Source organism: Scleropages formosus, chromosome 10 (genome assembly GCF_900964775.1).
Source record: "Scleropages formosus chromosome 10, fSclFor1.1, whole genome shotgun sequence".
NCBI classification, from domain to species: Eukaryota; Metazoa; Chordata; class Actinopteri; order Osteoglossiformes; family Osteoglossidae; genus Scleropages; species Scleropages formosus.
In genome coordinates this window covers 18,399,823-18,514,141 of record NC_041815.1, presented here as the reverse complement: position 1 = coordinate 18,514,141, position 114,319 = coordinate 18,399,823, and the positions used below count along the sequence as shown (strand labels likewise).

The window sequence follows — 114,319 nt, the reverse complement described above, 5'->3', positions numbered from 1 at the left end:
ACTGTGGTATTGCATGGTATTGGTATTGTGTCTCTCCATGTCCCCGCTGTCCTTCTCATGCAGGCACATCAGAGATTAACTGCATTCCCTTACTGCCTCACTGACTGTCTGAATGAACACATTGCTTGTTTACTTAGTCAGTCTGGATCTGCCCTGAGCTTCAGGTAGGAAGAGTTAAACGCTTCCGTTTAAGGATATTCAGTTCACATCTGAAAGTCTGGCACCTGCTCCAGTTCTTTTGCATCCTGAATTCACTCATTCTACCAGCTGAAATAATTTGCCTACTAACCAAATTTCAGAAATTCTTGGACATACATTTCTTTTGAATCTGCACAAAAACCCTTCAGTTTTCTTGCTAACCTACATACTTTCTGAACATCATTAATACAAGTAGAATCAAGACTGTGTTCTAGTTCATGCTCTTTCCACTAAAAAGCGCATTCTTTGACACTATACTTTTATTCAATGATGCATACATTTTACAGTTTTAATTTATAAAACATTGTTCTACCAGTGCAAAATCAATACGGTACAAAACAGCTGAATATTTACATGCGTTTCAAGTACCTGTAAGTCAGAAGATAAAGCAGACCAAAATAACCTTGGCTAAGTGTCTCACCCATTTTGTGTATAATCCCACTAAACCAACATCTCTAAAAGGAAGTGTTATGTAAGCTAGTAATAAATCAGGTCTTTGGGATGGAGTCCATTTAGTCTAAAGACTTTGTGTTCTAATTATAAAACTGAGGATTTCTTCTGAAAGAAGTGCAAACAATATTTCAAACTTCTTACGAGTTAATTTCTGTGCCAAGTAAACATACTGATTTTAAGATAAAATATGAAATTTGACAAGTATTAACATTTGTAGGAGGATATACAATGACATATTTAATGGGTTTCTGACATTACAAGTCCTCCTGGAGAGCAGTATCTTATACATCAGCATTGTGCAGACAGCACAGATCTTAAAGCTCATTTAATAGTAGAAAGTTGAGGCAGTATGTCTTGAAGGCACATTAGCTGACATTTCACTACTTAGGAAATCTTGGAGTGAGACCCTTGTTATCAGTGCTGACATGATGGAACATTGCACATTTAACACAATTAAAACATAAATCAGATATATAATAAAACATTGAAAAACACACACACGTTGACTGAAACAGCTTGTCAATTGCACAAAAATTACAACTACATTATATCGGTAAGCTTACAATCTTTTTCAACATAGTTCTAACAGATTCCTAATATAAGTACACAAAACCTCTTGTTTGAAGTGCATGACAGTGTCAGTCAAGTCAAAACAGAAAGGAGTCTAACCCACTTATTTTGTTAGTAGGACAAATGCTCCTTTTCGAGAAGGCGGATCCACAGGATGGCAGGGATATTGGTGATCAGGTAGGGGGTGGCCCGTTAACGTAGTGCAACATAAGGTGAAAGGAACGGGCCAGGGAGCTGCTGTGGTGACAGCCGGACTCCAGTCTGGGTTGGTGGAGGCTGGCCCAAAACCCCAGCAGCAGAGCCAGCAGAACATACAGCAGTGTTGAGGCCTTCAGCATCCAGGCAAAGTGAGAGGCCCCCAGCAGCCATGGGCTAGACCTTGATAACCCTGGTGATGGCTTGTTAAATCTGAGGAATATATGTGTACACGCACACACAAAATAGAATGTGAATGTCCTAAGTCTGACAAAAATCAATGGCTTCTACAGAACCTGTAGAGTAATGGAAACATGTGACTATTTTCTCTCCTAAAGCTATTTACAGAAAACTCACAGGAACACCTGAGGCATGGGGAAACTATTAGAATCTCTTAAAGCAGCACAACAGCAAACTTAATCATGAATATAAGGCATAGATATAAGAGAATAAATCAAGGCAAACAGACCAGGGTCCATTAAAATGTCATCTAGGTCTAGACTGATTCTGAGATTAATAAAGATAGATTGGTGAAAACTACAGTTTCATTTCCCTCACCCATTTTCTATGTTGACCTTATCCTCCGAAATGCCTGGATGGTCATCCTTCTCTTTCAGAAACTGGTAGACACAGAAGAATTTTAACAGCTCTGAGCAATGCCAACTCAATCACATTAAAGAGGACGACAAGCATCATTGCTAACCCTCAAATTTCAATACAACACTCGTTTAAAAAAAATAAAATAAAAATTGTTGCCTACACAGTGAGTCAGAGTCACACTGACAGAGTTCTGAGGGTATGGGGTCATACTTTCTGTTTGGATGAGGCCACAACTGCATCTGATGGACACAAACCAGTGGGTTTCCACTACCTTTCTGAGAGTCATTGAAACACTACAAAAGGTGTACACAAGCAAAAACAAAAGACCTGCTTATGGATTGAGTGCTGCATTCATCATTCTGTGTGAATGCATTTCTGTCATAATGACAAACTGCAAATCACAAATTCAGGATGGATTCCATTAACTATTGACATTTTAAGCAATAGGACTGTCCTCCCAAGGGCTTCAAATGAAAGCCCAAAAAGCAGCCAACCTCTACACTCCAGTAGCATTTTGTCATTAATCTGGACAATTTAATATGCCTCCTAATAATTACTGAACATCCTCAAAGCCTGCAAATGGCTATAATCTTCCCAATCCTCTAAAGCTACCAAATAAACGTATAAAAATATATTGGCCCTTATGATTAAAAAGAATCTGAGTTTGAATAATAGCATTTTGACATATCCTTTCTGTACAATTTGGAAAGATTAGTTGTCCTTAAAGTTATGCAAATTAACATCTGTTTATGCATCTGATATCATCTAGTCCATCTCGTGTGATTATGCTTTCTTGTAACATAAGCTTTTGTTCGAACATTTAAACAAGAATATATTTCATAAATAAAAGGAGCCAAGATGAAGACAGACACACATCAAGTCAACACACCTGTGCTGCACACTCAGTCTGGACACCTTTTAAACAGGGGCTCCTTGCTGGGGCGTTAGGCCCGTGTGTGAACGTCTGGCCTAACCAGGCACTAATACGGTCTGGGTCAAAGGTTACTGGCTCAGGAAAGCATCTGTCAATCCAGGGGGATGTCTGGGTTGCTAGGCAAAGTGGTTCTTCTCCAGCATTATGTAACGTATTTGTTACATTTGGGGAGTTTTGCTCTGTAAGAAACCAAGAACGTCATCCTTAGTACATCAGCAAGAAATGGTACAGAAACACCTGAGAGCTGGACTGCACAGCAGTATCACATAGCAGCAAAATCACATGGCAAAAACATTTCTGTCGAAGTGCAAATGAGAAAACTATGCCACTGCAAGCTTTGATGGATAAAGGTGTCTACATCACGTGACTTAATGCAATTATTTGTGCGGAGAAAAAAAACTAGCGTCATCCAACTCTTGTAACCAATTACGGACAAAGCGGCAGTTGCCTAGTTGGTCATCGCATCTGTCAGCCAGAGTGAAAGGTCACGTGGAAGGTGTGGGAAGAATGTGGTAAAAAAAAAAAAAAAAAAACCCCCCCCCCCACATACCGGACTCTGGGGCCTTAGCCAACACACAGGCACCTGGGATGGCCTCTCTGATGCTGCTTCCTGCGGTCTGAAATTAGGCCACAACAGCAGACGTCAGTGCATTGTGCCATTCACAACGCGCAATGCTGTTCTACCAGCCAGGCTGCACGTACATAGAAATCCAACATGACAAGTCTGCCATGACTGTTTGTGTCACTCTGTTCTTATGGTACCTCACCAAACTTCTGTAATCAAGAATCATCAGATCAGGAGGCTACTGCTTAAATGTTTCAGGTATGCAGTTCTAATTGTTGCCTTATAGCAGTGAAGAGTTCACTGAGGGAACAGACCAAAGAGGACCTTGTTGTGCACTCTGGGCAGGTTAAGACCTAATTAACTTGACTAATACATCTAAGGAGGGGGGGGGGGGGGGGACTGAAGAATTCAGTAAAATACATATAAAGACAATTATACTTTAAGAAGGAAAACAGAAGTACCTTTTTATAACAAAGGGAATTCAGTAAGTTTCACAACTGAGATATAAACTGAGACCTTGAGGACAAACATAGGAATACAGGCACTTATAAAGACTGGCACATCAATAAATGAATTTTCAGTTCTAGGCAATCTTGACTGACTGAAGAAGAACATGACTAACCTGAGCAGCTTATAGATTGCTTTGGATATTTCTGCTAAAATATTCAATAATTAGTAGGCTAACTAAGTCAAATTAATTATTCAAACAGGCCTTTTGATACAAGTTAAATGTCATCTTAAGAAAACTCTTAGAACAGGGCCAATGAAAAGCTGTAGGAATAAACAGGGTATTTATAAAAATTCTACCAATGCAGTAGATATGTAAAAGACAGTCAGACTCTGCTTACTGAGGTAGGAGCAATAAGACCCGCAACACTGGTGACCAGCATCATGTTTTACAGAGCGAAAATCAAAAATATCAGTGGAAAAAACTTGCATAAAAGGGTATATAAAACACATTAAGTTTTGGCTGGAAGATGTTTTCACTTGATAGCTTGGCATACATCATACCAGAACTGATTGCTGAGATTAACAACAGCAATACAGCATTTTTAATGTTTTGTAAAAATTAAGAGTTGAGCTTACACTTCAGTGCAAGAGAATCTGAACTGTGTGCCTTTTAATATAAACACAACAAAGTGCTAAGTGCAAAAAACTGAACTACTAAATAAGTTTTCTTTCAGAAAAAAACTCCACTGGTGAAGACCACCGATGAGGCAGCATAGCTGAAAGCTTTTTTTATAATAATAATAAAAAAAACTGCACAAATAGGAGCAACTGTATCATAGATACGTTACAGCCAGTGGGAATCTTTTTTTTGGCACATCCGTTACTGACTGATTAACAGAACAGCCAAATAAAATCTCACACTCTCATGCTCACCATCTCAGCCATGTCTAGTCTAGAGTCCTTAGAAGTGCGGTAGCTCCTCCTCGTAGTATCCCTGGATACAGGCTCATCCCAGTGCAACCCTGTGCAACACAACAACAACCCAACGTATGATATGATCCAGATTTTATAACTTACATACTCAGAAGAGAACCACTGCAGCTCAATGTCAAAATACTCACAATGTAAGAATACTTTATGTTTCAGGAGTATAATTACTAAGAGATATATGGGGTGATAATTGCTAACAAAGATTTAAATTGACTGGACTCAGTGTCTTAGTGTTTTATTTCATTAATGTACTGGCTACCTGTGATGGCGCTGGAATAATCTGAGTCAGCATCATCATGGGAAACAGAACCACCTATATCCACAGAGGGGTCCCATTCCAACACTAGGTGATCCATGCTGTCTGAGTGGTTTGGCTCAAACTGTTCAGAGATACTGCTCTTCTCAAAAATACCCTCATCCTCCTGCAGAGCCTTGGAGGAGTCCGTCATGACAGGAACAGCGGCTAGCAACCAGTCTTCCTCAAACACCTAAGAACAGCACAGCTTCTTACACATATGTTTGATAAGACCACAGTCTATCGCATACATGCAAATAGCAGCACAGATCACCAACAGGTGAGGAGTAGGACATTTTTTTGGACTTTAGAAAATAAGTAGGCAAGAGTAAACAGGCTAAAGAGCAGACTAATAGAAAGGTTACTACTGGTACACAAGCACCGTGTCACAAATATAAAAGCAACAGTATCCTATCAGTGAGGAAAGCCAGGCTATAAGAGGAGATGAAGAGAGATTGATATATAATGAATTAAAGTGATATGTCCAATAGCATACCAATCTCATGCTGAGCAGTCGGGTGTGTAGCCTGCCCACCCCCTCGAACACCCGGATGCAGTAAAGTAGGAGTTCCTGAAGCGATTCCTCAATTTCCTGTGCATCTGCTGGCTCACAGTGCTGAATAAGGGCCTCACCTCTCTCCAGAAGCTTATTTAGACGAACGACATTCCCTCCCACTGCTTCCTGGAAGCTCTAGTTGCAGAACAAAGTAGCCTCAAGTCAGAAATGAATACACCTTGAATATCTGCATAATAGTAATGTGCAAAATAATGCCAAGTTTAATCAGACACTTTAATATATATCACCAATAATAATAATAATAATAATAATAATAATAATAATAATAATAATAATAACAACAACAACAACAACAATAATAATAGCAGCCTTGTAAATACTCGGCTTGGGAAGGCTGGTCCGGCCCATCAGCATCATACTGGAAGTACTTCAGAGTGTATGCACAGATTTACTGAAGTACAGCGACCACATAACAGGAAAAATGCTGGTGTACTAAAGCTATTAGCCAATCCAATTTATCATTTGGGACCCTGTTATGTGTATATGAAACCATATGGATGCTAGATCACTGGTCACAGACACATACACAAAATTTAAGTCCCATCCTGTCCAAGTAGCAATCTTCTTTTCCATACCTGCAACTGCTGCATCTTTTGATAAGTGTCCTTCCCTGAGAAGTGTTCCACCTCTGTCAACCGCAGGTCCATGTCAGCCAGCCAAATGGCCATCTCATCACACTGGCTTTCAAACTCCTCCCTTTGGGCCACAAAGTGCTGGAAGTAAGGGAGGTGGTGGGTCAAAAATTGCAAACTGCCACCAGAGAGAATTGTCAGTTTTGAGCAAGAGAGGTTGTCCTTGAGTCAAAGCTGCTGAACTCTTAGAACAAGTCAGCATATTGTATGTCATTTGGGAGTCTGAGCTGCATAGCCAGGAGGAGTGGATGCAACACATCAGACTACCTAGTCAGACTTATCTTCTACATGTAAAGGGACATAATGAGTTCATAACCAGGTATGAGACTGAAACCCTACATGAAGGCATGTATTTTCAATGCCAACAGGAGTAAATGATAACCTTGTGACCATCTCCTCTTCCGTGTCACTCAACATCTGTGAGACAACTGTGAAGCAACTGACACTTCTTCTAACAAAAGATAAAACATGAAATAAACCTACTTCATACAGCCAGCATGAATAAAAAACAATTCATCCAAACAGCAAAAACACTAACAACTTGTCTGCAAGTGTATTAATCCTGGAGATTTTTTGTTAACTTGATTCAACATAAAGCAGGACGTAACCGTACCTTGAGAGAATGGCAAGCATTTTCCACAGTTTTGCTAAGGACATCCCAGCGCCGACTGGAGTCAAGCACCATGCTGGTGAGCCGATGGGCCATGACTCCCCTGAAGTGCTGGGCCAGGACACGGTGCTGCTCATTTAGGCTATCCAGCTGGGCCAGACGGCTTCTGATTTCAACCTGCAAGTCCTGGTGTAGCAGCGACACAATCAAGCAGCTAGTAAGGTTCAGCTAGCGCTGAACCAGAATGGGTTCTCTGACAGGGCTCAGAAGAGGCCTGTTAAACAGGACCTCCATCTGGCGACCAGTTTCCTCCCTGGCATGCGGCCCAACTCTCCAGTATGGCACGCATTACACTGACAGATTATTTGAAGACAGGCTTACAATTCAGATAAGCTGTCCTGTATTACTAATGCAATATCACTTCACAGCCTTGAAGGTCAACTATTATAATTACATTAAATTAACTTAATAAGCAAACAAAAACTTGTGAAAGCCTTTTAGATTGAGGTTTACTGTGCAAGGAAAGTCAATTTAACCATCAATCTACCTGATATCTCTTTAGGTCCTCTTTTGCAGTGATATAAAGGATGACAGCAGAACGTGGTCTTCTTGCTGACTTTTCAGCCAGCTGTAGCCAGTCAGTAAAGCAGGAGTGATCCTTTATGAATTCATGCCACAGTATCCACTTCTTCTCTAGACTTCAGAGGAAGGATAGCAAGGCAAAGTAAACATAAATAATGTACAAACTGCCTAGCCATCACTAGTACATTGAAAGCTACTTACCAGACACATCTGTTAACAGATTCATTAGATTCCAGGTACAAATTCACCCCAGTCAAGGCTCTCTCGGGGCTTTCTGCTGGATAGGATGCCAATTTCTCATCTTCTCTGTACTTAACATCACTTCCTGTTGCGCAGGGCAGATTGTCTGCTTGGCAACCCGGCATGACTCCCACTGAGAACTGCATCATCCCAGACATATTGGCATTGCTGGCTCCACCTGTTAATAAGGGGCAAAAGTCAATACAACAAGATGGCATGTGGCCAAGTCTTAAAACGACCAGTCAGTCAGAGAAGAGCAAGAAAAATCTACATTCTCTGATCACTCATTCCACATAAAGCATGATTTGTTTCCAACACAGAAAACCTATAGAGTGCAAATTTGCTGAAGGGACATACAAATAAATTAAATTAAGTAAAAACATCTACATGTAAAGAGCTTACATTAATAGCTAAGGAGCTTGTTAGTTCTGTTTGTTAAATTGAGAAGTGGGTTGTCAAAAACATTGCTCAAGTGAAATTACTGCTATTAAAAAATTACTCAAATTTCAATATAGAGATTTAACTCATGAAAAAACATACTGTATATACAGTATATGTGTGTGTATACACACACACTAAAAAGGTGAGTGGTAAGAGCAGCACAAATTTGAATGGATAACAGAACATTAAGTAGGTTGCTTCTTAAATTTTGTACATTAACTATTTCCATTCACTATACTCATACACTTCACCTGTTACCATACTTTGAGATCCTCCTGGGAAGTCACACATTGCATTGTATTGGTAGAATAAAGACATGCAATATGTCGAAAATTAGCCAAACCAGTTTATGAAGCAGTCCCAAAGCAAGAAGTTCCCCAAATACATGTGATCCCTCATTTCAAAGTTTCTTTGAGAGAGCTCTTCTAGGAACAAAACACTGAGGCCTTGTTGATGGTACACAGAGTGGCAGCCCGTCAAATACAGTTATGTAGCAATAGCACGGGGTCATCAATGGCCATCTAATATTCTGGAGGAGATTGTACAAATGGAAGGCCTTCAGGCACAATCACTCCACAAGTGACAAACATCGCCCCTCCTCATCAATGCAATGGCAGGTTTGTCACAGGCCCAGATGGCACCTAAATAAATCCACAAGCTGTTTTGCTTATGTCCTTCTATAAACACCTGTCAAATGTCTATTTTTATGCAAGTCACTCTTAATTTATGAATGCCTCTCTGGACTGCATAACTCCAAATTTGCCACCCTTTGCTTTCTTCCTAACCTTTTTGCTGCACCTTTTACCCCTTAGCACTTTCTACCCATAATGTCTAAGATATATCCTTTGTGAAGCAGAAAGGTTATATCCCAGATTTGTTTAGCCTTCACGTTTTCACGTAAAACAACTATTTATTGGCTCAGAAGCCAAGATTCCATCCTTATATCATAATTGTTTGGAAACCGAGTACACCTTTTTTTTTTTTTTTTTTTTTTTTTTTAAACTTCCGTAATTGTAGACTTTTCGCCTGATTTCTTCCCTATATTAAATAAAAAAGGCAACAAAATACTCTTTGTACATAGAGCCCTTAAATCACACCACTCTAAACTGATAACCCCAGGGTCCTAAGTGCAACCATTAAGTTTTTAGACCTCTCTGAAATTCAAAAAAAATGACTGATTAAACAACTCCCTTTAAGGAAATAAACTGCAGTACCATGGCATTGCCTCATCTAGATGAATTTTGGGGTTACTCCATGACCCTGAGACACACAATGTATTTTCTGCTTCTGGAAATAAAGAAGGTCAAGGTACATGCTGGGTTTCACTCTCTATCAAAAACATATGAAGCACAACTTCTGGCTAAGGGAATACAAATGGTTTACTGAAATAAGAAATGTGGCACAGCAAGTAGTGTTGCTCTTTCATAATGCCTGAGGGGTGTGAGAGGACATGGGTTTGAATCCTGCTCGGTCTGTGTGGAGTTTGCATGTTCTCCCCACGTCTGTGTGGGTTTCTACTGGGTACTCCCGTTTCCTCCCACAGTGTGAAGAGATGCTGTTCAGGTAGACTGATGACTCTGAAGTTACCTGTTGTGTGTGTGAGAGTGACAGAAAGAAAAAGTGTGTTCCACTGGTTATATGGATGAGCGACTCATTACAAGTAGTGCATCTAGCAGTGTAAATCACTGGGGGTGAATAAGGTGGGGGCTAATAACACTACATAGTTCAGCAGAATAGAATTCAGTACTAACTGTGAAAAACACTGGTGACACAAGGAAGTGAGATGAAATATATGTATTAAGATGGAATAAACATCTTTAATTATCTAACTTACCTACTTTACACATCAATTGAGTTTGACTCATTTATTTTATTTCTATTAAAAAAGCACAAACACTGATAGATTCAGATTCAAAACACAGGCGTATAGAAGTTTTGCAAGAATAACATGGATGACATTTAAATGTGACTATCCCACATCAGTTGCTTGATATATTAAACGAAGCAAGCACAGTGTGTCTTGCTGCACAACAGGTCATTACAAAATAAACAACAAATAAGATGGGAAAACTCAGGATCACAAGAATGCTAGACATAATTGTGTCTTTTCCTGGTCCAAGACACATCATGCTAAACTTATAAAGTAACAAAACATCTTTCTTACATTCCAGGTTGTTTTTCAGCTGACACCTTCCGAACTTTCACAATCTTTATTACCTTAAGTGAACATGGCTGTCTCCAGTTAACATCAACTGCACATAATACAAAAGTTATAGTATGTTACATATCTATCCAATTTTCATATTTGCTGAAAATGTATTTAAAGACATCTATAAGCAGACTAATGATCTGCATATTCAACTCATGAAATACTACTTTGTGTCTTTATTTCAACGTAAAGTTTGAAGCGTTCAGAGAATTTTCAGCAATATTCCAACAAGTAATAAAGTCATTTAGGAGCAGTGTGTGCGCAGTTAGTCTGCTATTCATCAGAAAAAGTCCCCATTCCCAGAGAAGCACGAAAACCTTGGTTAAACTCCTAAACTTGATTTGTTCATTAATGATTTAAAATTTTCGTGCAGTAGACACTCAGCACTGCTCCACTGAGCATCTCTCATTATGTTTTATACTTAACCGGTACACCAATGTGTAAAGAATACAGTAGCCACTTTTACAATATGTGACTAAGGATGGAACTGACATTATTCAGTTGACAAGATACATGATATAAAGCAAGAGGCTCTTTAACCACTAGACACCAGCAGTTCCCAAAGGTGCACAAAACAAACACAGTAGTGAAGCTTTTACTATTTATCATGCACACAAAGGACTTCTATCCTAAGCAACAGCGAGAAAGAGTGGTCAGCAATACCGCAGAAATGAGCCACTAGATGAATTGCCATGAATTATCAGATGCACAAATACATTTCACATGAGTATAGATACAATATCATCAGAGAAAAAAAAAAAAAGAACAAACTCAATGATTAATGTACATGCAGTACTAGGCAATCAATGCATCATCATCTTTTTCTGAGTGGAGGGTGTCTTGTAGGTTTGAGGTGCCCCGATGTGGCGTCAGAAAAGTTTAAAAACCACTTTTGTAAAAACGGAGACATAAGGTTAAAAAAAAAAAAACAAAAAACTCCGTTAAGTAAAATCGTGAGGGGTAGTCGCGTTATGTTCGGTCCTCTTAAAGACACCGACGTTTCACGTGAGACCGCGTCGTACTGTGGTGTCCCTCAGGCCAAGGACGAACTATTCGCCGAACACAAGATGGCGCTGTTGTTTACGCATCACAACCCTTTACAATCTCCATTCGAATTTCTACGAAGGACGTGAATGAGAACACAGTAGATGTTATAAAAGAAAGTGGTGTGTCTAAACGTGTCTTTTCTGAAGATGACTGAACCGATGAAAGGTCGGGGGCGAGCTAGCTGCGCGCGCACCGGTCAGACCGCTGTGTTCTCCGACAGAGGCTGCGGGCTCTGACGGGGAAATGGCGTCGGCGCGGCGGTGTGTGTGGCTCAGCGCAGCCAGGCGTTTCGACAACACACACACACACACACACACACACACACACGAAAGCAAGGCAGGAGCAGCACAAAAGCACCAGCTGCGGCACAGAGCCCTCGGGGACAGAAAAGGGCAGTTTTCCCAAACAAATGTCTAGTATCCTTATATGTTGAAACTAAGCCCCGTTCTTTTGTTCCAGCGGTTTTTATATTTCTTTATCCACGCTTGGAAGGACTCGGAGGACGATACCGCAGCCGGGCCTGTAGTACTTCAACTTTTTAAATTGTTTTAAGTAAAGCTTTTTGGAGTGGTTTCTTGTTGTTCTGGAACGCGTGGACATTTCGGTTCCAAATAAACGGAGAAGGTTAAAATTCGGCACAGATTATCATGGCAGGTATCATAATTGGCGCATAGCTAGTTAGTTAGAGTAAATAAAAATATTGTCAATTCGGTAACCTAGGGCATCATCGATCATGTTACGTACAGCTCAACTCAACATGTGTGTTTTCTGGAGGACGAGCGAATAAAGCCACTAACACAGCAGCGGTGCAACTGCGGTTACGTTCCGTTTCAGAGCGAGGACATTACGCTCCAGTTCGCTGTAATGCGGTACGATACGGTACAGTACGGTACAATGTACACGGTGCGCGCTCTCGCGGCATACAAGTCACTCCGTATGTGTCGCTGCTCCGAGCTCTCGGCTGTAGCAGGTCTCGTCTCTGCGCTCGCGGCGTGTTACACTACTACTGTATTATGATTATCTGTGCAAACCTCCACTTATATATAGAAACGTATGGCGAGTTTTACGGATTATCATCGTTTGCACCTTTCCACCATTTAGAATGTGTGATTGTGTGTGTCATTTTATTTCGGTAGTACCAATACTTCGCCTGGACAGAGGTGCTGCCCTGAAGTAATACTAAACAAGTGTCTTGTTTGAACCCGGCCGACCTCTGCCGTGAAGAGTTTCGCCATCTTTGACTTTATTTACTGTGTTTGCGACACAGAAAACCCGCTCAAGCAAGGGCTTCAGATCAAACTGTATACACAGTATTATATATAGTGACTGTGAACCCAAATGGAAATCCGAATCTGAGCGGGGATGTACCTGTCACATTCTGCACTAAAGTATTTCCTTCGTTGACGTATTTCGCTAAAGCGACCGATATTACACTTTCATTCTGCTCCGACAGCAGGTTGACTCTGAAAGTCCTGCAATGCATAATTGACAATTTACCATGATTGCTGTTGAACCGCGAGGGGGCGCTGTTGAGCGCCGCCCTACATTTCCACTACGTGGAAACGGGGAAACTACTCGTGTTTCTTCTTCTGAAAAAGGTATCCGACGTTGCACATTCCGCTGAATTTCACACATTAATTTCAACAAATTAAATATATATATATCTCCATGGCTCATGTGTAACTGCCGAATTTTGCATGTTTTAAATAACATGGATTCCTTTTAGTTTAAAACAGAAAATGTTTTCAAATCATACCGGGGGGATAGGAAGAAAACAAAGTGTCTTTAAGCAGAATAATATACACAATTAAGGCAATTAAAACACTTTGGAAGATTCCCAGAAATGAATAATGCACAGAATGTGATGATACAGTTTAATCAAGTGGATCTGTTCACTTCTGTGTTGTTATCCTGACAATCACACACATACCTTGAGGAATCCTGACTTGGACTTTCATAATAATATAATAAAACCAGATGAGAAAACTATTTGCAAGAATCAAACTCCATCATCTCACACAGGAAGGAGGTTGTGACCCTGAGCATATTGTTAATAACCCAAGGACTCTTGGTCTCTCTTTTTGCGTGACTGGGATCAGGTCCTGACTGCTCACATAATATCTGTGTGCGTAACTGAATATGTACATACACACAAAGGCCAAAACCATTTCCCACAATACAGATGTGATCCAGTTTTAGACATCCCAGCTGTTACAGATCAACGTCCTATGATCCAGGACAGTACTAAGTGGAGTCCCAAACTGTTTATACAAATAGTCTGAAAAGCTTGACATTTTACTGAAACAACTAAGTTTAAATAAGGTATGATGCTCATAAAAACTTCACCAGAGCCCTCTTTCAACTTCAGCCACTGAACTTCAAGTTGTTTTAATAGCTGCAGGTTATTTTTCACAATCTGAAAACTCCTGGTTTACAAATTCACTTAATTAAAATATTCTGAAATCTGGAGGGCTCTAATTCCAGCCCATTATAATGAAAGACACCAACCTGAACAGACTTGAGTTTCAACAAATCTGTTTTTCACAAATATCTCTTCCAGTATAGATTTAATAATCCTTGTATGTAATTATTTGTATAACTCATATCACATCAGATTAAACTTGGATACCACAGGGCACATTTATGTTAAGTCAGATGAGGGATGGCAGAATTATAGGCCTATCCACAATGGCTAAAGTGCTCTGTGGGTATTAATGTTGATACACTCCCGTTGATATTCTATTAAACTAAGAATAACTTTGTACTGTAAATGCCCAAAGCTATACCCAAACCACACATTTCTTTAAACATTCAAAGAACCAAAATAAAACCAAGAAAACGGTCCATTTTGCAAAAAATGGAAACAGTCCAGGATATTTATCAAATTTTCCAAAACACTAGGTGAATTGCCTCACTTCACAATAACTTTTAAAAAGCATAATCGAATGTAAGGGGAACACCATCATACTCTTGGACAAGAGATACCAATACTTGCTTTGAACAACAGCGTCACAGTCCTGATCGCAGGCATTCTGTGTATGCTTAAAATTTCACTGATGAATTTCACACATGAACTTTTACATAATGTAGACTTAGAAATAACACCTGCTTTAACAAGTGCCACCTTTAATACAATACAAACATTTAGAGAAACCTAAAACAATATGTTAACCTAAATTCTGCAGACATCCCTCAAACAATACAAATGGAATAACCAGCATAATAATATTATAGCATATAATCTTTATTTAAAATGACTGCTTTATGCACGTGCTTATAGGAATCGCACCAGACTAGTATACAGGCTATTAATGAAATGGATAAACCTACAGTAACAGGTGGAACATAATTACAACTTTGTCTCATTAGACATACAGCTTCAGATTAATTTTCGTGGGCAGCACTTTGGTGAATGGCAGATACTTCCACAAACAGGACAAACATCTCAGCTTTAAAATAATAAAATAATAAAAAAAGATTCCAGACTTAAAAACTACATTAATACAAGTTTGAAATGTTTCCTCTAAAAAGCAAATCGAGCCTGTTGAACGCAGGAGGACGGGAACAGAGCTCTAGTGTGCAGCTCCCACCCAGGAAAGAACAGAGAGCACAACAGCGCCTGTGTGTCTCTGCACAGGGTCACGTGCCACGTCTCGCAGAGAGGAAAACAGAACCCGAGGCCACGATGCGCGTCTCTATGTTCTCACACGGACAGCCCGTGCGTGTCACGTTCCCTTCGGTCTGGCAGCTCGCACGTATTCAAAACCGGTTCCCCGCTGCCTATTGTGGAAGTTAGATGGCAGGCCTGCTCTTTTGCTACTGCCATCCCTTTCAGTTCGCCACAACTAAAGTACCCGTCCCTACCGGAGCGCTTCACCTGCGTTTTAACCCATTAATTAGCTTTCAAACGTGCGGTTTTTAACCGTATATACACCAGAGGAGCAGTTCTTCTGCACTACACTACACCGCCGGCGTTCACGTTCTTCTTCAGAATCAGAAAGACGAGAGAAAAACAGATTACAACGAGTAACAATTTCGCATGAGAGAGACGCTTGCGTTGGTACTTCACTCCTGCCATGATCCTGGACTGAAGAATTCGCAGTAACTAACTGACCTGACGAAGTACCTCAGTGTTCGACACTCAGCGGTGCGTCTGAACTCACGGCTTCCACTGGGCTGCGCGCGAGCGCCAGAGCAGAAGAAGCGGCGCTTTCCTACCGACCGAGTAAATTATTTCCCTCAGTTTGTAGCTCCATCATCTAGGGCTTCAAACTGTGAAGCGGTAAGCGAGGAACAGTGACAGTCCCCAGTCAATCTCACCTTTTCCTCTCGTTCGTTGTGCGGCCTTCCGTTTCCTCAGAGGCCGTTTGCGCAGAGCGAAACGAAACCTAACTTTTTAGAAACGGGCCGAAGTTCTCGCCTCTAGGTGCGAGCACGTAAAAGGGACCCTGGGCAGGTAGGCTGAGGCCACGCCTCCGCGGCGCTCGCGCCAGCACCTACCTGGCTGTAACGCGGCCTGCGGAAGGTGGTTGGGGCGCGCGCGCACGACGACGTGTGGCAAAACGAAGTTTCTTTTGCAACGTTTAAAGTGTTATATGAGAGCAGTGAAGGCACAGTTTCGTGTTTCCGCAGTTATTTCGGAAGCGCGATCGCTCGTGGCCGGGAGGAACGACAGACGGCGCGATGCACCTGCGTGTTAACCTAGCAGCTACCTGTCCTTTCCATTGATTGATTTGCTCGAGCCTCGAGGTACCTGCGACCCAGCCATCCATTGATTTCTGTCTTTGCAGTGGAGCCATTTGTAAATGTAGAACACAAACTACACAAGATACTGTATAATACTCCCGATGTACCTTATACAGGGAATTCTATGCATTCGAAATGTTGGGGTTGGTTGGGGCTTGGGCAGCTTCCTAAATCCTTGAAATACATCTAGATGCTGTATTTCTCCATGTCTCGGGAGGATATGATTTGTAACATTTTATCTTAAAAATGTTGTCTTTTGCGTGTGAGTGCTAAATTAAAATTTCATATTTATTGATAAACATCATTGCAGTTGAACAGTTCTCATGTTTCATATCGATCTCTCATGAGGAGGCCTAACTTACTCAGTTTGAATATATTAAAATGTTAAAAACATATTTAAAATTGCACTGTCATGGAAATGTTTTTACCTAGCGGTCATTGGTTGTATCCCGGGAGAGGTACAACTATATTTTGCAATCACCCAATTGTAAAAGATAGCATAAAACAAAAAGATAATAGGATAAAAACGCATCCTGGACATGCTAAACATCAGTAAAACAATTGGTTCTTGGTTGTGAGCTGTTGCAACAAGTGAAGGACTATAATTGCAATATTCCTTCCTGAGACCGAACACAATATACAGTCAAGTACTGAACAGATATAAGTGAGATGAAGGTATGGTGTGGCAGAAAAATTCCCCATATAGGCTACTGGTATTACTACACTTTTAAACTCTGAATTTATAAAGCTAATGTAACAGGGAAAGGTAGAGTACCTTTTGAAAGGATGGACCTTGCACAACTGAGATTAATTCTAACAATAAATTGATGCAGTCAGTACAGAGCTGTATAAGAAGGTGTTGCTTAGGGTAAAAGTATCAGTTGAGTAGGCATCTTGTAATTTGGTCGCATGCATTTATTCTGAAAAAAACATGCATTTTAAGTGACCTTAAACAAATGCATCAGCTGAATAAAATAGTAAAATAATAAAATTCTTCTTTTTGTTATATTATTTTTTATTCACTAGGATAGTTAACATTCCAAATGCCTGAATCCCCAAGTGATTTTGCCGTGAAACAACGCGAACATTTAGATTATAATTGATTGTTTGATTATAATTGATCATTATAATGATTTGTTAGATGTTACTTGGCACAATGTCGCCCTCTAGTGTTAGTGCTCTGCCTTGACTTCATCAAACGCTGTTGGCCTTCGACTGACCGCCTTGTCTGACTGACTGTTCGTACACGGAGGTCACTCCCCCCCCCCCCCCCCCCCACTGTTTATGTGTAGCTGCTCTGAGTGCAGTTATTCATATTGTATTAACATCTGGCAAGCTGTTATGCCACTGGATGAGTGAGACTTCTTTTTAGTTACTGAGTTATACCACTCAGATTTTGAGAGGTGTCTTAAGCATTTAAAGTGACATGTTTTAGCTTGTCACTGAATAAATGTATAATATTGGGAAAATTTGCTTTAAAACAGACAAAAACACATAACTTGACAACGGGGCAGTTATGAATGATCATAGCAGTGTTTGTGCATGAATTTTAAAATTTGACTAAAAGGAAAAAACCAGAATGATGAATGCAGTTTGACAGAATCACTGTTCATTTCAAAAATAGCTTTAAAAGATATTATCAAGACAATTTGCCTTTGATTTAGACTTTAAAGCAAGAGCAGTAAAGCAGGTATTGTCTTACTAATGTGTGTGATCCTTGTTAACTGGATGGGACCGTTCTGTATACCTGTATCCGATTATTCAAATGCTTTCAGAGAGGACAACTCTACTTTCAGAGGAAAGTGTGACTTGAGCAATGTGAGGATGTTCAGTTTCAGTCTTTGGATTCTTCCAGCATTTGATTCCATGGGACCTCACAGGGCTCCGATGACCAGAGAACACTTAAATAAGGCCTATTTGCACTGGTGATTCACATTACCAAATTCTGCTTAAGGCACCTCATATTCTGCTCCTACTATGTCTGGTCTTTTTGGAAATCTGTACTTTAAATATTTCCCCTTTTTGAGCACTTGCATTTCTCCATGTCTGATTTAAACAAACATATTTAATTTCATATATTACCTTAGCTCAATCTTTTTAACTTTCCTTCTTCAATTTTAAAAATAATTTTTAAATATATAATTAGATATCATCTGCAACATATATTTTTGGAATGACAAACAATCAAGAATACACATTACAAGTGTCTGCAATCCTTTCTCCTTAATTTTAAATAGTTTTCAGTTTTTTTAAGTGAGGATATTGAGAACTTTATTTATCCCATATTCTTTGTTCCCTTAGTGAATAAAAGAAGAGAATTTAGTTGTACCATACTGACTGCAGCCCTTCCCTTTTTTAATGGCCTACATACTTCATAAATTCCCTGCAGAAGGGCCCTAATTATTTAAAAAATAAAACAAAAACTGAAATTATGGAAATACACCAATGAAAATTTAGGCATAACATTCATCTTTCACAAAAGAATGACTGAAATGGCACTATATTTTTTATTTGCAAGCCTGAAACCACATCTAAGAAAACCATTAATGTTCTTAAAAACATGTTTGATTGGAATAATCAGGTTATTTCAAGACTGAAAACACACATGCCCTCTCCTATTTCACATAATTCATCTACTGTACATCACACTGCATTCAGATTTATATAGTAAATGGTATTTATATGGTATATGGGGTTTCTTGGAGTGAATTTCAGAATCATATCCTGGTAAGGTTATTCGTCCCTTCAAAATCAATGCAAAGTTATCAGTTCTGTATGATAAATTAATAACATTGGAAGAATCTAGAGAGAATCATTGCTTGGTTTCATAGGGAAATCCATTTTTCATATCAAATGTGAGAGAATATTTTCTGTTTTTCTTTAAAGTAATAAATTACAAAATGATCCATAGGTTTTACACCATTCCTTGAAGAAGCTGGTAACTTCCAGAAACTATGTACTTAATTTCCTAATCTTTTCCAATTGACAGCAAAGACCTCAGCAGTTACAGCAGTTCGGTTTTAAAAGGAATGCTTGAAATTAAATTTGGCTTTTAACATATTTACTGTACAGCTGCAAGTACTGAGATCTAGTGTCTTTAATAAATATCAGTAGAATTTTTGCACCTACTTGTGACATGTTGAAGTTCTATGGTAATAAATGATTCCATATGTGCTCGTTCGGGTGGGCTATATTATACTATATACATCTCACTACTAAATTAATATTTAGGAGCCTTTTCCCCATTTATTTTATTTGTCTGTAAGAACAGTAGAAACAAACCACACGTACCTTTCATCAGTGAATACAGTATCCAGTCGCAGTCACCCTCACTGTCGGTCAGATCAATGAATCAGTGGATCAATGGATGGAGGAAACATTTCGGAACATTAAAGCACGAAAGAAATGGAAAAGTGGTCTGACTGAAGTCATCTGGATCAGAGCACTGGCTTCGCGTCTTAATCTGTTTAAGAGAATCAAAACTTCTCAGCGAGCCTTTCGTTTGATCAAAAGGTTACATAGTACTTTTTTGGATATCAAGCATTAAACATCTTCGCATGCTCTGACCAAAACCGTGCAAAGAGCAAATAATAATAATAAAAGCTTCCAAAAAGAAACATGACATATTAATGCTCTTTGGTTCCAAAAGTGATTTTTGCTACACTACACATGTGCGTCTATTTCTGGTGTTCCAATACGATCGTTTAGTTGGAAATAAAATGTATTGTCTGTACAAGGAAAAAGGGTTTGCTTGAAAGTTTTTTTTTTTAAATCCCTTTGTTATATTTTGTTCCAGGTGATATTTAAAGCGATGCAGTTAATACTGAAGTTAAAAATACATTTTAAGAAACCAAATTGATTATTGAAGCGCTGGTTTCGTCGTTTGGCAATGCCATTGGTGTATGTTTCAGAAACTAAATATCCGATGCAGAGTAGAAAAAGAAGTAGCCTATAATAAACAATTACGAGAAACTGAAAATGATATTTGACTTTAATTACACATACTATGTATGAGATTGCATGTGTTTAAAGCGATCTGAGGGCGCAAAATCTCATTTGTTTTGGATTCAGTCTTGGCAATCATGTAAAAAAAGTTTCTCCATATTATTTTGCCCTGCATGTGTCCAGAATGATTGCTTTATAGATAAATTAACTGGAATAATTCAAGATGAATTGATGTGTACATCGTTACTTCAGAATTCCGAAGTCCTTTTAGGCAAAAGTACCTTCTGTTTGATGCCGCTCTTCAAACACATCACCGCGTCTTGTTCTTTTGTTAAGCAAAACACATTAGCGCTTTACATGCGATTGATCAAACTGCACGCGGCAGCGGTTCAAATGTTTCTTCTGTGATCTTTTGTCTGAGACACTTCTTCTTGAAGTTAGACCGAGGTATATATAACAATATGCAGCATCGCATCGGACCCCAACTCAGGAGGGCGACACGTGCGAAAGGCCCCGCTGTCCCGTTTCAGGCAGAGACACTTTTGGACCCACAGCAGCAGTTTTAGACACCGAGCTTCGGAGCTTCACCTTCTCCTGCAAAACTCCTGGGGGTAATATGGGATCTCCAGAAGTCTCCAACTTCTCCGTTGAGTATCTTCTGAGAAGTAAAGCTTCAGATGAGACTCCTCAGTACAATGGGGTCCGCGATGATCACCTGTACCGGGCTCAGCATCCAGTGGATGTAAGCTATCCCAGTTTTTACACCGCTGTGGTCCCTCCCGCTGTCGGCGGCCGGGGGACTCATTCCCAGACACCTGCTTGCTGCAGGCCTGCTGCTGCTGGATGTTGTGGGGTCGCTTCCTTCCTCTGTTACCCAGTGGATTTCACTGTGCCCTGCAGCGGCATCCAGCCATGGAGATTCCTCGACGGTGAAGGTTAGTTTTCTATCTATCTATCTATCTATCTAGTTTTATACGTTTCCTTTAAATTAATCATTACTCTAGTATTAATGCGGTTATGCTGATTAGCAGTCGAAAAACCAGTGCGATCATTTTCTTGTTCAGTGCACCTTACAACGCATTCTACGTTTATGTTGGAAAAAAAAAAAAACAAAAATTGATTTATCTGGTTTTAATGTTATCCCCAGTGTTCCAATATCCAGTACTGTTAGGGAACTGTGTACTGCATTGTAACTGAGTGGTGGGACCCTTCCCATCATCCTTTGCCACGTACTGTGTGCGTTGTTTTAGTAACGTTTAATAAGTGTACGATATGTTGTGTTCATTCTTTTCGGAATTGTGCGGGTTGAGTGTCTGGGGTGGATTATTTGTAATGTTATTTCATCTCTGTTTGTATTTGGTTGCTCACCATGAGTACATTTTCTGTTGCACATTGTGGCCTACGCGGGATTTCAAAGTGGCTGAAAAATGCACAAGCTTCACTTCCAAGCAGTTATACTAATTTGGAATTTTTTTGTATTGTGTTATAGTGTGTGTATTGCCTCAAAATACCAGCGATAGAATTTTCTGTGAAGTTGTAAGAAATTAACTTAATGAAACTACCAAAAAAGATAACCCCATTTTATAAATTGACACTGCACTGAACTACAAACGCTGTTCTCTCACTGAAAAAAGAGGTACGTGTGTCTAAAATGATTTGGATGAAAAATTTTCAGTGCCTCAACCACAGTACGGCTACCTGCCCCACGCCGCCGAGCCTCGGAGGGGAAGCCGTAGTCGAAGCCGGACAGTCTTCACGGAGATTCAGACCCAGCAGCTAGAGCTGCTCTTCAGCCGCACCGACTATCCGACGCCCGATGAGCGCGAAGAACTGGCCAGAAGCACCGGGCTCTCGCACGAGGTAATCCGGGTAAGGATCGCTGGCCCCTTAATGACAACAAAACTTCATTCTGTTCTTTGCTATGCTGCATATTCGAACGAGGGCATCTTATTTCCTGTGAAAACATTTTTTGCGTGTGTCGTTTTGTTTTTCACAGGTGTGGTTCAAAAATCGTCGCGCGCGAAGGAAGAACCAGAACGCGCCGGGGAGCCCGAACACGAACCCGGCAGAAGAGGCGCGAAACGAGCGAACGAACGAGCGCAGCTAGAGCGTCGTTCCTTTCGAAGCAAAGACGGAGCCTCAAGCGACCGATAAAACCGCAACCGTAAAGAGATCGAGCAAAACCCAGCTGAACGATATTTATTTTAACAGCCCAGCTACGTTTTGTTCACTACCTCAGCGTCAACGCGTCATTTTTTCATATCATATTAGGCTGCCAGAAGTTTAAAAAAAAAATCATTTTTAATATAACCTCCTTTGTGATTCTTGATAAAAACATTACAATGATTTTAAGATACAGCATGGTGTGTATTTTTTGTTTGCAGCCGACAAGAAAGTGGAACAGCTGAGGTGCGATGTCAATAAACACATTAGGACTGAATTATAAAACACATCAAAGTTATTTTATTGTTCATAGAGTAGTAATTAATACGTATGAGCATTTTTCATGCTAAAATACATTTTGAAAAATTAAACGAACAGAAAACACGGAAAGCATGCAGTTTTGTTTGACTAGTATATTCCAGTCAAAGACACCAGTAGTATTAAGAACACAAATTCCCCAGAACGACTTATCTATTAAACAGTAAAATAAAAAAAAGGAAATTATAGTCTTGCAGAACGGCCATTCTGCCCTGTAGCAGACATATTTCGGTTAGTAAATTAATATTACACGTGTAAAACAGCTGATAAACACGAGTGTTGGTTGCGAACGAAAAACGATGATCAGCTTGAAAAAAAGATAACTGCGCACTTTGCTACTGGGAATTACCTTTGAGTCCATGACAACTTTTTAAAATCTAGTTTGACTTCCTTTTCACTGAACACAGCAAATAATCACGTACAATGACGGCACCAGAAAATACAATGGATCTCAAGTAACTGAACATGTTAAGATGTGAGCCCATTCAATTGTAAATATTTTTGTAAAACTACTATCTAGTGGTTGCAAGAAACACATCTACTGTCAGTTAACTGTATTTGTATGCACAGCATTGGCAAACTTTCCATGGCAGCTTGTCCTAAGATAGTAAAACATCCACCAGAAATTAGAATGTTCACTGATGCCCAACATTTTACACGCACTTTGGTCTATGATATCTTCAGATAGAAACACTATACCCTGGTCAAGAAATTGCCATGGAACTTCGGTTATTTAATAACTCCATACAGCATGTTATTTACAGCTTAATCTACATTAAAGGATGATTATGAACAGTATATGCAATTATAATGAAAAACATGATACCTGTTCCATGTCAAGAAGGGTTAGTGGCACAGTTCTGAGGAAGAAAATCTTGAAACTGGCCACATCAAAATGTGTTTTGTTGGTTAACTGCAGTATGGAACAATTGTACCATGCAAAAAAAAAAGCACTTAATGACAGAAGCAGAAATAATCCACTATCATAAACATGGTACAAACTTCATACTGAACAATCTAGATCCGACTACTGACAGACAGCATTTCTGTATCCTGTTGAAAATTAAAAGTTAGTATCATTTTGAGATGGTCTCATATTACATAATTCAAAATACAAAGTAGAAAGGTAATTCATTACACTGTGCTTTTTAGTGCTTAGAAAATGGTAAAATGTTATCACGCAGCACCCTGACACATTACGTTCTCATTCATATACCATGGAATGAACTTTCAACATTACGAAAAGAGCAGCTATGTTGTCTGAAAGAGACTTTCCACCTGTTCAATTATTTAAACCCTCTGTAAACCTGACATATACTTCAGGTGGGACACTATCTTATTTGGTGTACAGTTGCACACGCGAACGTGTTTTCTATGAGTGTGGTAATTGTGGTGTGCTTGTCTTGCATGGCTAAAGTTACAATGACAATCGGGTGGGAAATTAGACTAAAAATGCTGTTTGTCAACAAGCTCATGGTAAACACAGCATGCAGAAATCGACTACATGTACCAAGACGGATAACTACATTGACACCTAACCGGACCACACCTGAATTTGAACAGCCAAGATGGAAGACAAGCAAGTAAAGCAATGCTATAATATTTATTGAGCTGTGTCAGTCTGAAGTTATCTATGGACAAAGTTTACAACTTGGTTTAAAAACGTACTTTATAACTGCAAATACACTGATGGCTTAATGGTTTCATCTATGTCAAGAATTGACACCATTATTTTAAGTTTAAAAACCGACTGGGAAGTCAGCTGTTCTCTTATGCACGGTGCATCAGGATGCAGAGAGCCAAGCAGCCACAGAAACCACATATACCACTGGCAACTTTGGTGACAAATTGAAGGTGTAACACAAGAGCTAGGCATAGGGGGGATAGCTAGGCTGTATAAGAACGAGTCAAATTCAATGAATGAAAACTTCTTTAGAATAGAATGCTACTGGCAAAACCAAGTCCAAACCAGTTATTTTTCAGTGCAGTAAAATTGTTTCAAATATTTTAATTACAGGAACAGAAATCAAAATACTTCTCACTGAATAGTATGTCAGAAACTTGTTCCCAGGGAAAAAAGTGGATAAATGCGCTGTTTTCTTTTGCAACTGCAAGAGATAAATATTCACACAGCTGAATTTTAGATGCACGCGGAAATTAATAAATCTGATAAGAGCAGTGAACCAGTTTCATCTAACTGATACTGTCAAATTGAATCTGACTGGATTTTTGGCCTTTTCTGAGGTTAATAAGATTCAACCTTCTACATGTAGGACAGTGTTTGAAAATAGGTCAAAACAGAGAAGCAGCAACAAAAATATTAGCAGCACATGCATGAATCGAGCAAAAACAAATTGCCCAGCTGCAGGAAAGCTGCCTCGAGTTAGTACAAAAGAAAGCTCATGTTTTTATTATTACAATGCTGTCTCAGTGGTTTGACTTTTTAAATGATTTTGGTCACATTTTACATGGGGAATATCAAGTGCGGAGAAGACCAAAGAAGAAAAAGTCAGAAACTTAGAAAACTAAAGATTTTTACATATTATTTGCTTTCTTTAAGGTTTTTTTCCCCCCAACATTTTTTAGACATGTTAGTGTAACAAACGGAATGCAGGACGTTAGTTAACAAGGCACTAGATTTTGCTATAGGACTGCGACCAGAGACGGGGTGTGTAGGTTTACAACGGCAATATTGACGGCAACAGTCTAGTTGTTTCCAAGAGAGAAGCGGAAATGAAAGACGGACACTGAGAGAAGAGAGAATTGGGCGTAGAGCTGGAAGAGGAGGGGAAAAAGTATCTCATTAGGACTGCATCTCAGCACGTAGCATCCAGGGGAACCAGCAACAGAACAGCAACCTGGGAGACAGTAACAATGAAGGGTTATATGCTACTTTACACACATTTTGCTCAAAAAACTATTACAAGGAGAAAGTAATGAAAACATTTTGTATACAACAGCAGCATCCTTTAGCCACTAATCACATCTTTATCACTACGATTTCATCACATTTCACAGCTGGAGTTTTAGAAAAATGTCAAATTTCATCCAGTAAATGCCCATTTGTTTTCATATGTCTGTTATCTGTGTTGATTATTCCATCAGGGTTCACCTCGTAAGCGGCCGGACGATTTTTTTCCGAGATGACAGTGCATAAATATACTTGGGCACCGAACGAGAAAAACTTCTTCAGCGGAAGTGTAACATTCAGTTGTGCACCTGTTCTTCAATAGAAACGCAAACAGAAAAGAAAAGGTCACTTTTGCTATACCTTGATATGGAGCTTTCTGACGTGATATCCTTGGGCGTTCTCACTGCGGTGAAGTTACGCTTGGGCTGGGACACTGGTATAAACAAAGATAGGAAGAACAAAATTGGAAAGAACACAGCTGAAAAAAGGAGAGCATGTAGCACAGCATTCCTCTGGGACAGAGAAGTTTAGCTAACTGCCAATGTCTTGTAGATGTCTGAATTTTGTGGTCAGATGTGTTCATTATAGGATAAACAACACAAACAGGGACCTTACCAGTGGTGCCCTGGTAAAGCCATGAGCGCTTCGGAGGAGACTCGAGTCCCTGACATGCCACATTAGGCAACCACCGTGAGGAGGTCAACAGAACACAAACTGGCCAATGATCCTTAGGTGCGTCATAACTCTGGCCCCTTCCACCTCATTATATAGTGGGTCGCACTCTTGACAGCTACTAGCTATTCTGTACCTCTATCAAAATAAAGTTACTGAAGTTATTTTATTCAGAGAAAAATTCTAGAATTCCATCTGGTTTTTTAACCTGAAATAAGTGCATGGCTGGAATTATTCTTACCCAGATGTCCCGAGTAGGCATGTTCCCTCTAGCCATACTTACTGGTAACCTGATGAACTTTCTTCACCAGTGTACCATCATTCTGGGAATCCTTGGGTCCTCCAATTCTGCAGAGATCACCAAAAATTTCTGGTGTTAGTCTGTGTTACTAACATTTTTGTGAAAATAAAAACAATTTCCTCAGTTTAAGACATGAATTCTTGATAATGTTTTTTTAAATAAATATGGTTTTTATATTTAGATTCTGTACATACGAGAGATAGAACCTGCTGCAAATAATTATGCTCTCAGTGATTTTAATTAACCAAGAGCCTTACATAAAACCTAAAATATCCCTGCCACATGTTCAGTTATGCTTTAAAATAATAATTTCTTTAAATAAGAACTTATGATATACTGATATGAGAAACACGTTGTAAGCAATACTAACATATTTTAGAGTAACAAAACTGTGACCAACTGAAACATTTAATATAAAATTACAATGAAACCACTTGATGACCTTATTTATAGAGGGCCTGTTTGACTGTGGATGTGTTACCTCTGCACACGGGATGGTGGTGCAAAAACACCATACTTGGGCAGACAGGTGAAATAGCGAACTCCAAACACAGATCCATCATGTTTCCCTGTTGGTTGTTCCAACTCCACGCCAAACCAATATCCTACACAAACACAGAGGAAAAAAAAAAACATTTCTGAAAAAAGAAAAATATCTGGGAAAAACATTACATTTAATGAAGCTGACAATGCTCATGAAGTTAATGCTTTTTGGAAATATAGCTAGCTAACCAAGTTGCATTTAAATGGAAGGCACAGTTCTGATGAAAGTACGATATGCACAGCAACAAAGAGAAAATACAAAAAAACAAGCTGAAACAAACAGAAAATATATAACTATAACAGCTGAATCTGATACTCTGCACAAAATAGGATTTAAACTGCTTAATCTGCTGCTCACATGCAGAAAATTAAGTTCTGACATGTTCAGGTCACTCAACACTATAACTGAAGGTGAAGCACCTCATACAAAAGTACAGCAGCAGAACCCCTCCTGGAATGTGAGCGTGTAAATATGACTGTGCAAGTTTTTAATGAGCAGACTGTCAGCGGCCTTAAAATTAAACAAGTGTTGAGATAACTTTTTTCATGTTCAATGTGCTGCTTATCATCTAGCAGCAGCGGAGCATCAGACTAAATGGTTAGATGTTTTTACAAACATAAAAAGCATACAGTTTGTTCTGCTGCTTAAATGTTGCAACCGTTTCTGAAAAGTACCTGGAGCAAAGTCTGTTTTGCCATAAAAACGAACAATTCCCTGTTTCTGTCCAGCTACCAGCACCTGGTCACCCACTTCCACCTTGACTCCATCAGGGTCCAAACTTCCAACAGACACAGACTTGCTCCGCAGAGCTGTTGGAGACAATCATTTGTAACTTTAACACTTATGAATCTGAGTATTGCTTTTATGGAATTTTTCTAAAAATTTAACCTGTAAATAGACAGTTTTGCTACAAATCAAGAGCATTAGTCTTTAACATCATGTTTGTACAGTATGTTGCACTATCATTCTTCAGTTTATAAACTTAATTCTTGTCTGGAAATCTATTTGTAAATCAAAATCAGTAATTTCTCACTTTCCAAGTACATCCAAAACTAACCCAAGAACTGAAATACCAGAACATTATCCCTGTCTTACCAGAGAAATACATTATCAATATTTCCAACAACTGTTGTTAAACAATTATAAACAGTGTAAAATTACAGTTCTGAACATACATACATGTATCTATGTATGTATATATGTATTATATGTATTTATGTACGGTGAAGAGAAAGAAAGGAACATAGAGCACAAAACATTATAAATGTAAAAAATGATTCCTATTTTATCACGATTTATTTTAAAATTATAATCAAGTTAACTAGTTAGTTAAAATAGAAAGGCAAGACTGTGAGTAGTCTAGCAATTGATTTAGATAATTTATTATTAAAAATCAAACTAATCAATAAATAAATACTAACTAAACAATGTACAGCACAAGCAACTATCTACAGCGAACACATAAATTAATATGGTGTTTGCTCGCAGCATGCGAAGTACTAGAGAGATGCTAGGTGTCAGTTCAAAATGGGGCTTCATTGAAAAAATAGCTAAAATTTACTTTTACTTACTGTATGCATTTACATTTATTCATTTAGCAGACACTTTTCACCAAAAGTGACGTACATCTCATAGAAAATACAATGTGTGCATTACATCAGCAGGAAGAGTGCAAATACAAATATACAACATATACAAATGGGAAGGTTCATATTTGAGGAAATACTGACTGTAAATCACATTTAAATCACATTTGCAAATGAAGAAATTGATATATCTGGTTTATTCATACATAACCATGAGAAACATAACAATTCTCATCCTATACTGTAACTGCTTATGACAAATGTTCCATTACACCTGCAATAAAAATAATGTTAAAAATGATAATAAAAGACAACCTATACTGCCAAAGTGTACACTATGCCGTATTGCTAGGACAGTTACGTTGCTGAAATGTTTCTTCTCACTGCCTCTCCTACCTTTATCTTTTTCTTTCTCCTTTTTCTCCTTCTTGTTCTTGCCAGTCACTCGTGAGAAGTCCATGCGAGGAGTCCTTGGGGTGGAGGTGACTGATGATGGGGTCTGATCAACAGCTTTGGAAATTTTTGAAACAGGTGCAAAAATACCTAGAGGAAACAATAAGAAACAAAACTGAATTTTACTACATGAAATTTCCAAAAAGCAATGAAACCTATTAGTTATTAAAATTACAAACACAAAAATGTTATTATTAGGAATAATGGTGGTCTATAAAGAACTTTTCAGTTGCATATCGCTGCCTTTTCAAGTACAAATGAGAACATCAATTACCATGTTTTGGGGGGCAGATGAAATAGCGTACCCCGCCCACACTTCCATCATTTTTGCCTTCTGGTTCATCCAGCTCCACACCCACCCACTGCCCACTGGCAAATTCAGTTGTTCCACAGAACCGCAGTGTTCCTGTCTGTAACAGAAAACATGCCTTACAATAAAACCATGAAAATTTAACAAAACTATTGGTTCTTTCTTTACTTTTTTGCTTTGTGTACCCAAAAAAAGTATATAATGCTAAACAAACATTTCTAAAAAGTTAAATAAGGGCACTGAATGTAATATGTACAGCGAATGGCAAGTCTCAAAACTGCATCAAAGGCCAAGTACCAAAATGTGTGTTCTACTATGAAAATCGAAACACCTGTTATTTTAATTGTGGTGTCCGAATAACAACATCAGTAAGGTAGCTAGGAAACATACAAAAAGCTCTCGTAGACAATGAACATCATTATATACATTATTAGAAGAGTACCAAGGGGAATGCTTAGTTATACGAGACATTTTGCTGACCACTCTTTCCCAACTTGTTACTGTGACCTTAAGTTCTCAAGTCCTTGTTCAGATATTTTGCAGAAATTAGCATAGCTCTATCTGAGGCCAAAAAAGGGGAAACAAGTCAGGTTATCATTTAATGAAGCAGAACAGCAAACCTTAACCTAATGCTATCACAGAAGCCAGTGAAAAATAAATACCATTTTGGCTCATGAAGACCTCACATCAATCTCATAAATCCAATTAATCTTCTTCAGGTCTTATTTGTCTCGGTCGCTCATGTCATGTTAACACTACATGCAAAACCAAACTGATGATTTTTCCACATCCCTATTCCTAATAGGTTCTCACCAAATTCACCCCATCTGAATAAGTAATTTTTCTCTGGCATCATTTATCTGACACCATCTGAGCAACTGCTTGCTGTCTTGTTCTCAATAGATGCAAGCCCCTGAAGTACCCCATCAAGCCCTTCTGATGTTTTTATTGAAGAGCACAACGCTAAATTGTGGACAGCTGTACTGGGAGTTTTTTTTTCTTCTTTTTTTTAGATATGTTAGAAAGAAACTAAATACACTTAAGTATCATATGTCTGCATCCAAGTTTCTCTTCCTGCTAATGTAATGCAAACGTATTTTCTATAAGATGTATGTCGCTTTAGAGAAAAGCATCTGTTAAATTAATAAATGTAAATACTCTTTTGGACTTCGGTCTTTATTTAGCTCACTCCATAGGCATCGGTACTGTTTATGCTCAAATAGTGCTTATCAGGCTCTGAGGGTTTTGACTGTATTGCTTCTGCATAACCTTGGGGAGTCAGGGAAACACATTATCAGCAATTTTATAGTGCCAGTCTCCATGTGGCCTGTCAATGGACATAGTCTCTGCTTGAAAGACCAAATTATATGATAACGCAGATTCTGGTCAACAAGTCTTTTACCAATGGCAGGTAATGCCAGCTCTGGAGTACGTGAACTGTTCTACCATCATCTATGATCTGCATTGTTTGGTACAGCTGGAAAAAATTAAGTAATTTTCATTTAAATAATCAGATTAATTAATTTGATGGAGGAGTTGAAGTCTATGGGGGAACGGTGGTGGGGCGGGCTTGGCTGGGTCCCCCTCTCTGGCGGGTCTGGGGTTCAAGTCCTGCTGGGGTGCCTTGCGACGGACTGGTGTTCCGTCCTGGGTGTGTCTCCTCCCTCTTCAGCCTTGCAACCTGTGTTGCTGGGTTAGGCTCCGGTTTGCCGCGACCCCGCTCGGGACAAAGGGTTTCAGACAGTGTGCGTGTGAGTTGAGGCCTTTGACCAGAAAGAATGTTTGTTTCACATATTTTCCCTTTTGCTACTCTGTACCTTCATATCATCCAACACGACACGGTCACCCAGCTTCAGCCCAAGAGAAGAGAGCATCAAGTTTCCGGGAATATTGTCATAGTTGGGCAGCGTAGCACGAGGCAGATTGCAGGAAAGTGGTACAGCATCCAACAGTAGCTGCTTCAGCTCCTTGGCCACCATGGCTGCCTCTGCCTTGTCCAGGCTCATGTCCATAGGATCAGGAACCACCTCAGCTGGAACTAGGCCCTTATCGTTCTAACAAATGGACAAAAAAAATAAACATGATGTCAAATTTCAAGTGAGCTATTTAATCTAGCTATATATGAATTATATGACAGATTCAAATATGGATGGGACCTCCTGGTTTGTTTTCACTGAAAATCTATTGAATTCACAAAATCTAGTTTGTTGCAGGATTTTGATTGATTGCACTTAGTCGGCAAGTGAGAGGATAAGGCTAAATACAGCTGGACCATTGTTCATTTAATCGAAAGGCCTGAGAATTTGACATATTTATTCAGTTAAGTGACACATTTCTACAAAGCTACTCACAAAGATTTGCCCATTCATACAGCTTAGTAATTATTACAGGAGCAATTTTATGGAAAAGTGCCTTGCTCAAGGGGAGTATAAATTGGATTCAAACTGGCAACCCTTAGATCCAAAAGCTGCAGCTCTAACCACTATGCTACTTGTCACCCCAGCTTAGTTTGCTTATATCAACTCAGAGATGACGAAAGCTTAATTGTTTTCATATTTTTATATATTCATATTAGATGTGTGACAAGGATAGGCAAATAGCAATACCCTGACGGTAGGATTGGCGCCATGCTCCAACAGGCACTTGACAGCCCCGAGACACAGGTTTGAGGCAGCAATATGAAGAGCAGTCCCATGATTGAAGTCACTACAAGTGGAGTTTAGCACTGAGGAGAAATAGGTAATTAATGATTCTCCTGCGTAAAGAGTAAATAAATAAAAAAAATGCTTTACCTGAAAGGTTGGTAACGGTACATTCCGTTCATGTTTCTAATAAAAACAGCTTTCATTATTTCACTTAATATTTAACAGTAAAGAGATTACAAACAAACTTTGACCTGCTTTGCCTGCCAAAATCAATATAGCTCAAAATCAATATATAGCCAAACTCCATGATACCAGAAGTATTTACTTTGCCTGCTCTGCTTGTCAACATCTAATGGACTGCACAGACAAGTAAATTCTTTTGGTATCACGGAGTTCGGCTACATACAGCATTGTTGAAATTTCATCAAAACCAGTGCCAGGTTTAATGAGATACCATTTTAACATTGTTATTTCTGTATTACTAGTCAAACAAAAGCTGATGTGCGTGAGTGACTATGAATAAATCTGTTGTGGTGGATTGACCTGAGGTGGGGCAATCATCACCTTTAGGCTTGGATGCCTTAAGCAGGACACGGATAAGTTCTGGCACATCAAAATATGCTGCATAATGCAGTGCATTCATGTTGGTCCAGCGGCTACGAAGGCTAACGTCAGCGCCCAAGGCAATAAGCTGGCTGGACAGCCGGAGAGCAGCGGCAGGGTCACCTATGGACAAGGATAATAGAGTCAAATGTCAAAACAGATACTTACTCTACACTTCACTGTTAGGTCACTGATGTCTCACTGACGCTTTACTATTTTTTTAACTGCCTGTAATCATTATGCGGTTCTGCTCCACCTTGTACTTCTGATCTTATCGCTATATAATAATAATTATAATTGTAAATAATTGATAATTCATAGCATGTCCTAGTTATCTTTGTGTATATATGTATGTGTATGTATATAGAATATAGATAAATGTATATATTTATTTATATATGTATAATATAGATATTATCTGTACATACACGGTGCATTATCCTTGCTACTGTTGTACATATTCTATATAGACACACACACACACACACACACACATTCCTACTGCTACCTGCTCAACAGCTTCTGTACATACTCTCTGCCATATTCTATTTATTTACTTATTGTACATATATTTCTTATATTTAACTGCACCTAACCCTCCGGCCTTGCGCCCTGTGTTACTGGGTAGGCTCCAGTTCCCCGTGACCCCGTATGGGACAAGCGGTTTTGAAAATGTGTGTGTGTTCATTTGCACAATTCTACTATTTGCACTTCTGGTAGATGCTAAACTGCATTTCGTTGCTGTGTACCTGTATTATGCAATGAGAATAAAGTTGTCTATCTATCTATCTATCTACCTTAACAGCATTTATATGTGGCAGATATTCATTCAAGGGAATGAAAAACTAATTTAAAGACCAAACTATGATTCTGAACAGTGGTAAAATAAAACCTGCACTGGAGTAGAGGCAAAAATTGTTCAAGGGTCAATGCAACTTCAAACAGAAACTTTACATTCACCTAATACAAGCAGTTATATGAAATATTCTTTAAGTGAAACAATAAGGACTGGAAAGAAGGAAGGTTAAACTTTTCATCAGAATGAACAACAGACTTTAAACTGACTTGCATTAAATTAAATGTAAGGAGTAAATTGCAGTACTACTTATGCCGTAAAGAAGCTTATTGACAAAGACTTTAAAGTCTTGGCCAATTGGTCAAAGTTGGTAACTTCTTAAACAAATAATTTAAAAAAATTTATATTTATTCAGTTTCTGTATGCAGAGAACAACAGGGCCACCTAACAACATAATCAACATGAACACCAACACCAATTACATGAATCACACAGAAACTGACTAAAAAAAGATTTATATTTCTGAGAACATGCAGTTCTCTACTTTTGTAGCTTTTTGACATTAAATCTGATATTTTTGTCAGTTTTATCAGTATATGAATGGAGCCTGAGAGAGGGAATTATTATTGATTTTATGTCATTTCCTTAGTGTACAAGACCATGAAATGTACAATCATAGGTGTGAAAAAGTAACTTTAACAAACCTTTAATAATTAAAAGAGTACTTACAGTTAGCTGGTTGAATACAATCAGACCTGATAAGAACCAGCCATTATCAATATACTTTTGACTACTAAAACCCTCTAGCAAAACCCAAGTTAGCAAATGAAGAGATTAATAGCAGCACATCATGTCACTCCAAAAAGAAATCTCTGTTGAAGATTTCATTCAGTTTTTCCAAGGCTGTGGATCTCAACGAAACCACGCTCAGAGCCATACTCATCAAACAGAGAAAGTCCGGAACAGTGGTGAGTCTACCTGCGAGTGGCCATCCTGCCAATATCCCTTCACAAGCAAGACATAAAATCATTAATGAGCTCAAAAGAAACCCCAGAACAACATCCCGAGAACTGCAGACCTCATCTGTCTCAATTCAAGAGAGTGTTCATAACTTTACAACAAAAAGGACTCAAAAATGGGATACATGTGAGAGTGGCAGGGTGACAACCACTAGCCACTAAAAAGAACATGAAGCTTGCCTATTATTTGCACAGAAAGCCCCTGGATGCTTCTCAAGACTTCTGGAAGCACATTCTACGAACTGTCAAAGAAGTAGAAGCAGAACTTTTTGGATGACAAATTGCCCATTACATCTGGTGAAAACCAAATATGGAATTTCAGAATAAGAATCTAAAAATCAAGTCAAAAATGGTGGTGGCGTGCTGGTCTGGGGATGTTTTGCTACCACACAACCTGGGTGTAACTTGCTATCACTGCAGGAACTATGAATTCCTCTTTGTATCTTCTCAGTCTGTGAGAAAAAGCTGAAGTAAAGTTCCAAACTTGAATTTGATTGAAATGCTGTAGAAAGGACTAAAAAAGTCCTTCATGCTCAGAAAGGTAGAATGTAGCAGTTCTGTGTGGGAGTGAGCCAAAATTTCTCCACAGTTACGTAAGACGTAGGTGAAGGAAAACATTTAGTTGCAGTCACCATAGCTAAATGTGACAATCAGTTGTTGACTGTGAAGGGGAAATTAATTCTTCTTTGTATGATTCCACTAGTGACTGTAAAACAAATATATTCCTTCCAGTAAATGGTCTCTACTCTCCTCTAAGTTAACTAATCTGATTATTCAACAATGAATCTACCAAAACCAACCAGAAACACTACACTGATATTACACAAATGCAGCAAAAACAATATACTCAGTTAAGGTGTGGAAAGGTGGGGACTACTCACCAACTCCATGGGCCCCAGCCTTGCAGCTGTAGTGAAGTAAGGTCATGTCTGTAAGACCATCACGGTCATTGACATGACAGCCTCTCTTTAAGATCTGTAAAATGACACATGCCAAAAAGTGAAAAGTAGATGAAAACAAAGGAAAGGGAAAAGAAATGAAAAGGTCCTACATGAAATATTTTAGCATTTTTGTAAATGATTTCCAATTCCCCAGAAGGACACAACTCACCTCATTTCCAATTGTGTCAATTTTGTGCTGCACCTGTGGTACCCATTGCCGTATAATAGCAAAGAGTTCTGGGATGGTGGTGTGAGGGTCAAAGAGGATTTCCTGACATGCAGGGTCATTTGGATCAAAGAATGTGAAGGCTGGAAAAAAAAAAAAGAGTAATTCAGAAATAATAAAAATACAACTGAAAGCAACAGGACAGTTCAACGTGTACTCCAACTAGCTTTGTCCTCTACGCTTCTGGGATAGACTGTGGACCACTGCAACCTTAATGCAGACAAGAAGTTAATGACTTGAAAAATGTATTTCTGCTGAAATGGCTAACCAGTGTTATGCGAATTTGCATGTAGACTGGAAAAATGTGTCAAAATTATTTTATTAATGAAGGTAACCTATTATAAACACAACATTCCCATGTCAAGATAAATGTTTCTGTATTAATATTACCTTTGATAACATCCAAAGGGGATGTTTATGTTACTAGCATTTTTACTGAATAATTCACTCATCTGTAGCCCTGCAGTTCAGATGTACACTGAAAAGAACCCTTGTTTTCACATCTGCTCCTTACAGTTTTTCAAAATTCTGTTCTTTCAGGATCTGTTTCTAAAGCAGTGATTTTATATGCAAGAGTACTTCACAAAAAATGTTATAATTTAAACATACATAGAGTAGCAAAGGAAATAAGTCCTGTCACTGACACTTTCTAGCAAAACTAGTTATTCTAATGTCATAGAATACGGACTGTAATCGAGCATTAGGTTGTGCTTATGGTTCTATTATATGAGTACACTCACTGCTCACACTGCCTTTGTAACTTACCATAGTCCTTTGGGAGTGGAGCTGGGGCAGATGGGTGAACCATAGGCCTCTTGCGTGGTTCCAAAACCAGGCTGTGGTAGTCAGAGGCTGTCTGAGCCTCCTCTACCTCTACATTCTCCTCCTTTGTCATGCTGCAGAAATGTAACAAGGGGCTAGGATGGAAAAACGACAACTGAGTGCAACATGCACTAGTTTAAAGCACAGCTTATGACTGTCAAGGAATTAAAACCTCAGGAAGAAAGCAAGTAGTTTAGTGGTTGGAACTGTCACCTTTCAGTTGGAAGGACCTCAACTCACCAATACAACTGTGAATGGAAGTCTGTTCATATCTTCAAAGTCACGTTCACCTTGTCACAACCAAAAAACTACACAGTGTGTACATTCCCCTGTTTATTCACCTATTAGGTTCTGTAAAACCTCAGATAAAGTTGTAATGAACAAAAATACTCTGTAACACCTTCATCCAGAAATCAGCAATAACTACTTGTCAAGTGCAGGGTTGCAGCTGTCTGGATCTTCTCAGACAAACATAAGGCTTCAGGCAGGGGATATCTTGGCAAGGACACCAGTCCATGCCAGTGTATCACTTCATTTCATTATTTTTATTGCCTTCAAATTAGATTAAAAATATTATTACTTATTTAAAATGACTGAAAGTAAAAACACACACTTATTACAATTTAATTTTCATGTTTTTATTAACTATGAGGTACATTAAAATGAAAACTCATTATAAAACTACTTTCTTTTCAAAAACTCTGATTTAATGCCAATTGTTGAACGATTCGTCCAGTAACCATCTGCAACATTTATAGACTTAAAATAAGTTAAAAAACACACACACACACACACACACACACACACACACACACACACACACACACACACACACACACACACACACACACACACACACACACACACACACACAAATTGTTGTTTGGGAGTGGAGGTGGGGCAGATGAGTGAACCATGGGCCTCTTGCATGGTTCCAAAATGCAACCCTAACCATTATGCTATAGCTGTTAGCAGGGTGGTTACAACCTCTGCTTTTGGACTCCAAGGTTTTAGGTTCAAGTCCCTTCTCTAACTGTAGCACCCTTTAGCAAGGGAGTTATCCTTAACTGCTCTAGTAGAATTATCCAGCTGTATAAATGGGTATATAACTGTAAGTTGCTTTGGTGAAAAGTGCCAAGAATAAATGTAATAAAATTCCCACCAACACTGATCACTAAAGTTTTAAGTTCTAGCTACGCATTTCGCTAATAAAAAAAAAACCATTGGCACTATATCTCTGCATCTGCTGCGGTCTAACGTGACTGCCCAGTACAAAAACACTGTGGTCGACAAAAAAATTCCCATGGTCAAATTAACATTTAGAGATATAGTATTTTAAATAATGTCTAACATACCTACAATATGTCTACAGTACTAATTCAACATGCATTTGTGTAATCTTTCAACAAATTTGATCGATATATGCAGAGGTGAGTAGAGTAGCCAAAAACAGTACTCAAGTAAAAGTACTGTTACTTTCAAAAAGAATTTACTCAAGTAAAAGCACCTGTACTGAAATTTACTCTAAATTCTCCAGTGGGTGAATATGTGTGTGTCTGGCTACCCTCTGACAGACACATCCCATCCATATACTTTCTCTGATTGCACAGATAATAAATTAAACCGGCCAGATGCTGACTAACATTACACACGGTTTTATTATCAGTCTGTTGGACGTGGAGAGGTTTATCTATTTAGTTTTTTTTATTCTTACTAATTTTCAAAAAGACTTCATTTTAATGCAACCCAGCATACGACAAGAAGTTAATGAAGGCTGCATAAATAAGTACAAGTCTTCAAGTCAGCATTTAATTCATTATAGGTTTTTCAGTAGTTTTATACGGAAACCAGTGAAAAAATTGAGGGACGTCCGTATTGTGAAGCCTTGTTGTCACGTAGTCAATGAATTTACAAAGAAATGAACAGGCTTTTGGTCCCTGTTGTGTTCAGAAGGTATCAACCTTTTGAACTCTCTCACCTAAATCCTCAGACCAACTATTGTTTTTATCAGTCTTTATTCTGCTTTTGTCCAGGCAGCTGTTTCGTTCTCTGTCTTCATGGCACCCATTTCAGGGACATTGATGGGTATGCTAATGTTGAATTTTGAACACCACGGTATTCAATATTTTCGTAAATGTTTCTCCAGTGACTTGCCTTAAGAAGAAATTTTACAACTGACACCATCTTTTCGATCAATGGCATTTTTTTCTACAACAACGTGTAAGTCTGCAACCTTTTGCTTCCACAACTGAATATGCCTATAGTAGCTAGCAGATATGTTGTGAGACTCGAGTCTAGTGTAACAGCCAGCACAAGCAAATCTTTTGCCACTTTGAACAGGCTGTTTAACAAATGTATTGGAAAAAGGAAATTTTTGTGGATGTTTCTAATTTGGGGAGGCGCGGTGGTGCAGTGGGTTGGCCTGGGTCCTGCTCTCCAGTGGGTCTGGGGTTCAAGTCCCACTTGGGGTGCCTTGCAATGGACTGGTGTCCCGTCCTGGGTGTGTCCCCTCCCCCTCCAGCCTTACGCCCTGTGTTGCCGGGTTAGGCTCTGGCTCCCCGCGACCCCGTATGGGACAAGCAGTTCAGAAAATGTGTGTGTGTTTCTAATTTGACACTAGGATTTCCCACAAAGCTGATAGCAGCTGGGAGAAAATAAGGAATCACAGACAGAAGCACATATGTACTTGCAACACAACCCAATAAGTCTTGTAAGGGAAATGCCATCTACAGCCTATAAGTAGTAGATGACTGCTGTAGGCTAGTCATTTCATCATACTGCTTGTAAGGATGTTGTTCCCGAAGTGGAAATTTCTTCTGGTTCCATAGAAGCTTCTCATAGTTCCGTGCAATGCATTATAAAATGGCACGTTGAACACACGGCGTGATTTCTCTCATTACATTACATTGCAGAGTTTACAAAGTAGCCGTTTCATTAAAGTCCTGAGCAATATTTTGCTAACTGGGGATACAGCATTTCTTCCCTTTGGTCAACATTGTCTTTCTGACTGCTACACACAGGACACACTTTGTTTGGCAGTTCTACTACATATATAAAACACACACACAAAAAAAAAATCCATCCATCCATCCATCTATCCATCTTTCAGGGTCCCACCCACTTTCAAAGTTCCCAAAATAAATGAATATCTGCCACTTCCTAAACAAAGGCAATCAGAAAAATTCTAAATGGTACCAGATTCCTGCTTTAAAGTAATTTGTGGACATTGAATCCACACTTGCTTTCTTACATAACAAGAGAACGATCCGTGTGTTGTGGTTTTCATTTTTTGCATCTTCTCCCTTCAAAACATTAGTTGGTATTCAGCAGCATTCATTCATGTGTATACGTGCAATATCCGCACCAAAGTTTCCTGTTGTGTGTCACCACAGCATTTTGAGTATGTTGACATGGTAACCTGACACACAGTATACATTACTTCTTCATGAAAAAAATACAAAAAAAAGAAAAAAATAGGATGCATCCATTTCATACCAAATCATGCAGATTATTTCCTAATAATACACACACACACACACACACTTTCAGAACCGCTTGTCCCATACGGGGTCACGGAGCCTACCCGGTAACACAGGGGCGTAAGGCCAGAGGGGGAGGGAACACACCCAGGACGGGACGCCAGTCCGTCGCAAGGCACCCCAAGCGGGACTCGAACCCCAGACCCACCGGAAAGCAGGACCGTGGTCCAACCCACTGCGCCACCGCACCCCCTTCCTAATAATACAGTATTTATATAATCATATGACATGACAACAAGTTAAATTACAGGGGAGTTTGATTTAATATACTGTATTTACTTACATTTGGGGTATACATGATACAGTTATGCACTCTCTTTTGCTTTATAATGCTCATTCAGAATTGATTTGTAGAAATGTGTTATCACTCACATTCATTGAACTATATACTTATGTATGCTAAATGTTTGTAGTTAAATATTACAATTTGTTTACGTGGACACCAAGAAATGCACAATTTTAAATAATCTATTTCTAACGTACATTCTGTGTATGACTTTAAAAATCACGCCATCCACGCTTTCATCCCCATATGATACTAAATGTCAGGACCCTCCTCCGCCACGCTTAACTGACAAAGACAAGATCGATGAAATACACAGATGTCTTTTGTCTACCACTCTGTGCATAGCCTTTTCCAAAAATTTAAAAGCGTAAATCAACGTCTACAAATATATATACTATATATATAGCGACTCGACCCGAAACACTGACAAATTGGCACCGAAACGTTTCTAAACGCATCTCAACTGCGCATTACGCTGATATTTTACATTAATGTACTAAAATAGAAACATTCGCACGTACGAAAACGTGAAAACGCGCCTATACGCAGAAAGAAAAACGTTTAGCAAATTAACATGGAGAAGAAACCGCCCCACGCAGCACCAAGGAAGGAGAAACGGGGGGAGGGGGGCCGGCGGCGGCGGCGGCGGCAGCGGCGCACGGCACGGTTACATTGTTTTTCTGTTTTTGCACCGTAAAAACTCAATCATTGAGTCGATGTTGTATTTCTTCAAACGTGTTCTTTATTATATTAAAATCCCAATCGACACGTTATTATCCGTCCGGGTATCTATTATGACCCCCAAGCGCATCTCCATCATCACGTCCCGCCTCACACACACACAGCATCCAAGGAAACAGGAGACGAGCAGACGCGAAGGATCCATGAAAAACACCATCAGTCTTCAGTGCATTACATCTAAACGCTAAACGCTTCGAAAAATTCTCACCACATAACGCAGACGCGAAAAGGGGGTTATTCTTAAAATAGTTGCGCACTCACCCTGACGACAAGCCTCAGGCTCTGAATTAGTCGTTTATTTCAACGAATATTTTTCAGCACTAGGTAGGTGTTTCGTTTGCGGCCCTGCGTGGGTGACGGACACGGTGATGGAGCTCCTAGCGGATGAGAAGGATGATGCTGCTGCGGCTGCCGCTCCTCCTGCCTCCGCTGTTGCTGCTGCTGCGCGCGTCCCTCCTCTTCGCTTGCGTCGTTCTGACTCACAAACGCGCCCCCCTCCTCTTCCTCCTCGAGCTCCATTCAGAGCCGCCCGTCACTCAGAAGGGTGCTTCATGACGCACTTTCTAGAACGCCGAACTAGACCGTGAGCCCTGGCGCTCGTACTCTGACCGCCACTAAACCACGTGATTTGTAGCGAAATAAAGGAAATTTAAACTCTCTTAAAACGTGGCCAGTTGTCCTTGCTGTAGTAAATCAGAACACGTTTCATTCATTCTCTCAAATGCAGTGACTTAGTTTAAACAGCAGTAGGCTCACTGACAACACTGTATATTTTAATAGGGGCAGGCCCTGGGTTACGAACGTCCGGCTTACGTACAACCTGTAGTTACGAACCACCCCCTTAAAGCCTATTATATTAAAAATTCCAGTTACATGCAGTGGTTTGTAATAAGAAATGGGTGCTACTTTGTGATGTGCACCAAAGCATCATGTGTCTACAGTGGTTCATCAGTTTGTGGGAGCGTGAGCCTGAGGTAGGACAAAGACTTTGTTCTTTTCAGTTGGACTGTCATGCCCGCAACATTGCCCAGAATGTCCGCACCTGCCCGAAATCATAGCAGCGGGGTATGAAAAAGCTGCACCTGCACATCCTGGTTGCAGAATCTCATTTGAGAAAACCGTCTCTCCAGCACTCTCAAGTGAACCCGCAACAACCTACCCGTCCTTCCAAGTCCCTCGTTCTCAATCTCTCGTTTCGCTCCTGACGTCCACGGCTCCCGACACTTGCATCATCTCCTCAACGACGACATTAGGTTCTCCCCAAGACCTACATTTGTGCACTGACCAACCCACAGCTGTCCCCAACCACGAATCTCGCCTGCTCCCTTGTGTACCGACAATAAAGATCCCACACACCAACCTCAGTCTCCTGCCCGCTCAGTATGACACAGGCCACGTTGCTGTTAACAGTGTCTTGTGTGTTACTGTATGTGGCTTTAATTTTTGTTTTTACCCTCCTAACCATGTGATACAAGTGATGGTGATGCATCAAAGAAAAGGAAAATGATCACGATTGAACTTAAAGTGGAAATAATGCGATCAGAAAAAGATGAAATGCCAACGAACATCCAGAAAGTGAACATTAAAGCTTCTTTAATATTTTTTATATGCCCTCCCCACACACACACACACACACACACACACACACACACACACACACATTCTCTCTCTCTGTTATAAATGCTGTAGTAACATTTATCATTTTTATTATTGTACTATTATGTTAAAGATGTTTTGTTGTATTCGGAAGTTTTTGTTTAATGTTTTTTATGCATAGAAAGGTACACAATATACTATATACTAAGACAAACATTTGACTAATGTTAGACACAAACTGCACCTAACTGTTCAAACTTACTTAAAGACATAGTTAGGAAAGGAACTCATCTGTAATCCAGGGACTGCTATAAATGCCATTAAAGTGAGCATTCGTGATCTGGTTGGCAATACATTATGATCCAAATGTTTACTTTGCAAATGTCTATACCTAAAAAGGTATCATTTAAGCTTACAAAAAAGTATGTCTAACATAATACTTACAGCTCCTATCTTAATTATGGACGTTCCTCTTCCTAGGTGGGCAGGGAGACTCGGATTAAGGAGGTTTGTAGTGTCATCAGGAAAATAAGTACATTGTATTTATCATCTTGTAACTGTCATGTCCACGCACACACCACAATCGACAGCACCTGACACAAATCAAGCACCGGATGATAATCAAAACACTCTCCTTTAAAAGACCCTCCTCAGCCCTTTCACTCTTTTGGAATCTCACCGAGACAACCGCCCCCCTTTGCGCTTATGTCCCAGTCTCCTTCAGTCTCAATCCCTGTTTTTCATTCCCTGGCTTCTGACCATTTGCCTCATCTCCTGACTATGTCAATGGATTCTTGCTCCCACTCTGACCACCGATCTACTGACTCTTCGCCTTTCCCTGACAACGAGAACTCGCCTGACCCCTCGGTTCCTGACAAACGATCTTGCACTTAGGTCCAGCTGTCCCCGCATCCTCGGTTCCACGTGACAGTAATATAGGTAATAGGGTAATGTACAGCACACATTAAGATGGGTGATAATCTCATAAGATGTGATATCTCGCCTGCACTACTGCAACTCTTTCCTGTCTGGCCTTCTGGCCTCAGACATCAAACCTCTACAGCTAGTACAGAACGCTGCTATGCGAGTTGTATTTGACCTGCCCAAGTGTTCCCATGTATCTCACCTCTTCGTCTCTCTGCATTGCCTTCCTATAGCTGCCTGCATCAAATCCAAGACTCTGGTTGTAGCCTAGAAAAGCATCAATGGCTCTCTACAAAACCTGATCATTCACTACACTCTAACCATACTGCCACACTCCTCCACATCTGCCCACTCCGCGGTCACATGCACAAGAGGTCAAAATCAAAAGCACAAAGGTGTCGTGGCAAATAGTGGCTGCGGAGGAGGCAGGAGCCAAGTGCAAGATCGTTTATTCAAAGCCAAAGCATTAGACATGTTTTAGTGGTCAGGGACAAGCGAATGGTCGGTCGATCAGCAAACTGAAAAAAGGCGAGGAGCTGAAGTCGTGGTCGGGAAATAAGGCGGGTGGTTGTTTAAAAAACATGGACCGTCTGGGGAATGATGAGGAATGGGACTTGGGAACCATGAGGTGGGTTTGAAAAGGCAGAGGGCCCGTTGTCTCAAGTGAGATTCCACAACTGGGAGGAGGTTGAGAAGTATTCTTTATAGCTGAGTGCTCTGATTGAAGCCAGGTACTCAATGGAAGTCAGGTGCTACTGGTTGAGGTGTGGGTTGGGGGGACAGGAGAGGTGAGGAGGGACAGGAGATAGGTGATCCGGCTCCGATCAGTGCTATAAATGTGGGGCAAACTAGAGAAGATGAGCCCACATTGTAAAATGAAACCAGCACAGCGGGATTGTAGCACCGCCTGCAGCCGGTTCAGCTCCGCTGGGTCTGTAGTAAAGGCAGAACCTTCTGTCATGGTCGGTCCCGGAAGGGAGTGGCGGACCCAAGAGCAGAGCGGAATAAGGGCTTTACATGCAAAGCCAAACGTCGTTTACATTTACATTTACATTTATTCATTTAGCAGACGCTTTTGTACATCTCAACAAAAGTACAATTTATGCATTACATTGAGAGAAGGAGACATAGCTGCAGACATGAAAGTCTCAAGCAAACCTAATTTGTTCCCTGCCACTTGCTACACCAAGGTTCATCGTTCAAGTAGGTGCATAAGACACAGACAAATCCCGATACCCACACCAATTTTTTTTTTTTAACTTTTTTATTAAATATTATAAGATACACAAATGAGCAGAACAATACCAGAGTAACGGCTGAATAAAGGTTGTATCTGGGGATGCTTCTGGAGTTATGATGCATGAACCGTTACGCCATAGATGATCTGAAGAGATCTTAAGCAAAGTGGATCTAGAAAAGGTTGGTTTTCAGACCCTCGTTAAAGGGGCAATCCAAAAAGCAAGGTCGGTACACAGGGAAGAGGTCGATGATCATAAGGAGGCACTAGGACAAAGTCGTAGGGTCTCAGGACTGGGAAAAGAACGAGGGATCAGGAAGGAATAAGGAGGTCGCAAGTAACAAGGCTGAACAAGGTTCCGCGTCATCTCCTGCGATGACGCTGACATGCGTCAGTCTGTGCTGCGTTCAGGTGTTCCATGTTGGCTTGTCGGCGTGGCAATTTGGCAAAAAAGATATTTGTAAAATGCACATAGTTCTGAGAATATAGTTATGCACTCTTTTTTGCTTTATATTGGTCACTCAAAATTGATTCGTAGAAATGTGTTTTCACTGACCTTCATTGATTGAACTTCTCTTCAGCATAAAAAAAATAAATCTTGTGTGATTCAATGTTGTTGAGCAGTGAAACAAAACAGCTGAAGGGATTTGAGTGATTTTTGTAGGTAATATACCTTCGTTGCCATGGAACTGTGCTTCTTCTCCAGAGAACTCCTTGAATCTGCTAGACCCAATGTACATACTCTGGACAATGCTTATAGACCTTGTAGAGGACTCCACAGGAAAGTGTAGAGAAACAGAATAGCTGAAGAAACAAACTACCGCACAACCAAAAGAAAAAACTACTAGGGTTAAAGGGATGCTCCTGTCTTCCAGTCTTTAAAATAATGCAGTCTTTTAAACAATGCAAAATTACAAAGTTATTTTTACTTTTGCGAATGGGAAATAACAGCATGTTTCCCTAAAAATATGCTAGGTATATCTGGCTACTGAAAGCACAGGCAGAAACAGCAATACTCTATTTTGTAAAATGAAGCAGGAAATATGTTTACATAGCCTTATTTCATCCAGGAGATTAGATTTCACCAAATGTTTAAGCTATATTGACCACTCATAATGCTGTAGCCAATAGTCGTTCACTTACTATCAGTTGTACACTGGTGTGTGAGGACTCTTCAATATTTACTTTTCCTTGTATCCCAACAGAAAATCCTGATACTTCAGCATTGTTTTTCAGCTAGACAGCTGAACAGTGAATATTAAGTGAAGAACTTCCCATTTTTAGAAATGATTACATCATTTCTGCAAATCAGTTTATATTTTCTGATTTGTTTGATAACTGTATTTTTATTGTGGAAGAATTGGACAAAACAAAAATTTAGAAGATTACCTCCTGGACCTCCTTCACTACCCATAATTGGAAGTTTACTGAAGATTGATTTGAACAAACCTTACGATACATACCGAAAGGTGAGTCTCCAAAGCTACTCCCAACGAACTCTATGTAGCATTACACTCCCACACCTTATTCAACAAAGTGACTTACAATGCTAATACTGTAAACTACTTACACCAGGTCACTTATCCATACATCATTGGAACACACTCCCTCACTCACACACTGTGGGTGAACCACAACAGCATATTTTTGGACTGTGAGAGGCAACCCACACAGACATGACGAGAACATGCAAACTCCGCACGGATAAAGCAGAGATTGAACCCGCATCCTCTCACACCACCCAGGTGCTGTGAGACAGCAGCGCTACTTGCTGTGCCACCATGTAACCTATGCAAGCAAGCAGCTTCAGATCTTTTTAAAGCAAATCAGCTGTTGTAATACAAAATGTAAACCCTTACAATGGGACTGATGAAGAGCCTGCCAATTTGAACTTTTGGGACTGGGACTGATTTTAGGGGTGAAACTTACGTTTGAAAAAAATGTTTTTGTTCTAATTTGACAATTATTTGAATGCTGCTTGCGAGAGTGTGTAATATACAGTATATAGCAAAATAAAATTACACATTGCTGCCTTAATCCACACTTCAGTCTTGTAGGGAATCTTTCATTCCAAATTAAAATTTTTGAAAATATTGGACTATTGTACATTTTCCCTAAAGTGCGTCACTCTCACTCACTCATTACCATTAACTTCTTCTCCAAATTAGGGTAATGGAGGTCCAGACCCTATATCAGGAACGGAGAGTACTTGACTCCCTGCCAGCTATTAGCACAGTGGTTAGAGCTGCTACCTTTGGACCTAAAGGTTGCCAAATTAATCTCCATTAATAGCTGTAGTACCCTGAAATAAGGTATCTGCCTTATGTTCTTCTAGTGAAATTATCCAGCTGGATAAATAATTGTAAGATTCTTTTGAGAAAAAAGCATCAGCTAAATGAATAAATATGACTAAGGGGGGTACTGGTCAGTCACAGGCTATCCATTCATGTCATTATCAAAAGAAATTTAGAATCAGCAATTATCTGAAACATATCTTTGAACTATGGAAGGAAAACCGCACAAGGGAAGTACATGTAATAACCTACAAGTCTTCCTCCCTGAACAAGTGCCAGCTGATAGTATGGTGGTTAGAGCTACATTTAGACCCAAAGGTCACAGGTTCAAACCCCATCTCTAGCTTTAGTATCCTCGAGGAAGGTACCTACCTGAAAACTGCTCCAGTAAAATTATCCAGCTCTATAAATGGATAAACAGTTGTAAGATGAATTGGAAAAAAGCGTAAGTTAAATGAATAAATGTAATCAAGACACCAGTGAAACAAAGTACCCCTTTGCAGTTTAAAACTTAAGATACTGATATAAAATTGGTGCCAACTGGAAAATAAGTCAAAAATGAACTTTGAGGGATGAATGAACCCTAATGTAAACATTTAACATATGACCCCATTCCAAATTAAATGGTGAGTCTGTGTAAAGGACAAATGCCAGTAGCAGTTGCCTCTGTGTGCAACAGTTTAGTACAAGGCTATGAGCAAAGAAGTAATTTTTATCAAAGTGGACTAGTTTGTACAGTCCTGGATTTTTCCTGTGGAAAAATAAGTTAAAAAGAAAAAAAAAAAAATGCAAGTAAAAGTAAACAAACTGGAAAGCTGGAAAATGTTAATATCTTCGAAAATGTATAGCTTGACCATTTGTATCACAGTCAACATGATGACAAACACGTCCTAATGTGTACTACACAGTTCTTTAGAACTTTCACAGGAAAAAAAAAAGTTTAAATTAATTAATTGGAAAAGAATGAGATGCATGCACATTTCAATATTTTCAATGAATCAATAAATGAAGTTTAAACTTGTCTGTGGTGTTCCTCCCCAGATTAGCGAGACTTATGGATCCGTGTTCACAGTATGGCTAGGAGACAAACCAGTGGTAGTGGTATCTGGATTGGAAGCCCTCAGGAATGCTTTCCTGAACCTGGGAGAGGAGTTCAGTGGTCGGGAAACCTACCCACTTCTCATGCATGTCACAGGTGGATATGGTGAGTACAATACCAGTTCTGCGTGCATCAAAACTACTTTCATATTTGCCACAGATGAAGTTAATGTAATCTAAAGAATACATTTACGTTACAATTTGAAGAAATATCATATTGAAAATGCTATAGTATGTTATGTGACATGTTTAGAAGAAGCACAACATTATTGATTTTCTGATAATCTACCAGTTTTGACAAAATGCTTTTCTTACATCTTCTCCCTTGATGTATTTCCTATCAGACTTGATTTTATAGGCAGTTATTTGTGTAATGTGTGTCCTCAAAAATGGTGGTATTGCATAAACTAAGTGTCCTTTGAATATCACATCTATGTCTAAAGCTCTAAGCCTGATGTGAAATGCACTTTGTTACTCTGAACTGTTGTTTCCTTTGGAAAAAAGCACTGTAAAAAATAAATATAAATATAACATACTTAGGTGATGTGGTGGCGCGGTGGGTTAGGGTGCACTGTATCACTGGGTTAGGCTCCGGTTCACCGTGGCCCTGCTTGGGAGAAGTTGTTTCAGTCAGTGTGTGTGTAAATAAACTTATTATGTACTGTGTTTAGTTTGTCAGAAACGAGCCTAATTTGAGTGTTGATTTACTGATTTCTCTTTCTGTATTGAGTTTAAAAAGGTTAATGTATTTGAACCTATAACTGTGTTTAAAAAATTCTGATTCAGCTACAATTTCAGGTGACGTGAGCAAAACAAGGCAAATCTGAAAAGGTTGCTTTTGCTGTTTTTCCGTTGTTGAATACTACTGTGTTTAAAATGCTAAGGATTATTGCTATAATACCTTTGTGGTTTCCCCCTTATTAGGGTTATTGGTTAACAGTGGTGAAACATGGAAACAGTTAAGGAGATTTACAGTGACAACCTTTAAGAATTTTGGAATGGGACGTCAAATCATAGAGAACAGAATCCAAGAAGAGGCCAAGAATCTTGTTGAAGCACTCAGTCAGTTCAGAGGTATAGTCTATATTGCCATTAACCATTTTCTTTGTTTGTTGAGCTTTCTATACACCTTTAAGATTTTCAGTTTGTTTAAGTTGATTTTTTGGAACAGTCCAAATTTTATAAATGTATACGTATGATTATTTCTCCGGGATTCTAAAACAATTTTTTTGTGTTTTGTCCAATCTGTCCTTGGTTTTTAACTCTTTGGAATGTGAGAAAATAAAAAAGGATAGGGCATTTGTATAATAGTACACCTGATCACTCAATATACATTCATATTTTGTGTATGTTAAATCACCATATGGAGCAATTGTCCAAACATAAACCCATCTGTAAAGAAAAATGGTGACTCCGAAGGCAATGTTCCATTTTCTGTTGTTCATTACTCTTAGATGCACATTTTTCCCAAACGTTTCATACATTCACATCTGTAACTGAAAATGTAAGTATAAAATTACAAACCAAAGCACTGCATTCAGGGAACAATTTTTTAAAATTTATTCAAATAATTTCATATTCAAAGAATGTATCATATTATTAAATTATTTAACAATACATTATTAGATTATTTAAATAATAAATACTTTAATTATTTAGCTCATAGGGGGCGCGGTGGCGCAGTGGGTTGGACCACAGTCCTGCTCTTCGGTGGGTCTGGGGTTCGAGTCCCGCTTGGGGTACCTTGTGACGGACTGGCGTCCCGTCCTGGGTGTGTCCCCTCCCCCTCCGGCCTTACGCCCTGTGTTGCCGGGTAGGCTCCGGTTCCCCGTGACCCCGTATAGGACAAGCGGTTCTGAAAATGTGTGTGTGTGTGTGTATTTAGATCATAAATAATTATATTTTTTAAACAATAAACAAAGAATTGCATAAAACATTTCATTTAAAATTATTCTGATGACAATCAAAATAAAAATAAGGTTCAAGGCTCTACTTATTTTAGTTAAGGCCAGTTTACAAATACTAATTTTTACAGTTCATCCCTAACTAAACAAACAATTTTACAGTTACAGTACATTTCTGATGTATGTACCTGCACTTCAAGTAGTGACTGTTCAGGCCCTTTAAAACTCTGAGCTTTTATGAGCTGCTTTAGACTGATTTATGTTGATGTATGTTGAACTGCTGCTTTTCATAAAATTAAATTTAATTCTGGTTGATATTCAGGTTAATACAGCTGAATGTGTAGCCACTTTTTGAGTTGTACTTTAGTTGCTCTATAATTTGAGTAATTTTTCATGTGCTGTTTTTGATACTTTCTTCTGCACATGTAGCAATTTACATAATAGTAATAAATACAGGTTATGCTACATTGCAGGTAGACTTTGTGTTGTACCCTTTTGAAAATACTTGTCAGAAAGGATCTCCTTTTAGAAATGTATAAATATTGTAATAATGTGATGGATAAGACTGTTGTAACTGTTATGCAGCATAACGTGAAACTCTATTTTCCAGAGCGTATGTTCAACCCCAAAGAGATGGCGGATAAAGCAGTCTTCAATGTTGTCTGTTCCATTCTGTTTGGTAGAACATTTGAATACTGTGACCCACAGCTGAACTTTTTCTGTGATGTCATTGAACTGTATTTCAAGTTTTTATGCAGCATCCAAGGACAGGTAGTTCTCTTTTTTAAACATCATATCAGAATCAGAATCTGAGTTATTTGGCCAAGTATGCACACGCATAAAGGAATTTTGATTTGGTTCTCAATGGCTCATATTGTAGAGTAGACCAAAAAAATGTTATATATATATACACTGCTTGCTTCTGAGCTATTTGCTGTTAAAAGTACTCCTGAACAAAGAAGTATTTGTTTCAAGGAGATTTACAGCTTATTTGACAATGTAATGAGATTTGAATTTTTCAGTTCATTTAACACATCAGTATTAAGGTCCATTCAATTTTTGAATAATACCTTTCAGAATTACAGAGCATGAGGAGTGACTAGTAAAATGCCAATGAATAATCCATAATGCATAAATTGTACTTTATCTGAGATGTATGTTGCTTTGGACAAAAGCGTCTGCTAAATGAATAAATGTAAAGAAATGTAAATGTAACCATTAATCATTAAAGCAAATTGGAAAAGAAAAACTAAATTGGAAATGTAATACAGTATAATACAGGATTTAATCAGTATATTAATCAAAAAAATTATAAATCTGTGTAAAAATATTTATACTCAGCTTAAACTTGTTTTTCATATCATTCTTTTGCTTTTTGTATTAGCACTGCTTTGAAATTTTCCATTTGTTTTTTTAATTCTTTAAATTCCTAATTAAGTTCATTTATCAAGTGGTGTAGTTATGAAATTCTTACAGAGATTTCAGGAGAATGGCTGAGTATATATCAGATTTGTTTCACATTCTCTTCACTGCTTTTTTACAGTTCTACAACATATTCCCCACACTCTTTAAGTTTCTTCCTGGCAAACATCGTAAGGTCTTGGAATCTGTGGAAATATTTAAATGCTACATCAGGAATCAGGCTGACATGTGGAGGAAGAACCTTGATACTGAATTTCCCAGAAATTACATTGAAGCTTTCATGGGTCACATGATTAAGGTAGAAAGGGGAACACGGCAAATTAATGAGGGAATCAAAATGAGGTTTACTCTGTTCCTTTCTCAATTGATTTTTTTTCCTGCTATACTATGATACTACATACAGAAAACAAAAATTTAAAAGGTATTTCTAAGCATTAAAACCTTTTGCTATAGAGAGCTGCAATAAATATATGCCAAACATTTGTCTGGATTGTTATATTATTCAAAGTTACAGTAGTCATACTGCACATAGATACTTCAAATACACATAGCTACCAATGGCCTTGATGACATGTCCTTGAAAATTTCTGTACAAAAATTCTCTTCACCAGATGACATGAAATGAGAAAAGTTTCTTCACCTAAGTGCCTCTGTTTTTTCTGTAATGTTAGTAGAGGCTATATCCAAGAATATTTCTACGAGTCTATCATTTGCAAAACAACACAATGTCTTTAACACAAAGAAGATATCTTACCTTGTTATATCTTACCTTTAATAATCTGAATTAAATGTTTTTAGTAGAGTTTTTGCATCCTTAATGATACACCACAAAAAGTAAAATTTTTTTACATTGTAAAAAACCAGTTTTAAAATTTTATTCTGATTTGTATTTTGACAGGAAAAAGACAACCCAAATACTGAGTTTCACCTCAAAAACCTAGAGGCCAGCGCTTGGAATTTATTGTCAGCAGGGACTGAAACAACAGCCTCTACATTAAGGCAAAGTCTGCTGCTCATGATAAAATACCCTGAAGTTCAAGGTGAGTTGCAACTATTTATGTTAAAAACTTGTAAAAATTTTCAGCCATGTTATTTATTCATTTAACAGATACTTCACCATGATTTTCCCATTTAGGCAAATTGGTAATTTATACTGTATCAGCTTAGAGTAAATACCTTTATCAAGGGTAATACAGAAGGGGTTGGCAGACAGCTCTCAGCACTGCTGTTTCCCTACATACTAAAAAAGATGAAGTTCAGCTTGATCAGTGTTATAACACTGCTTTGTCATTTCAACTGTTTAGTCACAAATCTGGTGTTGTATCTGCTATGGATAGATTGCTAGTATGTTACTAACTTACTTATGTTACTTCATTTAGCAGATGGTTTTCTTCAGAGCAACTTCCAATGAACTCCATGTAGTGTTATGAACCCACACACCTTATTCACCGCGGTGACTTACACTGCTAGATACACTACTTACAATGGGTCACTCATCCATACATCAGTGAAACACACTCTCTCTGTCACTCACACACTATGGGTGACTTAGAGTCACCAATCTACCTGAGCAGCGTGTCTTTGTACTGTGGGAGGAAACCCATGTAGAGAACATGCAAGCTATACACAGACTGAACAGGGATTGAAACCACATCTTCTTACACCACCCAGGGGACTGTAAGATGGCAACACTACTGGCTGTGCCATTGTGCCACCCTGTATTTACATGAATGTTTAGAATATTTTGCCATTGTTTTTTCAGAACGTGTTTATAAGGAGATTGTTGAGGTCATAGGCACCTCGAGGATCCCTTCATTCCAGGACAGACTGAAGATGCCTTATACTGATGCTGTCATCCACGAGATTCTCAGATTTACAGACATTTCACCAACTGGTGTTCCCCACAAAGTGTTGAAAGATGTAGAATTCAAAGGCTACTACATTCCAGAGGTGATTCACTCTGTTGCATCCTTGAATTGCTGAACATGACAAATTATTCAGCTTTAACCAGAAAGCTTCAGTTTACTTCATTAATTCATATTAAAGAAATATATTTTAAGCTCAGATTTTAATGGAGTTTTCTGTAGTGAAATATTAATTTGCCAATTTTTTTTTACATATAGCCAAATATATGACTTCCAACAGTTATGATGCCTTACTGACCCTGACTGAATAAATTTTCTGTACATTAGACTAGGAATTTACCTGGCATTCCTTTCTCTGTTTGGTATCATACTATGTCACATTTATTGTCTTTATTTTTAGGGAACAGTGGTCATTCCCCTTCTTTCCTCAGCACTGTCAGACCCAAAATTGTGGAAAAACCCAAATGTCTTTGACCCAGAGAACTTCCTGGATGAGAATGGGTGCTTCAAGAAGAATGAGGCATTTTTAGCCTTTGGATTGGGTTGGTTTGAATTTATTTCTTATTTCTTTGATTTATGGTTGAAAAAGAGAGAAAAAGATTGCTGAAAAGGTCTCACTATACATCCTTTTCACACATAATATTAATTAACCATTATCTAGCTAGTAGAGGGGGGCATGGTGGTGCAGTGGGTTGGACCGGGTCCTCCTCTCTGGTGGGTCTGGGGTTCTAGTCCTGCTTGGGGTGCCTTGCGACAGACTGGCGTCCTGTCCTGGGTGTGTCCCCTCCCTCTCCAGCCTTACTTCCTGTGTTGCCAGGTTAGGCTCTGGCTCCCCGTGACCCCGAATGGGACAAGTGGTTCAGATGGTGTCTGTGTGTATTTGTGTATTTAGCTAGTGTCTTTTTGAACACGACATATAATGTTAGTTTTTAGACACTGCTTACAATTGTTTAGCTGTATATACAGCTGTATAATTTTTACTGAATTAATTTGGGGCTAGTTCCTTACTCAAGGTTATTATGCAGGAGCAGGGTTCAAACCAGGATCCTTCAGGTGCAAGCTGATGGCTATAATGACTGTGCAACTGCTGCACCCTAACACAGCAGTTCATACAAGTGGCCTTTTAAAAAATCTTCATCAGAAAAAGAATTGACTACTAGTTCATATAGAGTAAAATGTTTGTGCATTTGCAATTAATTATTTGCAGTAATGCATTTGGTATTAATAATCAGGTTGTACTATGCATACATCTCAGTTGTCACCCAGGTTTTGAAAGTAGCAGATGTGAAGACTCAAAGAAAGCAGCAGATATGATTCCCTTACCTGTTTTTCCTGTCTTCTTTTCCTATAGGAAAACGTTCTTGTTTAGGAGAGGGGCTGGCACGGATGGAACTGTTCATTTTCTTCACTGCTCTCCTCCAAAAATTCACTTTCAGTGGCACTCAGCCTGTAGAAGACATTGACACTAGCCCGGAATTTGCATGTTTTGGACGATTACCGCGCACCTACACATGCTATGCCAAGCATCACCCTTAGGACTACTAGTCAAAGCCATTTAGATTCATGTAGTGAAGGGTGTAAATCCCACTACAAATCAAACTGATTATGGCATCCAGTGCAAGAAGAACAATCATAAAATTCTTACAACATTATTCAAACAACTTTAGTAAGCATTATGAATATCAAACTACATCTGCAAATTAATATAGTAGTTCAACATATGAATATGTCACAACTATGACCGCATCTTAGCCAGCAGTACCTGGCTTCAGTCGAAGCACTCGGCTATAGAAGACACTTCTGAACCTCTTCCCAGTTGCACACTCTCACTTGAGACTACTGTCCCCTCCATATTCTCAAACCCACCTTGTGGTTCCCAAGTCCCGTTTGTCATCGTTCCCCAGACATTCCACATTTCATTGGTAAATGACCACTCACCTTGTTTTCCGACCACGGCTTCGGATCCTTGCCTCTGTTCAGTTCGTTGACCGACCATTCGCCTGTCACCGAACACAAGAACAAATCTAGTCCTTTGGCTCTGACTAAACGATCCTGCGCTTGGGTCCAGCCTCCTCAATATATGCATGCATACATGAAAGAAAGTGCTTTCAGTATTTTCAGATATATAGGCAACGTCCGTGTCAGTAGAAACTTTTTTTTTGTAAGTTAAGCTAACAAAGCCTTAGCAAAACTAGATACATTAACACTGAGTTTCACTTGGGCCATTACATTTGCTGTTTAACGTTTTAACTGATATAATAATCACTGCATTATACTTTAAAGAAGAAAATGAACAGTGTTGCTGAAGGAATTTCAATGTATTTCATGAATAACTGTCATGATTCCTGAGGATCAGACTCTAGATGAGCATACGGGGCATCACCTCTGGAGCCACTCAACCACTCCAACACACCTAACTCAATGAACACCGGAACCCCAACACTATAAAGGGAATCTAGTGGGTGACGATAAAATATAATCCAGACAACTGCAGGCACTGTGGCTGTTGCATCAAGGAATGCCCACATTGCTGCGGTTGCATTTTCTGAAACCTTGGGTAAAGCATTTTTAGTAAGGTTCAAACTGTTGAAAACTGGCTCAAATTCTGTGGCCAGACATGGCCAGCAGTCTAATTGTTTCAAAGGAGTGTGACTGGCAAGGTTGAACTGGATGTTGACACCCGTGCCTTTTCTTGATCTGTCTGAGAGGAACTTGCTAAATCAGGTATTTTTTCAAAATGATAGCAACTATTCATAATGTGAATGGTTTAATGTTTGAATTGTGGCAGCCATTCAATTAACAGTTAAATCAAGCTGTTAAAATCTTTAACTGCCAAGTTTTAACCTTTAAATTCCCAAAGTTCCATGATTGCAATATGTGAATGACAGAAGTGTTGAAATTTCTTCCTCTTGAAGAATTAATATTTGATTTGCATGACACTTGTAATGAATTCTGGAATATCTGAACAACCTTCTGGAAGTTATTAGAAAGTGCTACATAATCATACTTGTGATATATTGTAACCTTTTGACCTGAAGCCTCGCTCTACATATGTGGAACTTTGCAGTTTGCAAATTTGTAATTTCTTACTGTATTGTGCTTTGACGCTGTGCTGCTCGTAAAATGGATAAAATAAATAATTAATAAAGAAACCCCATGATTTATGCATAATGCATATGACAAAATGTGTTAGCACAGAATTCAACATGATTGTGTAATACAACTTAATTTAAAAAGCCTACATCGACAATCAATAAGTAGTCAACATAATTTCAGGTACTTTCAAATGTTAATGAATTTTAAAATTAGGGTTAGATGGTGCACTATTACAGAAATGACTGAATTACAAAAATTTTCAGTCTTTTCTTTACATTTATTGATTTAGCAGACGCTTTTTTACAAACTGTTTATATCTCTGAGTAAAAAGTGCATTTCACAGCAAAGGAGCTGTTAATGGATGCAGACACGATTCTTGAGGCATGGATAGCTTGTCCAATATCACCTTTGTTACTGACACACACTACATGAGTAGCTGCATATAACACTCATAGGAAATGAAAAGGTGACTGTGACAGATAACTTAATGCAAATTTCTAGAGCAGCTTGGAGACCCAAAGAGAAAGGGGTTTGAAACTGATGCATTGAGACCCATCTTGAATACTGAAAGGGAGTCAATAGTTCTAATGGAGAGAGCTACCTCTCTCCAGCATATTGAAGCCAAAACTGACACCTATGGACTTTGGATTTTAGACCTCTCATGTGTGTGACCACCAAACGGATGGAGGTGGCAGAGCACAGAAGTCTTGTTGGAGTGTAGGGAGTAATCGGGACCTGAAGGTATCTGGACGAGCTTCTTTTATCATCTCAGAGACAGTAATCAGAGGTTATGATACTGGCAGCAACAGGAAGCCTATTGAAAGAGATGAGGAGAGAAGAAATGTAGGACTGCAAGGAGGACCATATTGCAGAAAATTCAGACTAGTAACCGTCAAGGGCATTATTCACAGCACATTAAAGAGTTTTTGAAAAAAAAGGGAAAACAGAGACTGCTCTGTAATTTTGGATTGAGTTTGGGAGAAGGTTTTTTTAACAGTGGTGATATGTGGGCAGTTTTAAAGGCCGATAGGAAGCAACCGGAGCAAAGCAGAGAGTGAAAGATGAGAAGTTAAAGAAGGAAACAGCAAATGAAGACAGAGAGAGAAAGGGAATTGAGAGAGGAGGATAGGGTTAAAAGAAAGACATTAGTTGTAGAATTTTGGAGTGGGTGGGAGGGAGATTAGTAAGACAGAAGAGATGGAAGAGGTAGGGAAGGTTTGTAAATTCTGGCAGAATGTTAAGGATAGTGCAACAGAGGAAGATGAGTTGGTGATGGTGGTGATGGAAGGCTGGAAAGATATAAACAATCAGAAACATGAAGCTGAGTGTAACACGCCGAGGCGGCGGAGTCTGAGGTAAGACAGCCGCAGCTGGGACTGATTGCCGCCTCTATTTCTTCCACCGGACCCGCCAGTGAAGAGAGCGAGAGAGAGAGAGAGGAGAGAGAGGCAACCCACGAGAGACCCCGACCGACACAGACCCTGTTCCCGAGCCCAGTTACGCCCGTACCCTCGATCCCAAGGCCCTGGACGACACAGCCGTCCCCGGAACACTGCCCCGACCCATCTGTTCCCAGTTCTCCCAGTCCCCCCCTTGTCTCCACCGATAGCTGTGCACCTACCTGGGTCCACCTCCGTCTGTTGCACTGAATTTTTAACAACATGATTTTAGAACTGTCCTCATAAAATTACTGAAAACTTAGACCTTACAAATACTAGTTGACAGCTAATAAATTAATTCAACATAGAAACAAAATCGATTCAGAAGGTTTGGGGCTCTGTGCAGAGTTTTCATACAGAATTCATCAACAAAAAGCAAGTGAGAGCAAGGAAGTAAATATGTTTATAATACTGACTTGCACATTTACATTTACATTTATTCATTTAGCAAACTGACGTACGTTTGAGAGAAGAATACAAAGAGTGCACTACATCAACAGAAAGAGAGAACAGCGATACTGTGATATCAAGTTACATCCTCATTTCGGGGTGAAGTCAAAAAAGACCGAAGTAGCAGTTACTGGCAAGGTTAGATTTATACGGCTTGCATCCTCTTTGATGAGAGGAAAGGAGTGCGCACGTACGAAAAACAACTGCCACCTTCATTAGTTGCTTTGGCCCTTCTCTGCCATCTCCCATCGTTGCCGTAAAGAGGCGAGATGTGTCAGACTGTTCTGCTGTATTACCAAAGGTAAAACTGTCAGCTACTATCCACAACTCCGGCATTTCAAGCAAGAGTCCAATAAGAGGAACAACACTCTGGGCTACATCAGAGAATTTTAAAATGGTTCTTTAAGGAAATCCTGCAAGAACCAAGTTCTGCACAATTTTAAGGGTGGGGCTGATACTTTAAGATAACAAAATTATCACAGTCCATTCAATATAACCAACCAACCAACGTCTACAGCGCAGGGCACAGGACCAGGGGGGACTCACCTTGGGCAAGACACCAGTCCGCCGCAGGGCACCCCAGGCAGGGCTCAAACCCTGGACCTGCCACACGGTGGATACAGGCCAATCCCACCATGCCACTGTGCCCCCCCTCCATTCAATACAGTATAATTTAAAAATAATGATAAACAATTAAACATAATTGTGAGTACAAATTCTGAACAAAATTTAGGTTAAAAGATAGTAAATATGGTGTCTAATAGCCCAATTCCTTCATCAACAGCTCTCAATAAATCTGACCAAAGAATCTTCGCCTCCACTGCCCCAAACTATCCATGCTGCAGGGCATTGGATTTTGGGAAGAGTTGTAACAGTACAATTTTTCCCGGTCAGTCACAGGGAGGTGACGCTGGTGGCTGGATGTGAAGATGTTCAAGGCCAGACTGTTGGTCCACCTTGTCTTCTGCTTGCTGAGAGTCCAGCCGACATAAAGGGTTGTGGTTGCAGTTAACCGCACCAGTACCCTCGTGAGGCGTGTTACTGCAGGTACGCTGCTCATCTAGACCGCTCACTCCTAATTTCCATCTTTCCCATTTCTTCTTTATCTCTGCCTGCACCTGTAGGGGTCAGGTGAGGAGGACAGCAGTTGGCATTGCAATCATATTTATTCTTAAAAATTTTACAAATTGATACTGTTTTCAGATTCTTGTAGAACTCATTATTATTAAGAGTTGGGAAATAACTGCCAGTTACCCTATTATTGGCACTTTTCTTTTTTTTTTTTTTTGCTTTCTGCTTTCTGTTTTGTTTCTTTCAAATAAAAATTGAATTTAATGAAGAAGAAATGAAAAATGACAGGGATGGGAGCCAAGAAAGCAATGTCAAAGACATTTAAAAGTAACATTTCACTGATTTATATTTTTTTAATTTTTCTGAAAACTTTTAAACTAGTTCATTTATAATTCATGGAGAGTTTCACAAGCACAGCACAGACATTAGGGACAGATACTTACAGTCTTTTTCTACTCACCTCTTTATTGATGAAACAGTACAATACGGCCACCAAGAAGCCCTAACAGAAGAGCAGGAAATAAGTAAAGTTTGCTGAGTCTTAGGAATGAACACGTATCTACTCATCACTCAAATAGTGCTGATAAGTCTTTCAATAAATCACCCAGCAACTTATTATTTATGATTAGTTATACACACTGAAACCACTTGTCCCGAGCAGGGTCGCAACAAACTGGAGCCTAACCCAGCAATGCAGGGTGCAAGGCTGAAAGGGGAGGGGACACACCCAAGATGGGACACTAGTCCATCACAAGGCACCCCAAACAGGACTCAAACCCTAGACACACCAGAGAATGAGACCTGGCTAAGCCCACCGTGCCACTATGCCTCCCTTACTTAGTCATGGTTTCAATTTATTTTTTCTGCCTTTGCAACCTTTCCAAGGCCATTTGCACTTTATCTTTAAACCTTTTTCTGACAGATTTGAATGATTTCACTCACAGATGTTTATGACACAGAAAATAAATTTCTCAAGATTGCTGTGTACTTTTTCACTTTGCAAAGCATGTTTCTTTTTATAGAACAAAATGCTCATTGTGGAAGTAATGAGCAAAAAAATACTACTGCAGAGGATAAAAAGCCAATTTTGTGAAAAATATTTCCATAACTCCTAGTAGTATTTTTTGGTAAAAAAAAAAAAACTTATCTATATAAGTGTAGATGAGTGTATAATATACATTCACACAGTGTATATAGTATATGCTGTCTGGCAGCATGGGAGTGCGGAGGCTAGCGCTGGTGTCTCAGAGGAAAAGGGCTACATGATTAGATTTGGGTTTAGTCTCAATTCAGCCTGTGTGGATATTGCATGTTTCCCCTATGCCATGGATAAAAGTTTCAATTAAACAGCAGTTATTGTACATTCCTTTTGCAAAATGAATTAATTTAATGCATTTTCTTTGAGGGGAGAGTGGTGGTGCAGTGGGTTTGACTGGTTCCTGTTCTCTGGTGGGTCTGGGGTTCGAATCCCTCTTGGGTTGCCTTGCAACGGATTGGTATCCTGTCATGGGTGTGTCCCCTTGCTCTCTAGCCTTATGCCCTGTGTTGCCGGGTTAGGCTGCGGCTCCCTGTGACCCCACTTGGGACAAGTGATTTCAGATTGTGTGTGTGTGTTTTTATCTAATTACACCTTATTGGTCAGAAAGGTTAGTGGAGAATGGAAAGTTTTGTACAAGCTAACACAGAGGCCACAAATAAGAAAATAACAGCTCAGAACAACAGTGGTGGACAGAATAGCATCTCAGAATACACAACCTGCATTAGAATTAGGTTTAAACAGTATGAATCCATAAATCCACTAGCTTGGAGATTTGCACCATGAACTAATGTTAAAAAATTTGCTGAAACTTTGTGATACTACTGGGTCACAATAGACATTTGCTGAATCCATGTCTTAGAGAATCTAGGCTATCTGGAGAAAAAAAGGGGTTCTGCTCAGTACTAGCTAGCTGTACCTACTAAAGTGGATGGTGAGTGTATGTCTGCAGCAGTGGAACACGGATTTACCTGGAAAGAGTTGAAGAAAAGATGAAAAAAGAGGTTGATGTTTCGCAGCATTCCACCTGTCTGCTCCACAGCCATGATGGCAAACAAAACTTCATGAATGCCCAGCAGGGGTATCAGGGTCAGTGTAGATTTTGCCAGCCTGAAATATTGTCCAACATTTGGCTTTCCATACACTGAATTTCAGCTATGAGTTAGGAAACTGAATAAATGCGCTTGATAATGAAAACACAAAAACAAATTTATAAAATGGTTTTTTAGCTCTGAACCTGTAAGCAGATTAGGAGGTGTCTGCTAAATGAATAAATGTAAATGTAATAAATATTTCTTAAGGTCACACTTCTTCACTGTCATTTGTGGAGACGTGAGAGCTGAACATAATGCCCTGCACAGGGACACTGATGTGATTTAGCTGGCAATGGAAGAGCCCTCCATTGTCTTCAGTAATTTGGAGCTGGCTGGACAAAATTAGCTTCAGAAAGGAAGAATCAGTGCTACTTCTATCTTAAATTAGTCATGTGAATAACTGAATTTGCCTTTGCTCACTGCAAGACCAGAAAGCACACATTTTGTCCTCACCACAAGATTTCTGCATGAAAACTAATAATTAAAATGTTGAACGCCAAGTTAAACCCAAACACACACACACACTTTCTGAACCTCTTGTCCCATAGGGGGTTGCGGGGAACTGGAGCCTACCCAGCAACACAGGGTGTAAGGCCGGAGGGGGAGGGGACACACCCAGGATGAGACGCCAGTCCGCCGCAAGGCACCCCAAGCAGGACTCGAACCCCAGACCCACTAGAGAGCAGGACCCGGTCCAACCCACTGCGCTACCGCCCCCCCTATTAAACCCAAACATTTCATTCTTATTAGCACATTACATTATTATTATTATATTATATCATGAGGGGGTGCAGTGGCGCAGTGGGTTAGACCGCAGTCCTGCTCTCTGGTGGGTCTGGGGTTCAAGTCCCGCTTGGGGTGCCTTGCGGCAGACTGGCGTCCTGTCCTGGGTGTGTCCCCTCCCCCTCTGGCCTTACGCCCTGTGTTGCCGGGTAGGCTCCGGTTCCCCGTGACCCCGTAAGGGACAAGCGGTTCTGAAAATGTGTGTGTGTGTGTGTGTGTGTATTATATCATTATATACTGTATGCTGTAACAGGAAGAGTCTTTTGGCATTGCCACTTTTCTTTTCCAGGCTTTGGGTTGTCACACTCCAGAAAAGATAGATTTTTCTTTCTCCCCTCTGAACAACCCACTTGTATATACTTGTATAAAGTCACTATATTTGCACCAATCTTCTCTAACCCTAAGCAGCTGGTAGTGTAGTGGTTAGAGATGCTGCCTTTGGACCGAAAGGTTACAGGCCTGATCCCCCTTGCTGGCTGTAGTACCCTTGAGCAAGGTACTTACTGTAGGTTGTTCTAGTAAAATTACCCAGCTGTCTAAATGGGTAACTAGATCAAAATTGTAAGTGGTTTTCGAGACAAGTGTCAGCTGAATGAATAAATGTAAATCCTTACCAAAAATCATGTAGTTTTGTTTCCTGGTACAGTATCCGGACAATATGTACATTTAACATCATATTTTTTCCTTTTATGCGTGGCTCCTTCACACTCAAGTCCATACAGGACCAAACATCTAGAAGGAGTTGTAACCATTTAAATAAAGTCAAAATGATAACTGAAATAATTACAGCTTTAAAGTGAAATGCATTTATGACTGTTAAGATTTAGGTGGACTAAGAAACTAACAACACCACCTTTACAAAGTGTGCCAGGAAAACTGTTTTGACTGATTCCATTTATGTGAATTTAGATTCCTTGTATTGCACCAAGTGGAATCTGATGACAGCGTCAGCTTTTTGTCCACCTATGGGAACTCCTGGTTAAATGAAGACAACCCCAAACTCAGATGGTCAAAAATATACTGTCACCAGTTTGGAAATGAAGCAGATATGACACAAATGAAGGAACTTCTTACCTGAATTTATAATCAGTATACCTCATCTGATGTGCTTTTAATTTGGAAATCAATATCTGTATGATTCGAGTAAATATGAAGAAGTTGATCTGCAAAAAAGTAATTGGAAACAGGGAGAGAAAAATGTAAATAACTGAAACATGGGTATGATGCATCTACTCTGTCTTGCACTGACCTGTATCAAAAAGGTTTTCTAACCAATTAGAAACAGTAAAAATTTAACAATGTCCTAATGCCATTTACTTTGGCAAGAAAACATCTGTATCCTTATACTGCAGGTCCAAGGTTCATTCAATGTTTTACTGACAAAATAAACTTCTCCTTTTCATATACTACACTGCTTATGTCTAATTGGATAAGGCTGGTAGGTCAATGCCATACTATAAACAGCAAAAATCGTCACATTTTTTCTTTTATCCTTGTCAAAAACACTGGTTATTCAAAGTTTTTAATAAAAAGGCAATCTGAGGAAAATTTGTAGAGTTTAAATCCATTCTTCCCAGCAACACAGCATAACTAAAAACAGACTGCTGCCCCACACTTGCTCTTCACTGTTTACCAAAATGCTAAAAAAACATTTTTAAAGGAATCTCTTCAGTACAGTATGCTTTCTTTTTTTCAGCAGGGACTTCAACCACCAATCAGGAAAACATTGCAGTATAGTCCTGTAATGTGATTTCTAGCTGAAATGTTTGTATCCCAAACATTAAAGCAAGACCATTAAACTACCTGGAGTGATAGTTCCTGGTTTTATACACTATCTGGAAATGAGTTCACCCAATATTACAATAAAACTAATTTCTTATATCAGATGAGCTTTAAATATATTATTACATAAGGTAGTATGACTTTTGGTTATGATGTGAATGACCATCCTGTGAAAAACTTACGAAAATTGCCAACACTATGGGTGAGCGGATGATCCACCAGTGCACCATGTTTTCATTTATCTCCCAGCATCTTCAAAAAAATTTAAAATGGAATTTTATTAGCTCATCTTTAGTCAGATGTCACAAGATGTGACAAGTTATACATCATTATCAAAATCTTGTTTTCAAAGTCATTTTTCTACTTTTATTTTCTACTTAAATTTTTTTTCCCAGATGACAGAATGCTATTTTAGCTTCAGGGCCCAACCATGACACTATAGTTAAAGTTAACATTGACCAATGACATCAACTGTTAAGAGCATGAACAAACAAATATAATCAGCAATTTATGTCTAAAAAATGTCTTAAGCACACCAAGGAGAATCATGTTTAAGAAACTGGAGTCAACAGTTCCAAAACATTTCCTGGTGCTGAACTACTGTGAAAACAAACAAACAAACAGGCAGATTTAGACAAAAGTAACTGACATTTGTCTCTTTGACATGCCAGTCCTTTTCCACAACACAGAGCCTACTTACCTGATGTTCTCATACAGGTAACGGGCCACGGTCCAGGGCACCACAAATAGCACTGGAGTTCCTATAGGAAGCATGAAAAACAGCTACACTTCACACACTACACTTACTTTTTCAGAGTAAAAGTTACAGCAGTGGAGGATTCATTATGATATTGGGTGGGATGTCAAGCGCAATGTCATTATGGGGATTTTCACTGAGAGCAAAATGGGCAGCAAGCACAAATGTATAGTGTTTGATGACATGGATTTGTAACCTGAAGCCTGCTTGTTCAAATCCAAAGGTGGTTCTTTTTAAATACAATGTTTCATTTAAATTGCTCTAGTAGAGTATCTAGTTATGTATGTTAGTTGCGTTGGATAAATATGTCAGCTAAATCACAAAATTATAGAATGTTTACGTGGTGAGGCACTATTGACACTGTGGAGAAATCCCATGTGAACATGGAGAGAATGCACACTCCACTGGACTGAATGGGGATCAAAACCATACCTGACTGCACAGTCCAGGCCATGTGAAGCACCCATTCTTGCCACTGTGCACCATGCCCCCCCCAAACAAATTAAATTAATATTTAACATTTGAAATCCATGAAGAAAAGATTGATTTGTGAGCAGTACAACTCCCGGGTAGGTTCCAGTGTTGTGGGTTTCAATCCAACACCATCTGTCTGTATTAGCATGCTTCTCCCAGGTAAAAAACATTTACTTCACAACAAAAAATGAAGCCTGTGTTAATGTACAATATTCTTAAGCAATGTGGAGTAACTCTGAATTTTGTATGCTCTCCAAAAAAATTGTTTAATGTATATGGTTAAAAAGCAATTTATAAAACCTCCATCAATGAGCATTTGCACTGACCCCATCCGATGATTATGTATCCATGAAAATGGCTCCTTTCAGAAAAGACCATCAGTACAAGGAGATTGTGTAGGTACACCCCTTCCACCAGCAGCCAGCAGTAGTTCGCACCGACACAGTACTGCATGAGTATTTGGGCAACACGGCAACCTGCTAGAGCCTGGAAACCAAGGTAAGATATCAATGAACCAATGCAACTTGTCTGTTAACAGTCCATTGCAGCAACGATTGAGTGTGAGATCTCAAGAAGAATGTTATTCAGACACAAAAGATGTTTGTGTGTTTGGTCCACTAATTTAAATACAATATATTAGAAAAAAGTCTGCGACTGATGTGTATTGTTGTGCAGTTTTGAAAATCATGTTGTCTGCACATTTGTTAAGGCTTTACCTGATCATTCAGTGCTTCGAGGACATCACGGCTGCTGTGGAACTCAGGAGTTTTCCTCTGGAGCATACGGTCACGTGCCAAGATGGAAACAGCACGTAGGATGAAAGAGGTGAAGAGATTCGCATGTATGAAGTTTCGTGTGCATCTCAGCTTCCTGCAAAACAGGGAACCTTATCATCCAAATGACAAAAAATTCATACAAAATATGATGCCATATATATATATATATATATATGTGTTATACAGGGGGTGCAGTGGTGCAGTGGGTTGGACCACAGTCCTGCTCTCCGGTGGGTCTGGGGTTCGAGTCCCGCTTGGGGTGCCTTGCGGCGGACTGGCGTCCCGTCCTGGGTGTGTCCCCTTCCCCCTCCGGCCTTACGCCCTGTGTTGCCGGGTAGGCTCCGGTTCCCCGTGACCCCGTATGGGACAAGCGGTTCTGAAAATGTGTGTGTGTGTGTGTGTATATGTGTTATATATAGATACATGTTACACATTAAAAAATAAGAACCAGAGTTGCAACGTAAATTAAAAAAGGACAGTAGTCATAACATTGCAGAGCTTAGATTGGTGCTCATGCAACTACTGCTGAAAACTCCTTTTTTGTGTTTTCATCTCCATGTGCTGCACTATCTGTGTTGTGTTTTGATAATAATTAGAGAACAAATGCTCAGTAAAACCAATGACTATGTATCCGTTGAAATGGCTCCTTTCGGAAAAGACCACGAGTCATGTAAGTAAAGCCCTTCAACCAGCAGCTAAGAGCAGCAGTAACCAAAACATAATTCTTTACTGGGCTGATGTTTTTGTTTAAAACAACTTAGTGCAACAAAGCCAACTTACAATGAATTAGAAATTAGTGCAGAGGGGTTTACTGGACTAATTCAGGGTTAATACAAATACTACATGTAAGTAATGCACATGAGCAAGCTATGCCACCGTCTGCACAGAAGCAATATTATTTATAGGTCTAATATGGGATTTTTAATGCCAGAGTGCTTGTGAGCATGATCACTAAAGTGTGCATTAATGAACATGGTCCAAAAATATCCATAAGTGTCCGTATATGACGTTGACTAGGCAATGACTGTACATTATGATATACCAGTGCATTTCCACAACACTTTTTCTTTCATTTACACAGCAACAATATGTATTACCTTGGCAACACAAAGGGCTACTTTAAATGTGAGACTAAATCTGCCACATGCAAGATGCTCCTGGCCTGGTCCTTGAAGGCTGGGGTAAATGTTGGATACTTTGGCTCTTAATCATAATTAATGAATAAATTTGATAATATTTTCTCTGAAACCTGATGGGTTGCAGCCCTTCAGGTTCAGGAATAATCAAATCCTCTGCCATAGAACCCTAAGTTTGTTTTCACTGTTTTGCTGAATATGCATGTCAGGAAGCAGCGTGCTGTCAGCTGGTGTCTACCTGAAGGTCAGTAGAATGACAAGAGCCAATGAAAGACTGGTAAGAGACAGTGAATAGCCCACGGTATACACCACTTGGAAGTAGGCCAAGATCATCATTTGGTTTTCCTGTGAAAAAGGAGAAATATGTCATTCTGAATTGCAGTCTTTTATAAATTTCAAAGTCTGTAAAATGTTATTGGTCTTATACTGTGTGAAATATAAGGCCAGTGGATTGCCAAACAGCAGAAAGAATTATAATTCATCCTAAATTAAATCATTTGTATTCATTGTATTCACAGGGATTGAATTATAGAAATAGTGCATGTTCACTACAGAAGTTCTACCCTATAAACAGCTACCAATGCATGTTGAATCCAGGTTACAATATTTCATTTAGCTGATGCTTTTCTCCAAAGCAGCTTACAATTATCTATACAACTGGGTAATCTGAACTGGAGCAATTTTAGCTGAAGGACCTTTATCATGGGTATTAAAGCACCAGGTAAGACTAGAACCTCTGCCCTTTGGATTCAAATGCAGCAGCAGTAATCACTACACTACTAGCTGCCCCTGGCTGACAAGTATTTGCAGGGGTGGCCTTGTAAAACAGTGTGCCAATACCATGAACTGTGTATTCAGAATAATTTACTAAGGCTAAAATTCAAAATCAGCCAACTGTGTGTACAATGACCATGTAGGTTAGGCAGGTACTACAGAAACTTCCAGAAATGTTGTAATAGCTGTAGTTAAATCAGTTCTTGTAGTGAGGAAAAGTAATCCCATAATCAAAGACAATGAGCCTTTCTTTCTTTCTTTCTTAGATTTATACATACATACATACAAACTGTAGCCATTATTCTTGCCTGGAACTTGGTATCAACTGGTCGATATAAGATATAACTGTGAAACACTAAGGGTATTGAGCTACGTAGCTCGTTGTCATGCATACCTGTGCGGTTTGCTGGCTGATGCTTGTGTCGCACTGGGAGTGATCTCGCCAGGTGAGGCTGGTTTTACTGGTGGCCCACTGGCCATCTGCCCCACATTCTCTGAGCACAAAACCATTTTTCACTGCAAAGTCACATGAGACACAAATTAGGTGGGGTTATTTCCACAAGCCTTGGTGTTAGCCATGGTTGCCACCTGTTAACCATCTGTCAGATAGAGGCTCTAAAACACAGCATCCCCACCCACAAGAAGAATGACTCTTGAAATGTTAACATCCTTGTTAATGCACCTTGTATATGCACCTTGATCATACCAGGGAAGGTACCACGGACAGGGTACTTTTACTGTAGTGTTTGGCATCCCATCTGCCCAGCAAGCGTACTGGTCAAACATGCGCCCACAGAATAAGCCTGAAAAAAGAAGGTTTCAATGTTTCTATGTGAAGATTTGATTTTCATGTAAAAAGTGCACTGAATGTTACTTGAACATTGTTTTAGAAATTTTTGTTAAATATAAAAGTTTGTAGTTCCAAGATGTTTCAAAATGTTTCTCAATATTTTTATTTTAAATTTCATTTCCCCTGTAAACTGGGTCAGCACTACTTTTCCCCGAAGACATAATGCATATCCAAGAGTAAAGTTTTACTGTAAGACTCCAAAAATTCTTTTCACGAAAAGTCCATATTTTTCATTTAACTCTCGAGATGGTTAAACTCTAAGCATGTTCAGATATGAAAACAAACCTTTAATATTTTGGAGGCAGAATAATGTATTGCAAATAACACTGAAATGCTCATTAATTTTAGCCTTCTGTCCCTCGCTGTAGGACACCAGATGGCTTTTTAGTTTATTACCTGAAGGACTGGGGTCTGTACTCATATTTAGCAGGCATTCCTCCCTGTACCTGTTCCATTCTTCAAGCATGTGTTTCATAGTTCTCCCCATTGCTAGGTAAAGTAGAAACCACAAAAAAGTTTTCACAATTTAGCTTATTTCCCAGAAGTAAAGGGCTACAAAAAATTTTTGCATACACAGTTTTCCTGACTTCAGAGAACAATCCTATCAGTAAATCCACTCTGAATCGTTTTTGCCAAAATGATAAGCAACTGGTTTATCATACCGCAGAGTTATTAAGACTATATTTCAGCTGTTCCATGAGTTACACTAAACAACAGCAAAACAGAAAGATACAGGGGTACAGTTTCAGTAAATTCAGCGAAACTGTTTAACTGTTATGTAAAAAGGTTAAAGTATTAAAAACATCCAACCACTAACCCCTCACTTGTTTTGAGGTAGCGAGACAATTTTTGCTTTTATACACATTGACACATTGTATGCATTGATGACCAAAATATTCTTCTAAAACCCACTATAACTTAAACAGAAGTCAAACTCAAATCAGTTCATCCGCTAAAACTGCAAATTATGATTCAAAGGTTGATTTTTTTTCTGCCATATTATTATTTTCCCTTTTTTTACTTTTTCTGAAATTCAAGGAATCCGAGGCCCTACCTTAACTGTGAACAGGATGGCAGCAATAAACACTAAAGTAACAAAGTAGTTCCACATTTTTGAGGCAGGTGGCAGGTTTGACAGAATCTTGGCCATAAAATTCTCTCAGGCCACAAAATTCATGCATTATAAAGCCATCCCTCCATCTGATTATTGCAAGTACCATTCATCCATCTATTTCCATTAACTGCTTGTGCCAGTCAGGGTCCAGAGATTATCATGTATTCACTGGCAGAAAGCCGAAGGTGGGTACACCCAAGATGAGATATCAGTCCATCGCATGGGATGCAAGTACAATGTCATTATAAACAGCCTATTTATCTTAAAAAAAGAAAAATATATTCTACAATACACACTAACTGGCCTCTTCATTAGATATACCTGGCCACTTGCATTGCTGTGACTTAATATAAAAAGCATGCAGACTGCCTTAAGAAGTAAATTTTCTGTTGTAATAAACATTGCAGTTGAAAAAATGGACAAACTATGTGATCTCAGTGACTTTAAACATGGCATGATTCTTAGTGCCAGTCACACTAGTTCAAGCATTGCCTAAAAGGCCACATTCATGAGATTTTTAAACACAAGTACAAGCAAACATGCAAACTTCTCACAGACTGAGCTGGGTGCAAACCTGTGCCTGCACCCATAGCCCAGGTGTGAGCCACCAGCACTACCTGCTGCACCATCATGTTTCCCCATTTCACTGGAATGGAATGAAAATGTAAGCAGCGCCCTAACAGACTTATTCATAATACTGTGTCATACATAAAAGCATAGGATGTGACTTGTTGTTGTCTTACTAAAAGAGCTTTAAACCAAGGAGGAACCATACAATACTTTTTGAAAAGATAGAGTACTAAATTGTCTTAGAACATCATTTGATTTACATTTATTTAGCAGACACTTTTCTCCAAAGCAACTTCCAATGAACTTTATGTAGTGTTATCAGCCCACACACCTTATTCACCGTGGTGACTTACACTGCTAGATACACTACTTACACTGGGTCACTCATCCATACATCAGTGGAACAAACTCTCTCTGTCACTCACACTATGGGGGAACCTGAACAGCATGTCTTTGGACTGTGGGAGGAAACCAGAGCACCCGTAGAAAACCCACACAGACATGGGGAGAACATACAAACTCCACACAGACTGAGCGGGGATTGAATCCATGGCCTCTCGCACCACCTAGGTGCTGTGAGACAGCAGCGCTACTTACTGTGCCACCAGGCCACCCACATTCAGTCTGATTCAATCTGATCTTGTTTTCATACACGGATTTGCTACACAGTTAATAAATATACAAAAAAGCAACATTTTTGTTATTACAGCAGCTGGAAAACATAGGATTAGTAGCTGCTCTTTTTTTACCTGATGAAGACTCACATTGTTGGAGCCGCTGCCGATGTTCCAAATATCCTGCCGGCACCCAAGGTCTGTCTGTCCAAATACATGCGCAAAGGTAAAGTACAATAAAAAGGTCTTCTCACAGTAACAATTCAAGGGAAGTACCTCAACTAAAGGGACTACAACAGCAGCGGGACTCGAACCTGGAACCTTCGGGTTGCAAGGTGACGCTCCAGCAGACCATCTCACGGAAGTGCGTGTTGCAAGTAAGCGGACCAGAAAAACATCTCTCAGGTGGATTCAGTATCTCTTAAATATGCACAGTGTGACGATTTCTTTTCTTATATAGGCACACCAAGTGCTGATTTGTGGAAAAACCATATTTAACGACATGAAAAAGTTTGTGTTTACCAGGTAGACAATGGAAATTTAAAAATGGTTATACAAAATCAGTACATCATATTATAATCCACTCGTACGGTTTCCGCAGTATGATTGATGTAACCGTTAATATCATAGCAAGGCATACGCTAGTCTGAAATACCTAGGAGGGATTTTAATGAATTAACTTATGCTTTGTTTTGGAGAATTTATTTGACATGTGTGTTGTCTCAACCTGTCAGCTGTCACTTTTATGAACCTACATGAACTTAAGGAGATTATTTTTAATGCAGCAGGTCATTTAGGGCAGCTTGATCTTATGCGATAGAAAAATAAGGGGGAAAAATTAAAATTATGATTCTTGCTACTTAACACAAGGACACATAACATGCAATATATTGTGGCACACAGCAGTCTGGGTTTGGATGGGACAAAAAAGGACACACAGGGAGCATTCATTGCAAACATTTTATTTGAATACCAGCACACAGGGAAATAATGCTCTTGGTCCAAGAACCCCACTTTCTCAAGGACCTGCACTTCAAGCCAGCCTTCCCAGCCTATTTAACACCCCTAGGTTCTCTCTTTCCCACAGGCAAACATGCTCACCCCATCATTTTGCCCCTATGTCCCCCCAGTGGTTGCACACCTACTATACTAATTTTTCCCCATAATGCAACTATTTACATTAAACACATTTCCCGCTAAAACACAGTAATGCAGGTCGTTACAATATAATGGGAATATACCTTCAGTAACATTCATTCAAACACTTAGATACTGGAGCTTCGGCCAATTTGAGCGGCTGCCAGACAGAAAAATAAGTAAACGTCGCCTAATTCAAACTAGTTCTTCTAGTTCTCCCTTCAGTGCATATCAGTGAAAGTCATCCACCTCATTTACTTAAATGCCTTTTTTACAGAACACCTAGTATTCCAAAACACCACTCACAGATGAGCTGCTATTTTCTTTTATTGGTCTACGGAAAACAAAGAAAAAGTTCTTCAAATGAAAATCTAACCATCCTCATATTTTCACTCTAAGTGAAAAAAGAACCCTTGCTGTAAGTTTTTGTACATATGCAGATGTTATTCCATTCCATCGTCCACCTTCCATCCTCTGACGTACCACCTTTCCGCCTGGGCCTATGTACTGTGTAACTGCAACTGCGTTCAAGTTCAGTCCCGACTTGAGTAGCATGCTTTCCTTGATTCATGCTTTAAATAACTTTATAATATCTTTGAAGAGGCGTTTGTGTTAGCTGAAAAATGTTACAATTGTGCAGTTATATCCGAAACAGACGGTACGTGGGAGCCGATTCTCTGCGAACCTTGTGTTTGCGCGTTAGCGGCCACTAGTGGTAATGTTCCCAAATTGCATCATCACTTTCCCTATGCCACATACCATGGTGTACTTCACCATTTTACCCACACAGCATTTAAATATACCTTTTATTATTATCATCTAGATTATATTAAAATTGTCAGGGGCTAAATTTGGTTTACAGAGTTAAAGAAGATCCGCCTGCTCTGGTGGCGGAGCATTCATCTACAGGGTGCCTCAACCACGATGCACTCCAAGGTGCTGCCTGCTTCTGCTTCACCTCTGCCCTCTATCGCTGTCTTCAAATCGAGGTTGGAAACTGTTTTTTACTATATCTTTCAAGGAGTTCACCATCAATACTATGCTAACTGGTTGTTATCGCCCTCCATATCTCTCTTGGAGTTGTGCTAGGCCTGTGTTAGACCTGGCCTCCCATCTTCATTTTTCTCCATTGGCTTCCTGTAGGTGTCAGTATCAAGTTCAAGACTCTGGTTACAGCTGACAAGAGACGGGCTAAGGATCAGCACTCTTACAAATTCCTACAAACCCCACAATACTGTGCTCTACCTAATGTTTACAGTTTTGACCCTGATGTGGTGGGATGAACTCCCCAGTCCCTCAGAACTGCTGAATTTTTCCACACATTCAAAATGGCCACAAATCCCTCTCATTTTGACCTATTTTCCCACCTGCTGCCTTGACAGCTCCAGATGTTACTCCACCACCATCTATTACAATTGTTTTTGAATTTGTATTTGCATGGCACAGGTAAGCAACATGTATTACCTAAACAGCAGCAACATTCAAACATGCCGTGTTTCCCTAATTGTGTTTGTGTTCATCCATTGTTGAACGCATTTTTGTACAGTCTGTGTTGTATGTTGTTTGAAGCATTTGCCAAATGCATAAATGTGAATTTAAGGCAAAAATTACTATAGAGAATTTTTTTTTCACTTTGAACCTAGAGGTTTAAATTGGAATGTGCAATATTTTCATTGGTGTGATCATTATGAGAATGATGAACTGGACTTATGACCATACCAACCCAAAAAATGCCTGATCTTTCCAGATCTCAGCAGCTAACCAGTGCTGGATCCGGATAGTACCTTGAGGAGAATGACAAACTCAGAGAAAACATTTGGCTCTTTATTCAACATAATATAATGAAATTTAAACATCTGATATTATTCTGTAGTTATTATCATATCATCAAAGGAATAACATGTTACTCCAACAAAAGACCATAAAGAAAGGATGACAAAGAAGGGAAATGAGTGGCTAACGCTGTTCTCTCACATCTGCAAGATTTCATTTTGAATCTGACCTCCGTGGAGTTTCCATGATCTCATGGGTTTACATACTTGTATGGGGAGCTGAGGACAACACGTGCTTTGCAATGTAGAACGGTTTCTGTAAACGTTTCTTACAATGGACTTGAGTAATTTTCTATGTATTGTCTATCCTCCACATGAATATGTTCAAATTACAAAATCACTTCTGGTCCAGTGCCTGTACCTGACACTCCCACTACAATTACTTGTCAACCCTGTATAGCTTGTTAGCTCTAATTACCTACACATATTGTTTTGTTAACTTTGACTCCACTTTTAAATTTACACTTGAAATGGTTTTGATGTGAAGACTGAACATAAAGATAGTCACTCTAATTTTGACCATCTGTTAATAACACACACAATGTCTACAACTGTTTGTCCCTAGCGGGGTTGAGGCGAACCTGAGCCTAACCTGGCAACAGAGGGCGCAAAGGACACACCCAGGGCGGGATGCCAGCCTGCCACAAGGCACACCAAGCAGTGCTCAAACCCCAGACGCGCCACACAGCAGGCCCTGGCCAAACCCGCCGCACCACCGCATCCTCCCGTCTGTTAATAATCAATACTGAATTTATAGATACTTTGCCAAAAAATTACTGAACTCAACTGAATTCAGAAACTGAAATCTGGGAAGATTATTGTGTGTTCAGTTTGATTCAACAGTCATTTCAGGAGTTGGAAGTGTTAGTGTGTTTGTGCATTTGGGTGAATGCATGTTGTACTTTCTTTCTTGGCTTTGAGTGTGCTGGAGAAGTCACACCTGCTGTCGAGAGAGGTTGTTGAGCCGCCAACACTGGGACACTTTTGGACAAAAGAGCCATGGAGGTGGGGCTGCAGAAAACAACTCATGCACAAGAATCGAGATTAGTGAGCCTGTACATATCTTGCATGGGCTTGGGTTTCGTCTAATGATTCCCTCAAAGCATCTTTGAAAATTAGAGATGCAAAGCACTGCTCCACCACCAGCGTCTACGAGACATCTTAAATGCCGGATAGAAGACTATAGATACTTCTTCAAACTGCATACCATTTGAAAATGGTGTACAGCGTTGACATATTTGTTTCTTTATATGACCTCTCATTGGAGCTGTAATGCATACAACACTATACAACATAGTCTGGTCTGATCCCTAAAGCGATAACCTTCTCTTTTCAACCAAATTTCTACTTTATTGGAATAGATAAGTATATTCATTGCAGTCAAATGAAACAAATGATCTTGTCAAACCATGTGGAATCTAGAGATAGAGTCTGAGCTGCCTTTGTGGTGGATCGATGCAAAATTGTAAACTTTTGCCCTCCGGGTGCATCCTGGACATTATTCACTAAGTCCTCTTAATCACTCAATTGTATTAGGAAACTCAAGTCTTGTTCACTTAAATGCTTCTTCTTAGTTTCTTGTCCTGTCTCATCCTCTTTCAGATTGACTTTTTCCATGGAAAAGGGGATTGTTCCTCATGTCAGTCTTTTCTCAAGTGAACTACCAGCCTGTCCATGGGGTACCCAACTGTTCTGTCTCATCCTGGGTTTCTGGGATAGGCTGTAGACCACCTTGACCCTGACTTGGAAAAGTGGATAATGACAGTGAGTGAGTGAGTGAGTGAATGAATGTTTTCTTAAGTCACAAGGATGATTTTTATTTGCCTTCAGTTACCTTTTGGCTCTGATTAGAAGGCAGTCAGATGGAGCTTTGACATAAATCATGGAATTACAAATGTTGCAAATGTGTATTATTATCATGAAAGAAACAAAGACACTGTAAAAATGTCCTTTGTGAAATAATATTTGACTGACTGCTTAATCAAAGATCAGCCATAAAGCTTTGTTTGAAATACTGACACAATGTACAGCCATCTCGCAGACATTGTTTCTTTTTCACACTAATGGACAGCTAGTCTACCCACTTAATTTTGCAACTCTTCAAAGTAATTCAGGGAACCGATAAATGGCACAGAATGCAAAAATCGTTTTCATATACATTTTTTTTTTTCGTTGAGTCATACACTGACTTGAGATTTATATTGCTGTTAGAGTAGGGGAGGACAAATGCAACATTTAGTTTGCTCACACCATAAATCCATTAGTGTCTATTATTCCTTATTAAGTTTGAGAAAGTTTTTGTATTGATTTATTCACTACAATTTAAACTCATTTACTTAGATGGTTTTGCAGAAACTCTCACTGGCATTTATACCTTGATACCTAATCATGCTTAGCTGAGGTGTACATGCACTAGCGGACACTTTGTGACTGATGCTGGAAAGATTTTCATTTTAAGCTAATTATCACTTTATTTTAATGACAGTTGCTACATAGGGGCTGAAAGTCAAGCAAAAATCTGACACATTAGCAAAATGAAATTGAACCACACAGCACTTCAAATGAATTCTACAGGATTTTCGCACAATCTGCAAATGCAGGAATTTCACAATGTTAATGGTAGCAAATCCATTTAAAGAAAGACAAGAAATTGAACGTAATATGATGTCACTCTTTTTAACTTAAGCAGTAGAAGAACTTGCATTTAGTCTGCATTTATTAAAATCACAATATCACACATTAACTCAAATCCCTACATGTTAATTGCATGAACCTCCTTCCATGCCAACGCAGTTTATACAGTGCACTGGTCTCCAGTCCATCATGGATTGGAGACCGGTGCACTGTATAAACTGTGTTGGCATGGAAGGAGGTTCATGCAATTAACATGTAGGGGCTTGAGTATTCTGTGTCATCTATTGGTTCTGATGATCAGAGGGCAAAAATGTCCTCAGCAACTTCAGGTCCTGCATTAGGTTTGAATGGAGAAAAGCAAATACGGTACGAGAAAATCAGAACCCGAGGTCCGTCCCCTAAAGGGTTATTTTATGGTGTTGTTTTACTTGCTCTGGCTTTCTGTTAGCCGAGTACGATCATCGCCCACAACTGCGGGGAGATACAGGTGTCCAGGCCATCCATTATTTACTCGCGCTTAGTAACCGATGTGACATCACGGTGTTCCTAGATACAGCGTCTCTGAGAAAGGATGTGGCCCATTCCAAGAACTTAGGAAAATAAACATGTAGCATTAACGCTTCCTCCTCCCACACACACACACACACGGTTACGTGTGTTATGTGTTGTCAATGCATTAAAAGGGTAAAATGGCAAAGTTATAAGCACATGTAAACACACACACACACACACACACACACAAAAACCATAACTTTGTGTATGTGCGGTTTCGTTTGTTATATCTGCTCTTTAGGTGCACTTTAGTTTTAGCTGAACTACAATACACACACAGAGAGTGACTTTTTGTGCTGTCCGGCGTTCTCTACATGAGTCTTTACGCTCTCCTCGATCCGGCGGCGGTAAAACGATGAGGAGATGGGGCTTGTTGCTATAGAAACAGATAAGCAGAGGAGACGGCAGAAGCAGGAAAGACAGACGGCGCGAGACGAATACAAAGCAGTGCGGCTCTCCTAGGTACCTTGATGCTGAGGAAGTGAGCGGAGCGGAGAGGAGCCGAGAGGAGCGGAACGGAGGGGAGCGCACGTTCTGCAGGGGCGCCGGAGAAGGTTGAGCAGAGGGGACACGGAGGGAAGCAGCTGGAGGAAAGGCACAGACATGTCAGAAAGGATTGCTTCTTGTGGGAATCTTTATGATGCCACTTCCCTGCTTCTACAGTACTGCACCGGTAAGTTTTTTTTTTTTCGTGTTTTTTTTTTTTCTCTATTCATTGCTTATTGCATCACTGAAGCTTTGCACTCACTCAGACGTGGCGGTGACCATCAATTAAATTTTTATGATTTTTATGATAAGCCAGTACCGGCGGAGAAGCCATGATGATGATTTGCACGGCAGCATACCTGGGAGATGACATGTTTTGCACAAGACAGTGGATGACAATCCTCCTCGGTACCGTGTTCGAAGCAGCCAAGGTTATGTGCTTGTACGCTTTTGATTCATGGAAAAAAACGTATAGTTTTATTGTGTCTAGTCCACATTGTCCCACTGTGTGACACAAGTGAATAAATAACCCCTTTTCCGTTCTGCATGTGCGCTCAGTATCGGGCTAAGAGGACTAAGCAATTCGTGATTCGAGACAATGACAATGTGCGAAGTCGGACTGTTGAAAATATTGTACTGTGGTGCTGTAAGTGGCACGTGACCAACTCTCGAGACCACAGTGGAATGATGTCATCGCAATGGAACAGAGAGGACGCAGAAAGAGCCCATTTGATCACAAGTGTAGTGACTGCGTGCTACCTGTGCGCACCCGTACACCTCCAGGGGTGCGAATCGAGGGTGAGAACGCAGCCGGAGTTTGGTCCGAGTCAATGCCGCTCGTTGCCGCCTCCTCTTGTGTAGGAACAGGTGGAAGGAGCTACAGTGTGACGACTGACAGGCGGTAAACACCAACATCAGCAGCGTTTCGTGAAGCTCTGGGCGGGGGGGGGACGACACACCACAAACTGTACTCAGGATGGATGGAGGTCATCCTCATTCTTTACATATGAATGCGTGCTGGTGTTTGTACGTTTAAATTCGAGTTCAGTGTGAACCTTTACATACCCATTGTTCTCTCCAGATGCAGAACCCCCCCCCCCCGTGCCCTGTCACACACCCAAAATCATGTTGAGTGACCCCCCATCTGCTGTTTTAGGATTACTTAATTATTAATTATTATGGATTTGGGAATGACAAAATAGCTACTAGACATAGAAAATAGAGCGCAGACGACCATCTGAACTTTGTTTTCATCTTCATGCAAACACGGATTAAAGATCGAAAAGGTTAAGATGAAAAAATCTTTTATCTCCTATAGTCTAAGGCCATTGCTTCGCCCCAGTTTTTCTATTTTAATTCTTCCTGTATATTCTCAACTTTGAGGAGATGGCAACTGGCTTGATTTTTTATTTGTCTGAACAATTTTGCAAAACGGGGACATTAAAACTTAAAAAAAGTCAGATTAATACTAGGAGACTCTCTATTAAGTATATGTCTCGTCATTGGTTTTTGCTTTGAGCCAGTATATTTGTTTATAAAGGCAACTGACAATCATTATACAGTATTGTACTGTATATTTTATACAATACATTATATAGTATTTCTATTTGTTTATGCTTATTCTTTGAATGATTTTTTAATACAGCTGCATTACTTTTGCAGCTGGCCTTGTGAGGCAATTCATCTAGATTTCAGTACAATCTGGGCTTTATTATTAACCATATGAAGGTGCCAAACACACACACACACACACACTCTCTCTCTCTCTCTCTCTCTCAACCGCTTGTCCCATATGGGGTCGCGGGGAGCTGGAGCCTAACCCGGCAACACAGGGCATGGGGCTGGAGGGGGAGGGGACACACCTAGGGCAGGATACCAGTCTGTTGCAAGGCACCCCAAGCGGGACTCGAACCCCAGACCCACCAGAGAGCAGGACCTGGTGCAACCCACTGCACCACCACACTCCCCAGGTGCCAAATAAAAAAAGGGAAATAATTAGTTGTGTTGAAATGCTTGTAAAAAAACTGCACAATGTACTGCAAAGTGCAAAATGCATTCTGTATTCTGTCATTTTTATGATTTACAGTAGGTATTTCAGTGCCTTCTTCATTGGGAAAGTTTAAACACTCCCCTCATATGTATGGAATACGAATGAAATAAGTAGTAAATAATTAATTAATTCTGTCATGAAGATCCGCAGTAATACAAAACAGAGATATTAACGAAGACAATTTCAGTGTTTGTTGGACAAGGAAGCCTGCGTTCATTACATTGGATCCTCAAATTTCAAACACAGTTGGGACTGGGAGTCTGTTTATAACTTGATCTGTTCATAAATCCAAACACTATATCAAAATCAATAAAACCTTAGGAATACTCATGTCCCTTGTTTGCAGTAAAAACCACAACAGCAGGTCCTTACAAATCGTCCTTGTCTAAAGGTTCACAGGCATAACTTTATTACATTCTCAATGTACGTGTCTTGGTATCTTATTCTCAGTGTTGGTACAGTATAAAAAAATCACAGTATTCTTGTGGTTAAATGCATAGCAGTAGTGTTGCCAATCATTTAACCCTAAAATTACAGTGACCAATTTAAATTATGATGCTTCTCATTAAATGAACAGTTCAGCAACAGTATTTAAACGTATTGTAATTTAAAATTACAGTGACAAACTGCATTATTCTTGGTTTTACTAATATTTTCTGCATTCCTACCAAAACTTTTAGCTATGGGGAAAACAAAGGTACAATAGTATGCATCATAAGACAGAATGCATCCCTTGAAACCCTCAAAGTCAGCTATTAGATAACCTGCTTTACTTTCTGCCAGCATCCAGCACATGACTCATTACTGTTGTGTGCTTCCTTGTTAATGGCTGGTGAAACCTCAAATATCTAAAACCAAATATATACCATAAGACCTTTCCAGTACAAAAGTACATATTGTAAACAATGCAACCACACCAGCAGTAGTGCCTTTAGAAATCCACTACTGAAATAATCCCCTACTGAACAGAAAAGGTGTAACCTGTTGCCATTATGCAAAGCAGAAGTCCAACTATGTAGAGTTTAGTTCTTGGCAGGGCTGCCAACCACTGCGTGGTTGATGGAATGACGCTGTGGCAGCGGGGGGGTTTTACAAACATTCTGCTTCACAAGAAAGATTTCAGCTAATGTGACTGATACAGATGAGTATTTAAAGTCATTACAATATAGCATCGGATCATTCTTATGTTCAACGAAATGAGGAAAGAAAATTGTGTGATAGAAAGAGGCAATGCATTAAGTTGGAATTCGTTTTAGTGTAATGATAAATGCAGAACTGAAATCCTGTCCTCTATGTTCATATGTTCAGTTAAATTTAGTAGATGGTACATTTAAATACATTCCATCCTTTCACACCGTTTCGAACATTTTTATCACAAGTATCGCAAGAACGTTGCGGCTTATTGAAACCATGATTTGCAGTACTGTTTTTAACCTTCAAACTTTATGGTTAAATATAAGCATCTTTACACCATTTTTTACAGTTTAGATATAAAATCATTTGTCCCATCTGCAGCTGAAGCCAAAAGCATCTGGTTAACACCCATGCCGTGTCACAGCACTGCTGGTGTGGGCCTTTGTCTGAGGGTCCTTTACCAGGGATGATCCTTCCCACTGTGGCAGCTCTCCCTGCCTATGTCTGGGTGCTTTGCTGCACAGTGCTGGGTCGGAGCCAGCCAGCAGCAGAGTGCTGCATCGGGAGGCCCGCAGGGAGGGTGTCGGATTGCAGAGAGCCACCTGGCGCTCTGTGGGCCATGCAAGAAGAGGTCTAGGGCACAGAGCAGCATATTATCAAGAAGGGGAAGCCTGTAGAAAAGGCTAGACTTGGCACCGGCGAGGCCCCGAGAGCAGATTGACAAGTGGCATGGCAGGTAGGGAAGGTAGCGGCACGGAGCACAAATGAATATTTCATTGGCTCTGTGGAGTCAGGTTTCTTGCTTCCTTTACCTTTTTGTGCTGCTGAATTGCATCACAGTACAGGGCATGTTTCTTCATTTCATTGTCAGGCAAATCCGCATCTCCATCTTATCACCTCCACATCTTCAGTAAATTCCAATATTTGTTTACATTTTTGCACGTTCCCCTGTGCCGCCACCCGTCATACTGTAGCAGTCGTTGGTTTCATTTATATTTGTCCTTTATATCTACTGCAGAATTATGCATTTTATCACTTTTTGTGTAAAGTCAAACTGAATTCTTGGTTTTGTTTTAAAATGCAATGTGCAACAAGTTGCATAATAATTCTGATGCATGTGCAAGAAATTATCTGGCTTTCAGCATCACTTACAGCTGTTCCATTTGTTGGTGACTCACTAAATCTGTTATTTCCAAGAACTGTGCATCGTGGGCAGAAAATTACATAAGCCTTTCTACTAAAATTCTCTTATGCTGCTTTCAGTCTGTTGAATGATGTGATACTTGGGTAATGCACAACAAGAAATGCAAATACACTAACATATATAGAAGAGGACTCATTGCACATGATGCCAGTCTGTATTCAGTTTGTTTCCTGGGAAAGTGTCAAATATAACCTTGAAATGGAAACAGTGTAAATCAAGGGTGTGGACTGGAGGCCATGCATGTTTCAGAGTTGGAAGCTGTCAGAATGTCAGTAATGTTGCCTGCACACTGTTATGCTCGCAATTTCCATAGTTTTTGCATGGCTGCTTGGATATTTTGCATGTTGCACGGTTCGGCTCGGCACCACGGCCTACTGAAATTCACACAATGCAGGTGACACGTATCATGGACAGGGAAATTGGATGAGACTAAGTTTGCTGAACAAAGACAAGCTGCTTTTGGTACGGCGTGCTTGTCTTTCTACAACAAACTATGCATCATAATTTTTGACTTCAGGCCTTCCTCAAAAACTTTGCGGTCGCAGTTTTGTTTCTCTTATTTTGTTCTGTGGTCCTTCCTTTCCTTCAAACTTTCAACTCCAGATGATAACCTGTCAGCGAGCAGTGTCATGGAGATGGACGACCGTCTGTCTCACCTGGAGCAGCGCGTTCAGCTGCAGGAGGATGAGATCCAGTTGCTGAAGGCAGCGCTGGCAGATGCACTGCGCCGCCTGGGCTGCTATGAGGAGCAGGGTCAGGGGCCTAAAAAGAGGGCTGCACCAACCAAGGGTAAGCTGCTGCTGGGGTCCAGATGTGCATACCTGGCTACCATATTCCATTTTGCCTTAAGAGCAGTTCATCTGCTCATTAATCTCCCAACATGCAAACCAGATTTTTTTAAAGCCCAGCCGAAGGAAACAAGTCGAGCTTTGTAACAGGCATCCCTGACATGCGCCTTAAGGAGCCTGTAGTAATAATATCTTGTCTACTGGGTGAGTTTTAATGAATGGCTTAATTATTAAATTGTATTACAGCGTTTAAGTGGACTGGATCCTCACATTATAAACACTTACATATTTTGGAAGATGCAAACATTTTCCCAATTCGTTCATTCATTCATTCATTCATTCATTCATTCATTCATTATAATGACATTGTGTCTCATCTGTCCTCTGAAATTTCCTCATTCTATGGACTGAGAGTGATCCGTATTTATAATCCTAGCCAATGGTTAGCATTATAATTCACAGAACCGAACAGAAGTGTAGAACCACCTCGACTCATTTCTCTTCCACCGTGTTTACAAGCTCGAGTCCGATGTTTGTGAGTGTCAATGATCAATAGCAAGGTCACGAATGTCACACGTTTATGCATGAATCTAGCAGGACTGAACAGGAGTTTTAAACAGTCATTTTAAACTAGTTTTAATTTTGTTTTGTTTTCTTATTTATTTTTTTCTGATAGTTTTTAGCATTCTGTACAGCTGGATAATTTTTACATGGGGAATATACAGTAATAATAATTTAAATATCATATATTTATATACAGTATATAATAATTTATATATCTCAAATGTGATCAAAATCCTAAAATAACATTTTACAAACATTTTAAAAATATTTTTTTTTAATTTAGTACACATTAAATATGCAAAATATACTGTACATATATTTGTAGCACAACCTAACCTGTAAAAAAATCAGGTAGCACCTGAAATATTAAACTTTTGATTATGTAGATAATGAAGTAGAAGGGGTCAGAAGCTGACAAATGATAGTAAAAAATTATAGGAGATTTTTGAGATAAGATGTATTTCCTGTTTTTCTAATTTAGCTTTAATTTTAATCTTGTTTGAAGTTAAAGTAAATTTAAGTTCTTGCACTGAACAAAGGTTTTTAATCACAATGTTACCTGAGGTTTTCACAAAATGTAATAATAAAACTGTGAATAAAACAAGGGACATTTATATTTTTAAGCTTTTATTGACTGTGACTTAGCGGCGAAGCACTAAGTCACAGTCAATTTATGAACAAATAAAGCTATGAACAGACTTTTGGTGTGTTTGTGACTTGAGGAGCCAGTGTATTCATATCATACATTCACACACACCACTAACTGTGGCTGCCAGGAGTACTGCCCATGCTGATAGATTATTTCCACTTAGAACTAAGTAAAAAAAGTGCTTGTTTTCACTTCAAAATTTGGTCTTTCAGCTCTTTCAGTTTGTCCACTGTCTGTTGCATATAATTTTATGACAGAAATTACAGCGTATTTCATTGTAGTTTACTGTATAACATTTCTTTCAGCATATGAAAATGTGCATTTCCATTTATCTTTAATTGCTTGTGTTCTGCCTGTATTTCATGTCAGTCCGTCAGCTCTTGCAAGCTTTGCCTTCCAAGCCCTGTAGCAATGGGTATGTTCAGCAGAAAAGGCTAGGGGGCTACCCATCCTCGCCATCCTCACCCAAAAAGGAGGTGTTGCTCTCTATTAAAAGGTAGGTACTACTTGCTCTGATGCTCTACTCTTGAAATATTTGACTAAAATTACAGTCACAGTCATGTTTTGTCACCCTTTCCTTCGTTGGGTGGAAATCAGTTTTTGAAATACAGCTTCACACCAGTACACTGATGCATTATGTTATAAGCAGTGGAGTTACAAATTTTCCAAGAAACATTTGTTTCCAGCATTAATTTATTTACCCCCTCGCCTCCAAAAAAAAAAGTATTTTCAAATATTTCTGTCTGCTCTGGAGCAATCATGACTTGTGTTTACCCAGCAAGCCGGTAGATGGCAGTAAAATGCACACAAACAGAGGAGGTGTGTGGGACCACCTTCATACAATGATTTCCACAGAATTTACAGATGGTATCAGCAGGTGCTGGTTATGCTAATACAGTGGTTGAAGACTTTATTGATGGCAACACGAATCCAGTCTTGTCCTGCCATGGTGGCCCTAAGAGTTGGGTTCGTGCAATGTTAATGACCAATCGACTTGACGTGTTGCTTTTATTCTTTTAATTCAACTGCATTAATCAGCAACAAAATGCTTTTCAGATAGTTTTAAGTGGAAAAATGAATCTGGACTTTATTACATAGGTAAAGATTATCCCAGTTGCTACCATAGTAGTGCTTCACTTTGTGGGTAAGTTTCTCTGAGTTTGGTTTTATGTTAGGTGGCATGGTGGCACAGCGAGTAGTGCTGTCGTCTCACAGCCCCTGGGTGGTGCAAGAGGATGTGGATTTGATGGCCGCTCAGTCGGTGGAGTTTTCATGTTCTCCCCGTCCGTGCCTGTGTGGCTTTCCTCCCACAGTCCAAAGACATGCTGTTCAGGTCCCCCCATAGCGTGTGAGTGACAGAGAGAGTGTGTTCCACCTGATGTATGGATAAGATAAGGTAACACTTTATTGTCTGTTTACACAGAAATTTGTCTTGCTTCTTCAGCTCAGCAATCCATCCACCTTATTACATCACAAAAACACAAATAAAACATAAAAAAACTTGTCATAATCCCAAAAACAATAAAAAGCCATTACATAAAATCAAATACAAATCCACAAAAACAGCATGGATAAATCATGGGTAAACTTTCATTGGAAGTCAATTTGTGTGGAAGAATAAAAAGCAAATTTACCACGTCAGTCACTCGGTGTACATAACTGTGTCCAGACCCACCAGCTCCTAGGGCTGCTGCTTTAATCAGACTTCACCAAAAGGGGGTATTTAACACACACACACACACACACACACACACACGGAGGAGTGACCCAGTGTAAGTAGTGTATCTAGCAGTGTAAGTCACCACGGTGAATAAGGTGTGTGGGTTGATAACACTACATAGAGTTCATTGGAAGTTGCTTTGGAGAAAAGCGTCTGCTAAATAAATAAATGTAAATGTTGACGGACAGAGCACAGTACAAGTCCATGCTCAGGATCCATGTGGTTCCTTCCTTCTCATGCTTGCACTAAGGACTGAAAATCCTTGTTCACAGGTATTTATTGTTTGAAAAGTGAGAAGTGCTTTTTCAGTTTCATGAGCCAGAATGGGTTTACTCTTAAATTGGTCCCACTCTTTTACAGGGCTATGTATATATTCAGATAAGAGTGCTACTTGGCAATAGTTTCCTTGTTGCTGTGCTTCAGTCACAAGGGTTGGATGTGAACAGACTAAACATCATTTAGTGCTCAGTAATTGGAGTCATGACCATGGAACTGGGAACCGCTGCCTAATGGCACTATTAAGGAGAGGCCTACTATTACCACAGAGAGATATTCAAGTGTCTTGAAAGAGACGTGAAGATGAGGAATTTTGCATGATGGTGAGCTGCGATAAAATGGGCAACAAGCAGCACTTAAGATTTTGCAGAGACAACCTCTTAGTTTCGACAGCATTGCTGTAGTTTTATCTGTACTGTAGCATGAAGTAAAAAAATTCCACAATAAAGTCTTGCAAAGTATTTTTTAAATGGAAATAAAAGTTTATTTTTACAGAGTCCTCATCTCACCAGGGTGACCCAGAGCACTGGAAAAAGTTCCAGGGAATGATGTGATAACAGAAAGGCAGCACTAAAAACTATGTTTTTGCCAAACGTACCCTGCAAATAAATGTCAGAATAACTTTATTGGTTCAGCCGGTGCCTGTTGTGTGGTGGCTCTGCAGTTCGAACCCTGCTTGGGGTGCCTTGCAATGGACTGGCATCCCGCCTGGGTGCGTCCCCTCCCCCTTCAGCCTTGTTCCCTGTGTTGCCGGGTTAGGCTCCGGTTCGCCGTGACCCTGCTCGGGACAAGCGGTTGTTGACAATGGACGGATGAAGATTTTTTAAATTTTGATTTAGGGGTAAAAAGAGAGCTCTCAACAGTCATGTACACACTCTCATGTTGAGGCACTAATATACATTTATTAATTTAGCTGATGCTTTTTTCCAAAGTGACCTATGGTTTTAAGGTTACAATTACTTACCCATTTGTACAGCCAGGTAATTTTACTGAAGCATTTTACGGTAAACAGCTTGCTCCAGGATACTGCAGCTGCGGGGGGGGGCTCGAACCTGCATCCTTTGGATCCAAAGTCAGTAACGCTAACCCTTACCTTATCACCATAGAGAGCTTATGCACTATACTGTATATAAAATATACTGTAATTCCAAACTTTGCCTAAAGATGGCAGTAGTGCTTCATTAGCGCTCTGTTCAGCAGATCCCTTTAGTCCAATATGACTTTGAGAGTTTAACTTATTTGCATAACTGGGCACTTTTAAGTGTCTTGCTCAAGGGTACTATAGAAGTGCATATGTTGTATCATGTCATCTTTTTCTATAATCTGGTGTTCAAAAAAATTAAAACATGTGAGACACATTCAAACATATGCTCTCTTTGGCTGTATTTGCAAACATCTGCAGTCCTTGAATAAAATTTTTCTGCAGAGATTTTTTAGACACAGTAAACATTTGGAGAAGAAATTTCAAAAACAAAACCTGAACAATAATTCTACTCAACAGTTACCCTCCCCCTCCTCCCCTACTTTTGGCACTTTGACAGTGTCTCAGGAGTTGCCATCCAATGGCATTAGGCCTCTCTTGGTGCCTTTGAGCAAAGGGCTAAAGCGGTTACTTATGCAAGTCTGAACACATGCATGCAGCCTTACTCACAAATGTGGTGTGTAGTAACCAATCATATTAAGTTGATGTCATTTTTCAAATTTCACCAAGCTCTCCGACACAAACCTGTACTGTATAAAAGGTATAGCTGTGTGATATGTTGTTGCTCTCTGAGGTTTATCGAGGCCCAGCAGGTCTCTCCTGAGGCACATTTGGTAATGAGAAGTGTGGCGTAGGAGTGGCTCTCAGCTGAAACCCATGAAGCCTTCAGCTCTTTGTGGCCACTTGGTTTCTACTTGCTGTGCAGTGTGTTGCTCACTGACAGCTGGGCCAATACACATGCTTTCCACATGCATTTGAAATTTGTGATGTAATGAAACTTGTGTGTGTGTGTGAGACAAAGCAAGATAGCATTCAGGTTTGGAGTATTTTTCTTATTGATTTGGGCATAAAGGTATAGAAAGGAAGTGGACCGACTATGAACAAAGGTGTCATTGACTTTTGGACCATCTGTTAACTGCCTTCCCTGTTATTCAAAAAAGATAATGGTCTTTCCGCAATGTGACAACACTGAGGCCTTATCTTGCTCTCTGCTCGTATTGTCTCCTCTTCCTTTTTCACTCCCTGTTTTCTGTTCTTCTTTTTTTTCTCTACCCTTTTTTTTATTTTGCACGTATAGGAAAAGTATCTCCACCGAACGCCTGTCAACAGGAAGACGAGACATGTCCTCTGACTCTCGAAGCCGAACCACCTCCTCCAGCAGTTCTTTCAGCAGCAAGAAAGACAGGTAATGACACCGGCCCAAAAACGCCTTTAAACACGTCTACATCCAAAGCCCTCACAAACCCTCACACGCTGCCCATTTCTTCCATTCAGACAGACAGCGGCGTACTAACGGCTGGCACGTCTCTCTTCTTTATCTTTATTTATTACTACATAGAAAATGCTAAATAGAGTAAGTCACACACAAAAACCAATAAAAAGCCACTCTACAAACATAACCCTAGTTCTTTCAATTCCATCTTTCAACAGGGATACAAATTATACATAAGACAAAATACATATAAGAAAAGGCTATCGCAGGACAAATAGCCAATAGTTTCTAAAGGTGAAGTACTATGGAAAAAACTTGGTGTATTTCTCTGCTTGTATAACTAAAATAGTTTTGTTTACAAGGGAGAATAATAGAGGATAAGAGTGATATTGGGTCCTGTAAAATGAAACGAGGGGTCTATTGTACACGAGTATGTACCATATATATTATGCCTCATATATACATATACATACACACACACACAAAAGAAATCAAACATGTACTCTGGCAATAATTGAGCCCAGGGTTGCCACTTCAGTTCACCAGTATCAGCTGGAGGCATTTGGATTCTTTTTAGTACATATTGACATTGTTTCACTAAATCAATGCCAGCTGCCTAGCAGTGTGTTAAGTGAGGCAAGTTTTGATGTCTTTTCTCTCCATCTTCTAGCAGACTGCTTGCTGGTCAGTTTAGAATTTAGTGGCAAAAAGAAATTTGACGCAAGAGGTCACGGCTTGCAAAATAGCCTGTCGTGCTGAATTGAATTACTCAAGTTTTGTTATTAATTAGTCAGCCTGCATTTAATTTAGGTCACTGTTGTGCCATTCATTGACATTTACAGCAACAAGATCAATGAGGCCCACAGCTAATTTATCGCTTAACTGCAACTGGTAAATTAATTTTTAAAAATATGTGCAAAACTTTTTGTGGGTTGTTTTTTTTTTTTTTATTTTTTAAGTATTCATCACTGTGACATTATTCGTTCTCATTTAAAATGAAAGCATTTAGTGTGTGTATTGTTCCAGCAGCAGTAATATAAAGGGTATTGAATTGTTCTTAATTATTTATGTACGAATGGCTCTGACAGTTAGTGTTTCATAGCCTGAGGGTCAGCACTGCAGAATAAAGTATAGTTGTGAAACGCAACGTATCAGTGTTTACGCACTTCAAAGCCTAATTTTATTTAAAAAAGGACTATCTGAGTTAAAGTTTATGAAAATTAGAGTGGAATACAGTTATTCAAGTATTTTCATCTGCCAAGTGATACATGTTTAAAGGAGCAGCGGAGGGGCAGTGGTTAGGGCTGTTGCCCTGTAATGTGAGGCTCCCAAGTTTGAACACCTACATGAATAAAATGTGTAATATTAGCACTCATTTCTTTTGCAGATAGAACATACACACCTGTAATTTTTTTTGGCATATTAAAAATCTGCAGGGCTCTACGTCATTGACCTGTTTTCTTTTGAGAAGCCGACAGTCACTGTTTCGTGACAGTGTAATTAAGTGTTGCAGTGAGAAAAAGCCATGGAGACTGGAAAAGCATGCGCCGCAGCGTACGAAACGGGTGAGCTGCGGTCACGGGGTGGGGTCACAGTGACGAGGGCTGAGCTGCACACTCAGGAAGTGCGGGGCCATTGGCTGGACCTTTACATAAACTAGAACAGACACCGTGCACTGGCATTACAGGAGAGAGTACCAGCTTCCTGAATTTGCTTGACTTTCAACACTATTCGCTTTCTCAAGAAAGTTCACCATGAAGAGATCATCCAGGTAAACCTTTACAATGAGTGTTCAGCTGGATAAGTGAGGTTTCGTGTGTTATATCATAGAGAAACTGCTCTCAGATGATTGCTTTCAGCAGGAGTGTGCTGGTGGGAGTAAAGGATCTTCAGTTTGCCTGCATTTTTTTTCCCTTTATTTGTTTGCTGCTGCTTCGATTTAGGGATAAAAGCTTTTGGTGTATCTAAAGTTGGCTTGACACATGTGCTTTGAGTACTTGATTATGTAAAACTAAGAAGGGACAAGCTTATGAGGATTCAGAGTTTCTTTGCAGTGTTACAACTTTGACATGCACAAGATGCATGTGATCGCATGTGCTTTCTTCATGATCCTAAGTTGTACAGTGGTAATTCTTGTTTGGCTGTGCGTTGAGCATTCTGTTTATGTGTGGTTTCTGAAGTGTATCATCTGAACGTATTTATCATAGTTGCCGTGTTTAGGCCTTTTTGCTGCCATGGTGGTGAGAAACACTGTAGGAACATGTTGTGTTGCTTAGATTCTGTTTTCTGCATTTCCTATTGCGTACCGAAATGCACAATTATTGATTTCTGTGTGACATCTATGCTCAACATCCATTAAGCGTGATGAGTCATGACCCCCGTGTTTCCTTGATCCACATCTCCCATGAGATGGGAAATGAGATAATCAGCAAAATTTGATTTTCCTCAGCCCGTTCAGTTTATCTGAATATATTAAATACATGCAAATTTAATTGAGGAAGCAAACGGGCTATCGGCATGGTATTCTTTATCTCAATATTTTGTCCTGTATGAATTTGTAATTGATATATAGGAAGGAAATTATTATATTAAAATGTAATGAAGTATACACATTTTTCTTTCACTGTCCTGGTTGTAAGTACATAAAGCTAATGCCAGTCAGTCAGTCAGTCAGTCAATCCTTCCACACTTGTATTGGACCACAGTATATGTAGTATGCAAATATGTTAAATGTTATATCATATAGCTTTTAGTTTAGCTCAGCTTTTTGCATTTAACATTATAATTTTGTCCATCTTTGATCAGTGGAGAAAATGTTTTCTATCTTGTAACGTACTACAAGCACCACCTGAGGTACTTCATGGTCCGGCTTTCTACATGTGAAGTAAACATGTTCATTTCAGTGCTTTATAATTGGGGGACACATATAGTAATTAGTGTAAAGTGGTGTACAATTGCGATGTTTCTTTCCCCTTGTTACAGGCTTAAACTAAGTGAAGAGTATGATGAGTGTAGGGAAAAATTGAAAACCTTTATTTTGACATTTATGTGTTTTTGGCTTTTTTTCTGTGGAGGAAAGCTGAACATTTTCTCTGCAAAGAAGCTGTTTACACTCTCTACACTCTTCAAGTCTTGCTTTAATTAGTGGCTTTGCGTGGCTGGGAGCTCCAGTTTAAACATAGCTGCTTGGCTGATCCCCGCGAAGCCCTGCAAACACAAGCATCTCTTTGTTTACTCTTTTAAACAGGACATGCCAAGATTCCCTATACATAAGACATAATTCTTAAAAATGTCTACAGCGAACATCTGCTGCCACTTGTGTAAATGAGTGGTAGTTTAAAGTTACCCGCGTTTTACTTTACTACAGCGCTGGTCCCACCTTTAATATACTCTTCCAGAATCCAGTACGTATTATGAATTAGTTGATGAGAAGCCCTGATTTTGGTAGTTTTATGGGTATAATTTTACAAGAACTTGAAATAAAAATATTCTCAGGAGTCATAATAGTTCTCTTTTTATAGCAGGACATTTAATGTCATCTTTTGTTATTTCCCATTAATATGGAAAAAAGAAATTTGCAAAACAAATGATCTCTTATCCTTGCAGGGTTTTTCTTCTCTCCCTGTGCATTGTAGTCACTACAAGAAGAGTGTTTACTGTAGAACATGAAAGACTTTAATGTGACATCTACTTTGGAGATGTATAATGCTTTTATTAGTCTCAATAGGCACAGAACATAACTTTGATGTGAGTGTTGTTTGGAAACGTATTACAATAAATTTGTCAGCGTAGTTCCTGGCAAGCGGTGTCTATGGCAGTTTTTCATGCCAGCCCAATGCTCATGCATAGATACACCATTATCCCTCACAAATACAATAGAGTCAAGGCATGGAAGAGCTGCACTGTTTGAACATAGCCGACTGTTGTTTAAAATAGGTCAGCTATTAAAATGTTTGGATTTAACAAGTCAGGGAGGAGCTTGGAGCAAAAAAAAAAGAAACAAAAAACAATAATTATACGTAGCCCAAAAACAATTTGAATTAGTGTTAAGAGACTGACTGTGCTCATGTGTAATGCTCATTTTTTGTACACATATAAACATAATTGCCCCAAAACCTTGGAAAATGCTAAGAATGTCTATAAAAAAGGCACATTAATAGTCTCCAAGATAAAATGAGGCATCCAGCCTCTGACATTTATTGCTATCTTTAATAAGTTATAGGGAAACTTGCATGTCCTGTTTGCTGCCTGCAGTAACTTTGGTGTGTTGTCTTAGTGTGTTAAATACACCAAGAGCAGTGTGTGTTGCTAGGAGGTGTTGCTTGGCTTCTGTCCCATCAGTCACCTGACCAGAACCCAGCATCTGTTTTGCTGATGCCATGGAAAGCTGGTAGAAGGTTACTGGATATCGACAACCCGTCTGCTCCCAGGACTTACACTTAAGGCCTTTTTTAATAGAAGGTCTTGTGTTGAAATGCAGAGGTTTGTTTGAATATTCATGTTTTCACTACAGGGTAAGAATTCTGAGATCTGCACAAGTGCTTTGTACAAAACTTTTTCCATGCTACACATACAATGCTGAAATCCTGCATTAGGACAAGTGATAATTGACAATGCATATAATACTGTATAACAATGTTTAGTTATCATAGATTGAAAACTGTACAACATTACACAGGCTTGGACGAGTGGTCATCAGTTTTTTTTTTTCCTCTATTATTTTGCTCAAACAGGAGCAAAGTTTATATTTATTGCTTATATGGTGTTTTCCAATGCAACGTACACTCTTACGCTACTTACAGTTATTTTCCCATTTATAAATCTGGGTAATTTTACTGGAGCAATTTGGGGTAAATGCTTTGCTCAAGGGTACTGCAGCTGGATGGGGATTCAAACCTGTAACCTTGGGATACAAAGTAATCAACTCTAACCACTATGTTACCAGCTACCCTGTGTTTCTGAGTAATATATGCATTTTGGGCCAAAGGCAATAGCTTTTAGGTTCAGAAAGAATACAATCTTTTTTCCCCATGCGTGAAAATATAATACAGTATATAGGACATGTAATTCTGCAAGGTGGTGTCCAGTACTTGTTGGCTCCAAGTTAATTGCTAGAACTGTGCTGCATGAGGCTGCAGTCTCACTGATGTGAAAAGCTGGGTACTCACTTTAAAGTGTGCTACAATGCATGCACTTCATGCAATAACCTGCATGTGATCTGTGACCTGCATGTAAGTCTAGTCTTGCAAAATGCATTAATGGTGTAAACTAATGTTTTTCAGCAAATCCAAGGAGTGCACCCTAAACACTGGTAAGTTTTAAATGATTGATATTTATATCGTTCTGTATAAAGTGCATACAATATCACATTTGTAACATTTATTTTACCATCCTATTTTACAAAACCTGTTCATATACTTCCATCTCCTCTACAACATTGGCAAGAATTTTGTAAAACTATTAATAAGTGTATTAATGGAAACACAAATGATGCATACACTGTAATAGAAAATTTAAAAAAGTGTTATTATGGAACAAGCACGATAATTATCAAAATTAGCAATTACTCAAGTTGATAAGATTCAGTAATGGTACGGTGAAGATTGTGAAATGCAAACAGCCTGTAGGTGTTCTCATAAATACCACACCAGACACACAGTGGCTGACTGAATTCCAGATGTGTATAATGCCTTGCATACATTATTACCCTTAATCATAGATGTGTTTCTTTATAACAGAGGAGCCCTCCTGAGAGATTGCCTGTGATTACACTATCACAAATAACTACGTTTTCTAAATTCTCTGTTCGCCATGCCTCTTTTCTGGCAGGTGCATATAAAAATGTTGAAAAAATCTCGCAAGAATGTATTATTATTTATTAAGCAACTTGCAGTCTCAGGTTTGTGTAATGCTACTTAGAATGATTTACCCATTTACATTTATATTTACATTTATTCATTTGGCAGACACTTTTGTCCAAAGCGACGTACATCTCAGCAAAAGTACAATTTATGCATTACATTAAGAAAAGGAGACATAGCTGCAGACATGAAAGTCTCAAGCAAACCTAGTTTGTTACCTACCACTTGCTGCACTTGGTTCATCATCGTTCGACTAGGTGCATAAGACACAGGATAGACAAATCCCGATACCCTCCCACCAATTTTTTTTTTTTTTTTTTTTTTTTTGAAAAGCTGGGGATTTTTTCTATAAAGCAATCCAAGGTGCCTTGTTCAAGGGTACTATCGTGGGGTAGGGATTTAAACCTGGGTCCCTCCAGTGCAAGGCAACAGCTCTAACCACTGTACCTCCCACTGGCCTGTGACCATACATTTACATTTACATTTATTTGCTTAGCAGACGCTTTTCCATAAATGTCTGAAAGCGCATGAAGACGTCCTCTGCCATCACAGGTCTAGGATAGGTATACTGGAGAGTGCATTGCCCATTTGTTATCGACATTGCATTGATGAGTGAGAATGTAAACCTCCCCTTCTTCACCCTTTCGCTTGTAGAGGATGGGTACGTGAGAATGTTCCTGCGGGGGCGCCCCGTCACTATGCACATACCCGACAAGATAAGAGACAGCTACAGCCTGGACAGTAAGGCGGAGCTGCCAGAACACAAGCTCAAACTGCAGTGGGTGTATCCTTTTCTTGAGGAAGTTGCTGGGTTGGCAGGCGCATACAGGCATGGGCACAAGCCACAGCGCCCCCTTTTGTCTGCTCTGTGTATTGCAGTTTGCTCCAATGAACTGTTCTCGGTAGTTATTTCTCTTAAGAATTTCCACTCAAGATCGCACAAAGTTCTTTAAAACATGTCGGCATCATTACAAGGAAAATGGATGGACTGCCGAAGGCAGGCTGGGGAAAGACAGTGGGTTAACATAAACAATACTAAAGAATTCTGGAGGTCTTTGCCTCTTCCCACAGTAAGTAGGGTCAAAGCAGGTTGCACTTCCAACCTCCACCCTGACTGCAACTTTGGGACGTTTGAACAATTTAAAGATTATTATGTATTGCCAGGTTCTTGTAAGTCAGACCAAGAGAAAAAATATTTATCTAAGATCACTTTAGAGTTTTTATGTTCTTCTAATCAAGAAAGCAGCTTTAAAAATGCAAATGCTAAATTACATAGCTCATATAGACTGCATCGAAAACAATGCAGTGAGTTACAAAATAAAATGTAGTAGACGAAATCTAGGGGTCTTGTTATACCTAGGGACGTCAAGAAAGTATGTACCAGTATGCAAAATTGAAATAACTGTGCCTATTTTATTATTACCCACTGAAAAACAAATATTCTGTGTCCCCTCATGAACTCTTTTTGTTCCACCATATGGGCAGGTCTGCTTCAATTTGTGCCTTAACTCCCGGTAATTCAGGTATGGGTACAGAGGCAGGGACTGTCGCTGCAATCTGTATCTGCTTCCCACCGGGGAGATTGTTTATTTCATCGCCTCCGTGGTCGTGCTCTACAACGTGGAAGAGCAGCAGCAGCGACATTATCTGGGTCACAACGACGACGTCAAATGGTAACTAGATGGGGGTTTTCTGACACCACCTTCAATAACAACCCTTGTGATCGTTTCAAATTACTTCTTCCTCCAGCAGGGATCCAACGTAAACAAAGGTGTGGACTCTCCTTTAGTTTGCATTTTACACACTGCCTCAAGTTACAGCCCTGTCCTGTTGCTGGGAGAAAGCTGAGCGGGAAGCTCTCTGTGGCACCTTCTCTATTTATAATTCATGACAAACCTGAGATATTAAACTGATCGTCTCAAGAAATTTGATGCGGTATCTTCTGTTCGTAATGACCCGTTTCACATATTAGAAACAATTTTATAGATTTTTCTGGAATCCGAATGTATTTTTGTGTTTAGATAAAGCATTTAAAAGTAAGTCTGTAAAAATGCTGACAGTTAGTTGACTGTGGTAGCTTTAGGTAATTTGGAATTTGTCCGTTTAAACTGTCCCACAAAGATGTTTATTTGTGATGGAAATCATAAACTGTTTATAATTTGATTTAACAAGTTAAATGGCTGCATGTTTATATACTGTTTTATAGCTGTTTGTCCCCCCCCACTAAGGACATCTGGAAGACTTTAACAGCATGTGTAACTTGATCTTTAACAAAGACATAAATGTCTTCCAGTTTGGCAGTCCATCCGGACATGGTCACCATTGCAACTGGACAAGTAGCCGGTACTTCCAAAGATGGCAAGGTAGCAATTTTTATTCAGCAAAGTAGCCTATTTCAGTTTCTGCTTCAACAGTGATATTGAACTGCGCATTCAAAGGCTGAACGGGACACTTCTGGAGTCTCTGTGAATATTAAATTCTTCAATATAAGAATTTATTCCGCTGTAAAACGGTACAACTGCAGATAAAGGGCATGCTGTATAATATTTGCATTTCCTTTCGTGTTCATAGTGAAAAGATCACAGATATTTTTTTTTTTCTTCTCCTAGCAACTGCCTCCTCATGTTCGGGTGTGGGACTCAGTCAGCCTGAACACCATCCACGTCATTGGAATGGGTGTGTTTGACCGGGCCGTCACCTGCGTGGCCTTCTGCAAGTCCGTAAGTCCAAAATCTGCAACGTGGTTTAAACATTATTCATACATCAAGCCTATATCTGTCTGTTTTCCTTGGTTATATATTAACACATCTCCCCTCCCCCACTCTTTCTCAGAATGGCGGTGCCCATCTGTGTGCTGTCGATGATGCCAACGACCACATCCTGTCTGTGTGGGACTGGCAGAAGGAGAAGCAGCTCGCAGACGTGAAGGTGCTGAAGTCTGCACTGAATTTCTGACGTCTTCTAAAAACCTCCCCTGCGCTGTGCAGTATCTAGCATATAAATGGTCAGATGCATTAAAATTAAAAAAAAAAAAAGAAACAGTCTTTGTTTAAAGCAGTAGTTTTGGGCAAAATCTGTACAATTCGTATAAGAAAACACAGAAGGATAATAAAAACAGTGTTATAAATGGTGAAGATGGAAATGGCTTTTGGTGATGGAGCTGTCTGTAAACACCGTTAATGAAGTCGGGCTTTTCCAACATTGAATGCAATGTGAATTAATAATCTAAATCAATAGGGAAAGGAGTCAGTTATACAATATTCAGAGACATTCATGCATTAGATCCAACCGGTGTATGTTCTGACAGTGCTCCAATGACTCTGTCCTGGGGGTTGCCTTCCACCCAACCGAGGCAAACCTGATTGTGACCTGTGGGAAGTCCCACCTCAATTTCTGGACTATTGAGGGGAAGACTCTTACGAAACGACAGGGTCTGTTTGAGGTAGGAGCCTCACGCATAAATGCCCTGTAAATGAGAAGTCTCCGTAATAAACTGGACCAGGTGCCTGGCCTTGGTTTTGATCAAGATCCTTGCCCTTGGTGGGACGTTAGAAATTCAGAGCTCTCCTGTCACGTACCTGCTTGTGCTCCCTCCGTAGAAACACGAGAAGCCAAAGTACGTGCTGTGCATTACCTTCGCAGAGAACGGAGACGTCATTACCGGGGACTCCAGTGGGAATATCTATATCTGGGGAAAAGGTTCGAAGTTCATTTCATACCTGATTTGTTGACGTGTGCGCTTTGCTGTTAGATGTCACACACTCAGCAATATTGTTCTAAATTCTTGGCTCTCTGTATTTCCCATTGGGCCACATGGTGACCTTTTTTTTTTTTTCCTGCCTTTGATTGACAGGTGGGAATCGGATTACTCACGTGATACCAGGAGCCCACGAGGGTGGTATTTTTGCGCTGTGCTTACTTAAAGACGGCACTTTGGTGTCAGGAGGAGGGAAGGACCGCAGGGTGGTATACTGGGATCATGACTACCGCAAGCAGAATGAGGGGGAGGTAAGGAAAGGCCAGATTTTCATAATTTTACTCTCAAGGTGCTAAATCTTTGCGATCATATAGCTTCTAAATCTGAAGTTAACAACTTTACGGAACCTGTTCCTCGGTTGCGAGAGATGTAGAGATGCTGAATGTGCTACACGAGTGGAGTTGCACAAGCCTGAAGTGGGTCTTTTTTGACGTGGGACATATCAAGGGTGGCGGAGACAAACCGCATGTAGTTTCATTTGCTGACAGCATATTTTCTCCTGCTCCGCCTTGCTGCAGGTACCTGAAATGTACGGCCCGGTCCGCTCCCTCGAGGAAGGGAAGCAGGACCGGCTGTTTGTGGGAACTACCCGCAATGCCATCCTTCAAGGCTCTATCTCTGAGGGATTCTGGCTCATGGTCCAGGTAGCAAAACCCAAACTGAAGTCTTAGGACCCATTTCAAAATACTCACAATGTATGATATACAGTAATATGAAAACTCATGTGGCTCTCTTGAATTCACACTCAGTGTTTTTGTTATCTTCTGTTGCAGTCAACACCATACTAAAAAAGAGTTTTTTTTTTTTCTTTTTCTGTACCGCATAATGTAAAAATCAAACCACATTAACTGCAGTGGAGAACAGGTTTTGTATAATTCTCTGTTTTCTCTCTGGAAAGGGCCACACAGATGAGCTCTGGGGCTTAGATGCGCATCCTAGCATGAACCAGTTTGCGACCTGTGGTCAGGACAAGTTAGTCCACCTCTGGGATTCCAGCTCCTTCCAGCCACTGTGGAGCAAGTACATCGAGGTTCTTATTACTCCCCTGATTGATGTCACGTTAATTTTACACACACACACACACACACACACACACACACACACACACACACACACACACACACACACACACACACACACACCGCTTGTCCCGAGCTGGGTCACAGCCTAACCTGGCAACACAGGACGCAAGACTGGAGGGGGAGGGGACACACCCAGGATGGGACGCCAGTCCCTTGCCAAGGCACCCCAAGCGGGGCTTGAACCCCAGACCCACCAAAGAGCAGGCACAGGCCAGACCCGCTGTGCCACCATGCCCCCCCATGTTAATTTTAGTTCATTATTATAGTGGAAGACTTGAAGAGAAATCATCAGGTGTTCCACCTATTACACCTAATGTTTAAGTCAGGATGCATTGATTTGACACTCTTCCACCAAATTTCTCCCTATTTAACAGGATCCTGCACGATCTATTGGTTTTCACCCCAGTGGTGCTGTGGTTGCTGTGGGAACTATGGCAGGAAAGTAAGTTGCTGCATTAACCCAGTATTCCTTCTACATAGCCTCCAAAATTAACCCTAATGTTTTAATTATTATTTTTATATGCTATTTTATGGCAACTACTGTGTGCTATAATTTTAACGGGAATATCACCACGTTCGAGATTCCTCTTCTATAGTTCTAGGGAGGACAAAAGTAATGGGCAACAGCGCACAGTAAAATAAAGCACCGAAACACAATGTGTCTGGTGTGGGTTAGTGACTCCGCCCGCAGCTATTATACCGCTGACAATACAGCTCATCGAACGCCCAACAAAGCCATCGAGTTGACAAAGAGCTGCAATCTGCACAAGTTTGAAACTGTTCTCCAAGAATTCAGTGTCATTATTCAGTAACTCCTTTACCCAAGTTAGTCTTGATGCAAATGGGAACTTTGGATTTGCGTCCTGTTTATTTAGCAGTGGCTTGTATTGGAAGTGACCTAAAAAGCCTAACGTTGTCACTTGGAGAGGTGCGGTTCTGGACGATCCCAAGCCTGATTTCACAAGTATACTCTTGGAGAAGTAATGAGTCTCAAGAGTGGATGAGACTAACTAACTGGGATGACCCTGACATGTACTTTTGCCCTGTTCAGGTGGCTGGTGTTGGACGCTGATACCAGTGACCTCGTAAGCGTGCACACAGATGGTAACGAAATAATCTCCGTTGTCAAGTATTCACCAGGTATGTCCGATTTCTTTGCAGATGAGGAATTAATTTTGTCTAAAAATACCATGCAGTATAACGTTCATATTCCCCTCATGGTATTTAGTAGACGTACTGGGATTGTGAGTCGTAGACTGCTAGAGTAATTTATGTAATACAGATACCTACACTCTGTATTTAGAGAAAATTAGGAATTTATTAAATCCCGTAGACCTGTCTGTTGCAGTGGGATGCTGGAGTGGAATCTTCAGTAATGCATAGCCAAATAATGAACTTGATATTAAATAATACATGTTTTCACAGATGGGAACTACCTGGCTGTGGGATCCCATGACAACTTTGTTTACATCTATGCGGTAACAGAAAACGGGAGGAAGTACAGCCGAGTGGGGAAGTGCACGGTAAGAATACACACAATTGCGCATGACGGTACAAAGCCTTGTGTCTGTACATTGCTAATGAAATTACTTATTAATTGCAGGGCCACTCCAGCTTTGTGACCCACCTGGACTGGTCTACCGACAGCCAGTTTATTGTCACCAACTCAGGAGATTATGAAATTTTATTCTGTAAGGGCTCTTGGATGACTTTCTGCACAAATGTCTCCTATACATGTCTTAATAACCATATGAAAACAAGACCTTTGTCATTTTTTTTTTAATCTTCAGGGGAATCTTCAAGTGGAAAACATGTGACTAGTGCAGATGCTGTGCGAAACTTGGACTGGGCCACCTCCACTTGTGTCCTGGGCTTCAGTGTCTTTGGTGAGATGGCAGCTGTGTTCCCTCCAGCCGGTTGAGTTCACTTTCAGTCGCATAGCTGGACTAACAGCTGGACTAACTCACTTTCCCGGCTCGGGCCATTTCTGTGTGCAGGCATCTGGCCTGATGGTGCTGATGGCACGGACATTAACGCTGTATGCAGGTCACCTGACGGCAAGCTACTGGCCTCCGGTGACGACTTTGGCAAAGTCAACTTGTTTTCTAATCCATGCTCCCAGCCACGGGTGAGCTAAGTACCTCCCGGTGTACATGTGGCTTACTCATAAGCACAGTGACTCATGAAAACACTCGCGTTTTACTCATAGAAACACTGACATTTTTGAGCGATGGGGGACTGTGTGTAAGCAGCTGCCTGAAACAGAAATGCTGGAAGGCCATGTGGGCAGCTGTTCGATCTGACCTTTTCTTGTTAATATGTGACCAGTGCGGTTTTTATACATCTAAACAGTAAAGCTGTTTTCGGTGTTACATAGCATGCAATGTTTGTATATATCTGGGAATTACCCAAATATGGGAATGAATTTTAATATGAATTAAAGGAATTTATTTACGGGGCTGGGTTGGGGGGAAGCATTCACACAACCTCGTCTGCAGTTAGTGTACGTTAAGTATTTTTGTGGATGTGAAGGCCTTCTGAATAAATGCAACATAACACCCCAACCACCCCCACCTCCCAACCCCAAACCCCTTTGCCGTTCCAGGCTCCAAGCCACATCTATGGTGGCCACAGCAGCCATGTGACCAATGTTGCCTTTCTACATGACAACAGTAACCTGATCTCCACTGGAGGAAAGGACACCAGCATCCTGCAGTGGATGCTCAGCTAAAGAAGAACCGGTGCAATTCACTTAAGCCTTCTGCCCACTAGTTGGCAGCACTGCTGTGCCTAATCCTTTTTGTACCCTAACTCTCCCATCTCCCATATTGTACTGTACTCTACTGTACTGTACTGCATTATGCTGAGCGGGCACTAGATGGCGCACTGGTGCAACACAAAGAGCATGGCTAGAAGACTATTTAAAGCTATTTAAACCTAAAAAAAAGCTCTAGCTGCTATTCTTGTCATTTCAGAAGTCTAAAGATATAAATGAGTAGCTGTGGTATTTTAATTATTTAATCTCGTGGTGCAAAGAATGGATAGCTTGCAGTGAGCTGAATGTAGAATTTGCCGCTTTTGTTTTGTTAATAAAGTTTATACTCGACCCGAAAGGACGCATTTGCGAATTTTGTTTTGACTATATTGAACACAGAAGGTTTTATGTTCACTGGGTTTTGCTTGGAACAACAAGAAATGAAAAGGGGAAACATGTAGCCGGTCTGATTAAGATCGGCTATGAGTGATGAACGAACATTTCTGGTCCAACTACTTGTTCTTATCACTTCGCAGTTTTGATAATCAACAGATAGATGGCAAAATGCTTGTGAAACTCCTAGTTTTATTTCCTTTTAGCTCTACCAAGGCTGCTGCTGGAGATCTGACATCAGATCTGAGGGTTGCATGCTAGTAATCCACTATGAAAACACATTTTCTGTTTTCTTAAACAAGGCAGACGGAAGCAAGTTTTTCCAAGAAAATGCACTGAAATTCAACTTAAAAATATCTTAATTTTTTTTTTCTATTTCATTTTTAAGGATTTTGCTGTGTACTCTGCTGGAAACCTGTATGTAGTATTAAGCGTTCACAATTAGACAGTGACTATACTGTAGAATTTACGAAGGCTATCTATTTAGATGGGCCTTGGCCTTGTCCTTTCTAGCCTCCACCTCTTAAAAGCTTTTTCATCAATTATGATCTCATTCACATACACTATACCATTAGGAAAGACATACTAAACTATTCAAACTTTTTTCAAAAAGCCCAGTGCTTTTTTTTTTTCTTCACAATAATACAAGAAATTCCATCATTGTCAAGTCCAACTAATGGACTCATTATTTATGGAATTTAGTTGTGCAGTTACCTAAATATTTATGACCTTGTATAACTGAAGAGTACTCAAATAAACTCGCACAACCACAATAAATAAATGAGTGCAAACAACTTAGAAGCAATAGGAATTTTAGTTAACACTGTATTGCGTCAATAAAACTCCACAGAGGGTGTCTGTATGTGTGAATGAAGATACATAGCACATGCATGTAGATATGAATGCAGTCAGAAATTAATACGTAGCATGTGTATAAATGCTCACATGCAACACAACCCCCTTAGGCTGCAACAACAAACGCAAATGTTTTCATCTGTTTTTTTCTTGTTGATTTTTACTGGCAGACTTGCTGAGGTTCCCTTAATCTTCTTAGGGGTTACTTGTAGACCAAAGTTATTTAATCCATATTCTATATAGGAATTTAGGCTTTCACCGAGTTCCTCAAGTACAATTACTTTATTTCTCTTAAACCACTTCAGTATACCTATGGCCTTGTGCTTAGAAACATCATCCTGCTGCAGTGTGAAGTGTAACCCGGTTTGAAATGAAGTCTGGAGAGTCTGGAATGGACCGGTTTTAGTAACAGCCTTCTGCCATATTCTCTGAAACAGGGGTTCTTCTGTGAAGTGTTTACGGTGCGACTGATGAATGCACTTTTTGTAGTCTACAATTAGTACACATTGTAGTAGCAGGTAATATTTGCCATATACACACAGACTGTTGACAAAAGTCATTCAGAAGAGCTGAGTTCTGTTGTACGTAAAGTCTGTTTTGTCAACATTATTTTATCACTGCCATCAGTTCTATAGTAAAGTTTTTCTCCACCGTGAGTCCGCAAGTGTTTATCGGACTCTCTTTTCTAATATGCCAAATTTTCTACATTTCCATCAGTGGGAAATGCAGAATTCAATATGACCAATGAAGAGACCAGACCACTTCAGCTTGTTGGTGGCTATAAAATAACTTCGGAGCTTGTTTTGTTTTCTTTGAACCTCACCTGAAAATACATCTAGATACCTCTTTGGTCAAAAAATTGTTATATATTACTCACAGTAAAATATAAAATATAAAACATACTGAACATTGAAAGAAATATTGCTCATGTAAGAGGGGAACACATTCTAACAGTGAGGGATGATTTGTACAGTTAATCTTCAAAGGGGAAATGTATATCTTGGCAATTGGTTGCCTGGCAACAGTGCAAAAGATAATGTCTCCTCAAAGCCCTGGAGTGTGGGAACTCTAATCTGTCTCTTTCCAGTTCTTCATTTCTGATCCCTGGGCAGTAGAAAATGGTGTTACTTGGAGGAAAAGAATAACTTTTTAAAATGTCTCATGTAGACGTAGGTTGTTCGGGATTTCTGATGCTGTATAAACAACCTTTTGTATGCCTTTTGTCAGGATTTTTGTCAGTTACTTAAGTGAAGATTAGTCAAAAATGTAACTTTTATAAAAAATGGGTTCATATCAGTTGTCATTTTAGTCCTCTCCAAAGAATTTGATTGTTTCTGCAGGTTACCGCTCAATAGTATTGTCAGTCAACAATGTTCAGTACAAAATTTTTAATTCAAGTATGAAAGCAAACATGTAAACAATGAGTAATGAGTAAAAGTCAAAACATTGGCAGGAATTTAAAATACAAAATTTAGATGCAGAGTTAAAAAAGGTGGTGGCTGGATTCCACACTTTTTAGTACCAGCAAAAGATGGAGAAGGATAGTTCAAATACATGGATATAAATAAATTCGCAAAATTATTCAAAACCCTGAAAAACTTTTCTCTGGCCTTTGAATCCTTTTTGACCCCACATATTGTGAAAAGATGGAATGAATTTTGATTCACAGAAAAGCAAATAGCAGCTGTGGAATACATTTTTAGATGCCTGTATATGCTCTATCGATGGTTCATAAGGTCTATGTGTGTTACTTTTTTCTTTGAAAACAAGAGACAATGCAAATATCATTCAAAAGTAAAATTACATTTATTTGACACTTTTCTCCAAAGCAACTCACAATGTTAAGGTTACAGTTATTTACCCATTTATACAGCTGGGTAATTTTACTGGAGCAATTCAGGGTAAGTACCTTGCTCAGGGGTACTACAGCTGGAGGTGAGGCTCGAACCTGCGACCTTTGAGTCCAAAGGCAGTTGTTCTAACCACTATGCTACCAGCAGTAAAAAAAAAAAAAAGTCCTTTGAGCTTAACGTAGCCAACAGTTTAACAGTACATTACAGTAATGTTTCTGCCATAGCTAAACTGTAATGTTAAAAACTGAGTCCAGTGGTACAATTGAGGGTTGCAAGTGATCCAGTTTTGGGCTGCATCCCAGCATTTGACAAATTCATAATAATATGAATAATATGTGCAACCCAAAAAAGAGATCCCTGAAATCTGGGCCTCAAATCTCCTCAGTTTAAGGAAAACCATGTTGTTGCTCAGGTAATAGATGTGATTGCCCTGTGGTAGGCTGACATCCCATCCAGGGTGAACCCTGTCTTATACCTGGTTCTGGACCACCACAGCCTATAATGAATGAATCATTGTTTGATGTGCATTATGTCAGCATTAATATTGTAACAAGGTCCTTCTCTCATGCTGGTTGTCATTCAGTGGAGGAATCACAGCTGTATCACAACTAGAAGTACATACTTGTTTTCAGTGATTTCATTTGTGCTTTTCAAAAAGTATTATTTATAGGTTACTTGAGCCATTTGACACGAAACTGAGATATGATACTTTCTCCTCCTATAGCCTGCTCATTTTGATATCTTCTGTGTTTATGGACTTTAGCTGTTTACTTGTTTCCTTCATTAAACATGACTCGGGAATTGTCAAGAGGAAAATGTTAAAATATTACCACTTTTTGCATTATTATTACATTGGGCAGACTAATGAAGCACACTGGAGGGAAACCTTAACCGTTGGTATGCAATTTTTGTAAAAACGTTAACTGTTAAATGTTAACTATTTATGACTGTTCAGCAAAACGGACATTCATTAAGATCACCATATTCCTTGTGACCATAGCACAGTAAAATGTCAAAAGGCTGTAATCTGCATTTTTTATTGCTCTGTATTTACCAGTCACAAAATCTCTGATGAAAACTGTATATATGTATGTATATATATATATATATATATATATATATATATATATATATATATATATATATATATGAACAGACTTATCACTGGAACCCGACCTAGTGTCTCTTGGCTCTTCTCATTCTGACAAGGGAATGTATAACAATCCATGTATCCTCTATGCCCTACCCAGACTATGTCCAGTTATGTCCCAGAAAGGTCTCTGCTATGAAATGTCTGACATGGACACTGACTGGGACATCCTTTGGCTCAGAACTTGATATCAGGCATCTCCTCAGATTTTGTTATTATAACGATAACCATTTCCAGACTTAAACCTTTAAATAAAGCCCCAAATCACTCTCCAGTTACCTTGATGTCTTGGTGAAACAGCACATAAAAACAAGTGCAGTTCCCAACGTCAAAAACAGCCAGTCTATGTGTCCAACATTAGTGGAGAGATACTTCACCTTAGGTCTTCTACAGGGTGTTAGCACTTCAGAGGATATCCTGCTCCTCACACACCTCCATAGTAGCGGACACACTGTTCACAATTACAACGCACAACTTGTGTCACAGAAATAAATGCGAGAACTCAGCTGAAGGACATACATAAATCTCCTTCCCAGCTGAAAAATTCGGTGAGATTTACTGCAGCCCGCCATAAAAATGTGCTGATGATAGTATTTCTGCCTAATGTTCGCATTAGGTTGCATGCATCAATATCCACCGCAATACAAAAGTATGGCATGAATAATTGATTAGTGAACACTTAGATACTCAAACCACAGATATGCCCTTTTTCATGGCTACGTGATTCAAAGAGAATGTATTTTATTATAATTTCAAGCAGTTGCCAGTATCTGAAGCCGAACAATAGTTGCATGCATAAAGGCAACATGTTTCCCTTCTACCTAAAATATGATGAAAGTCTTCATTTGATTTTTATTGCTTAATAAGATTTATATCTTTAAAATGAAAGGCTATTTTACAAAAAACTCTGCTGAGAAAATACATTAAAAATGCATGGGTGAACTGTAAATTCTGTAAAAATGTCAAAGATTTAGTTTAGCATACACATATTTGACATGTACCATCTGTATGTATGAACACACATATGTGTTTGTCATTGTCACTTTTTCACAATTATGGAAAAGCTGGGAGACATGGAGTCCTGGGGTTTTGTTGGTCCCTCCAACCTTTTGAGGTGCGGTTTAAGATATATAGCACAGTCTGCATGGTTTTTGAACGTTCTCCCCATGTTCTCCGCAGTGGTTTCCCAGGAGTGCTCCAGGTTCATTCTCCAGTCCAAAGACATGTTCCAACTGAATTTGTGACTCCAAATTGCCCATGGTGTGTGACTGTGTGAGAGCATAATCTCTGTACGATTTCCATGTGATGGACTAGCACTCTGTCCAGGATGTACCTGTCAATGGATCTTTCAAGGACCACTCTGGGAGCTTGGCTAGGTGGAACCCAGTAGCAGAGTTTATTTATATTCTTCCATGCAAATTTGAAGACTTGAGATGCGGGAGATGTGCCGGTGCAGGAATTCACAGACAGACAAAGACATTGTCCAAGACGAGATGCATTCTCCAGGAAATGGTAACTTCTTGAAGGGTTGTGCCGAAGCATTCTCTTTTGAGAGGTTCCACAGTGTGTCCTTGTGATGGTTCTCCTTATATACATGTCTTGAAGTAAAGCAGGGGCGTCAGATAGTGCTGCCCTCAGGATCGGTTTCACCTGCTGAGGTATGACAGTACTCTGCCTCACACCCTGTTCATCTGGGACAGGCTTCGGACTCCCATGACCCTGTGTCAGTTATTGCTAACAGATGGAGGTTTAAATAAAAGCTTACAGCTGTGATGTAGTAATTTACATTATTGTGTAGTGACAATATTGTATGTCTCATTTTAAAATGTATTTAGTTTATAAACATGTTCAGCAGCTGATTGCATAGTGGTTAGAGCTGCTGCTGAAGGTTGCCGGTTTGAATTTCACCTACTGCTATAGTGGCCTTGAGCAAGATACTTACCTTTAATTACTCCAGTACAGTACCCCAACTACATAAATGGGTAAATAGTTGCGGGAAGCTTAACATTATAAGTTGCTTTGGAGAAAATTTCAGCTAAATGAATAAATGTAAAATACACTCCATTCTAGAAATAACAACTTGGCTGTGGTCAATATCTTGAAGCACCACTTGCTTCTTGCTTTAATACAGTTTAGAGTTGAAGTGTTTAGTACAATGTAGAAAGCAAGTAGCTCCCCAGTTGCTCCACCACCCCCTCCACCCTTCCTAAGTCGATCCAGAGAATTGTGCAGTTTTATCCCAATAAAATAGCTGTTATGATTGCCTGAGATACTAATGCAGATTTTAGACATTTTTCTCAAAAGTGCGTGATTATGGCAATCCAGGTTCCATTGTAATACTGACATGTATTCATATTTGACTGAAAAACAATTAAAAAAACCAATGCATTTTCAAAAATTATTTAGGGACTGCAATAGAAGTCCTGCATTGAGCCTAGGAGTGGGAATTTCAAGGGCGTGAATCATATGGAAATCAGCAATTACACAAAGAATGCAAACACAATGCACCTGACAGTCATCTGAAAAAATAATGAAAAAGGAAATCTGAATTCCTTAATTTAGCCATAAGACCTCTAAGAATTAAATGTTCAAACATACGTTTATGTAAAGAGAAATTACAGTCTCAAAAAGAAATCAATAACCTGAAGAGCTGAGAAAAAAAGAAAAACAAACTGATATTGCTGCAGATCTCTGAACCTAAAACACTGTGCAGAAATCCAGTTTGCACTGTCACAGCTCGCTGCCAGCAGGCTCTGAAACCGGAAGATCACAGTTTTTGGCAGCCAGCTGGACACTGTCCTAAAAATCAAAGCTTAGCAATCTGCCAACTTCTTACATACTGCAAAATAACACCTAGCAGTGACTGCAGCATGATTTCATTTCATCTTGCGAATTTCCATGCCTGCTGGACCATTTGCTTTCTGTCGTGTTCAAGCATACATTGAAATCCTTGTCCTCACCTAGACAAATGCTTTTTTACACTTAAACAGCAAAACCATGCAACTAAAGACAAGCGTGTAAGTTAACTGACTCCCACACACTGTATACTTAATTCACTGTGCAACTCAGCTGGCAGTAATTATTCACTCACTCACTTTTGCTAACCGCTTGTTCTGGTCAGGGCCACCGCGGTCCTGAGCCAACCCCAAAATCCCTGAATGGAACAGAAGAGAAAAAAATAACTTCATTTTTATCTTTGTAATGCGTAGGAGGGCTGTGTATACTTTGGTAATAAAAAGTACTTAGAAGGGTCATGTAATGCTCAGTCGCCCTTTGTTGGCTGGTCCTTTTGTTTGATGACTTCTGTCTGAACTGCATTATTTTTACATTCCATTCATCACAGCAGCAGGTCCAATACGCTGCACGTTGATCCCTTGTTAGTTTAATTTCAGGGGCTGCCAGAGAAGCTCTGGCAGCTAGTTTAGCGCCACATATTAACTACACAGCTGCCATTGTAACATCATTTTCGTTAAGACTTAGGAAGTTTAGTAAACCTTGTGAGATTACTCATTTACATGAGCTATCCTAGCAAAAAACAGGAAACAGTGGGGACTGCTGATAAGACTGACACATTACTTCCAGTTGGCAAACTTACAGAATAGAGACAAGTAACACCAAGTGTAAGTTCTAAGGCTGTGATGAGCTGTGGTAGTTGGTTTTAAACTTAGAAACTGCTTGATAACTTATGGTATTACGGTAGCTCACAGTAAAATCACCGGCCCATTTAACATAATGAGCCATCTACTTTGGTATGTAGACAACACGAGCCAATTCTTTCTGTCTATATGGCATTTCGCTGTTCATTCAACGAAGCTCTATACCCATAAGGACTAACTTTGGCCAGTAAGTACAAACACACACACATTTCAGAGCCGCTTGTCCCATACGGGGTCACGGGGAACCGGAGCCTACCCGGCAACACAGGGCGTAAGGCCGGAGGGGGAGGGGACACACCCAGGATGGGACGCCAGTCCATCGTAAGGCACACCAAGGGGGACTTGAACCCCAGACCCACCGGAGAGCAGGACTGTGGTCCAACCCACTGCGCCACTGCGCCCCCCCAAGTACAAACAGTATCACAAAATATATCAATACCGAAAGGTATCCCGTTGATAACGTGGAAAAATTTAACGAGTGTTGATCTGTAAGAGCAGCTGGAAGGAATGATTAACCCTGCAAAGAATTGTTCCTTTAGGTACAGTAAGAGGTGGCACCAATAACTTTACAGTTTCCATGTACTATCACTAAAGGATGAAATACTCACGCTTAGTGGGCAACAAACTATATTAGAAGTGTTTTTGAGTCAGCAGTTATGTTACCTTCAGTGATTTATATGGTAAATTGTGAAACTGATGCAAGTCATGTTTATAAGCCAGTGAAGAGGTATAAATGTGGGTGGAGATCATATTACTCAGCTTCAGTAATGGTACACTACACTGATATTCAGACATTGTTCTTGCCTGCCTTTTCCTAGAAGGAAACCAACATTTTTCCCAACCCATGTCACAATACATTGGTAGCGTCTCTGACATTAGTCATTGGGAGGGAAAGTAAAGAAAAAGTGCAAATAGCATAATGCCTAATGAGCAAAGATAATACTGTGTTGCACAACCAGGCTTCCTCCCTTGTTCTTTCCCAAATCTTACAGACTCCACTTGTATTACTATTCATTTAAAAGGAAACCTTTGTTACTTGCACATCAGCTCTCTTCAGAAATGTCATTATATAGGCTCATTGGACCACAAAATGTAACAGTCACAAAGTAATAGACTTTGGCAATACATAATTTTGTGAAAGCTTATTTTGCAAAGTCAGAGCTCCTCTGAATCAGCTTGCAGTCCTCACTCACATATTTGCATTTTGTTGGGTTGCAACGTTCCTTAAATGGTCTTTCTTAAATCTCGTTTCTGTTCAGTTTCTGGAGGGTGTGGCTGAGGCCTGCTCTCTGGTGGGTTTGGAGTTCCAGTCCTGCTTGGGGTGCTTTGTGATGGACTGGAGTCCCATCCTATTTGTGTCCCCTCCCCCCCCAGCCTTGTGCCCTGTGTTGCCGGGTTAGGCTCCAGTTCGCCGCAACCCTGCTTGGGATAAGTGGTTTCACGTGTGTGTGTGTTCTGTTTCTTTAACTTCTATGAGTTTCCTGTGAATGAAATTCCTTCAGGACATAGATCAGTGTTTGACTCACCTTTCCTCACCACATTCACCCTGACTTTAATACCTATTTTTTTATGGGGGGAATTTGTTCTTCTGCAGATTTACACTTTTCTCATTACAGTGCAGCTGCCCAGAGTAGATTGTGGGAAAAGTAATTCAGTTCCAGCCAAAGGTAAGTCCTACAGCACTTTTCTCTGAACAATTTCCAGGATTTCTCTATATATTTTGCTTAAGTAGTTTTACTGTTTAGCAAACAAAAAAAAAAACTGGAATGCTTAAAGTTTCTTCAGTCATCCCTTGAGGCCAACAGAGAGTCATTGAATAACTTATTTGTTTAATCAGTCAAGTACTGTTTCTTATTTTTTATTCAACAATACACATTTTAAAAAAGCTAAATTAAACATCTCATGTTTTCCATGAAGTTTTTATATGTATACAAGTATTAAGAGTGAAACAACTCCTTCAAACAGACAAGGAAAAACTTTTGGAGCCAGTTGCTAGAAGGCTATTAAAATACCGTTTTGAACACCAGAGATAATCCCCTTTGTCCTTTTTGTATATTGCTGCTGTTGTATCACAGTTCTTGGCAATTATTTAGTTTTTCTGAATCAATATAATTATCTTACTGCCCGACAACACAGCACAATAATATCTTTTTCGGTCCAAGGAAAACTTCAGAACAAAATATGTAATGAACTATTAACATAAGAAAAGCTGTGTTGATTTCAGAAGAATTCAAATTTCTTAACTCAGTATTTGGTGAAAACCCCTTTGACCTGGTTACATGCTTTTCCATGGGAATCACTCAGTGTACTGACTTGAATCTTACAGAGAACTGGCAGCCGCTCTTCTCTTCAGTTCAGTATCCATGTGCTTGTCTTGGGGAGGATCATGGTGGAGAACATCGCTCTTCCCGGCAATGGTCTCCAGCTACTTTTGGGGGTATGACCAGGCGTTCCCAGGCCAGCTGAGAGATATAATCCCTCCAGAGTGTCCTGAGTCTGCCCAGGGGTCTCCTCTCAGTGGGAAATGTCTGGTTTAACTCCAGTGGGAGTAGACAAGGGGCATTTTTAAAACATGCTGAACCACCATCACTGGCACTTCTCAATCTGGGAGTTCCTATACATACTGTAACTTGTCCTGTAAAACACTTGAGTAAATTGTCAACTCTTTGTTTCTGGTAGATATGAAGCTCAAGTGCCTGAATACCTTTTTATACTTTTCATCAACCAGTTGGCCTAATGCAGGGTCACAGTTGTCTGGAGCCTATCCCAGAAGCACTGGGGGCAGAGTAGGGAACATTATTGACGAGACGCCAGCCCTTTGCAATTTCTCTCTCGCACACACAGACAGACACACGGACACACAAGCACGCATACATACAGACACACACTTTGTGTAGCACAGAGTAAGCATTTCAATTGAAACAGGTGTTTGGACAGTGGAAGCAGACCGGAGCACCTGGAGAAAACCCAAATGGATTCAAACACACGTCCGAATGCACAGCATAGGAGCCAAGAGGCACCACCATGCCACCCTGCTGGAATAGTTATAGGCATAAATTATTCTGTCTTTCAGCTACAGCAAGTTATATGTGGTAAAATTCATGAGTTCCAAGACAGCTGCAGGGAAACACTGCTCTGCCAATGGCTTGCAACTACAATAGCGCTATACTGTGGCCATTCTTGGAATTTATGGACTATACCACATATAGACACACTCACTCATTCAATCAGGGTGCAAGGTTAGTTAAGGTACTCTTGGATGGGGCAACAGCCCATTGTAGTGAACACATACAGGAGGAGGAAATAACAAAAACACCTGACAATATGCAGCATTAATATCAAGGGACCTAATAAGGGGAAGGGCTGCCCTTTACCTTCAGAACAGCTTGTCCTTCTTGGAACACTGGGAATGCTGTCAAGTCTTGAAATGTGTGTAGTGGGACACTGCACCATGCTTCAAAAAGAAAAGCGTTGAGTTCTGAAAGGGATAAAGCAGGTGGAAATCTACTTCACCCTCTACACTCCAGCACTTCCCATAAATGTTTGATGATGTTTAGATCCAGTGAATGGGCAAGTTATGGAAGGCACTGAATTTGTTTAGCAGTGTATCACTCTGGAATATACGAACATAATGAGGGAGTACCGTTTGCACCAAAGGGGACACCTAGAATTGTAAAAAGGCCTCATGCTCCCTGGCGTTACATGACTGAGCAAAACAATAATCACACCTAATGACTCCTACAAGACAGCTGCCCATGCCATTGTACATCCCCAGCATGTTTAACAAATGGTAGCAAGCATTGTGTGTTGAAGGCATTCTTTCGCCTTCTCCAGATATAAATCTGTCCAGATGCAGGAAACTGAGTGAATTGATAACTCAGACTATATCACATTTTTCCATTGTTCAGGGGTCCAGGTTTTGTGCTCCTTAAATCAGGTTATATGCCTTTGTGTGTTGGTCTTGGATACAGGCGGTTTCTGAATAGCAGGTCTGCCATAAATTCCAGTTTTGGGAAGCTCACAACATATAGTTTTTGTTGAGACTGGGTCACAGAGGTGCCGATTCAGTCCCGTGGTAATTTTTGAGGCTGTACTTTTGTTGGATTTTCCAACTATACTGTAGTGTCCATCCATCTCTATTTAAGCTTTGATTTGACACATTAATATTGCAGTTTTTGTGACCAACCAACGCACATGCAGTTCAGG

The 114,319-nt window shown here is 39.7% G+C and overlaps 6 protein-coding genes across 8 annotated transcripts; 3 read left to right on the top strand and 3 right to left on the bottom strand.

Moving 5' to 3' along the window:
* Positions 1 to 513: 513 nt before the first annotated feature.
* LOC108928698 (nesprin-1) lies at positions 514 to 16,016 on the bottom strand. Of its 2 annotated transcripts, none has more exons than XM_029255732.1 (12): positions 15,909 to 16,016; positions 7,853 to 8,069; positions 7,617 to 7,767; positions 7,073 to 7,255; positions 6,403 to 6,540; positions 5,747 to 5,941; positions 5,215 to 5,443; positions 4,899 to 4,987; positions 3,501 to 3,567; positions 2,906 to 3,129; positions 1,975 to 2,036; positions 514 to 1,629 (listed from the first exon to the last, which is right to left on the bottom strand). In XM_029255732.1, the coding sequence occupies exons 2-12, from the start codon at positions 8,047 to 8,049 to the stop codon at positions 1,395 to 1,397; spliced, it is 1,770 nt and encodes a 589-aa protein (XP_029111565.1). In that variant the 5' UTR covers positions 8,050 to 8,069; positions 15,909 to 16,016; the 3' UTR covers positions 514 to 1,394. The 2 variants fall into 2 exon arrangements, with proteins under 2 accessions (XP_029111565.1, XP_029111566.1); XM_029255733.1 differs by having other exon boundaries at positions 5,368 to 5,443.
* Positions 16,017 to 20,895: 4,879 nt separating this feature from the next.
* Positions 20,896 to 22,539, top strand: dharma. The gene is made up of 3 exons (XM_018742711.2): positions 20,896 to 21,021; positions 21,969 to 22,148; positions 22,276 to 22,539. Exons 1-3 carry the CDS (start codon positions 20,896 to 20,898, stop codon positions 22,384 to 22,386), a joined length of 417 nt encoding a protein of 138 aa, XP_018598227.1. The 3' UTR covers positions 22,387 to 22,539.
* A 1,624-nt stretch (positions 22,540 to 24,163) lies between these two features.
* clip3 (CAP-GLY domain containing linker protein 3) lies at positions 24,164 to 41,733 on the bottom strand. 2 transcript variants are annotated; one of them, XM_018742915.2, is made up of 14 exons: positions 41,417 to 41,733; positions 36,533 to 36,684; positions 35,711 to 35,850; positions 35,482 to 35,575; positions 32,747 to 32,908; positions 32,144 to 32,262; positions 31,355 to 31,591; positions 29,502 to 29,637; positions 29,171 to 29,317; positions 27,863 to 27,997; positions 27,126 to 27,249; positions 26,627 to 26,691; positions 26,032 to 26,104; positions 24,164 to 25,618 (listed from the first exon to the last, which is right to left on the bottom strand). In XM_018742915.2, exons 2-14 carry the CDS (start codon positions 36,660 to 36,662, stop codon positions 25,564 to 25,566), a joined length of 1,617 nt encoding a protein of 538 aa, XP_018598431.1. In that variant the 5' UTR covers positions 36,663 to 36,684; positions 41,417 to 41,733; the 3' UTR covers positions 24,164 to 25,563. The 2 variants fall into 2 exon arrangements, with proteins under 2 accessions (XP_018598431.1, XP_018598432.1); XM_018742916.2 differs by having other exon boundaries at positions 36,533 to 36,663.
* Positions 41,734 to 46,062: 4,329 nt separating this feature from the next.
* On the top strand, positions 46,063 to 56,663 carry LOC108928616 (cytochrome P450 2M1-like). The gene is made up of 9 exons (XM_018742619.1): positions 46,063 to 46,381; positions 48,248 to 48,410; positions 49,229 to 49,378; positions 50,819 to 50,979; positions 51,752 to 51,928; positions 52,529 to 52,670; positions 53,393 to 53,580; positions 53,896 to 54,037; positions 54,847 to 56,663. The coding sequence occupies exons 1-9, from the start codon at positions 46,199 to 46,201 to the stop codon at positions 55,029 to 55,031; spliced, it is 1,491 nt and encodes a 496-aa protein (XP_018598135.1). The 5' UTR covers positions 46,063 to 46,198; the 3' UTR covers positions 55,032 to 56,663.
* A 2,707-nt stretch (positions 56,664 to 59,370) lies between these two features.
* Positions 59,371 to 69,500, bottom strand: gipr (gastric inhibitory polypeptide receptor). Its single transcript, XM_018742710.2, has 12 exons — positions 69,410 to 69,500; positions 68,859 to 68,966; positions 68,558 to 68,679; positions 67,628 to 67,734; positions 66,194 to 66,347; positions 65,804 to 65,963; positions 64,947 to 65,007; positions 64,429 to 64,498; positions 63,539 to 63,627; positions 61,559 to 61,697; positions 60,012 to 60,053; positions 59,371 to 59,598 (listed from the first exon to the last, which is right to left on the bottom strand). The coding sequence occupies exons 1-12, from the start codon at positions 69,498 to 69,500 to the stop codon at positions 59,371 to 59,373; spliced, it is 1,371 nt and encodes a 456-aa protein (XP_018598226.2).
* Positions 69,501 to 77,832: 8,332 nt separating this feature from the next.
* eml2 (EMAP like 2) lies at positions 77,833 to 102,557 on the top strand. The gene is made up of 22 exons (XM_018742923.1): positions 77,833 to 78,139; positions 82,944 to 83,129; positions 84,711 to 84,837; positions 88,617 to 88,724; positions 94,034 to 94,062; positions 95,267 to 95,396; positions 96,136 to 96,285; positions 96,906 to 96,975; positions 97,222 to 97,332; positions 97,445 to 97,540; positions 97,920 to 98,054; positions 98,212 to 98,311; positions 98,466 to 98,620; positions 98,888 to 99,013; positions 99,268 to 99,399; positions 99,826 to 99,893; positions 100,503 to 100,591; positions 100,877 to 100,974; positions 101,055 to 101,142; positions 101,242 to 101,337; positions 101,449 to 101,579; positions 102,057 to 102,557. The coding sequence occupies exons 1-22, from the start codon at positions 78,070 to 78,072 to the stop codon at positions 102,180 to 102,182; spliced, it is 2,421 nt and encodes an 806-aa protein (XP_018598439.1). The 5' UTR covers positions 77,833 to 78,069; the 3' UTR covers positions 102,183 to 102,557.
* Positions 102,558 to 114,319: the final 11,762 nt, after the last annotated feature.

Bases quoted from the DNA above. Each gene is read 5' to 3' on its own strand.
- LOC108928698 (XM_029255732.1), bottom strand. From the start codon at position 8,049: ATGTCTGGGATGATGCAGTTCTCAGTGGGAGTCATGCCGGGTTGCCAA. The intron at 6,541-7,072 runs GTACGGTTACGT...CCTTACTTCCAG, and splicing joins ATGCTTGCCATTCTCTCAAG to CACTTTGTGGCCCAAAGGGA. The intron at 5,942-6,402 runs GTATGGAAAAGA...TTCTGCAACTAG, and splicing joins AAAAGATGCAGCAGTTGCAG to AGCTTCCAGGAAGCAGTGGG.
- dharma (XM_018742711.2), top strand. From the start codon at position 20,896: ATGGGATCTCCAGAAGTCTCCAACTTCTCCGTTGAGTATCTTCTGAGA. The intron at 21,022-21,968 runs GTAAGCTATCCC...CCTCAACCACAG, and splicing joins GGGCTCAGCATCCAGTGGAT to TACGGCTACCTGCCCCACGC. The intron at 22,149-22,275 runs GTAAGGATCGCT...TGTTTTTCACAG, and splicing joins TCTCGCACGAGGTAATCCGG to GTGTGGTTCAAAAATCGTCG.
- clip3 (XM_018742915.2), bottom strand. From the start codon at position 36,662: ATGACAAAGGAGGAGAATGTAGAGGTAGAGGAGGCTCAGACAGCCTCT. The intron at 35,851-36,532 runs GTAAGTTACAAA...TTTTTTTTCCAG, and splicing joins TCCACTCCCAAAGGACTATG to CCTTCACATTCTTTGATCCA. The intron at 26,692-27,125 runs GTAACACATCCA...TGATCTCTGCAG, and splicing joins CCACCATCCCGTGTGCAGAG to AATTGGAGGACCCAAGGATT.
- LOC108928616 (XM_018742619.1), top strand. From the start codon at position 46,199: ATGATTACATCATTTCTGCAAATCAGTTTATATTTTCTGATTTGTTTG. The intron at 48,411-49,228 runs GTGAGTACAATA...CCCCCTTATTAG, and splicing joins GCATGTCACAGGTGGATATG to GGTTATTGGTTAACAGTGGT. The intron at 54,038-54,846 runs GTTGGTTTGAAT...CTTTTCCTATAG, and splicing joins ATTTTTAGCCTTTGGATTGG to GAAAACGTTCTTGTTTAGGA.
- gipr (XM_018742710.2), bottom strand. From the start codon at position 69,500: ATGGGGAGAACTATGAAACACATGCTTGAAGAATGGAACAGGTACAGG. The intron at 67,735-68,557 runs GTATGCATGACA...CCTTTTTCACAG, and splicing joins TCAGCCAGCAAACCGCACAG to GAAAACCAAATGATGATCTT. The intron at 66,348-67,627 runs GTAGACACCAGC...CCTGTTTTGCAG, and splicing joins GTCATTCTACTGACCTTCAG to GAAGCTGAGATGCACACGAA.
- eml2 (XM_018742923.1), top strand. From the start codon at position 78,070: ATGTCAGAAAGGATTGCTTCTTGTGGGAATCTTTATGATGCCACTTCC. The intron at 99,894-100,502 runs GTAAGTTGCTGC...TGCCCTGTTCAG, and splicing joins GTGGGAACTATGGCAGGAAA to GTGGCTGGTGTTGGACGCTG. The intron at 101,580-102,056 runs GTGAGCTAAGTA...TTGCCGTTCCAG, and splicing joins ATCCATGCTCCCAGCCACGG to GCTCCAAGCCACATCTATGG.